General features: G+C 40.0%; 8 protein-coding genes and 2 long non-coding RNA genes across 17 annotated transcripts; 3 read left to right on the top strand and 7 right to left on the bottom strand.

The window, feature by feature from the left end:
• Nucleotides 1–1,598: 1,598 nt before the first annotated feature.
• il12rb2 (interleukin 12 receptor, beta 2a) lies at nt 1,599–16,460 on the top strand. Of its 2 annotated transcripts, none has more exons than XM_034081527.2 (16): nt 1,599–1,744; nt 2,019–2,141; nt 4,708–4,965; nt 5,772–5,895; nt 5,981–6,171; nt 6,882–7,024; nt 7,377–7,512; nt 9,451–9,524; nt 10,070–10,277; nt 10,606–10,794; nt 12,693–12,794; nt 12,910–13,062; nt 13,735–13,866; nt 14,832–14,925; nt 15,099–15,186; nt 15,560–16,460. In XM_034081527.2, the coding sequence occupies exons 2-16, from the start codon at nt 2,069–2,071 to the stop codon at nt 15,977–15,979; spliced, it is 2,385 nt and encodes a 794-aa protein (XP_033937418.1). In that variant the 5' UTR covers nt 1,599–1,744; nt 2,019–2,068; the 3' UTR covers nt 15,980–16,460. The 2 variants fall into 2 exon arrangements, with proteins under 2 accessions (XP_033937418.1, XP_033937417.1); XM_034081526.2 differs by having other exon boundaries at nt 14,829–14,925.
• A 1,207-nt stretch (nt 16,461–17,667) lies between these two features.
• Nucleotides 17,668–23,758, bottom strand: serbp1a (SERPINE1 mRNA binding protein 1a). 4 transcript variants are annotated; one of them, XM_034081530.2, is made up of 9 exons: nt 23,381–23,758; nt 21,791–21,974; nt 21,136–21,294; nt 20,962–21,030; nt 20,402–20,476; nt 20,083–20,254; nt 19,588–19,632; nt 19,243–19,470; nt 17,668–18,992 (listed from the first exon to the last, which is right to left on the bottom strand). In XM_034081530.2, the coding sequence occupies exons 1-9, from the start codon at nt 23,637–23,639 to the stop codon at nt 18,936–18,938; spliced, it is 1,248 nt and encodes a 415-aa protein (XP_033937421.1). In that variant the 5' UTR covers nt 23,640–23,758; the 3' UTR covers nt 17,668–18,935. The 4 variants fall into 4 exon arrangements, with proteins under 4 accessions (XP_033937421.1, XP_033937419.1, XP_033937423.1 ...); XM_034081528.2 differs by having other exon boundaries at nt 20,962–21,033; nt 23,381–23,757; XM_034081532.2 differs by having other exon boundaries at nt 20,083–20,251; nt 23,381–23,757.
• A 3,440-nt stretch (nt 23,759–27,198) lies between these two features.
• hsd17b7 (hydroxysteroid (17-beta) dehydrogenase 7) lies at nt 27,199–31,144 on the bottom strand. Its single transcript, XM_034081533.1, has 9 exons — nt 30,985–31,144; nt 30,345–30,548; nt 29,759–29,851; nt 29,487–29,601; nt 28,228–28,422; nt 28,000–28,113; nt 27,853–27,909; nt 27,678–27,776; nt 27,199–27,589 (listed from the first exon to the last, which is right to left on the bottom strand). The coding sequence occupies exons 1-9, from the start codon at nt 31,017–31,019 to the stop codon at nt 27,494–27,496; spliced, it is 1,008 nt and encodes a 335-aa protein (XP_033937424.1). The 5' UTR covers nt 31,020–31,144; the 3' UTR covers nt 27,199–27,493.
• Nucleotides 31,145–31,288: 144 nt separating this feature from the next.
• On the bottom strand, nt 31,289–65,718 carry ddr2a (discoidin domain receptor tyrosine kinase 2a). 2 transcript variants are annotated; one of them, XM_034081709.2, is made up of 17 exons: nt 65,580–65,718; nt 49,408–49,521; nt 41,983–42,085; nt 40,939–41,170; nt 40,512–40,659; nt 38,972–39,074; nt 37,941–38,124; nt 37,184–37,424; nt 36,870–36,935; nt 36,134–36,270; nt 35,820–36,030; nt 35,092–35,324; nt 34,860–34,987; nt 34,533–34,730; nt 34,198–34,432; nt 33,398–33,547; nt 31,289–33,318 (listed from the first exon to the last, which is right to left on the bottom strand). In XM_034081709.2, the coding sequence occupies exons 2-17, from the start codon at nt 49,487–49,489 to the stop codon at nt 33,187–33,189; spliced, it is 2,583 nt and encodes an 860-aa protein (XP_033937600.1). In that variant the 5' UTR covers nt 49,490–49,521; nt 65,580–65,718; the 3' UTR covers nt 31,289–33,186. The 2 variants fall into 2 exon arrangements, with proteins under 2 accessions (XP_033937600.1, XP_033937601.1); XM_034081710.2 differs by having other exon boundaries at nt 35,820–35,979.
• Nucleotides 65,719–67,958: 2,240 nt separating this feature from the next.
• On the bottom strand, nt 67,959–83,816 carry uap1 (UDP-N-acetylglucosamine pyrophosphorylase 1). 2 transcript variants are annotated; one of them, XM_034081839.2, is made up of 11 exons: nt 83,716–83,816; nt 81,170–81,484; nt 79,369–79,573; nt 78,374–78,549; nt 78,098–78,270; nt 73,098–73,291; nt 72,797–72,937; nt 71,327–71,515; nt 71,044–71,085; nt 69,952–70,018; nt 67,959–68,781 (listed from the first exon to the last, which is right to left on the bottom strand). In XM_034081839.2, the coding sequence occupies exons 2-11, from the start codon at nt 81,450–81,452 to the stop codon at nt 68,689–68,691; spliced, it is 1,563 nt and encodes a 520-aa protein (XP_033937730.1). In that variant the 5' UTR covers nt 81,453–81,484; nt 83,716–83,816; the 3' UTR covers nt 67,959–68,688. The 2 variants fall into 2 exon arrangements, with proteins under 2 accessions (XP_033937730.1, XP_033937732.1); XM_034081841.2 differs by lacking the exon at nt 71,044–71,085 and having other exon boundaries at nt 67,960–68,781.
• Nucleotides 83,817–85,391: 1,575 nt separating this feature from the next.
• Nucleotides 85,392–92,816, top strand: ubxn6 (UBX domain protein 6). The gene is made up of 11 exons (XM_034080322.2): nt 85,392–85,575; nt 87,036–87,193; nt 87,813–87,871; nt 87,992–88,120; nt 88,240–88,337; nt 88,484–88,559; nt 88,668–88,752; nt 88,850–89,069; nt 89,770–89,900; nt 90,010–90,158; nt 90,921–92,816. Exons 1-11 carry the CDS (start codon nt 85,493–85,495, stop codon nt 91,044–91,046), a joined length of 1,314 nt encoding a protein of 437 aa, XP_033936213.1. The 5' UTR covers nt 85,392–85,492; the 3' UTR covers nt 91,047–92,816.
• Nucleotides 92,817–93,540: 724 nt separating this feature from the next.
• Nucleotides 93,541–112,034, bottom strand: chaf1a (chromatin assembly factor 1, subunit A (p150)). Its single transcript, XM_034080321.1, has 17 exons — nt 111,971–112,034; nt 111,707–111,837; nt 110,429–110,476; nt 109,602–110,224; nt 109,133–109,195; nt 108,066–108,310; nt 107,124–107,205; nt 106,950–107,018; nt 106,537–106,748; nt 104,051–104,219; nt 103,672–103,752; nt 102,177–102,278; nt 101,091–101,343; nt 98,152–98,311; nt 95,450–95,768; nt 95,229–95,307; nt 93,541–94,408 (listed from the first exon to the last, which is right to left on the bottom strand). The coding sequence occupies exons 1-17, from the start codon at nt 112,018–112,020 to the stop codon at nt 94,299–94,301; spliced, it is 2,796 nt and encodes a 931-aa protein (XP_033936212.1). The 5' UTR covers nt 112,021–112,034; the 3' UTR covers nt 93,541–94,298.
• On the top strand, nt 111,007–115,575 carry LOC117444938 (uncharacterized). Of its 2 annotated transcripts, none has more exons than XR_004551901.2 (5): nt 111,007–111,083; nt 113,429–113,534; nt 113,879–114,604; nt 114,983–115,201; nt 115,488–115,575. It is a non-coding gene; the product is annotated as an uncharacterized lncRNA (long non-coding RNA). The 2 variants fall into 2 exon arrangements; XR_004551900.2 differs by lacking the exon at nt 111,007–111,083 and adding an exon at nt 112,692–112,962.
• Nucleotides 115,576–115,735: 160 nt separating this feature from the next.
• On the bottom strand, nt 115,736–118,457 carry LOC117444937 (G2/M phase-specific E3 ubiquitin-protein ligase-like). The gene is made up of 7 exons (XM_034080323.2): nt 118,285–118,457; nt 117,628–117,683; nt 117,491–117,528; nt 117,293–117,357; nt 116,792–116,875; nt 116,398–116,687; nt 115,736–115,827 (listed from the first exon to the last, which is right to left on the bottom strand). Exons 2-7 carry the CDS (start codon nt 117,665–117,667, stop codon nt 115,736–115,738), a joined length of 609 nt encoding a protein of 202 aa, XP_033936214.1. The 5' UTR covers nt 117,668–117,683; nt 118,285–118,457.
• Nucleotides 118,458–118,505: 48 nt separating this feature from the next.
• LOC117445196 (uncharacterized) lies at nt 118,506–119,180 on the bottom strand. Its single transcript, XR_004551943.2, has 3 exons — nt 119,045–119,180; nt 118,708–118,829; nt 118,506–118,594 (listed from the first exon to the last, which is right to left on the bottom strand). It is a non-coding gene; the product is annotated as an uncharacterized lncRNA (long non-coding RNA).
• Between the last annotated feature and the right edge of the window lie 3,854 nt (nt 119,181–123,034).

The raw sequence follows: 123,034 nt of genomic DNA, 5'->3' as shown, positions 1-123,034 counted from the left end.
TTCAGGGGGCTGCATCTAAAAAATGATTCTCTCATCCCTTTTTCTGATGTGTTGTGTGCAACACTGCAGTCGATACATTATTATAAACTAGTATTGTGCTTATACAACTTAAGGTTAAATGGTTAGTCCAGTTTTAAGGGAAAGTCCCCCAAATATATCATACAAAGATACGATGGAGAGACTGAGAGACTTTGGGTGGCGTGGGAAATGTGATGATGAAAATGCATCTTGCAGGTTGTTGTGCTCAGCAGCTCCTCCTCTCACAGGTGTCAGACTCTAAAAGTTATTATGAACATCAACCTGCAGACTTTCCTCATCAGGTCAGAATACAAATAAATCCTCTCAATCTTCCATGTGGGAATCAGGCATTTATGGGATTAAACCTGAATCCCCGTCTTCTTCATTTTGGTAGTGATTCATAAGGACAGATTTATAAGGAAGCTTTGAAAATGCTGGAGAAATTCTAAAGACTACGTTATTTATTTCAATGTCCAGACGTTGGAAAATTGCAGTGCCAAGTGATGAAAGAAGTATTCAATACATTTAAAGTCAAAGTAAATAAGAATTAGCAGTAAAATAATATACTTTAAGCATTAATAGTCAAAGTAATTTTGCGGTAAAATGTTCCCTGTCAGTGTTTTACTAAGACATGTGATGTTTTTAGATAATTAATGTGTGTGACGTTACTGCTGGAGTTGTTAAAGGCTTGTGGTGATGACCACTTGATCCTTCAGTTAATCTGAAATCACCCAATCTATAGATTCATGGTTTTTACTGGACAGGAAGGGAATGAAGACATTGTGATCTGAAAAGTAAATAGCAACCACAGCTGTTAGACAGGTAGCCTACATTATGTGCTTCAAATATGTAATTGAGTATATAGTTGCAATGACTGCAACATTACAATACAAGTACTAGTCAAGTTCAGGAGAGCTCTTTAGTAACCAGTGGTGTAAAGTATTTTTTCTCATGGACTGTACTGAACATTTGATAGAATTGTAATTGGCTTTTGCTTCTTTGTTCCTTTACCCTATTACAATTCAAAGGTAATTAGTGTACTTTTACTGCACTACATTTATGTAATACTTTTAGTTACTTAGCAGATTTTGATTAATGATGTGAAATATAAACAACACTTAAATAAGACTTGAGTTACACCTGGAGTAAATTCACAAGCTATCCCACACGGTAATTAAAATTAGCTCCACCTTTACCAGCTTTGATAAACTTAAATACATTAATAATTGTTATCAAATCATATGGTGTTCTACACAATGAGTACTTTTACTTTTGTTTCTTTAAGTATATTGTGATGCTAATACTTTTGTACTTTTACTTATGTAACATTTGAAAGCAGGACTTTCCCTTAACAGAGTACTCCTACACTCTGTTACTTTTACTTTTACCTACAACATCTGAGTACTTCTTCCACCTGAGTACTTCTTCCACCTCTTTTCCACTATTGCTTTTACCTAACAATGAATCTCCTGAATCTGCACAGCCTTTGTGAGTCTAGTTTCCTTGGTGAAGTAGTGTGTGAGTGATGTGTGTGAGTGAAGTGTGTGAGTGAAGTGTGTCACTACACACCAGAGGCAGCAGTCAGTCACCACGGAGTGTCTGCCGGCAGCTCACCACAGTTTGGACACTCTGCTCCGATGAAATATGTGAGGAAGACTCAATGATATGGCTTTGAAAGGCTCCTTTGGCAATAAAGGTTGATATGATGCTGAGATGTGATGTCTTGGTGAGTATGACTTTCTGTTTGATTACCGTCCGGCATTATTGACTGCATGCAGCTGCCATATGTGTCGCTATAGGGCTCTGCCTGAACTCTTTAATATGCTTTTAACTATATAAGCGCCAGAGACCAGGATGATTATAAAGAAGCAAATGTATTTTACTGAGTAAAACATTGGATCATTACTATCAATCATTATTCCTCAGTAAATAACTTTAAAACTGCTCTATCCTAAATCATGATTGACCTCATATATGTTGTGTGTTTTTTATGTTTTAAGGTAACTTAGCAGTCCTCGCGGCAATGTAAAAGACATAAAGAAAGCAGTTAATGATGGCAACACTGTCCCACACATGGACCATCCTCACTGCTGTCACTGTGTTGACCGTGCAGCTATGCGAGGGTAAATTCAGACTATTGTGCAAATCATTTTCTAACATTTCGTTTTCACGTAACATTTAAATGTACATTCTAAATATGTTTTGGAGATAAAAGCTATAAAAACCTAAGATCCTTTCTATAAAAAAACTTTAAATTGTGTGTGTGTGTGTGTTTTGTGTGTGTGTGTGTGTGTGTGTGTGTGTGTGTGTGTGTGTGTGTGTGTGTGTGTGTGTGTGTGTGTGTGTGTGTGTGTGTGTGTGTGTGTGTGTGTGTGTGTGTGTGTGTGTGTGTGTATGTGTGTTTTGTAAGCCTTGCATCTGCATGAGGTTTATGGATTAATATGTGTTTTGTGAAAGGCATATATGCAGAAATACTCTTCCTTATCTGTTCCAAATTCAACAAATCCATGATCAGTGGCTTTCTTAAAGAGCCTGTGACACGGTTTTCCCCCATCATCCAAACCCATCAATTTGAGTACATATTGTCCCCTTGAAAACCGTTACTGAACTGATTTTGGATATTTGTACTTTGATAACCATTAATCTGCCTTCAATGTTGACAATTTTCTGGATCTTCTCGCGGATTCTTCAAGTCCCGCCAAATGATGGGTGACGTCATTGCGGGCACAGCGCTCCAGCTGCACCGTTCAGGATCCCAGCATCTGCATGTAAACCTTTATATATATACAGTCAGATGTAAACGCACGACGGCGCACACAGCAGCAAGCTCAGACAGCGATGACAGGTTAATGTTGAACGTGTCTGAGAGAGCTCATATGAGGCTGAAGGATCGGTTTATGTTGTATCTGTTAGAAGTTTAGGAATGAGGTGCGTCAATATGGGCGATCATATGGTCATGTAGCCAGTGGTGGACTGGGACTAAAAATCATCCCGGGACTCTCGACCGGCCCACTTCGGTACCGCTAGTAAATTGTCAACGGGGGGAGTGGGGGATGTCAGGGTGCTGTAGATAGTAAATGTAAATATGTAAATATGTGTGTCACTGCATCCTGGTAAAATACAAATATAATGTATAATGTCTGTGTCTTTGACATTAGCGCTGCTCGCCACCTGTGCCCTGTACTACGAAGCCAGTTCAACAGACCCTGGATATGTTTGAGTAACAAACAAACTAACAACAACAAACTAACAAACGAGATCTCGCTAAGCGGTCCTACGACGCTGGTTATCAACTCGGTAAATCAAGCCAGGGTTTCTCTCTCCAGCTGAGAGCGCGTTCACGTCTAAGACACGAGTGGATCTGACTTTAATTACATTTGTCTCGAGTGTTTCGTCAACATAATGTGTTAAATAATACTTCTGCATACAGTCTGTGACACTGTGAGTGTTGCACGGCCAGATGAGGCTGGAGAAGCTGACTCAGATAAGGAAATATATGATATATTATGATATTATATGATCGATGATCTGATTGATGATGTAATATGAATGATAAGTGCGACACGTCGGAGTCTTCTCTGCATACGGCAGTTTAAACTGTATTTCCTTTATCCTGTAATATGACTTGAGAGATTTAAACTCCGCACACTGAGTTGATCTATTTTCTCTAGACGCCGGAGGCGGGCAGCGTCAGGTAAAAGAAGTTATTTAGCCTTCCCAAACCTGAGCCTCACGCGCCGCCTATGGGGGATGTGCTGGTGATTTATCCGACCGGCCCACTTCGGTACCGGCCCATCGGGATTCGTCCCGATGGCCAGTCCGCCACTGCACCCAGCCCACGCAAATTGTCAACGGGGGGAGCCTCGCTGCGGGGAAACGGTGGACCTAGTGTCCCGATCGGAGTGGGAATAATAATAATAATCCGTGCATTTTATCCATTAATTTCCCCAACATTGTGGTAAAAAAAACACACGTTTAATCCATGTTGTTGGTGTACTACAACTACAAAAAGCATCGGTTTGTTTTCTCATCAGGAAATGCAGACCGGCTCAAACAAACGATTTTTAATCATCATCCTCACTCATCATTTAATGTATCATATGTTCGCCGAATTGACATGAAAGCACTAATAAATGTAGTTTCATCCACTTGAGTTTACAACCACAAAAATAATCGATTTGTTTTTATAAATCACATCCGACGGAAGGAAATTCAGCAGCTCTCACTCCCGATTTTTAATCCTAATGTAATCATCATCTTCACCACGATCATTTATGTTTATGTCGCCGAATTGACATGAAAGCACTGACAAATATGAATATACTGTAGTCAACTTCATTAAAACGTTATTAACGTGCCTAATCTCAGTAATTCACCATTTCTACGCATGAGTCATGACAACACACACTTTGTCCGTGTTTGGCTCTCAAAGCGTTCCCGTATTGACGTCACTTCCGGCTTCCCCCAAAACTTCAAAATGAGTCAAGGAATTTCCCCGCGATGTTCGAAATTATTGATATTTAACTGAACGGTATCGCTTTTTCTTTTTTAAACTGACGGTTCGAGATTACTAGTAGCCCAATATTTCATTGCACAACAGTTGTTGGGATGGTGTCACAGGCTCTTTAACTTCTCATCACTATATTTTATGAACATGAAGTTACTCAAAGTTAACATTTCTACTTTCAGGTAAGACGTGCTGTCACCTCGAGTCCGCTGCTGGAATTGATGTGCTGCTCGGCTCCAGTTTTAGGATTTACTGCACCAGTGTAATGGTTGCCTGCAGAAAAAAGTTCTACGGCCAAAATAACGCACCACTGCCCCACAAAGTATTGAATTCTACAACTATATATTACGACGTGGTTAACATAACGGAGAAGAAAACATATAGCTGTAAGTGTCTTTCCTTTGGCTGTGACTCCTGTGGACAGGACTTCTCAACTGGATGTGAGTACAAAAACAATAAGCAGGAAAAGCATCCCTTTCTGAAACAAGTTTAGTTTATTTGCAAATATGTGCATATATGAAAAAAAGGGCAGGGGAGTTAAGAAGCCAAAATGTCAATGAGGATACCTCCCCCATTAGAGGTTTTACCAGAAGCTTAGTTTTACAAATTGAGATGCATTACACTAAAATCCATAAGGAGATTTAAACAACTTTGCTTATTATAGTCTAATTTTCTTTTAATAACGTTAATACTGATACTGTATACTGAATACATATTTGGGGAATGTCATGCTATTTTACCTCAAATGAAATGACTGATTATTGTGATGATTTTACACATTTATACTTTATTCTTATTCAAAACTCTGTGAATTTACACAGAAATCCTGCAGGGAATGTGACCCTGCATGGGGCTTAGAGATGAGGCTTTCATATCTTAAGACATTACTGTAACTTTTCAAGCTACAAGAGCTGTTAAAAAAAGAGGTAGGGTCGGTTCTGCTTTTTCCTAAACTGTTCGCATTTTGCAAGCAAGGCGCAGCGAAGTGTTAAAGATTAAAATGTGATAAGTTCTGACCACAGACCTGTTGCTAAATGAGGACTAAAAACAAGCTTGACACATGTCGCATAGCAGTTGTCTTACACTAAACATGCACACAATGTTATCAACATAAACACTCAAAATGTGTGTTCCTTCATGTACCACTGTTTTCAAATATAATATGACTTCCTTATTTGACAGTCCTACAGTAACGGGTTCATGTTCTATGCTCAACACTTAATTGTACGTCCTGTTTGTCCATCAGATCCACCAGAGTGCCCTAAAAACATTTCATGCACCTACGAAGTAAAGAATAGTGATAGTGGAGATGTGTTCTGCAGTTGGGACAGAGGACGGGATACTTTTCTGAAGAATGATTTAACACTGGAGTGAGTTCAACTGATTTAGAAGTACAACAATAATATCATACTGGTGGATCTACAGTCAAATGAAATGTGGCTTTGTGTGTTTCAGGATGAGAATTTTATCAAAAAACCATACACATGGACCGATGCTGGACAGCTTCTCCAGTAAGGCAACTGCTCAACGGTCAGCTAGCGTCCCTGTGCCCGGCTCCGTCCTGATGATCTCTGTGTGGGTCCACGCCAAAAATGCATTGGGCTCTGCAGCTTCCATCCACAAGAACTACACACTGAGTGACATTAGTAAGACACCAGCATATTTTCATTCATACAGCCAAGTATTTGGAGAGGTTCTTGGCAACTTCTGCATAAATAGCGTGTTATTTCTCATGACAGTTCTAGTTGCTTTTAAGAGATAAAGACTCAATGATTGGAACTTAAAAGCTTCTTTGAAGAGTAATATGTCCTTCTTTGATGCACTTATCTTCAACGTTATCTTCTTTGAACTAGGCAATGAATGCCTCTTATGGTATGTTTGAGCTGATGAATCGTATCTTTTCATTACTTCAGATTTTAAAGAAATTAAACGTTAAAAATGTTAAGGCTTTATTTACATTTTGTGTGAGTTTTCCATAAGTCTGTGCCAATATTCAAGTAGTGCAATCCTCATAAACGCGATAACTAAGTGGACTTTTTTTAACAAAGTCCACTTGGACTTAACAACTAATATGCTTATTATGTCAATTTATAAATAGGATAACATCCTGAAAAAATATATTTTGGACAGTAATAGATGTATCTGCAGCTTGACTGGTTTGCATAGCCATAAAAAAACGAGGTGCTAGCTCTGGTTCCGGACCTTTTACGTAACCATTTTGCATAGTCTGACTTATCATGAGTTGTTATGTGATTAAATACTATGACATGTGTGTGTTAGTTGACGTCTGTTGCTGATGTACTGGTATTATAAGGCTGTCTTAATTTATCTGATCATTCTGTGTTAATCTGAGCAGAGATGCCATCGACTCCTGTTCTTCGCCAACCGGATTGCACTTCCCAAGAGTGCATCATCACAGTGGAGCAGCCTGTGATGACTCAGCACCTGGAGATCCAATACAGAGCGGACACACAGACATGGACATCTTCTCCAGACTCAGTAAGAAGTCTTATAACTGTTCAGATTAGAGCAGATTTCAATAAGATGTTTGCTGAGGAAGATTTCTCAAACTCTTTGAAGACATAAAGTCACTGCATGCTGAGAACTCATAGCTCTTCTGCTAATTCAAAGCAAAAATAAATATTTGTGTCAGGTGGATGTGCACAAAGGTACAGTACACTTAATAATGTTGCCACATTTTTAGAAACAAACAACATTTGAATCTATTTGGTGTTTTTGCTGTGTGACCCTAAATGGTACTTCATGGCGGGGAGAAATCTTTATTGGAACATGGATGAGTGAGTTGATATCAATTCCAATAAGATTAAAACCACATGTGTTTTGCTCACAGGGTGTGCAGATGAAATCAGTGCAGGTTGCCTCTCTGGAGCCTTACACGTTGTACCACTTCAGAGTCAGATCCAAATTCAGCACCGGCCTGTGGAGTCTGTGGAGCGCTAGCATTTCCAACTGGACTGAAGAGGAAGGTAAGCAAAGCATTGGCAGAAGAAAACCTGTTTGCTTTCATTTATTGTGGAGTAAAGTTGATTTCACAATGTAATAATCAGGGTATATTGTTTGCCTGTAAGCATCCCTTCACTATGCACTTCTGTCTGACACTTGGTACAATATCCTGAGAAATAGAAGGCTTGAGTTAAGGCACAAAGGAAGTACATCAACCATTGTGCAGTCAAAACAGGAAGAGGATTTGGTTAGTGATCAAAGAGTATCAATGTGACTTATTTCCAGTTATAATGCTCAGGAGCAGAAATGATGTGGAAAAAATTAATTAAAATGAATGCAGTGTGTTGTTGGTGGTTGCTAGGCTCTGAGGAAAACCGAAAGCGATCCGGTTGTCTTTTGCGACAGCAGCGCCCACAAATGTATCATTTAGAAACTTTTGGGGGTTAAAGTTGAAGTGGTCTGTTTTCACTACACTAACCTGCTGATTGCTTTTGCACTTCCTGAATGAAAGAACCTCTGTTTCTGTCTGTGTGCAAGCAATTATATCTGAACGGAGTATTTACAGTCTCTCTGTGGCACTTTATCTATGAAAGCTATCAGATGATGTTTCCGTTTCTTTGGGTTTTTTGAAGCAGTTATCAGTTCACCACTCACTGTCTGCAGGATACCTATAAGCCACTGAAACAGTCCTTATGGGTTTGTGTGTGTAGAGCAAAACCATTCATTATCGATAAGACAGTATGGGCGGTGGCTTACAGAAGTAGTTGAGTGTTTATCAGTTAAACATTGAGCAAGAGAAAAGGAAAGTGAAGTAACAATAAGGGGAGTGATGCTGATACTGATGGTGTGAAGACATGAAGGTCTGATGTATGAGATATGAATGTGCAGCAGTGACAAGTCATCAGCTTTCTAACAGCTGCAGAGGTCGAGGTAGAAACAACTGCAGTTACATTTTTGGTAAAAGGTATTAACATTTTCTTTGTTTAAGAATGCATTGAACAGATAATTACACTATATTGCTATTTTTCTTGATGTGCAATCATCTTACAGAGATTTAAAAAATAAAGAAGGAAGCTAATCTACTCCTCTAAACAATTACATTTATTGGGAAAGTAATAAAAGCATTTTCCCACAACTGCTTTATGTGTAACATTATAGAATAATCTATTGATATTTTACTTCAAATACCTTGTTTCCTTTACTCCTGGCCTAATGACAACCAGTGAGAAATCTCTTTGACACAAAATGGGCTTTGGGATTTGATGAAGGGGAGGTTACGTATTTTAAGACTCAATTATTAGACACCATTGAAGTTTTACTCCTACTTTAGCCTCCCATGAACATGCAGCTTTAAATCTCCAACAGCAGAAAATGTAATAGATTAGTTTGAGGAGAGTTATCTAGATGTTCAATGTCATAGATGTTGTCTTAAAGAAGCCCTATGATGCTTTTTGCGGTTTCCCTTTCCTGTAGCATATAGTTTTTGTGTTTGTAAAGGCTCAAAATATAAATTTGAACTTGTAAACTACCAAAATAGAAGATAAGCTATCTTCAAGTATTTGGTTCTCTATTTTATACACTGTTGCCCATAAAGTTGGAATAATATATTGGTTACCTCTTCTCATGAAAAGATTGTGTGTGTAAATAGGAATAAAAAGAGGAATGTTTCTGTAAACAAAATGATTCCAACTTTATGGGCAACAGTGTGTATAGATATGGAGGTTTCTTGGAAGTGTAACTCATTGTTGTCTGACTTCAGCTCACGTAGGAAAATGTGACAGAGCTGCAAAGTTATAGGGAACTTTTAAAGAAGTCATTGAGAAATCTTAATTCTCTAAACATGTCTTTAACTCTGCCATTGAAAAAAACAGTCGTTCGTAAAATTCAAAGACTCAAATATTAACCTTTTTATGAATGCTTTTAGTTTTATGGTCCAGTAACAGATTGTTTTTTGTCTTTAGCTCCTGCCAAAGAGTTGGATGTGTGGTACGCTGAACCGGCCTCTGACTTTAGATCCCTGACAGTTTATTGGAAGGTATGTTTTACATCTTATTGAAGTGAGTTGATATGATTGTAAATGCACATGAACACTGCTGTACAGTTTCATGAGCTCCATCTCGTGCTTCGGGTCTGCGTGGGTGTCAGGTGTTGTTGCCATAGTAACACTTTGTAATCTTCCCGTACTTCCTGCACACACTAAAGGTCAACCCTTGACCACTGATGCGGTGACACCCTCACACCCTCACACACACACTTGCACATCCCCACTCTCAACCACATATGGACACACACACACACACACACACACACACACACACACACACACACACACACACACACACACTCATTTAACGTCACATGAAGACAATGAGAGATGAGTGAAACCTGACAGTTTCAGTTTACAAGAAAAGAGGAGCTGAACAGAAATGATGTGCATGTCTGACATGCTCTCTGTGTGGTGATTTTGAGCCGTCAGTAAAGACTGGAAAATTCAAAGCACATGACCCTCATGTTGTTGTTACTTTTACTTTGTATGATGTTAAACGTAATAACTCACTTCTAAACATCCTCTGACTGCAGGAGCTGAGCATTTCTGCTGCCAAAGGGAAAATCCTTTCATACAGAGTCCGAGTTTACAGCCCAAACTCTGGGCAGAACATCACTAACGTTAGCGCCGAAGCCAGGAGTTATTCGGTCCCTTTCTGTGCCGAATGTGAAGTGTCAGTGTGGGCTTGCAACTCCAAAGGGTCGTCCCCTCCAGCCAATATTACATCTGAATACACAAAAGGTAATAACAAAGGAATGCCTTGTATAAGTAATTATCCGCAAGAAGCCAGCCTCTGTTGGTGAAGTGTTGTAAATATCAGACGCATCAGTAATACTGAGGCTGCATGTTTCTCTCTTTTAGTGAAGCTTGTGTAACTTCTGCTGTGCTTTATGTGTAAAATGATAGAATAATCTATGTTTTACTTTAAATAAATGTTCTCCTTTTCTCCTGGCCTAATGATAACCAGTGATAAATCTCTTTGACACAAAATGGGCTTTGAGATTTGATGAAGGTGAGGTAGATATCAGATGCATCAGTAATACTGAGGCTGCATGTTTCTCTCTTTTAGTGAAGCTGAGGCATTTAGATCCCTTTCAAGATGTGCACAAAGTTGCAGACAACCTCAGTATCACCCTCTCCTGGAGGAAGCCCTACGCTGCAGTGAGGCGGTCTGTGGTGGAGTGGTTCCCCAAGGGCCACACGATGGAGCTCAGATGGGTCAGACTGGGCCGCAATGAAAACCATGTTGTTATAACAGGTGGGTATTAGAGAGTTAAAGGAAATACTAGGTCTATACTGAATGTTGTGTGTTTCGTACATTCAAAGTGGTGTTTATTAATGAAGCTGTGAAGGTCTGTGTCAAGTTATCACATTTATGAGACTACTGAAAGGCGTTTTTACTACTATTGGGTCATATATTTTAACTTTGATAAATATCTCTCTCACCTGCGTTCCAGCCTTTTTTAAACACGCTGTAGTGCAGCCTCCTATCAAAAAACAGAATCTTGATCATTCTGTTCTCTCCAACTTTAGAGCTATTTCTAAGCTTCCCTTCCTGTCTAAAGTCCTAGAGAAAGTGGTGTTAGCGCAACTGCAGTCGCACCTTGTTTTAAACTGCATATCAGAGAAGTTTCAGTCTGGTTTTAAATCACACCATAGCACAGAAACTGCTCTCCAAAGAGTTTTTAATGATCTTATTTTAACTGCAGACTCTGGGAATTCTGCTGTGTTTGTGCTTTTAGATTTGTCTGCTGCTTTTGACACCATTGACCACCAAATTATTGTATCATGCCTTGAACTGTGTGTTGGAATTAAAGGTAATGTCCTAAAATGGTTTCAATCATATCTGTCAGAAAGGACCTTTTCTGTGCATCTTGGCCAGTATTCTTCAGCTGTAGCCCCACTAGGATATGGGGTCCCTCAAGGTTATATCCTAGGCCCCATTCTGTTCAGTCTATATTTAATAATAATAGCTGGGATTTCTATAGCGCCTTTCAAGGGACCCAAGGTCGCTTTACAGGAATAGGGCAAGCACAAACAAAACAAAACAAAACAAAGGTCAGACAGACAAAACAACAGATAGATTTAAGGGCCGAAAGCCTTGATGAACAGATGGGACTTGAGGGCCCTTTTGAAGGCGTCCAGTGTGGGGATGTTGCGAATCTCCGCAGGGAGAGCGTTCAAGAGGGTGGGGGCTGCCACTGAAGGCTCTGTCCCCGAAGGTTCTCAGTTTGGTGCGGGGGGTGGTGAGCAGGCCAGAGTCTGAAGACCGCAGGTTCCGGGGTGGGGCATGCGGGTGAAGGATGTCCGATAGGTACTGGGGGGCAAGGGCATGGAGGGACTTGTAGGTCAGGAGGAGGAGTTTATAAGTTATGCGGAACTTGACCGGCAACCAGTGGAGGTGGATGAGGGTGGGAGTGATGTGCTGCCAGGGCTTTGTGTGTGTGAGGACCCGAGCTGCACAATTTTGGACATACTGGAGCCTGTCCAGGGTTTTGTTGGGAACCCCGAACAGGACACCATTGCAGTAGTCCAAGCGGGTGGTGACAAATGCATGCACCAGGGTCTCGGCAACCGACTCCGAGAGTGACGGTCGGAGTCTGGAAATGTACTACCTCTGGGGTCAATTTTTTAAAAGCATAACATTTCGTACCATTGCTTTGCAGATGATTTGCAGGTATACCTGCCTATAAAAGCAAACAAGGAATCTAGGATTGCCTTGCTTAGCTGTCTGAAAGACATACAATCATGGATGGAAATCAACTTCTTGACTCTCAACGAAAACAAGACAGAGATTTTAATATTTGGACAGTCTGAACCCCTGGATGGCTTTAATAGTGTACTCGGCCCCTTAGCGCTCTGGAATTATTGGAGATATTTGGCTCAAACAAGTCAGAAACAAACACAGAGCCTCCAATATAATCTAAATCTACAATTACTATAATACAAATATTAGTTCAGAATATATATAGCCTTTATTTGCAACTGTGCGAATTACAGGTGGAAAAAAAGCAAGGAAATGAATGAAAAGGTTTCCAATATAAACATAACGTTATGAATGAGCTTTAAGCTCCGCAGCACAGCCCCAGAAAACACTACTCTATGTCCTCCATTGTATTTTTCTCTGTTGCTATATCTATGTCTTTCTTTACGCAGATGTCAAGCCATTTGAGTGCTACGAGGGAGCAGTGTATGTTTTCTATAATGAGAGCTCAGTGAGAAGGACCAGATTTACAGGGGTCACTACTCTGGAATCAGGTAAGGTCTAAGTCTAAGTGTTACATAAGTGCAGAAACATATCTGGCAGAAAAGAAAGCTAGTAACACAATGGTAAAACAGTTTTTTAAGTGTTTCTTTCTGCGTGTGTTTGCAGCCCCAGCAGCTGTTCCATCAGTCCAGGAGACGGTTGAGGGGAAGCAGGTGAGAGTGACCTGGGCAGAGATTCCCAGGGGTCAGCGCGGAGGTTGTCTCACAAACTACAACATCTATTTAGAGAACCAAGACAACCAAGGACACAGGAAGCATTGTAAGAACCATTTATCTGTACTGAGACACCTGGTACATTTAGATGATGCTGTTTTGTTTTGTTTTTGTAAGCATTCTTTTTAATTCATTATTGTGGTTTTAACTATTTGAAGAAATAGCTACTGAATAAAATGAAAATAAAGTAAACAGATAACAAAGACAAAGAAACAACTGTGTGTATCTGAATTTGGTTTCTACAATTTAATAAATGTAAAAAATGTAACATTATATTATAAGTGTGAACAGATAGTGGGAAACTCATAGTGCAGATGGTGTTATATATCATACAATACAATATAATACAGATTTATTTATTAAGCACTTTAAAACCTCCAGACCAAAGTGCTGTACAGTCAAATAACAAACAAAACAAAAATCACACAGCACAGCTCACACAACATAAAACAAGTACAAGTAAAAACAATAGACAATTTAAAAGCAATAAAAGCAACAATCTAAAAGATGTCAATACGCTAAGGAGAAGAGGTGGGTTTTAAGAAGCGATTTAAAGGCAGACAGTGTGGAGGCCTGTCTGATATGCATGGGCAGATCATTCTTCTTCTGTGGGATAATTTCTTCTCTTCTCTCATCCAAATGTTAGCATGTAGCCTTTGATACAGCCAATCACATGTGTAACTTCCCTCTGCTGTGTGCATGTGCATGTGTGTTGCAGACTCCATACAGGCATCGCAGCGTGTGCACGTCATCAAGGACTTGTCTTCAGGCACCTACAAACTGTGTATGACGGCCTCCACCGCTAAAGGAGAAGGACCTGCAGGGAAACCGATAACGTTCTTCATGCAGCGTAAGTTCCTTTACAAGTTTTATTTACAGGAAAATTGTGACATTTTGGAGGCTATGCTTATTTGCTTTATTGCCTAGAGAGTAACATAAGAAGACGATCAATACTACTGTTTTGTCTGTACAGTAAATTAAAAGTTCAAGTCCTGCTTACAGTCACAATTCGAGAGCCACTATTATTCCAAGACGGGGGTTAAGAGAGGAAATTCAAATAATATGTGGTGCCCATGTGACCACACTAAAGGAATGCAGTACGTGGAAACCTAATGGCATGCTTGAACACAATTGCAAAACATAATTCATTAATGAGACCACATGCCGCAACAAAAATATTGTATAATGTCCTCCCTTCAAAATGCAACAATAGAAAAAGCGATATAAATCAGTATGAAACAATTCTTTGCAAACAAAATCCTTAAGGAATCAGCACTCACCACAAAAACAATCTAGCCTCGGCTTGATTTGTTGCCAAATCTTTGTTGTCCCAAGTACTCACTGGTTTCGCTGTGGTTTATTTTCCAAGGAAGGGCTTCCTAAGTCCAACCTAACTTCTTCGTCTCTCCTCACAAACAAAACCAATCATTTTCTCCCCAAACAGCGTCACCATGGCAACACTTTTACCATTAAACCCTCTATTGTTTGCTGTAGTACAGATAAGCAGCATGGTAAAAACACAGATGGACAGCGTAAACTATAGTGTGACAAGTGGAGATTTAGAAATAATAAAGATATGCTTATATACTTATATAGATATAAAGAATATAGCAGTGTAATTTTGACCAACTCTTGTAGTTTAAGCAGTTTGGTGAATTGTACGTGTTGTTTCCCAGCTATTACTTAGCCGTTGCCTTTTTTTCATCACTAATGACGACTGAATTTAGACAGCTGTCGATTCTTTAACTGACTGGACCATATAAGCGAATTGTATGTACTGCAATCTTACTTCTCCCTGTTTCACTGTTGAAGAAGAGAGCCAACTCTCCCCTCTACTGATGTGTGCAGTGGCCGCCCCGATCGTAATAGTCCTGGTGTGTCTGTACCACAGCTCAGCAGTCAAGCAGAGGTATGTGAGCAACAGCAGCTCTAAAGGGATATTTCTAAGCGATTTTGCAGAAAATACACAATGGTTGTCATAAATGATAAATACAAAAATCAATGATGAAGCTATAAAAACAATAATTGAATATATGCCATTACATTTTCCATGCCATATTGTTCTCCACCCTCTCTCTTTAGGTTTTGGGTGTATTTCCAGTGCCTCATGCTCGACGTTGTGCCAGATCCTGCTAACAGCAAGTGGGCAAAAGAGTGTATTCAGGATAAGGTAAATATTTAGAAGTGGGAAAAACACGCAATACTATAACAAGCTAGAGGTGTTAGGTAACTTAGTTCATTTACATGTACTTCAGATGAGTATTTCCATTTACTGCTACTTTGTACTTCTACCCTACTCCAATTCAAAGGTTAATAGTGTACTTTTACTTCCACTTTCCATACCCTAGCTACTTTTCAATTTTGATGAGTGATTTGAATTATAATCAACACTTAAATAAGACTTAAGGTACACCTGAAGTAACATTCATAAGCTACCATCAGCATGAAGTGATTAAAACCTTTACTTGTAACAGAGTATTCCTACTCTCTGCTAGTTCTACTTTTTTTTTTTTATATATTTTTAAATAATCCCTTCAAAACAGGGAAAGATGAACCTCCAGCTGCAGCTGAGTAACTCCAGTGGAGCAGAGGAGGAAGAGGAGCCCATCCTGGTGGACGTGGAGGAGCTTCCTCCTCCCACCAGCCTGAGTCCTGAGACGGAGACGGTCACAGTCCTCTACCCTCGGACCACCTACATCAAGAGCTTCTCCCACGACTCAGACAACTCCGACCTGCGGCAGACGTCCATGGACACCAACAGCACTGTCGACTACATCTCATCACACGGAGCGGGAATAATGGATGAGGAGGAGGAGGAAGAGGAAGAGGAGGAGGAAGAGGAAATGCTGGGTTTCTTCCCCAGTCACAACATCTTCATCGAGCAGCTGGAGTTTGGAGGGAAGTTGACTCTGAATGCGGTCAAAATCGACTGCGGTGACTTCTTTCCGAACAGTGCGTTTTGACCTGAAACCAAAACTCTTTGGTGAGATGAGTGAAAGCCATCTTTAGAGGAAGAGGATGGCTACACAAAAAGACATTGGTCACAATGACCGGAGCTGGTGACCAGGTTCCTCTTTATTTATGTTCCGTGTCTATGTTGTCACACATCTTGTTGTGATGTGCATGAACACTTGCTTGTTGAAATCAGAAGAAACCGTCAATAGTCTTTCATTATGTTTCAACAGTAATACTTTTTATTTTCATTTCGTGCATTACCATGGATTTGTCTTAAGAGCTTTGAACACACGAACACTTGCGAGTGTAACGATCCATCGATCTGGATCCATATGCTGTATAATAACTCACTGATTTACAATACAAAACAAATAATTTTAACGGCATAACTTGAGTTTACACCGGTTGAGGAATTTCAGAGCATTGCCTGTTTTTCTCTCGCCACCTGATGTATTTGTTCCTAGTGTTAATAAATATGGTAAAATGGCAGTGATATTCTTAATATTAAGAATATGAATGATATTTTGTGTTTGATATAAATAATCTGGTTCTGATAAATGATAGAATAATGCCTCATGCTTTTGTCTTTACTCCCCTTCTCGATGTTTCCCAGCATTTGAATTTCCCAAATTCCTCTGACCCAATCACCCCAAATATGACAAACCTCCTTTTATTTAGTGGACTTTCTATTTAATAAGAATTGAATAAGAACTACTTCCCCTTCTGAAGCAGTAGGTCAGTGTGTTTGATTTCTACACAGTGAGTTTACCATCTCAGTCCGTTCTTGGGAATCAAACTTTCCGTTCCAGTCCGCTAGTCATGGGTTAATAAAAGAAAATAACAAAATGTCTACTACAAAAATCTAACTGTAGTGCTTTTTGTTCCTCACCTAGATCTGTGTGTAAAGACAAGTAACACTCATGCATGCCCACTCAAACTAGTGTATGTAATCTGCCCGTATGAGTCCTGTTCCCTTGTGAATAATGTTTTAAATCCAGTGATGCCTGGTATCTGACAACAAACAGAAGTGTCTTTTTTTTCCTTTCTCCTATCAACACCCTCTGATGATAGTTGACCTGCAGTAAGCAGAGCTGCCAGTAAAGAGCCAATACAAACTATTGACATTCAAAGGGAACAAGACTTGCCTGGACACCAGGAAGTGAATGCTACATATGAGTAGTGGGTGAGGTCTTGTGTCAATCAAATGAAGTGCTTTCTGGAGCTGCAAGAAATCTAGATGGTAAGAATCATTATCGTGGGTCAGGTTGGGCAGTCCTAAACCGGGCAGGATTTGTCATTAGACTGGGGTGAAGGAGGAGGGGTGGGAGGTCGGGGAACCCATGGCTGGACTAACACTTCTCTCTTTGGGAACACCACCGGCTTGGGCCTTGTAAATGTTTAATGAGAGCTTAAGATGCTCATCATTTCACACAGGTTTTGAAGACAAGCAATAGAAAACTATGCAAATCAAAAAGAAAAATGGCAGTCCTGCTATTTTTGGTTTTAAATGAAAAACAAATAACAGTGACTGGGTCTACTGGTTTACAGGCTACAAGAAGGCACTACGACATAAGAGTGAGAGATACATTTAATGTGTTTGTATAGTAGTAAAGTGTGGCTGTAAGCAAAATCAAAAAAGGTAAGTACTGTACAGTGTTTGCATGTATTGAGGCAGGATTAAATGAGTGACAATGCAAAAGATTTACCGACCATCTTTATTTACCGACAGAGGTCTCTAATAGCAGGGCTAGAATTCACACATTTGTAGAGCACTTCAGTTGTTCCACACAATGAACGACTGTATTTCTTTCAGAGCAATTATGCAGTGGTGCCACAGTGGAAGCTACAGGGCAAGTCAACAGTGTAGGAAAAGTTATGCACAGTACAGGCTGCAAAAACAAACTGAAACTGGGCTGAGGGATGCTTGGAGTGGAGTGTGTAAACAGTCGGACAAGGTCTGAAGGCTTCCAGAAGACTACAGCCGCGTCTCAACTCAAGACACTTCCTCTACGTATCACTCTTTAAAGTAAAACAAAAAGGCATTCATTGACTTGCACATGGCTGTAACCAAAGATGAAATGGGCAGGTAGGAACAGATATTAAGATGGTGACGAGTGCCCCGAATACCTCCCAAATCGGAAAGCATGAATAACTTTGGGCTTCAAATTGATCCGTCTGACAAACATCTCAGGATCAATGCAAATTTGGGAGAGTAATCAGCAACGTGTTCCTCAAAAATGACCAAATATTCCTCCATTAGAACATCAGTACAAAAGAACCTTAATACAGATTTAGGCGTCATTTCCTCGATGCAATCAAATGTGGGCAGCAACGCTCGATCAAAGATCAAGGTGTATCCTGTTTGCACCGTATGAAAATAGTCAAGATTTACAGGTCAAAGATCATAGACCTCCTGTATAAAATATAAAACAATATCCCAGTGCTAAAGAAAAAAAACTCATATCCGTGAAGCTCTAACTTCATCAGAAAGACTTGGTGTGGCAGAGCTTATGAGCTTGGGTTGGAGCCCTACAGTGCCTATTTTAAAGCGAGCAAGCGATGGCTCACACCAAGCGAAAAACACCCTTCTTATGCTTACATTTCGAAATTCATATATTCAAGCAGCAATTACAAATATTCATCAATGGACAATGCATAACCTCTGAAAAAAATACTGTATGAAAACATCCCTGCTACTTTGTTTCCAAGTACAAAACCTCTACCAATAAGTTGCTCCAGAGTAGCAAGAAGTCCTTTTCTTTTTTTGTTTTTTTTTTGTTAATTTCTGTTTTTTTTCCATCTTCGTTTTGTTTTTATTGGGTAAAACTCAGTCCTCACTTTGAGTGCCATAGTTAATGACAGTCTTCTCCATCATTTTACTTTGCTGAAGGATCCAGGAACATGCAAGCCTCGTAGTGGAGGTGCTCAGGGGGCTCCTGTGGGCCTGAGGGGCCGCAGCCAGACTTAAGCCAGAGCTGGGAAGGCTTCTGGGTCGTCCACGTTGGGCACAGACGCAGATGACTGAGGAAAAGCAAACAAAACAAAAGTTAGAAAATTGAAACATTTAAAGATGTGCCTCAAGAGTATGAAGGGGATGAGAGGAGTTTCAGGTAGTGGGCTGACTGATTAAATTCAAAATGACTCAAGTTTAGTTTTGTTGGCAACTTTGTCTTTTAATCTTACATAAACTAAACACACAATGCATTTTTAATGGGAGTACTTTAGGTGCTAATGACATGTCAGACCAGCTGAGAGCTAGAAGGTTATCTACCTTGTCAGTCCGTCCTCCGCGGATTGGCCTGGGGGCCTCGGCTCCAGGAGGGGGAGGGCCGGGGGGTCCGCCGGGGCCACCGCGTCCACGACCGCCCCGACCACCACCACCACCACCACCACGTGGTCCACCGCGTCCGCGGCTTGGGCGTCCCAGATCTCCGAAATTGATCTCCAGCTGGGACGTGATGTCATTGGCTGGCTTCCGGAAGTGGTGCTCATCATCGAGCTGAATTAGAAAACAAGTGAAAAGACAATTTATGACTTAAATGTTTTGTAGGTTTAAAAGTTTTGTTTATTTTGTTCGCATTTGATTAGCAATCAGATACTGGATGAAATATTTTACCTTGAGCTCCTCAATTTCAGGGTCAATAACCTCCTCTTTCTTCTCCTGTGATGGAGAAAAGAAACACATTAACAAATCTAACAGGCAAAATAAAGTTTGAAATATATGATCATAAATCAATACCAATGTAAAATTCCCCATACATTTTCTGCACGACATCGCTGTTAAGTATACTTGAGCAAACCAAAAAAGGTCAAATCAAGTTACACCAAGTTCTGTGGTATGATAGAAGCATGGGGCTATAAACGAGCTTTTGCTCTTTCACTCATCAGTTAATCGAGTGATGCTCCTGCAAAGCCTGAACACTTGGTGTATCATGATATAGCATTTATTAATAAATAAAGTCTCTATGAAATCACTACATCGTAGAGCCTGTTTTTCTATACTGATGTCTTGTTGCATTATTAAAAACAAACTGTCTCAGTCTACTTAACTCAACAGCAAAATGTAATGTGACATATTGTGTTGAGAATGAGCAGAGGGGGTTTGACTCACTTCTGCCTTGGACTTGTGCAGCACGAAGCCTTTGTTCCAATCAGCGCCCTCGTTGGCCTTGCGGATGTTGAACTCCACCTTGGCTCGCTCTTTGTCCTGCACGGCCTTCCATTCGTCCAGAGTCATCTCCTTGGGGCCTTCTTCCTTCACTTCCTCAACCTCATTCTCCCTTCAACACAAACAGACGCACAGTGTCACAGCGTTAATGTCTAATACAAGTCAGGGTTGGTGGATTGCTTGGAACACAAGTAGTGTTGAAATGTATCTCATGAAAACTTTTATCAATTACAGTAAAACTACAACAAAACCAAGAACTTACTTGTTCTCAGAGTCAGCAGGTGGATGTTCCTCGCCTTCAGGGTTCTCCTCAGTAACGTTTGATTGGTCGAGCTCGCTGTGAAGGAAAATAAATGTCATACGGTTTAGTACTGAGAATGGAAGTACTATAAATTAATTTTGTGCTCAACTGGATCCTTCTTGCAATCTTCATGTATGATGTGTCATAATATAATCAATGTTTAACTAAAACCATTATAATATTCTGAGTTTGGACTGGTGGCAGGAGAACTACCCATTCACTTTTGAGTGGAACAAAACTAAAACAAATGTCCCCATGGGATTATCAAAATAAAGTATTTTTAATCAATTACTTATAAGTAAATAGTATCTTTTACTTTTTAGCTTTTTAGAGTGTTTATTTTCCCATTAAAATAATTGTTGAAAGGATAATTTGCCTCTCCAAATACAACAACTACAAACACTGTCAGGTTTTGTAGGTTTGTCTAAAACAAACATGACAGAATGAACAACTATATTTCTGCAGGTGCTCACTCAGGAAGTGTTATGGTTGCTGATTATGTTGTGTGCGTAACAACTTACTTAACATCATCCTTGACGGTGCCCCAGTTGTGAGATCCACTTCCTCCGCGCTTCTCCTCACCTTTCAGACTACTGAGAGAAAATGAGCTTTAGCCAGGGTCGTGACACATTGACTGCATGCTTTCACACAACCTCTTTAACAAACATGTTTTAAGGGGGTAGATCTAAAAGTACCTAGTTCGGTCACTGCCACTGTGTCGGTCAAATTCACGTTTTCCTCGGGAGTCAAAGCCATCGGTGCGACCCATGCCTCTGCCTCTGCTGCCGCCACGGGGGGCCCCTCTTGGTCCGCCGCCGCCGCCGCGTCCTCGCATCGGCCGATCACCAATGGGTCTAAGAAGAACAGACATGGTCAAAATTAAAACAAGCACAGGTTTCTCAACCCAAATGAAGTTAAATCTATGGAGGGTCATTCACAGGCTTCCTTTTCATCCTAAGTGTATCAAAGTGGACAAAGAATGACAGCAGGAAACCTAAATGCATTCAACAGGTGCTATTGACAGTTAGTTAGGATAAGTCCGCCTAACACTTGATCTTGGCCTTTAACTTCACCTGGGCTGACTGATGTTTAAAATGAGTCATAATCTACACTTTCTCATTTAGATCCACAGAAGTAAACTGATAAGATGAAGAGCCACATGTGCCTATTAGTTTAGGGGAAAACTCTAACATACTAAGCCTTATCATTGTTAGCAATGCCTTAACAGCTACCCCGCCCCATAGTGCGTTCTACTATTGCCTCATGTTGAGCTAGAATAGCAAAAAGTAGTGGTAAATGTAATCTTCTCCTCTCATATATTTCAATCAAAATGTCTGTTGATAAACTCACTTTTCCACTGAGAATTCGCCTCCCTCGGGCTTCTCTCCAGCGTCACCAGCAGGCCTCTCGAAGCGGCGTGGGGGCCGCCTGTCCACAGGCCTTCTGTCTGTGGGGGGGCGCCCCTCTCCCTGACCGACCTGGGGTCTGAAGCCTTCACCCTCCGGCTTGCGGCCCATTCTCCTGATTGCAGGACCTAGGATTGACCACAACAGGAGGATTAGAGGACCAATAGCACTGATAGAACAGGACCCACTGCCGAGCCCCAGACAAGAGAAAGGAGAGGGGGCGATTGTTCTGTTTAAATGGAGCAAATAATTTCAATTCATGTGCAGAGTTAAAGAGCTAAAACAGTCGCTAGTAGCCATTTATTAAATACTGATTAACCTCATGTTGGTCTGAAATGTAATAAGATTATTAAAAGTAAACATTTAAAACAATTGAGTTTACAAAACAATTAATAGAGGTGAGTCTTACTTTATAATAAAAAGTCAGGACAATAATGGTTCATTGTTGCCTTTTGCAAAAAGTATGCTGATCAGTTAAAAATCACCCTGCAACTGTGAGTGAAATTAATGTGTAACCCCCCCCATGACACATGGTTGATGGCCACTGTCCCAGTGTGACACAACAAGTCCCACCCATTGCCTAAATCACCAGCTACAAAAATAGACACCCTCCACTACACAGCAGCAGCTGGGGCACCATAGTCTGCGCACCTGTCTCATCTTCTCTTAGTAAAAGGATATGAGCAAGCTCGGCAGAATTAGGTGATAATAATGGTCAACTTACAGCCTGGGTACCTGGATGCTTCAATTCAGCATGCTAAATCTAGAGGTCAAATTAAATATGACAGCCTGCATAGATTTTGTATTTCTTTGTGTAAGAAATAAGAAATTAAGTGATTTGAGTTTGGATGACCGCATGCACTGAGCGTGTATTATGCGCTAATGGGAAGTAGCATTTTGAGACTGTGCTTTATTCAACACGCCCCACACTACAACCACGAGGTTCATCACCGTGAAGGCGCTGCTGCTCCTAATGTGACAAATACACCTGCAAACACACCACGATAAAGTCAACGCACACACACATTCATTTGATTAGTTGTTCTTCCATGTGGCACATTTTAAATCAACCACTTTAATTAATAATTAAAAAAATGCAATAAAAAAAAGTCCCACTTTTTTTGTTGATGCTAATTACGAGTAACCGAAGCAGCACTTTGGCACGCTGAAAATCATGACTTTAAGAAATTACAAACACCTTTAGGAGACTTTCTATAGTAAGCCAGGCTTTCGGGTTCTGCCTATCCAACAAGGCCGATGGGGGTTGGGGACAAGCCAAAACAAGTTGGCCTGCAAACTGTTTATCTCAGGATCGGTGGAGCACCACGCACCACACTAATTTACACGTTTTAATGGATGTCACCTTGCAGCCACTGACAGCACAACAGCGACACAAAAGCAGCCATGCGGACCTCATGTCATGGGGGCTTATGAACCGCTGCTAGCTAGTAAGCAAGCCACTTAGCATGTTAGCCTAAAACCCTTCACCTGCAGCCTGGCTAATTTAGACCTAAAATGCAGAAATATATCTCACCATCTTTCTTAAGTGGGACAGGTGCCTGGCTCTCCTCCTTCTTATCACCCAGTGGGACTTTTCTGTCTTTTTGGGACTCCTTTTTCGGCTGCTTGGCAGCCTGGGCTGCTGAAGTCTTGGCGGCACCAGGAACAGCAGCCTCCTTCTTCTTTGCTTCGGCTTGCTTTAGCAGCTCGAAAGGATCCGACTCATCGTCAAATAACTGGTCGAACCGATTGGCAATGGCACAGCCAAAACCTTCTTGCATTTGTCCGGGCATGATGGAGCCCCTTCAGCAGGATTTTACTCCGATTCTACGAGGCTTGGTGCGAACACTTCGCTAGATGAAGCCACAAGATGGCTGGGAAAAGGACCTTCTTCTCTTCCGGCGCGGTAGACATCCGGGACCTCGGGGTTAGCGCGGGTGGGGCGTGTAGTTTTTTTAGACTTGAGCGGCACTTCACGTAGTAGCGCAGTCAACCAATTTAGAACTACACTACCCACAATGCTACTTTCTCTAGTGTTGCTACCCTCTGTAAAAGACAAGCATGGGTGCTCCCACACACACACTGTTGTTTTGATTGCTCAGGAAAAAAACTCCCCAGGCCTCAAAACTGTGGATTACAACGTTTTGACAGTTTTGAACTACAGAGGGGTTTACTGCTGCGTCACATAGGATTTATACTAACATAAATATCTTTATAAACCTCCAATATATACACAGATGCATCTGTTTGCAGCAAATATGTTTTAATTAAAAGGGAGGAGAGGAAAGGTAAACTTATCATTTATTTACTACTGACAAAATCTTTAGTAAAACTCATCAAAGAGTGACAAACTCTATACTCCTGGTCTGTTCAGTCATTTAAATTAGGCTCAGAACAAGTATTCACACTACTCTGAGCTGGGGCCCTCTTTAAACATTGCATGTGCTGCTATAGTGTAAACAATATTTTACACTTGTACTTCGTTATTTAGCACCTCTCCTCAGGGTAATAAAACCTGATGCCTAACAAATGTAGTTCAGTTCTAAAAACAACAGTGAAAAATGGTGATTTTAAAAAGCATAAGTAAATTAGAAAACAAAGATTAATTTCCTCAGCCACAATAAGGAAAGGACGAGTTAACAACAAAAGGTGTTGTGTTTTTTAAGTGTGTTAATGTGTACATCCGTCTTTATTCGTAATACCTCTGGATATATTCTCCAAATCTGGGTTTCATGGTGGCAGATTGAAATGCTGACAAATTCATTTCAATCTTCCTAGTTTTATACTGTCTGTGGACCGTTGTTGCATGTTATCATCCTGTCCCACCCTTTCATCTCTGCACTTTCTCTGCAAAAATAAAGGAAAGCAAGTTAGAGAAGTCAGAAGTCTAGTTTGGTAGACAGTAAACACAGTGAGGATTATTTTAGGGGCTGGTCTAAGGTAAACATCATTTTGCAATCAGGTGCTATTGGAAAAATAAATATTGACACTTTTTGTTTATTTAAATATCATTGCATTTGCATGTGATAGGTTGGTTTGTTGGAAGAAGTGCATGTACTAATCAACAAGTTGATCATGATCAGGAAACACAAAATGTCGATTGTCATCGTTAGTTCCTCTCTTCCTTTTTACATGCTGAGGTAAATCATTAAAGCAGTATGAGCCATTTTTAAATAATGTTTGTCAAAACTTACAGTAATTTTAATGTTAATCAGCTGAAACTGGCAGAATGCAACTATATAATTTAGTTTGAAGATAGCTCAAAAGTATAAAGAGTTGCAGACTAAAATAAAGGCAAAATATATGATCAAAACACATTTTTACATAAATGGCTGCTTGTGTACATATTTGTTCAAGGACTAAACATGCTAAAATATCTGTCTTAATATTTTATGATATCAGAATGTCGTTGTTTCTCCAATTCAAATAGTAGGATGTTACAGTCTAGTTATGGTATTAAAAAATAAAAGGTTTATAAATATTTACTCAAAGGCCAGTTTTTTACTCGGTGGTTAAAACTTTGTACAACATCTTCATACACAGCTCTCATTGATCACTGATGGTATTTTTGGAGCTGCATTTTAACCTTATAAGGAAAGTGAAACCCTGACAGCTGATGGCCTTGTTAGTGAACACTGTGATGAACAGAGTCAAATGCACTTCAGCTCTGCCACAAACAAGATTCCTGCTGTTTATTTATTCACACTGCAGGTGTTTGCACTTCAGTAAAGACATCCAAACACAAACAAGGCTAAGAGGTAACCTTAAAAAAATTACATTAGTGTGGTTCTAAGTGATTTGCAGGGTGTGCTCATTGTGTTCAAGTTAATCTGTTTTTCTCAAAGTCTTTACAGAGTGGCTTCAATCAAAAGTCCACACAGTTTCCATTAGCAGCTTAAGGCAGAAGGTTTTTGTCTGGACAATGTTTAAACTGAATACAACTACGTATGTGCAATATTACCGTAAATAGCTGTTCCACCTTAAATACTTTCACCTGGCTGCTCTAAACTGTTATATGTACTGGATGTGTATTTTGTAAATTGTGTCATTTCTATATTTTTGTTTATGCATGCTTCTTGAGTGATATTAAGCTATCTTTGGCTCTTTGTTGTAACAATTGTACATTTCCCTTCGGTGCGACGAATAAAGGTATTCTGATTCAGATTATTATTTTACAGGATTCTGTGAATAATGTAATATTTTCTGATACACATTAAGTTTGTAGTAATTTAATATAAATGATTTTGAAATGGACAATTATGCCCAAATACTTTTACTTAAGTATATATCTTGATGCCAATCCTTTTTAAATTGTATTAAGTAAGATTTTGAATCCATGAGTTCTGCTTGTAACAAGTAACATTTAAAATTTGGTATCAAAAGAGTACTTCTTCCACCTCTGTCAATAAGAGATGTGGCAACAAAATCAGTCATTTATTTTCTTTCTCCTCCTCACGTTATTGAACCGATGGTGCTGAAGTGCAGAGGTGGAAGAAGTATTCAGATGCTTTACTTGAGTAAAAGTACCAATACATTATTATCAATATACTTCATTACAGGTAAAAATCCTGCATTAAAAGTCTTACTTGAGTAAAAGTACAAAAGTATTATCAACTAAATGTAGGCTACTTAAAGTACAACAAGTACAAGTATCATTGTGCACAAAATGCCTTTATGTGTGTCAATAACTATTTATACAAGTGACATTTGTAGATAATACAAATCTTAAATTGTATTTTAGTACAGTAAATGTAGTTAGTTACTTCCCACCTCTATTGAAGAGGTCCAACCCTCCGGGTACAGCCAGTCCCTCCTGAACACACTTTGGCAACTCAGTCGATTATTGTTCCTGCGCAGCCGAAGATGACTTCTCCAGTCACCAAAGCAATGATAGAGTCCTACGCGCTCATGGTCATGGTAATGGGCTCGTTTTTCGTCTATTTCTGCGGGATGGTCTGGGCTTTTTGCAACCCGAAACTGAGCGGAGCAGAGGAGGAGTGTGTGGCCGGGAAACAAGCAGCGGAACCCGGGGACGACTGTTGGTTTAATGCTCCAAATCCTCCGGAGAGGAATTTCAGGTGCGTCTGTACGCATCTGCCGGCACCGCCGTACACCGCAGAGGGGCTCACACAGACCACTTATGTCAACTTTTGGGATGATACCGATAGTCTGATGTCAGACTGCAATGCATTTTGCCGTGAGGATCATGGCATTAACAACCACATTGGACACAGTCCCTCCTGGACAGCAAAGGATAGACAGATTGTGACCTAGCCTACCATCCATGACTGCACACGTGTCATTTTCCTCATATGTTATAGCGCTTTATGGAATGAATTGACTTGCAAGAAGTTGGACAAGAACAGGCAAAAGTGAGTTTATTGTTAAACCATCACAACATGTATAATTCTTTGTCCATAACAGACATTTCATTTCATGCTTAGAGTCACTGTATCTTGTTGATTTGAACTGTAAATTCAGTCTTGTATGTAGCAGTGTCAGGCAAAGGACAAAGCTATTTCTGTTAGCGTACATGCTGGTCCCAAATCACCAGACCGAAATACAATAGTCTCCATCCCAGAATCGTGTCATCCTGTAAGCACCATGATGATCCAGGTCCTGCAGGACAGCTGTGAACTTTCCAGGATTATTTTTGTTTCCCTTTTAGTTTCTTTCTTACTTCACTTTCTAGATGCAGCAGTTGCTCATACAATGCCTCAGATGTTTCCAAATCAATATCCATCTGCAGAGGGGAACAGACAACACTCAACATTAACTATTTTACAAGATTGTTTTAAATTAAATGTACTGTATAGTATTCTTTGCCATACCTTGCGTGGCTGTATGTAGTTGTTGCCTAGCCCAGATGTTGAGCTGTGGTACTTAGCTTGAGGGTCCAGTGATTCAGGCTTTTGCTTAAAGAGCCAGAACTACAAGAAAGAGCAGCAATCATGATTTAATTTTTACACAATTGTGCATGAAATCAGAAATATTTGATTGACCTACCAGGGCTTCAGATCCATTATAAGGGTTCAGGGTGATGTTGTTGCAGAACATCCTTATCTGAGATCACGAAAGAAAAATGCATTCAGAAACAACCAAAATCATTTCTGATGTGTGTGTCTGACATTTTACTGTCAGAGATGCACTCACAAGCCAAAAGACAGGCATGAGCAGGGTCCAGAGGAAAGCTGGGAATGAGGGCAGGATACCGTAGGTCATATTGGTCATCACGAAACCAGGACAAATTACAGATGAGTATAAACCCTGCAGAGCCGAATGAACACATGATCACATTTATAGACATCATTGGAGTTAAAAGAAAAAAGTTAATTTTGCAGGTATGGGTACACAGCATGTGAGGTGTGTTTCTGAGTCGACCTGTTTGTTGTGGTGTGTGTTGAGCGCGAGGCTGAGCAGGTCCGAGGCATATTTGGAGGAGCTGTAAGGTTGTGTGCCTCTCTGGTGCTGAATGTCTTCGAGGTTAAAAGCCGGGCGGTGAGCGTTACTTGAGGAGGTCCAGATCAGCTGGGATGTGTGGCCGGCATCACACAGAACTGGTTCCAGCTCCCTGATCTGGACATAGAAAAACAACATTATAATAATCATCAAAAAATACATCTTAGCAATTCATTGATGCTCAATTTCAGCCAGGTAATACTATTTCATGAAACAATGAGGAACTTCTTCATTGTTTCCCCAGCAGTTTGTCTTGAAACAAGGCAGAATGAACAAAAATGTGTGTGGGAAACAGATGATATTACTGTATCTTACTAATATCTCTTACAATGCAATTTACACACCTTTATGTTAAACTAAGATTGTAGAAGCAAATTCCTTATCATTTGTCCCTCCATTCGGAATTTAGTTTATTATATTTTTTGTGCTTTAGGTTTAGTAAATTGTTGTAGGCCCCAGGACGAGCGGTCACATATGTTTATTTTACAAAACCCTTTTTGTATGTTTCTAACCATAGCAAGCTATTTGAGCTGATGTGTAAATCATACTTACAATGTTGTTCAAATATATCTATCATCTTTGTTAAGACTACAATATAAAAGTGTGTGTAACTGTATAGGCCTCAAGAAATTAGTACATAACACTTCTTTAAAAAATATATACTAGAGATTTTAAGTTGCAACGACAATGGCATCTCCTTTCGTATCTAGTATCACTAAAGTCATTTCAGATTCCTTAAACTAATCAGGTAAGTTCAATTCCTCCCAAATTTGGTTAAATGTTTCATAAATACTGTCTCAAAAAATGTATATGTCTCTGAGCTGTAATTAAGAGTTTTTTTAATATAGCTGCAAAGACAGATTTGTATTAGAGAGGAGCTTTGAGGACATTTGTCTGTGATGGAAACTTAATACAAGTCAGAATGAATCTTTAATCTGCTAATGCACAGTAAGCTCGATACGGTCCGCAGCGTCCTCCAGCCCAGGACAGTCCTATTAATATTTAATGAGCATCGTTGCTAAGTGACAGGCGGATCCAGTATCACCTATACTGATCCCATCAAGGGGAAACAGTGAAAGTATTACTGTCAGAAAACTAAAGGAAATCTGGTTTTGTATTAGATTCTTTGTTGTTCAAAACATATACCAGATAATTCAGGAGGCATAAGAATAAGTACTCACTAATAAAAAGTGACCAAAGAGGTTTGTTGCAAAAACTTCCTGCAGGCTGTCAGCGGTGACGCAGTCCTTCTGTGTAAGGATCCCCTGACCTGTCGTAAACATCTTGATGATACCACTGCAAAAAATAACAAAGTTAGAGAAGCTTTGAAAGGCAGCATAGCAAAGGTTTTAAATACATTCCTTTTAAATCTTTATATAGACTGGACATTTTAAGCATATAAAGCTAGTTACGCAGCTTATCAATTTGGAGAATCTTTAAAAGTAAAAAGTACCTGGAGAAAAGACCTTTGAAAAATGCATGTACATCGAATTGTGGGTTTGGCATGATGCCTGCATTCAGGTAGACGCAGTCCAGCCGGTTATACCTGCAGGAGACAATTCACACACATTTCTGAAACACACATATAGCATATTGTCTATGGATGAACATGTGCTATAATGATGTCTTTTTGATTTGAATGTGTATTGTGTACCATGCTGTTGTGTGTATATCTGTTGAAGTAATACTGTAACGATAAAGTAATCTTTGTTGTTGACATAATTGCTTTACTGTCTATGTATTCATTCAGTTTATACAGGCTAATCTTTGCATCCTGGCTGTATTTCTGTTATGAGTGTATTTGCTGCTTCAGAATGCTAAAGGTTGATGGTCCAAATTGAGGCACATTTATATGCAAATGCTTACTTTGTGTGACAGAAAGTATACAAAAACATCTTTCTCAGTCTTAATAAGACCAACATTTATTCTGTCTCTTTTACTGTTGTATTACCTTATCTTTAAGCACCACCAGTATGTTCATTTGTGTGCTTTTATGCAAATCTCCTGAGTGTTTAAGTGACAGATCTATGACCTCCCACCTGAGTTTGACCTCCTGTGCAGCAGCGAGGACGGAGGAGATGCTGCTGGTGTCCATCTGCAGGAGAGCCACCTGAGCTGAGGGGTGAGAGGTCAGCAGGGCGGAGCGAGCAGCCTGAGCCCGCTGCATGTTCCTGCAGGCCAGACACAGCTGGAGGCTCTCAGTGTCCTGCAGGAGCCGCTCACACAGAGCCAGGCCGATGCCACTGCAGGGAGACACACACAATGTAATGAAAAACATATAATGAAGGCATTTACAGATTGCATTTATAAGCAAAATACTTTAATGTACAAAACGATACAGGTTGTTGGGCTAGATATTTCTTGACCAGAGGTTTCAAAAGTTGACATTAAGATCAGTTTCCTACACGTAGGCCTACTACGTAAATATGGTCTTTAATGGTAACAACATTCTTTAAAATAGTTTTCTTTTCAAATAGTTTCTTCAGTAGTATTGTATTTTGCTCCTTTAAAAAAAAAAAAAGTATCTTATTTTTTCTGTGTCTTTGTAGGCACCATTTCCTTGTTTGTGTAAGACCACTTTATAATAATAAAACCGGTTCTGTTTCTGATCAATAACAGCTAAAATTAACTAAAAGACTCATATCATGAATTCATCACACCTAAGATGCCAGACATTACCTATTAGCGCCAGTCACCAACACCACCTTATTCATCTTCTCTTGCACAAACTAGAAACAAAACCGCAAACCAAAAACACAAAATGTACGACGAAATGTTTGTTCAAAAGTTACACAAGCCAACAAGTCCTGTTTTTCCGAGGATGTGGACTCATGCCCTATTACCCCTCCCTATCGATGTGATTGGACACTGCAGCAGCGATCAGCCAATGAGAGGTTGACTCCATGTTGCTCAGCATGAAGCACCGCCCACTCAGCGTCAGATAGGCATGAAGCAATACTTCTTAAAGAGATAGAGTTCCCAGTTTAATTTTTATTTGTGTTTTTTCAACCAATGTACAACATATTTAGAATCATTTTCACTGAAAAGCGTTGAGTACAAATGTGTAATTAAACCAATTGTGAAATCTGTCGGGGTGCCACTACACTTTTACAACTATACATCTGCTCCATAGTCATTTAATTCAAAAAAGAGATAATAAAACATTTAGTGAAAATATTAATTTATCCAATGGGAATCACCAAATGCTTCACATCGATCAAATGTATCCAAAATGCATATCATGGTTAACGTAGACATAAAGATTATTTCACCTCACCCAGAGAGATATGGAGGACTTCCACATAAAAGTTGAAACACATAACGGCAGATATGAGTCTCTTTTATGGAGAAGGTGAGTGGGACAAAGGCCTCTGATAAGAGGGGAGAGCCTGTAAAATACAGCTGAAGTGGCTGAAAAACAACAGTGGTATGCAGTATTAAATTCAAGCTAGTAGATAGTTATACACAGAAGTATGAGGAAATAAGAGAAACGACTCCAGTATACATCAACAAAAGAAAAAACAAACTATAACTAAAATTGCAGATGAGTCTTCGGCTGGTTGCATTTCTACATTTCCTTCACCTTTCTCATTTAAAAAGGAAATACACTTTCTTTGTCAATATAGACGAACCATAAGCAGGCATTCACTTCTTCAACACTCACAACACATTCGGTAGCACCTTCCTAATGACACATACTATTCAAAGGGCCCCATTATGCTACTTTTCAGTTTCCATGCTTTAATGTTCAAAAAGGTCTTTATTTTTCCTATTGTGCCTGTGCTGCAGCACCTCTTTTCACCCTCTGTCTGAAACCAGAGCAGAGTCTGCTCTGATTGGTTAGCTGGCCGACTTGTTGTGATTCGTCAACCACTTGGGGAGATGTCCCGCCCCTTAGCCTGTCAAGTACAATTTGAGTGAACTTTGGGATATTAGCCTTTGCAGCCATTTACATGCAGAAAAACCTATATAACATACTACAGGAAAGGGACATCTCAGAAAAAGCATAACAGGGCCCCTTTAAACCAACATATCAAAACACAGCCTGTGTTCAAGATAAGCATGTTGCAACATCTGATCACCTATCAAATAGTGATATTAGTTTGTGATGAATGCAAAATGATAACAGTTGAAAGTAGAAAAGAACAAATGTTTGGTAGATCCCAAAAGTGAGCGGGAAAGTTACAGAACCACATCAAATATGATGCTCCAAACAAGTCAATTTAAAGAGAATATTAATTTACAAATATAGCGACAAAAGATGAACAGAAAAACACATTTAAACATATAAATATCAATACAAAATATTGTTATTTGAGATTAAGACGTATCTTTTAAACAAACACAGTCATGTACACTTCATGTTCAAATCACAGATGAAAGACTGCAGGGAGATGAGAAACACTGAGATACTTGATGATATTCTCAATGAGTGGAGCTTTAAAACTGAGATGAAATGTTTGAAATGCAACTGTAATGGTTGGCTCCACCTTTCACTCTCTACATTCAAGCAGACTTCCAAAGAAGACACACGTTTTTAAACAGTGTAATCAAACACTGTAACATGGGAAATTTGAAATTATAAAATGAAAGTAATATACATTTTTAAAAGTGCCGAATGTCAATTGCTACATTTGATTTTTGGCTTCATCAACACACCTCACAACCTTGAGAATACTTGTGTGTCTATAAAACATCTTAGCTAACGTGATTGTGCCGATTAAACTCAAACTGAGACACATCAAAAGTCTTTGGTAGTCCATGTTTGTAGAGTCCAAGAAACAGTCGTAGCAGGAGGCTCTCATAGCTCTAACCTGGATTGTGTCTGAATCATGGTTTACTCTTGTCTTGCACCAACACTGTCTTAAACATTGCCCCAGATTAAGGCTGTATATCCAGGAGGGCTCGGTGTATTTCCTGGAAGGAGGGCCTTTCCTTCGTGTTCCTCCTCCAGCAGCTCAGCATGATCTTGTAGAGCGAGTCCGGACACAGCACAGGCTGAGGCAGGTAGATCTGCATGAAGGAGTCAACAAGTTAAGCCACAGATACGCAGATCTTTATATGTATGTGAAATGTTTGGAACAACACTCACCTGTCTTTTTTGGTCCCTGAAAAACTCCCCTGTGTTTTCTATCACCTGCTCGTCAGTGAGCTGAGAGTAGGGTTGCTCCTTGCAGAAGTTCAGTATCTCCCACAGAGTCACCCCGAAGGCCCACACATCACTGGCTGTGGTGAACTTACCCTGCACAACAAAAGGTGGTGATATGTCCATGAGATTGGCAAGAAAAAAGTATTTTTGGTGTGTGATAACAGTCATATCCTTAAAATGTACCCGCACTATTCATGTTACTTTTCATTCTTAAAGAAAACTTGTTTTTCTCACCTCCAACGGGAATGAAGAATCATATATTGGAGACATTTCTTGATAAATGTAAGTAAATGGCCATCTTCAACAACAGAAAACTACACCAACCTTTTGTTTATAAACTCACACACAACTCATGCATTATAGTCCAAATCTTGTTGCTCACTACTTCCCAATCACATGCATGTTTGCTGAACCCAGACTTTTCATTTAACCAGAATTGTGTACATAGTATTATTTAAGCGATAAGGCCAAAAAAACTAGTAAGCATGTGAGTGAATAAATGACTCAATTATTCTGCAGTGTGAGTTTGTAAACAGACGTTGTGATATAGTTTCGCTTTTGTTAAACCGTGTCCCCGTTTCCTTCCTTTATCAAATATATTCTCTGTCTTCAGACTATTCATTCACTGGAGAGCAATGCGAGAAAAACATTTTCCTCAAGAATCAAGGGTAACCAAGGTTGATTGATTGGTAAACAAATGGTCATTTTTGTGGTGAAATATTCCTTTAAGTAGTGGTGCTCACCAGCAGGATGCTCTCCCATGACATCCAGCGTATCGGCAGCACGGCTCGGCCCTGGATGCGGTAGTAGTCCCCACTGTACAGGTTTCTGCTCATGCCAAAGTCAGCGATCTTTATCGTGTAGTTTTTACCAACCAGGCAATTCCGCGTGGCCAAGTCTCGATGGACAAAGTTCAGAGAGGAGAGGTACTTCATCCCCGATGCTATCTGAGCCGCCATATAGCACAGATGACTGAAACTGGAGAAAAAAGAGAGGACACAGGGTTGTGAGTTGTGGATTGAAAAACTGAAAAAAATAGACCAACATATAGAGATCTAGTGTGTTCACCACCACTCACCTGACAGTAGGTGCGTTGCTGAGCAGAGCGAGTTGTCCCTCGGGCTCGTGGCGGGACATAAACTGGTTGAGATCTCCGTTCTCCATGTACTCTGTGATCATACAGAGAGGGTCGCTGTGGATGCACACAGCTAGCAGGCGGATGATGTTGGGATCCTTCAAACGTGACATGATCTTTATCTCCTTCAGGAAATCATTCCTACCAAAAGACAAAAAGTACTGTAAACGACTTACTTCACAAAGAAATACATCCGAATGTTATTACTTCAACATGTTCATTTCAAGATATATTTTCAGTTTCAGTACAGGCTAATCCTGAAATCAATACCTTGCATTTTTGCTGGCGTCTGAACGGAGCATCTTCACAGCCACTAAAACTGGCTGATCCACGGGGATGTCAAATAAAAACTCTTTATTCATGAACTCCTGCATCCCGTCTGCTTCACACAGGTGCACCTGAGAGAAAGAGGAAGCAGAGGAAAGCATCATTTATAACTTGTGCTTTTAAGAGCATCTCGATCTGTCAGAAAACTTGCAGCAAACTGATAAAGGGTTCAAACCTCTCCAAACTGGCCCTCTCCCAGCTTCTCTTTGAACGTGAGCATCTTTCGGGGGAACTCCTCCACTGCAACGTCCTTCCCTGACAGCAGGTCCATAGTCAGCGCAGGGATGGCGTACGTGTTGCTTCCTGTCACACCCTGCAGGTTCACAATGTCGGCCTCTGCATAGTGAGGGGCGCCATCTTGCACTGCAGTCGTTGAGGTGGATTTAGACGCTGCGTTGCTGGTAGAAGCTGGAACACAGCATGGAGCAAGATAATGTTGATAATGTATTTAACCTTCAACATATCAACTGGGGAAACCGCAGACCCTTTAAGCGATATTGATTTTCTAATCTTTGTATAACTTTTTCCAGCAATTTCTTACTGATGACTTTCTATCATTGTTTTGATAAAGATAAGCTGTTAACAGATGGAAAGATTTATCCAGTTTATGTTTGCCATCTTTCCTAATTTTGGGGGCAGGGTTGGTCATTTTGAAGGAGACATACAGAGTTCCTCATATACTTTGTCTAATTACGTTCAACACAATGTGAAAATCAACTGAAACTGTTCCTGTTTTTTTAGATAACATCAATTACATTAGTCAGAATGTTTGAGAATTGGTTTTTATACCAGAATTTAAAGCAAAACTCACCATACACAGCACAACATATACAGTTTAACACTCGACAGGATGAGGTTTATCTGAGTTCAAACGTAAGCAAGCAGTCCCATCTGTCCACCTACCAGACTCCTCTGAGCTCTGAGAAAACTCCGGCAGTTTACATATGATGCGTGAAGGCTCCTGGTAGTCCGGGCCGAGCGGGAAGATACGTTCGTAGGTGGCGTTAGACTCCTCCTCGCTGATTGTGCTCGACTGGTTGTGGTTGTAGGCGAACGTTTCACTCTGTATTGACAAACTAGCAGTTAGTTCATCGTCCAGCATCCGGCGAGAGGCCTAGAATAAAGGATGTGGGGGGTGAAGGAACAGATCTGACCACCTCCCGAAAGAAGATTCAATGGAATTTTGATATATTTTGCATCATCAGTGATTGGCTCACCTTCTCCAACATCTTCTGCCACACCTGCCTCCACAGGATGATGACAATGATGACCAAGAGTATGAGGATGATGGCCACTAAACAGCCAATCAGGATCCGGGTGTTGCTGTCATCAATTTTGTGGGTGGGGTCATCCTCTGGGGAGGGAACAGGAGGAGATACATTATATAATATGCAAGTGAACATTCGGGATCATAATGAACCTTTCAATAAATCAGTCCTTATATACATTTAGTAAGTAAATGTTAAAAGGACTTTTGTGAAACACAGAATATGTGATAAAAATACTGGGTTCATTTATTTAGATGAGCCAAATCATGGACAAGGCTATTTATGAATGCTGAGTGGAAAAGAGACAATGATGGGATTAGTTCCACCTGTGCTTTCCCTGCTGTGACACATTCAAATGCCTGCGGTGATAAAACCTCTATCAAGGCCATTAGGATTTTCATAAAAAATTTAGATTACTATTTAGAAAAGGAAGGTTATCTCCGTTTATTGTATTTTGCAATCGGCCATCTAAACATAAACTATGTAATGTTTTCATTTAATTTAAATGTGGTCCCTTGTTTTTTGTCTTCATACTCTCCTGTGTTTTCAGAATAATAACTTCAGTGCTTATTTGTTATGTCAGCATGTTGTCAACAATATGCCATATTGTTATATTAGCCATGCATGTCACTTAATGTTTAATGAAGGCCTTCATAAAGTGTGTGAGTGTGGAGCGATCACTGACCTGGTAGTATGTTAGGAGGCAGTCCTGTCTTGGTTGTAGTCAGCGTTGTGTTGTACATGGCTGTATCTGAAGGACAGACAATACATGTTTCATCATAGATCTGAAGGCCACACAATGGACCTTAATAATAATATTCTTAGCAATAACATCATAATAAAAATAATAAGTAATACAATATTTTTATACAGAAAATATTTCCAAATACATTTTTATTTTGCATAAGTATATAAACTTAAAGGTGTCAAAGAAGATATATTTATATATAAAGGAAAAATACTTTCTTACTACAGTAACAGATAACACACACAGTATACCTGACTGGAAAGTGATCTCGCTGAACATCATCCAGGCGTCTGCAAAGTAGAACTGGCACTTGATGGCGCTGGCCATGTTATTGAACAGGTTGACGGTGATGAAGCGAGCGCTGGGATTCTTCTCGTCCTCCACGGGGATGAAGGAGAGCGGCGAGGCCTCCCAGTCTGCCTCAGAGCGGAAGAAACACAACAACTGGCGGAAAGCCTTCACGTGCCGCGAGTACATGTTGTTGCAGTGGACCTGACACAAGACAGAAAAGGTGGGAGGAAGGCCAGTAAGGAAGGGGTAAAACAGATTAATAGAGTCAGTCATACAAAAAACTATAAAGAAAGGAACATAAGGGAAGATATGGTCATAACTAGACTCATCTCACAGGATTAAATGGCACTTTATATGTACTCGGGAAAAGGAACAGTGTAAAGTATCAAAACTTCAATCATTTGACATACATCAACTCAAAGAAATGTATACTGTAAAAACCGCTCTGCACATCACAACCATCAGTAAGGCTCTATTTACTTTCTCAGGTGACACAGGGTTTCTTAGGCAAATCTAAAATGTTGATCTACAGTATACATGAATGTCTCTAAGATGTTGAAATGACACGATGTTTCACTCTTGTACAGTAGGTGGCAGTATGCAGCTTAAAGATGTTTGCAATCCGTCATTAAACTTAGAGAAGAAGAAGATAAAGCCACATGTGGGGAGACTTTTACTTCTGATGAAGATGTAAACTTGTATGTTCAGGATCCTCACCTTCATGGTAGTGAAGTTGCGTATGCGGTCAAACTCAAACATGATTTCAACATATCCACTGGGGAAGCTCTCGTTGGTCCAACCCACGTAGTCATAGCCGGGCCAGACATTGTAGACGTGACTGAGTGTGAAGTCATCCAGGCCACACACTCCATCAGTCAGCTGGCCCAAGCCCTCCGTCATACTGAGAAACAAGGGAAGGTTAAAAGAGATGCATAAAATACAACAGTGGGACTAGGTGCATTTACTCAATTACTGTACTTAGTTTTACATTTAAGGTACTCATACTTAGTATTCCATTTTCAGGCTCTCTTCTACTTCACTACTGTCATTCTGGACTCTAAAAAGTTGTGCTTTATCTGTCAGTGTTAGCAATGCTTGGTAATATTGATAGAATATGATGAATCAATGTAGACCCAAAACTATAAAAAGCAACCTTAAATATGTACAGCAGTAACAGGCAACATATACATTTATGCAACAATAATTACTGTATATTTACTGTTTATGTCTATTTTCAAGCTTATTTCAATATTCAGTCATGTGCAATGCCTTTTTTATATAATGCTCTAAATTGAGAAGAATGCTTGGTGCTATCATTTACCACTAGATGGCAGCATTGTAAAACCAATTCCTCACATCTGCTGCTGGCTTTGATGTTGCTATAAAGGCCATTTTATTTTCCCTCTGCCCTGTTGCCACCTCAGAAAGAAGGAGGCCTTATTGTGTTGTGGAGGACTTTATTCACAATGCTATAATGTAAACACTTCTGTCAAAAAAAGTGTGATTCATTTGATATAGTGTCTTAACTTCATAAAGAGGTTGACTCAGTCATTCCTATGAGGTATTGCCTAACTAAGAAAACCACAATGACCCACCAACGCCTGCTGTCTCTTTGCTTTCACCATGGAGACAGGGCATCAACAATGTGAGGGGAAAACGCACTGACGCAGAATGAGAGCAATGATGAAGCAGTGTAGTGGTGTGTGAAATTTGGAAGTATGGAATAATAAAAACACACACACACACACCTGTGGATGACCGCTCCATCATAGACAGAGTCGTTGAGAGACGCAGGATGAATCGGCAAGTTCATCTGTTCTCCTGCTGGAGCGTTGTACGACACGAGACCATCTGTAGAGCAAAGAAAATTGCTAAAATGATATTTACAATGAGTCCATCATTCCCTATGCTGTGCAAGGAAATTACTATGTTGACCCAAAGAAGGTTTTTATTCTTCGAAACCGTGGTGGAAATTATGTTTTTAAAGATATCTACGGCGACATATATTTACAAAACGATGCACAGAGAAAAGGTATACTTTTTCCATTAAAGGTGGGGTAGGTAATTTTGGAGAAACCAGCTCGTGTGCGCTAACATTTTAAAATACACAACCGGAAAAAATCTGCTACTTCCTTACAGAGCCCCTCCTCCAACACACACGAACGTGCACATGACCAATGAGGGCACGAGATAAGTTTGTGCACAGATGGAAGGCTGACAGGCAGGTAGGCCATCCAGTTACTTTAGCCGGGCCCGGCTCAGATGATTGGTCGTGCTTTTTACAGCGCCACGGCTTCCACAGATGAATTTTTTTAATGTATTTATTGTCAATGCATTTAATATATTCATTGCTATCAGGATGTTAAGAGCATTCCTTGGAATATAACAGAAAGTGTTTCTGAAATAAATTACATACCCCACCTTTAAGTGCATGATATACATATACAGAATATGCAAATACGTGATGTTTTCAGACAGTATGAAGAACAGTTGATTAGAGGGCCTGGTGACACTAGTATTGACAATCTGCCCACAAAGCTTCAGCTTTTAGGGAATTAAGACGTCTGCTTTTCTCAAAACTTACGCCACGCTTTTACACCATTGACAGTTTTTGTTCCTTCTCTTCTGCTTTGATTGAAGTTTCATTTTTACCAGGTTTCTATACCCAAAAAAAATCATATGATATTTTCTGTTTCATGTGGTTTTCTGATAATACCTAAAAAGCTACCAAAGTCCTTATTCCTTTGTACTCAAATAAACTTACCAAAGCATGCAACATTTTTGTAATCATCAATCACTTTGTTAATTGCTGAATATCATAATTTTTGTCGGCATGGGTTCATTTCAGCTATAGAGCGCTTTACACACAACGCAACTTTTGGGACCCTATGGGTTATTGTGCTGTTTGTTCAAAAATGTTATCAAAATGCTGTATGTTTCAAATAAATCTCCGTAACTTTAAAAAGGTGATTCAATATGTAGTTAGGAGAAAGATTATTATTGCTTCTATTCATACACTTGTTGTATTTTGTATGTATTCTTATTTTATTTCTTTGTCCTGTGTTATATTGATAAAGTTATGTAAGGCTTATGTTTCTGGGAGATCTAGAAACGAAAGTGTAATGTATAAAGCTGTAAAGGGGATAGAGGATCAGCTGATCCCTTATATCTTTATGGGCTCAAAGGTAAAGACTGGGGCTCAGGTGTCATCTTTGCTCTCCTCCTCCTCCTCACTTATAATCTTTTTAATCTCCTGTCTTTTTATATATTTTCCTTTCCTCCTCTTACCCAGCCATTCACAGCCGTAGAGCTCCACTCTCATGCAGACGTTCATGGAGTGATCGGTGACGGGCATGAAGCGGACGAAGCGAGCGATGATTGGCGGCTCGAGGTCCTTCAGCACGATGTCGTACGCGTTCCTGTTTCCTTCAATCACCTGCAGGAGGACAAACACACCTTGACCTCATGCAGAAGCTCTCTAATGATTAAGAATGAATCATGACCTCCTCATATCATTTAAAGGTAGTGAAGAATTAATGAATCTCTATTGCGACCATAAACACAGTGATACCAGGCAAAAACAATGACAAGCTATAAAAGCATTGGGCGGATGATGAGTATCAGTACACGGTGGCATCTTTATCAGAAGTTTGTTTTAAAGAGTGATATCAAAGCCAGGAAAACTCTTGTTTTACCTCTGACTGATAGGACTCACCTGCTTGCCCTGCCTGTTTCTCCACGAGATCCAGCGGCTTCCATCGCGGCTGTACTTAATCTTGTACATCTGGGAGAACTCGTTTCCGATGCCGCCCGCGTGACGCCCCTGGGTGCCCACGAGGGTGATGAAGTGGAGCGAGCGCAGGTCGATCTGGAGAAACTCCTTCAGGCTGTCTGGCTCCACTGTTATCTCTGGACACCAAGCGCCATCGCCCTCCTCAAAGTCCAACCTGAGAGAAAAGGAGGGTGGATGTTCATATTAGAATTACAGCAGGTGAAGAAAGCTGGAAGACAAATTATGACAGAATGGAGGGGAAAAGGTGAGAGGAAAGTTAAAGTGAGTGCGGTTGTGGATTTCAGGACTTAAAGCCGGTTATGTGTGCGTATGTGTGCATATGTGTGTGCATATGTGTGTGCAGATTAACTTGGGTGGCCTTCAGTGGGTATCAGTATAATGATGTAATACACTTTCCCCATCCATCTGGCTGTGTGTTCCATCTCGACTCACTCTTAAATCCCCGCACGCGCACACACACACACACACACACACACACACACACACACACACACACACACACACACACACACACACACACACACACACACACACACACACACACACACACACACACACACACACACACACACACACACACACACACACACACACACACACACACACACACACACACACACACACACACACACACACACACACACACACACACGCACGCACCCTTAATGATGTGGCTGTAAGTAGAACCACAGTTTGTGGCTTACTGCAAATAAACCTTGAAGGATAAGCCACCCACACTAACTCATTATCAGGTTAAACAAACCATGAAGCACGTGTGTGTGTGTGTGTGTGTGTGTGTGTGTGTGTGTGTGTGTGTGTGTGTGTGTGTGTGTGTGTGTGTGTGTGTGTGTGTGTGTGTGTGTGTGTGTGTGTGTGTGTGTGTGTGTGTGTGTGTGTGTGTGTGTGTGTGGGGGGGGGGGGTCTATACAGTACATATGTGTGTGTTTGTGTGTGTGTAAAACCTACCTGCCATGTCTAGCAGCTGTGGATTCGGACCACTGGCTGGAGGCAGAGATGTCCTCGTCCTGTATCTTCCCTCCAGACATGCCCAGAGGATACCGACACACACCTGAAACACAACAACACGTTTGATTAAAGAGGACATATAACATATATAACATACTACAGGAAAGGGAAAACCCCAAAAAGCATAATAGGGCCTCTTTAAAGAAGAAATAAGGTCAAAACAGTACCCTGATGTTTGTTTAGAAACACCCATCCTGTATTGTAGAGAGGGAAGTGAGTAATTAGAAGCGATGTTGTTAATGAGTAGCTTTTTTTGTTTACCGGTGCTTTACCAGTGAGTTAAGCAATTTTTCTATTCTAATTTACTGTGAGTCCATTTTTGATGACAAGTATATAGTTTTGGAAGGCCCAGAAATTACAGTAACCCCTAAGATTATGCCATTATATTGCCTAATCTTTCAGGAAGATATTACAAATAATATTTACTCTGGTTTTTCTTTTCCCTCCAAGCAACTTGTAAGAATGATTTTAGAAAGATTGCTTCCAAGTTTTACTGAATCTGTTTGGAAGTGGTTCATGATAACTAAGTTTTGCCCATTTTAAAGTAACTTTTTCTTTAACTGTACCCCTTTTCAGATGGAAATATTGTACGTTTTTATCTGCTGCATTTGGCAAATAGTTTTACAGTTTAAGGTTTATTTATACAACAGTTTAAAATAGCTCCCTCTTTACATTTACTCTAAAATCGACTTGCCTAAATCTGTAACAGTGTCTGTATTTAAGCAGGATATTCTTTCCACTCATGGTATTTAAGTCTACGTGAATTATCACACCCTGAAATGAAACACGCGACTCACCCTCACTTCTCTCAGAAAAACCACAGCGCTGGACGGCGTTGACAATTTGAAACCGTCCTCCAACATTCACCAGACATTTTTAAGACAGAACCACTTAAACCTCAGGTCCTGTCAGGACACCTGCAACATGTGATGGATGGTGTTGCATGAAGGTGTGGTGTGGTGATGTGAGAGGCTTGCACACACACATATAAACACACACACATATATATCCAAGCTACTACACACTCCTCGCAGTCAAATCAAGGTTGCCTTTTTGAAATAATAAGCTGGATCCATTCGGTGTTTCTGCCAGTCCAAACACTGTGGTATCAAGCACAGGAGTTAGTTACTGTGTGTGTGTGTGTGTGTGTGTGTGTGTGTGTGTGTGTGTGTGTGTGTGTGTGTGTGTGTGTGTGTGTGTGTGTGGTCAAGCTGGCAGGTTTGAGCCCATCACGCCCCCACTGTGCGGTCAATAGACGCAGTTTGCCCTCTGTTTCCTGCATGCCCGTCCTCCCCCTCACGTCTCGCCTCACTCCTCCTGTGTGGTCTCACCCCTCTCTCTTTTCATTTGTCCCATTCAGTGCCGAAAGGTGATAAAACTTAACAGCGGGATTTCGAAAAGATTAATTGCATTTAGAGTCAGCTAGCTTGTGTCAAACTGAGCGTGACCCAGCGAACATGGTATCTATTAACTTTTACAAGGTTCTGAATGAATCAACTTATTCAGGGTGTTTCCAAAAGCAAAAACGAAGGGTGATGTTTCATTGTGGGCTATCTACCTTTATTGCATGGCTTAGTTGAATTCTGTTGACTTTGATTGGTCAATTTAATTATTATTTATTTAATGTTAATTCTCGCTATCATACCGCTGCTAAGGAGGTTTCAAGGGACTATGTGCAGTCAAATCAATCTGCAGAAAGAAGTCTGGTAAATGTAACATTAGCTGAAGATGACAAACATTAGTTTTCATCCATCAGAAAAAGAGAAAAAGAGAGAGATAAGTAAAGAAGTCGAAAGACAGAGAGCTGGACATCAGAGAAGAGAGACAGGAAGTAAACACTAATGGGAACACGGTTTGAGCCATGGAAAAAATAATATGAAGAGAATGAGCTCTGTGTTTAAAGACTGGTTAACGGAAGTCAAAAACTTCAACAAACTTGGACAGTAACAGGAAACTGAAAAAAATCACTGCAGTTCCAGCCGTGGAACTACTATTTTTTCCATAGAAGAAGCAAAAAATAAATCTATTTTAAACCAATAAATTCCTTTTTTTCAATATAGTGAATCAAGTCGTTGGTTTAGTTAGGGTTGGGGTTAGGTTAGTGTGTGGGGCTCTCTGCTGGAACTGCTACCCCCGCGACCCGACCACGGATAAGTGGGAGAAGATGGATGGATGGAAGTCGTTGGTTTATTTAGTAGGAAGTTGTGTAATAAGCGTGATAATGTGCAGAGGGTCGGGTCGAGTCGGTCGTGTTTTCTTGGCCTAACATTGATAGATCCACCTAGCAGGATGTGACCGCTAGTTAGCCTCGTTTATGGATAAATGAGACTTTGGAAAACGAAATTTCTGCATATGTGAGAGCGTTGGCTTTCAGGGGAAAAAAGAGGCGGAAGTTCAAGGAGGACTGACTCTGCTAGCCTGGCCCCTTGTCTCTCAGAAAAGCCTTTGAGAAGATGCCAGCAACAGCAGAGCTCGAGGTTCAAGGCCTTCTCCCTCTTTCTCTCTCTCTGTGATTCTCCCTTCTTCTCTTTCTTGATCTCCTCCAAATATTTGTTCAAAAGTCAAGATGTGAAAATCCCCTGGAGGTTTGGGACCGGTGACCTGATACTCTGCTCACATGACTGTCTGTGAGCACACAAAACCATGGAGGCAACCACACACACGCATGCAGGCCTCGTCTTGGCAGTGACAGCTTACAGGAGGAACAAACAAAAACTCTTCCAGATGTCTACACTCGCCTCCACTTTTCTCACTGCATCTTGTCCTTTCTGACCTCTGCTGCATGCTGCCCTCTCCACTGTATAGCTAATAACAGAAATATTCATACCCCTCCATTCCACTCCTATTTCTCTCCTATAAGCAGACCACACCAACAGAAAGCGTCTTCTCACATTCTCAGCATATTAGCGGTATCCTTGGCTGAATCTTTTTGAAAGTATTTTTTTAATGATAGGTGCGGTGCTCAAACTGCACGTACGATAGATGAAGTATAACACAACCGGCTTCAAGAGAAACAGCAGAGATATCCAATACATTATTTCAAATCCAATCAGGCGCAGGATAAGATGACGAGGCACGTCAATGTTAAAACAAAAAATGCAGAAGCTGGGATGATAATCACTGGCATCAAGTAGCTGAAATGTTGTATTTGTCCTTGGTGCAGTGTGTTCCCGAGGTTTCGGGGTTTTTAGGTGGTTGGCGCTCTTGGCTCCTTTAGAAAGGCAGGAAAGCAGCACATAAAGAGGGCGAACAGACATCGAGACAAAGAAAGAGAGGACTTCATTGCAGCCTCGCTTCTTTTACACCTACTGTCTCCACATTGGGATGAAATGTTGCCAAAACTAAAATAAATCTTGATTTAAATGCTTCATGATTGTGTGAAAAGGGTGGGGTTAGGGTTTTTGACTGAAAAGAACATCTACAGTTTAACGATAGCTGTATTTGATTTGAATTGTTGTGGGTTTGCTCACAGCCAATCACCACAAATGTTCTTCAATGTAATGTGACATGTGATTGGCCCACTAATGCAGCCTTTCTAACCCTTACATACCGTAGTGTTGTGAAGTTGAGTGTGTATATTTAATGAAAATATTTGAAAATCCGCAATTAATACTTCCATTTGATATGAATTTCTGTACAAATCATTTGGATGGTGATGAGTGTCTTTCGCCTTTGTATTGTATTGATACAGTAGAGGATCAAAAACTCAACTTGTACCTGTAGCAGATAAAGGGTACTGGTTTTGGTACTGTTTTCAAAATGACACCCAGAGTTTTTCTACTCTGAAATGGGGGAAAGTAACAGTAATAGCAACAGAAAGTAATTTCAAAACCATAAATCATAACATTAGAGTGAAACACACACCAACAATGCAACATCACTAGTTGGGGAAAACATTTAGCAATCGACTTGGACATAATTGATGAAAATAGGAGTCATTATCAGAGACTTTAACCACATCCTTGAGAGAGTCAGAGAGACGGCGTCATTATATGGAGCCGGATGTGTGACCGCTCTCCCAAATGTTGGTTTTTGCTGTGTTTATTTATCTACCCGACCCACTCAGAGGTGACCCCAGGGGTGAGCTATGGGGGCAGGCGAGTGTGTTGATTTGGACACACACACACACACACACACACACACACACACACACACACACACACACACACACACACACACACACACACACACACACACACACACACACACACACACACACACACACACACACACACACACACACACACACACACACACACACACACACACACACACACACACACACACACACACACACACACACTTCAGGTTTAACATTTAGCCACAGCATCTAAAAATATCAACCCAGGAAAAAGGTGGAAAAATACCAGCCTTGTGTGGTGGAAAGAGGGAGAGAGAGAGGGAGAGGGAGAGAGGTGAGGGAGTGATAGACACACTCTCTCTCTCTCACCTCTTGATTTTTACCGCACCCGAGGACTGAAAGGCAGGTCTGTTCTGCAGTGTTTGCTGTCCAACTGCTGGCTTCAAATACACACGCATGCACACGCACACACACACGTTGATGTTCACAGCGGTCCGTCAAAGCCCGTTCTGGTGTCCTATTTATAAAAGTACTGCCTGCTTCATAACATCAATTACACTATGGCAACCTGGTAGCAAAAAGTGGAAATATAAGTATTTTGTGCCTCTGCGGTGACATGTTTACATGCAAAAGGTCTTTATTTTCCTCATACTGTCTGTGCTGCAGCACATCTTTTCACCCCGAGTGGTTTCACGATCCACCATTTTACTGTTTTGGTTTACTCTCTCCTTTCTCTCAAACCCAGCCCATACCTTTTTCAAATTATTTGAAAAATGCTTTACATTGAGTTTACGTGTTTGTGACACACATTTGTGGGATTTTATTATCTTAATCGAGGGGACTCCAATCCAGTTAGTGGCATTAATATTATGTCCTTTCATGAAACCTCTCATACTACAGGATATTTCGGACAGATAATCTTTCAGACCATTCTTGAATCGCGATTGTTTCAAAGTTGTTTCTAAACAAGCAGAAACTCTGGCGTTAAAATATGTATTAGTGACATGCTGAAATCTTAGTAGTAGCATGAGTTTCAAAAGTGTGACATAGTCTAAAAAGAAAAGTTAAAACAGTGACATGTGATTTTGAAGAAAGTCTAATCCTAAAAAACGAATCCTTTAATGTATTGACACAATGTTTACTGTACACATCCAGAGGAGAAAAGCCCACACAATAATAATACTGCTTGATTTGTGGCTGCTCTGCCATGGCCTCTGTTCCTCTGCTCATGTCCACACCTCCTCCCCCTCCACAGTGAAATAAAGTTCGCCCACTCACGAGTAAAATGGGAAAGACAGGGATGGTATAACTTCATTGCTGGGGAATTTTAAACAGGGGAAAGTTGGCACCACTCAACATCTCAGCTCTACTAAATTCAGTGATGAATATTTCCAGGCTGTGGAAAAATGACCCTCTTCTCAATGCAGCAGCACTAAAGCTTTCAACAGAATTATAGGTGGATGTATCCTGCTTCCATATATCAGAGCAGGTTGAGTTTCAAGCTTTTTGTGACCCTGGAGGTGATTTTTTTTTAAATATTCGCTGGTGGTTTTCGAGCGAGGAAATCCCTTGGGTCAGATAATGGATACAAAACTTTGTCTTGAATTCAGAACTTGTTGAACTTTGACAATGATCAGATTCACAAACAGAGCTTTCCATGACTTATGAGTGGTCAAATACTCGAAAACACACACACACTGGAGAGAAAGACAGAGCCTATTTGAATGGACTTTCCTGCTGTCAGAATGTCTGGTATGCATTAGCCACAGACTCCAGTGGGATAGCTGGATCCCACACACACACACACACACACACACACACACACACACACACACACACACACACACACACACACACACACACACACACACACACACACACACACACACACACACACACACACACACACACACACACACACACACACACACACACACACACACACACACACACACACACACACACACACACACACACACACACACACACACACACACACACACACACACACACAGTTAAAAGAGAGACAAGTAAAGAAAGTCACCCCCACAAGGGTCTAACACAGAAATAATTAAGTGTATTTGAGAAGATGCCTCAGAAACGATCCACTGTTAAAAGTTTTTGCCGAGTTCAAAATGGTGCAAGATTCTGAGGAACATGTTTCCAGCATCCAAAGCTGCATTCCCATCTGGTTGAATGGGACAGACATGTAGCTATTAATATATAGGCTTATGTGTAAGCAGACATATGCATGAAAGTAACCGCAGCGTGCACGCAGTGTTTTGCTTGAAACTCTTTCTATAAACGCGCTCTGTGATCTCTATCTCACTCACCCTCTCCGTGTCTTTCCTCGCTTTTTTAAAACTCCATATTAAACTCTCCGCTCTCCGTTAGCTTTGGCACAAAGAACAAATGTGTTTGTGTGTTGCAAAAACTGATTTGTGTGTTCATGTCTGTCTGTGCAGCTCACTCTGTGAAAATAAAAAATGATTTAGGGGACGTTCTGGAAAACAACTAATGTTTAACATCACTTTTTGTTTGTTTTGTTTTTGGTTTGAAAAATGTAATTTCTCTTCAGCACTGTTGACTGAGAAAACCCTCATGCTCTCATCAAGACCTCTTGCTTGTTTACACTCTCAGAAAGAAGTTGTGTTTAGAGGATAACAGTGAAGAATATGTCATAAGTTTTTCTTTGTAAGTACAAGTGGGGGTGGATTGAGGCGGGAGGATGTGGAAGTGATGGGAAGTTTTTTCCGCTGTTCTTTCTCCTTTTTAAAACATTGCTTGGCAGAGTTAGGTCAGTGTGACCTCTGTGTTGAACCTTTCTGACAAAACCATCATTAATTACCATTGAGCCCATCACATTTATTATCCTTTCAGCAATGAAGAAAGCTCAGCGTGTGATGACAGAAGCTTTGAGACTGAAGTCATAATTGGCAAATATCTGCTGTCATTTCTACAATTTCAACTCTGTCTCTGCCCACCAAATGTTGCTACTCTATTTCCTTGTTAAAAATGAAATTGACATCACACAAACCACCCGTGCAGTGGAGGGAGAGCTGGAGAAAGGCGTGCATGCTGGGATCAAAGAGGCTAGGGGACCACAAGGCTCCCACAAAGCAGCACTTATCCAAAAACTGAATCAGTCATAGTCTGGACTGGACCCTAAACCAATTTTACAGTACTCACAAACTCTTAAATATGAGCTCATTGCAGCTGGAGACTTGAAGACAAACACCTAAATCGTAGCGCAGAGAAATATAAGATGCACTTTCAGCACAGACCTGGGTTGACCTGTGATGTGACGGCTGCTAACAGGTAGAGGAGGATGAGGAGGAGGAAGTGGACGTCCCACAGGTGCTTCATCCCAAACACATGCACAGAGACAGGCCTACAATCTGAAAGACAAGATGGAAACAACAGGTTACAGACATGTGTGAAGAATGGTTTATTATAAAGTTTGACTGAAAGGCTAAAACAGTGAGAGATATCTCAGTTTGTTGGCAAGAGGAGCACTTTATTTTCTCCTCACTCCTCTGTGTTCATGGGAACCACACATTTGTTTGCATATACAAGAGGAAAGTAGGAGTTTAATTGGAAGCACGCTTTTTTATTCCACACAATAAAAGGCACAGTAATTGCCACCAATCTGAATTTTCCATTTATTTAGTGCTTTATCACTCTATGAGACGGCCTATTCAATTCTAACAGTGGAGATATTTTAATAATAAGCATACAAGAAAGAATAGTTAATATGTAATTAAAATGAAGCCTCATTATTTGACACATGACAAAGTAATTAAAGGAAGAAATTATGAATAAATCAATTATGAATGAAGGAGAGAAAGAGAAGTAGAGACACTGAGTCACAGACATGACTTCAGCCGAAGGGATGCAGCGTCAACCAGCCGCCTCCAACAACCAAACTGACCACTTAATCCAACAACACAGCAAAACATTTACTTTCACAATAGTAGAGTTAAGAAAAAACCGAGTAAGAATGACCTGCATACACCCTAAGGAACATCTCATGTGTATCGTCACCAACATTATCAAAACAGCTTCCACTTAGTTTGCTTCACAAGAAGCCCCGTTATACTTGTTGGGGTTTTCCTTACCTGTAGTGTGTTATATAGGTTGTTGTGCATATAAATGGTCGGCAAAGGCTAAAATCCCAAAGTTCCCTCCAGAGGGAGTTTGTCTCCCATTCACTCCCCCCTGCCTGAAACGCTTCCATTGGACTCCTTTGTTTAATAACAGTACATAATGTCATCACTATGTAAAACTCGCGCTTCTATTGGCTAACGCTCCAAGGTGTGAGGCGCCGGGCGGGTGTGGGGATACTCACAAGCCCCCGGTTGGGTGCTTCTTTGTTGGAGTTTACCACAGTGGACGAGAGGGTCGCCTCCCTACGCCTGCGGGTTATGGGGGGGAAAACTCTGACTGTTGTATGTGCTTCATACATCAGTTCAGATTATACGGCCTTCTTGGAGACCCTGGAAAGAGTCCTGTATGGGGCTCCTGAAGGGGACTCTTTAATCTTGCTGGGAGACTTCAACGCACATGTGGGCAATGATGGAGACACTTGGAGGGGCGTGATTGGGAGGAATGGCCCTCCTGATCTGAACCGGAGTGGTGGTTTGTTACTGGACTTCTGTGCTAGTCATGGATTGGCCATAACAAACACCATGTTCAAACATAAGGATGCTCATAAGTGTACGTGGTACCAGAGCACCCTAGGCAGAAGGTCCATGATCGATTTCGTTATCATCGGACCTGAGGCCGTATGTTTTGGACACTCGGGTAAAGAGAGGGGCGGAGTTGTCAACTGATCACCATCTGGTGGTGAGTTGGGTCGAGTGGCGGGGAAGCCTCTGGATAGACCTGGTAAGCCCAAACGTGTAGTCTTCGGCGGAGCTTTTCGGGCATCCCTGTGGAGGTTGGGGACATTGAACCAGAGTGGTCGGTGTTCAAAGCCTCTATTGCCGAAGCCGTGACCGAGGCAAAGCAGCGGGTGTGGGAGAAGTTCGGAGAAGCCATGGAAAAGGACTTTCGGGCGGCACCAAACTTGTTCTGGAAAACTGTCCGACACCTCAGGAGGGGGAAGCAGGGAACTATCCAAGCTGTGTACACTGAGGTTGTCAAGCAACTCCACAGTGGCAAAGCCCCGGGGGTGGATGAGATCCGCCCAGAAATGCTGAAGGCTCTGGGTGTTGAGGGACTGTCATGGTTGACACGTCTCATCAACGTTGAGTGGAAGTCGGAAACAGTACCGAAGGAGTGGCAGACCGGGGTGGTGGTTCCCCTTTTCAAAAAGGGGGATTGGCCTCAGCCAGGGCTGCGCTTTGTCACCAATCCTGTTTGTAATATACATGGATAGGATTTCGATGTGCGGGAGGGGGGGAGGGGGTCTGCAGTTCGGTGGACTAAGGATTGCACCACTGCTTTTTGCAGATGATGTGGTTCTGATGGCTTCATCGGTCTGCGACCTTCAGCACTCACTGGATCGGTTCGCAACCGAGTGTGAAGCGGCTGGGATGAGGATCAGCACCTCCAAATCTGAGGCCATGGTTCTCAGCAGGAAACCGATGGACTGTCCACTCCAAGTAGGGAATGAGTCCTTACCCCAAGTGAAGGAGTTCAAGTATCTCGGGGTCTTGTTCTCGAGTGAGGGAACAATGGAGCGTGAGATGGGCCGGAGAATCGGAGCAGCGGGAGCGGTATTACAGTTGCTTTACTGCACCGTTGTGACGAAAAGAGAGCTGAGCCAGAAGGCAAAGCTCTCTGTCTACCGGGCCATTTTCGTTCCTACCCTCACCTATGGTCATGATTGAAGGATGGGTCATGGATGGATGGATGGATGGAAGGCTAAGGGGAGGGTCATCTGTAATGGGTTGACCAATCAAAACAGAGCCTGCCAGCTAACCAATCAGAGCAGACTGGGCTCTGGTTTCAGACAGAGGGTGAAAAGAGGTGCTGCAGCACAGGCAGTATGAGACCAAATAAAGAGCTTTTCAACATTAAAGCATGGAGACATGTCACAGTAGAGACACAAAGTATGAATATGAACCTGAAAAAGAGCCTAATATGTCTTCTTTAAACATCTCAGTGTTGCTATCTGACTGTGACAGAGTTTACTACTTGCAGAAACCAGCAGGGGCCCATTTCCTGCTGCTCAAAGTCTCTGTTGTATACATTTTATTGTTTACACCAGGTTAATTGTGTCTTGTGTAACACATCTGTTCAGCAACTGAGACACTTTTGTGTTAGTATAAGCTATCTAGAGGTTTTCCAATTGCTTTTAGTTTTTTTTGTCCACTATCTAATGGTTTTGTATCCTGTGCTACAACTCCTATGTAAATACTACAAAGCAGGGTTATCTAAAGCCAATTGAACATGACAAAAAACAAAACTACCAGGGTACTGTGGGAATGTTCACACAGAGACATCAATGTCTGTGTGTATCAGACGTATCCTGGTCTTCGTCACCACCTAAAAACAACATTTTCCTGACGTTTCCCTGTTGAAATAACACAAGGATCAGCAGCCGGGAGTAACACTACAGGCCTTCATTCAAATACTGTCCAATACGCTGTCAGTGACTGAGCAGTATTATAATACATAATTATTCCTCTAAAATCATCTTTGTTTTTCTCTTATTGCTTGTGTTCAACATGAGTTATCTATCTATTTGTTTGCTAACTCTTCTGTTAACCTCTGTGAAGATATGACATATATGAAGTGCAGGTTTACACATGCTGAATTCTGCCCCTTGGAAACAAATCCAGACTTGTTGTTTTTGAGCTCATGCCAAAAATGTTCTCTATTTATGACCAGCTGGTTGGATTTTATAAAGATACCTGATATTTCAAAAACAATTTCCTCAGCTTTCCACATCGTCTGGCTGCAGTGATTGGGCATGTGCATTTGGAAATATGATTTATTTTTATATTTATGGTTTATGTTTTTTCCAAGTATAGGGCCTGTGGACAAAAATGCATTCTCCAAAGTCATGTGATTTAAGAGCCAAATGCTTTGCCTTAAAAGTAATCCTGTAAAAACAACCCTAAACTAATGTTGTGCGACCAGACTTGATGGTCCACCAACTGAATTTTGTGACACAAATTAAGGTCTGACTTGCCTCTTTCATTGTGCCCTCAACACATGATCTCATTGCTTTTTTTACTTCCATTTCCTGCTGCTTCAGATTACAGCCACTTCCCACTGAGACGCCTTTACTAAGCTTAACTCCTCTCAGCTTTTCATGGCTAATGAAACACAAACACCTGATGGCTTGTGTGCATTAAGAAGTAAAACATGTGTTTACCATGTGCTGAAGAAAAATGTATGTAAAGGCTGCTTGTGCTGTTTCGTGAAAGAGGACTGACCTTTGGTTCAACGTTTGGAGACTCTCAAAGGACCATAATGGCGTGTTTACATGTTTTAGCCCATTTACTGCAAAACCACTGAACATTTCACAACAGTGATCACCATTTGCTAAAGCACGCTCGATGTGGCTCAGTCTCTCCTTCTTCCAAAATAAATTATATCCAAAATTATTATCATGAAATATAGCATCAACATCCATTGTTCCCAGAGGATGAATTATCTTGATTTTTCACTAATAGGTTGAAATTCTCCCACAGTCTCTAGACCATGACAACATCAAAGCAATGTATCTAAAAGTAATAATACAACTCCTAAAAGCTTCAGCTGCTTTTTGAGATGATTAAAATAGTGTATGTAAGTTGCTTTGGATAAAAGACATACATGTATGTTTGTATCCTCAGAGTTAAAGCTGCATATATGAGATTAAAGTAATTGTTTATACTGTTGTACTTTGAGAATTTGTTTAGTTGAGTGTACAGTAAGTTTAACATTAGAAACTGCCTAAATGGTCATGGTTTAGTGATTGTTAAAATGGAAAATGTATTTCCTGTCCATCAGTTGTATCGCACCTCCTTTGGATCCAGCTGTGTTCTCAATACCTGTGTGAAGAAAAAAGTATGCATGCATTTATGTTGCGATTATACTTTTAGGGACTACAGACGAAAAATAGCCTGTTGGCTAACTCTGGCGCATTTACAGAAATGTCAATTAATGTGCACTGTCCCTGTCAAATAAATATATATTAAATTAAAAAAAAAAAAAGTAAACAGCTGTTATTCCGCCACACTAGCCTCTGCTATAGTCAAATCAGTTTTAGAAGCACTAAAGTAACAGACACAGGTTCACAGCTCTGGAAACTTCTCTCAGAGGAAAAACATATTCATGTCGTATCTCGGTTTTCCGAAAGTGTCTATTCCAGGAATTATCCCTTTTCGCATTCAGAGATATTTAGTACTTTTTAGGAAAAACTGCTTATAAAAGCATTTTCAAATCATCTGAAGGATGGAATTTCAACTTTCTATTAATTAATCTCGAAAATGTCCAAAGCAATGTATTTGATATGCTTTTCCTTTCCTCCAAATGTAGTTTTTTTCCCACAGAAACCTTCCAAATGTGACCTTTTACTGACACGTAAAGTGCAACTTAATGTGTGAAAATAGGACATTGCTCTTTAAAATGTATTTAAACGGCTACACCTTGCAGTAACACAGATTTTACTGAACTGAAAACATGGGAAGTAACAGTAAAAAAAGAGAGTGATGGGGGGATTTGAGACGGAGGACCAGCTGCACAAACCCTTCAGAGGGGAAATTATTCTCAGAGCTCCTGAGAGAAAAAGTAGGAAAAGGCAGGAGATGCAGAAACCTTCCCCACCTGTATGTCAGAGCAGAGAGAGATACGGTTGTAGATACAGTTTTGGGTTGGATTTCACTTTTCTGAATGCTCTCTTTTGTAACCATTGAGACCAGATAAACAAGGTTCACCTACTTCTGGAGGAGTTTTCAAAAGGCTGCTAACAAACCATTCACTTCAGACACTCTGACACAAACAGAGAAGAGATGTGGGGGAAAGGCTGAGAAGGAGAGATGTGTCTGCCTACCACTTAGTTCCTTTGTGCTTCATAGCTAAAGTTAGCATGCTAACATGCTAAGCTAGATGGTAAGCAAACCTCATCAATGTTAGCATGCATTGTAGGCTTTAAGCTCAAAGTATCTAAGTGGCTCTATACTCTCTTTCCCTGCTTTTTTATTAGCATTTAATTGCATTTGTATCCAAACATTGTCACATTTTGGTCAACATGACCTCTATATGTAAATGTGACAAAGTGACCTTTTCGGAGAACATATAGCCTCAGACAGAGCCGTCTTTTTCTAAATTCATCCTGACGTGAAAAAAGTCAAAAGCGACTCATTGCAGATCTTTCAGACAGCTAACCTTCATGGAAGCCTACACCAAAACACAGCTCACTCAAAACAAACCAGTCAGGTCCACTGACATCTAGGAAAGCTTTCAGAAAAGGAACCAAAAATAAACTGGGGCTGAAAGTGTGTTAGGAAATCATAACAGGGTAATTTAAAGTAGAGAAGCATGTTTGACACATTTCAAAGATAGTAGGGACATTTTCTTTATGAAAAAGTAAAAGTACTAAAGTACTTTTAAATGTTTTGTGGGTCAAACTAGAGGCCAGTTTTATTAGTTTTGGAAAAAATTAAAGGATCTTATAGTTCGAGGGTGGACTACAGGGACTATAGTTTTACTAAAACTATTGTGAGCTTTATAGTAGGATACAAGGTACTACTATTTTATAGTGGGAGGTACGACTATGGGTATTTTCTTAGTTTTGGGGAAAACTTTGACAGTCTTTTAATGTTTCTTTTCTTTTTAATGACTGTTTTTAAATGCCTTTGTCTGAATGTCTTTCATTTTTGTAAAGCACCTTGAATTGCCTTGTGTTGAAAGGTGCAATATAAATAAACTTGCCTTGCCTTATGAGTCTTAAATCACAGTGTTGGACACATGAGAGAAGATCCAAACCTTTAGAAACAAAGTGAGAAGATGCAGAGAAGAACAAGAAATAAAAGTATTTGTGTATTTCTTTCATATAACTTCAGGTTATCTGGGGACGTAGGCTTAAAATAATGCAAACTGTATGTGTACATTACATTGTGCAATCTATTTGAGTAAACTAGTATAAATATTAAAGTTAGACCTACTTTTTTATATCTTCAAATCTTTCCATTACTATATTATATAGCATGACAGCCGTCTACAGCACTGTTACTTTCTCCCAGAGGATCACGTGTGAAAACAAAACCATATGTGGTAAATTATACCAAATGTGGTGGCAAACGACTGTATATACTGTACCAGTGGGAGTTATGGCATGACATTTCCCATTAAACACAATATCTAACATGTCAGTTACTCACTTTGGGACTGATATATACTGTATGAGTTTAGATTTAGCATAGATATGTTAAAGTGCTTATAATCAGAACAATACTGACTCGACAACTTTGAGTAGAAGGTTCCCGAATAGACGATTGACTTGAACGTCTACTTCTGGAGGAAAAATAGTCTGCACCCCATAAATATCAGCTCCCTCTCTGCTGGTTCAGGAAGTGGTGAAGGTCAGACACTCCCCTCAGAAACCCCCAGAGCTCTCACATTCACACACACACACACACACACACACACACACACACACACACACACACACACACACACACACACACACACACACACACACACACACACACACACACACACACACACACACACACACACACACACACACACACACACACACACACACACACACACACACAGTGTCGGGACAAATTACAATATATTTTAGATTCACCCATTAGACCCCATATTAGTATTTGCTCAAGTACTGTTTCGGCATATTTGTACTTTACTTGAGTATCTTCATTTTATGCTATACCTTTACCCCACCTTGTATATTGTAATTTACTTTACTGCATTAATAAAACACAATTGAAAACACATGATATTCTTTTATGATATACAGAAATGCAGTTCTGTAATCGATAAAAAATTGGCACAACTTTGACAATGTTCAACATCAAAATTATATGACACGTTGTCACGATTCTTGTGTTGTGTCACGTTTTTTGTTTTGTGTGTCTGGTAGTGGGTGTTTTTCTGTTCTCCTTGTCATGTTTTCCTCCCTGTGTATTGTCTGGTCTTTCTCCCCGTGTTTTCCTGTCTGTCGTTGGTTTCCCTGGTGTGTCTAATTTCCTGATTGTTTTCACCTGTCATCCCTTCTGTGTCTCCTGTGCTCATCAGCGTCAGCCCCGCCCCTGATTGTTCCCACCTGTGTCTTATTGTCATGTGTTTAAATTCCCCTGTCTCCCAGTGTTCAGTGTCAGTTCGTTTTTGTCTCTTGTCATGTTCAGGTCTGTGCGGTTTGTCTATTGCAATGGTAAGGTCTTGTCTCTTGCCACAGTCAGGTCCACGCTCTCTTTGTGCTATTGAAAAGTTGTGTTCCTCACCACGTGAGCGATTTTCATTTTGTTCTTATTTCTTTTTGTCATCTCAACCTGAGATTCAATAGTGACTTTTTTGTTCATCTTGCCTGCTTTTGGAAAAATAAAGTATCTCTCCAATACTTTACCTCTGTCTCCCAGGTCATGCAATTGGGTCCTACCTCCTAAGTGCCTGAGTTCTTAACACACGTAGTTGATGATAACAAAAAAAAAGTGCCGTTTTGCATGTACTTTTCATACTTGATATACCGTTATTGCTTATAAAACTTCCGTACTTGTGCAACATTTTCAATTAATGGAGTATTTCTAAATAAAAGTATTTCTAATTTTACGAAAGTAAAAGATCTGAGCACTTATTCCACTCTTCTCAGAGGAAAGGCCATAAATAAGTATTTTGGCAAAGTTTTGATGTCTTCAGACACACAAATCCTCCTCTTCCTCGTCTAACAACTGCAGAAACACTCGCATTCAGTAAAGCTCGCTGCCATCTCCTCCAGCTGTTTTATTTTGTTTTCCCAGGCTTTCTCGTTTGTATAAATAAATTGGATTTTCTTTGGAGGCTCGAGTCCAGCACATAGAACCGCTGCTGCACCGCCAGGTCCTGAACCCTGGGAAAGATGGTAATGTCAACACGCAGGTTTAACTGGCTCTGTTCCCGGTCCGTCTCGCTCGCACGCACACACACACACACACACACACACAGAGGAGAGTCGACAGGTCAAGAAAAACTGAACGCTCCAAAGACTGAAAGGAGGAAGGTCCAAAGTTACTAATAGCCAGAGATGGAATAAGTACTTAATGAAATACTTAATTATAAGTAGAAATACTACAGTGTAAAAATACTCAGTTACAAGTAAAAATAAGTTTTACTAGAGTAAAACAAAAAAGTACTAGCAACAAAATAAACTTTGAGTTCCAAAAGTAAAAGCGTTTTTCAGATTTAAGCACCGTATATTTTTAATTATTGTTACATCACAATTACAACTATTGATGCAATAATGTGTTCAACTCTTCAATAATGCACTTGGTAAAAGTGGGGTTTATTTGGATTACAACTGGGTAGCTTAACCTAAAATAATTTATGATGTATTTATATTTTGTATTGATAATCTAAATCACCAATGTAACTAGTAATGACATAAATGACGTAAAATACATGTAGTGGAGCAAAAGGTTAAAAGTAGCAAAACATTTTTTTTTAAATTCATAATCATAAAGCTCAAACACAGGTCATAATGTCTGATAAACTCTATTACTTCAAATGTAATTACAGTTATTTCACACAGTTCAAAAAACAATGTGACAAGATGATATGCAAGTTCAACATCTTGTGATCAAATTAGAAGCCTGTAGCAAAATCTTGGATTCTTGCTTTTTAATCTACCCACAACTCATGTACTTTATATGCAATAACAATCAGTCTGTTTTGTCACAGCTGCATTTATTGTCAAGACATTCTCCTTTCCATTATTGCAGCTGTGACAAACAGTTGTAAAGAAAATGTAGGTTTTTACCTCGACCAGAATCTATGATAGCAGCTCTGTGAGGCTGTTATTTAAGCACAGCTGGGATTTGAGCTAAATGCAATCCATATGAGAAAATAATACATATAATGAAAATATATATAAAGCTGGAGCCATAAATCTATTGCGTGGGGCTTTAAGGCGTCAGGTGGTAAAGACCCATACAGATTTACCACAACATCCCGGTTCAGTGGCACATGGGGAAGTTAGAGGCCCAAATATGACTAGAAAAATGTTATTTTCCCTGTTACATTTAAAATTATGGCAAATATTCTCCTTGGTATGGTAAATGAGAAGCAAAAGAAAAGGCAGTTCTTTTTTGCACAAAGTTAAAATAATATCAACAACTATTCCTACTCAAATTTACTTCCTCCAGACATCATGCCCCAGCCTCATGGCTTAGTATACAGTATATGCATATACAGTATTTGCTGTATATAAGGGTGTGTGTGTGTGTGTGTGTGTGTGTGTGTGTGTGTGTGTGTGTGTGTGTGTGTGTGTGTGTGTGTGTGTGTGTGTGTGTGTGTGTGTGTGTGTGTGTGTGTGTGTGTGTGTGTGTGTGTGTGTGTGTGTGTGTGTGTACACTGTTGGTGCTGGGCCCGATTGCCATATAGTGTGGGCACCGTAACCATCCACATGTGTTTTCTATTAAATCCCCTTGATTCTCCCTGAAGGCTGTAACATAGCATCACAGATATTTTATTTTTATGGGACTGAGTGAAATCCACATCACATTTCCCAATCAGACCCAGGTGGAGCCATGTAAAGACACAGCAGTAAAATCTGAGAACACACACACACACACACACACACACACACACACACACACACACACACACACACACACACACACACACACACACACACACACACACACACACACACACACACACACACACACACACACACACACACACACACACACACACACACACACACACACACACACACACACACACACACACACACACACGTACGTAATTAATTAAATGTGCTTGACTGGAAGAGAAAACAACCCTCTATTGTCTGGAGAAGATGTGACACCTGTGGAGAAGTGTTCCAGTCCACATGCTTAATTTTAGAATATCTTACACCACATATGCACTGTAATGATATACAGGGCAGAGTGTTTCGCCATGATAGAGAGTGGATTTAAAACAAGACTGTGCTGCGTAAGCAATAGTTGTACAGTAACATGAAGCTACTTCTGGGGCTGCACTCCTTCAAATCCATCTTGAGACTCTTGTGATGAAGCAGAGGGGAAGGTTTGTCTTTACACTAACAGCTCTTGTTGAGGTTCTGCAGCAGGTCAGAGCACACCTGCTGAAGCTCCTCACTGATGGTGCCTTCAGGGACCTATAATTAAAGGTGTGGAGGTGCTCTTACTGTAAAAGCCAACCAGCTTAATGCCCCACGAGGGAGACAGAAAGTGAGAACGTGCAATAGAGGCTGTATTTAATCTACCTGCAAAATCTGACAAATATTTGAGACTCAAACAGTTCTTTGTGAATATATTGTGCAATGACAAGGGTTCTGTTTTGTTATGTAAGGAGAGACGCATTCAAATCTTCAACTCCATTTTGATTGAATATCCAGTCCCGGAACTTTACAGCTACACCGTCAGATTGGAAAAAACACTTGTCTACGCCAATATTTTTTCCTTTTTCCATTTCCCTCCGTTAAAGCAGCAGTCCATCCCCTGCACGCTGCTGAAATCTAGAGCATGTGTGCATTCAGCTACGACGAGAAGAGCCTTCCTTAATTTCAACAGAGAAAGTTCACCTGTGTTCCTAAACTAAGCATATAATGACTTAATAAATACCAGCAGTATGCATTTACCACCTTATAATCTCCCCCTGGAGGGAACTTTGGGATTTTAGCCTTGCTATCATGAACCCCATTTACATGCACAACAACCTATATAACAAACTACAGGAAAGGGCACCCCCCCAAAAAGCCTAATAGTGCCTCTTTTGGGACATATTCTATCCCGTTCTGTTCTGCTATATTCTGTAGTTAAAAAGTATTGTCAGTTCAATGGGTTTAAAGTATGCGAAGTATGTGTCTTACTGTTAGAGCTGTTCAAAGTCATTTGATAGTATTTTTTATTCTTTAGTCTAGTGCTTTAAAGTAAGGGTAAGGCCCCTCAAAAGGATCAAAAATATAAATCTCAAAAGTTATTGGAGAGATAGAATAAAGACACAAAAATGTGCTGCTAAATACTCTTGTGTTAAGATTTTAGACTTTTCTCTGACCTTTTGTGTTGTAATTGATTTTATACAAGTTTAATACCGCTTTGGTGGTTATTGTATGAAATGGGACAAAGGGCCCAAGCCAGTCACTGATTTTTTCAATTCAAGTCACAAGCAAAAAATTATGTAAAAATGCATTTAGTTTCGTAATGGTCCAAGCTTATCATGTGTTTTCATTGTCAATCGGAAAAGTCTTAAAAGTTCATTGTAATTATAGATGTAAAATAAATGTGGAAAACTACAATAGTTCCCTGTAAACTATAGTGAAAGTATCTCAAAAACGGACTTCAGTAAAGTACTTAAATGAATACTCTTTTGACACAACTGACAACACATAAATCCTCTCCCTACACATTCACTTACAAACTACAGAGCATAGTACAATCCTATAGAAACTGATGATGTCCGTGCACGTGCAGTGATACGTCAGCAGTGACAACTCATCCGCTGCCCGGCTGTAGTTTGCACACAGTGGCAGCGTGCAGCACGTCATGAGGTCTTTTTGATGTTAGAATATATGACCACAGATCTTCCCTGACAGACTCTAATCAGCGAAGACATGAGGAACTGAGAGACAGCGAGGTGGAGAGACAAACAAAAAGAGAGTGCTTCTTGTAAACAGGAGAATGAGGAATGACTAAATGACTGAGGACACATGTGCAAACACAGAGCAGGCACTGTGTGTTAATGTGCACTGGTGCAATGTGATGAAATACATTCACTAAAGTACTGTATTTAAGTACAATTTTGAGGTACTTGGAATGTTTCCATCTGAGGCAACTTCAGTATCCATTACAGTATCTTGGATACTTCTTACTGCGCTACCTTTATTTCATTTAGTTACTAGATACTTTGTTTATGAAATGTAATAACAGTGAAGTGATGCTTACACATTACTGCATCTACAATTGGTCTAATCCAGTAATATAATATACATTATTCTGAAATGGGCCGTTTTGCATGATAAGTACTTTTTCTATGTACTTTTACTTAAGTAAGATTTTGCAAGCAGTATGTTCACTTGAAACAGAGTATTTGTTTTTCACAGTAGTTATGTTGAATGTGCATCTATATCTAACTCCTCTACATTTTCTCTACATCCATCTTTACAGTCTGAGTGAAATCAGCACCCTCTTAATACCTTGATTAATTGACCCAAAATGGAAAACATTATAGTAGAAACTTCATTTTTGTCATATTTCCTGTCACTGGAGCTAGACCAACATCTCATCTGGACCCAGCCCTCAAGTCAGAGACAAACAAGTAATTGAAGCTCAGAAATAATAGGGACAGAGTGCAGTCTGCTTTAGGCTTCGAGTAACCTAATCCCCCTCAAATGGTAGTGATGAGTGGGGTTTCTGCTTTGGGCAGGGTTGAAGTTCAAGCACGTGTGGGAAACAAAGTCAACAGCATTTAAGGGATGAGGTTCCCTGAAATGCTGCTATTTATACCAAATTACAGCAGGCACCTCAGCTAGCGAGTGCACAGCTGGTTTTCTCTTGCCAGAGGCATTGATTTGAAAACTCTACCAATCAAACAACGTCTGCCTTGAGTTACAGCCGAGCTAAGTAAGCACTGGGTGCCTCCAGCGCAGTGTTTTCAATGTGGGGTTGAAATGACAGACGTTGCTGTGGTGTGTGATTAGGGTCTGGATGTGAGGATGTCAGTCAGCCTACAAACCTTGGAGGGAAGGTTGGCTAATTGACATGACATGTCAGGAAGAGGCAGTGATAACACAAGTAATGTTCTTCTTTTATACTATTTTATCTGAGGCTGAGTGTGTGGAGCCTTTAAGTGTGTATGCATCAAATTTCAAATTACAGCCAGATAATGGAGTGATTGTGTGGGCTTAAATCCCCCTTAAATGTTGTCTCCCTCTCTGTTTTCCATCTGTCTGGACAAATAAAAAACACTGAATGTCGGTTCATTATCCACTCCCCTTTGAAATCAACCACAGGCATTTCATTATTATGTCATGCCCTTCTTTCCGCTTGGACAATGAGCTTATTTACCCCGATAAAGATGGTTTCCTATTTACATCCAGCCAAAAGAGCACACAACAAAAAGGTCATAAAATAAAAAATCTACGCCCGAATACTCTTATAGTGTCATAAATCATCTGTGGTGGTCAGTGCGTCCCCAAATTTAATTTGTGGTCAAGTTTTGTAATTTCACTTTTTTTTTTTCCTCAGCTTGCTTTGTCTTGTTGTGCTTTTATTATTTCTTTGTTCCCTAGGATACCACCAGGACAAAGAAAAAAGCCTGGCTTCAGAGAGGAAAACTGATAGAGGAAGAAAAGTCGCAAAGTGAGAAGAAAGAAGCTCGGCTCTCATTAAAATCAAAATGTATAATGATATTGTAGATTTTTGTTTGGATTTTCTACATTTCTATGAAAAACTGTTTGCTATTGATGTTTTAGAAAGCTGTATAGAGACATGTTTAAAGATAGAGACCATATTCTGAGGTGACATCATGACATCATGTCAACAAAAAGAGAGTTTCAACAGCATTTAAGCATTTGAAGGAAGATCTCAACATCATGTGTGTCTGCAATTCAGGGTTATTCTTTTAAAGTTTTATATTAATCAATTAAGAAAAAATATTTACTAAATAGTACCAAATCTCCAAGTAGCTAAAGCTCAGTCTATTCAATTTGAAGACCATTTTTGGATCAACTATCACAAAATGTGTATTTGTATATGTATGTGCATGATGTAAACAGTGTATACTGTGTGTACTGTATGTACCTGTATAAAAACGCATTTATGTGTACGACGGAGTGGAAACTGAATTTTCCCCTCGGAGGACTAATAAGGTCCATCTTCTTTATCTTCCTCTAAAACCCATTTTTATTTGACTTCAATAATGTAAAATTGGCAAAAAAAGTAAATAATTCAATTGGAAAGGCTGAAAAAACGAATGTTTGGTATTTTAGCATAACACACGCACGCATGCATGCACACACACACACACACACACACACACACACACACACACACACACACACACACACACACACACACACACACACACACACACACACACACACACACACACACACACACACACACACACACACACACACACACACACACACACACACACACACACACACACACACACACACACACACACACACACACACACACACCTGACCTGACCTGACCTGACCTGACCTGACCTGAAGGTCACCTTACTCTCTTTATAACAATTACTCCATTGATCAGCGTCACCTCTCTTCTCCTCTCACTGACTGTTCACATTTCAGAACTGTGAGCTCATACATATTCTTGAATCTTCACAAAACTCTTTTGTGTCAAGTTGGGTTAACAAATAACTTCTAAAAGGTAGAAAAAGAGGCCTCTGTGTGGAACATCTATCGCCTACATACCACCTACATACCACCTACGTAACACCTACGTAACACGTGCCTAACACTGAGGAACACACACACTACCTCCACCATTCAAAAGCAGGACATGCACTGCAGGGACGGGAAACTTTTCAAAGCTGTAACTTGACTCTGAGCATTCAACATTTCATCAGCTGACCACAACAAACCATAAATTAGGCAGTTGTTACATTTTTCTAAAATATACTTACTGACTACCCCGCCACAATAAAGCAAACAAAGATGCGGAAGCCTGATGAAAGGCATTAAAATAAGAGTCCCATCATTGTACCACTTCTTCTGTCGCTTGTAAAAGGAAGAGTTACACAAAATAGAGACATTTGTGTGATGCAGCGAACACTCAAATATTGTCTGTTGTTAAACGTATTGAGGTAGGCGCTAAATTAATTCAACACAGGAACAAAAATATATTCTTTAGAGGTTGAAGTGAATCGCTTCTGCTGGAGTTTTGATGACATTTAGAAAGAGAAGACTCGTTCATTTATATTCTTTTCTTCAACCATGATTATTATTTGATGTGAAAAGGTGTTTAAAGGGAGGAATGAGCCTTAATCACATATAACCACAGCCAAGTTAAACAGCGTATATAAATGGCTTCAGTTGGAAACAGCTGGATCTGCAGCAGAGCAGAGAAGACTCTACTCTGCAGACGTAAAGTGTGGACAGCAAATCAACAGCTACTTCACACAAAAGGTACATGGAGTTCAAACGTCCAACTCAGGCTCCAACTATGAAACACTTCAAGGAACTTTTAAGGTACTCTCATGGGCTTTGAGAAACATGGTCAGACTAAGTTTTAAAGTCCAAACCATGATTTGAAACAGCAAAGAGCTATGGTTAAAAGTATAAAAGGTAACGAGGACTTACTTTTAAGACGTCCTATCCTTTCAGACCATTTGTTCGGAGATGTATTATTCCGGTGAGAGTCAGGACGACTGGATGTTACAATCAGAGCCCTTCTCTCTTGCTCGCCCTCAGACCGTAAGTCGCCTTCACCCGGGCTGATGTAAGAAACCCCAGCACACATAGGAAAGAAATTGAGGGAGAGAAGAGAGAGAGAGAAGAGAGAGAGGGGGAGGCAAAAAAAACCTTCACATTCTGTGGATTCTTGGGAGAGTGCCAGAATCCCAGAATTCCACATGCCGCACATAAGGTTTCAATTAAGTGCGAATCCAACGCTCCATCAGAAAGCTTTCTTCTTCCTCCTGAAAAGAGTCTTTCTTTGACAGCTACAGGCTGAAGCAACCATAATTCAAGGTAACAGATGTATAGAACTTAAAAATGGTTTCTTGCTTCAGTGTTGCCATTTTTCAAGGCAAGCATAGATTTAGAATGCTGTAAATACATCACCTTGATCTTCAAATGCTGTAGATCTGATGATCACACACGCAAAACATACACTTTAAGATACTTTTTTTTCTTTAAAACAGCACTTCGTCACAGCACTAATAGTCAAACCAGATGAAAAGTGAAGGGTCAAGTGTCAAAGAGAGGTTGTCTTCTACTCACATCATACAGGGTGCCATCAGCTGATGATGTGGCCTCAACTGTTTGACCAGACTGAAGAAGTTAAAAAGTTATTTTGAAATGGTTTCATTCAAAACAATTGTTACTTTGAGGGTTTTCATTCTTAAAATGTTTCCTAAATGGCATCTGTACTACCTTCCACTGTATTCCAAATAACAGGAAAGAATGTATGGATATTATAATCCACTTGAATGGAGATTTTCTTCAGCTGCTTTTGACCATTTTTAGGCCGTCTAGCACTCTAGGGATAATAATGTTGGCTGTTGTTCTGCCAATTAATGGTCCTGAGTGAAATATCTCAACAACTATCCAATGGGTTGAACTGTGACATGTTTACTTACAGCTAAGGTCCCCAGAGAAGCCTTCTGACATGGTTCATCCCCTGAATGTTTCTCTAGCGTGGTTGTCTTAGGAAGACATTTAGTTTTGAGTGAAATGTTAATACAACAATCATGTTCCCTTCTAATCATTTGTTGACCTCCTATTTTCTCATTGGGTGCAATTCTCAAGGTTTACATTTTTTTATTTCGCCTGCATAAGCTGCCCTTTCTGTATGGTGCAAATCAGGGTTCCAACGCCTTCTTATACATCAAATGTAAGTAGCCTACTTTTCAAACACTTGCAGTTCCCGCATATTCAAGGATCCTACACAAAGATAGTTTGGATAATTATCTTCATAATTTCTTAAGGCAGGTGGTGCGAGAGTATGAATGAGGTATTTCATCCAGCAAAACGTAGCCTATTTACTAACATGAAATGAAAATATATCAAAATAACTTCGGTTCTGTTCTTCCACAAAATATATAAATGTAAGCACTTTTAATGACTTATGTCTATATTAAAAAAACGTTCAATGTCTTCTTAACTTTTTCAGAAACTTTTTAGGTAGCTGTGGAAATGTTAGCAACTATTAGCATGCTAACACGGGGCTAAGCTATTATACATCCATGTTTGTACCAGTCTATGGTTTGTACCATGGTTTGTACCCTGCTTAACATTCAGCTAAACTAAAGGCTAAAAGCACTGCTGTGCCGAAGTACAGCCTCACATACAGTAGCCTACCTGCCAACATGGCTCTGGACGCTGTGGACTCGTTTCACGTTGAATAGAAGATCTCTGTAGCACAACATTCACAGTACAAATAGTCTGAAAAGGCTTTTCTGCCTAAGTACACATAATGCAGTTATGGAGGGACTACATTAAAAAAACTAGTCAGAAAGGAGCCACAATAATATTTCCTGAATATCTCCAGAGCTGCATTGCATGCTCTGGCCCATCTTAAATATAAACCATGTGCTGGACAATCTGATTCAAGACACCAGAAACTGTAACTCACATAGTTTACTGATTTTTTTTGAAAATCTACCAATAGGCTACTTATTTCCCAGTGTTTTTTGTGTCTTCACACTCAAAGCCACGATAAACTGTAAACAGAATTCCCACACCGTATTAAACATAAAACTCAACAATTTTCCTGATCGATTCTCTCAAACTTGAGGACCACAATTACATATTTTGGAACAAAGATCATGGTTAAGTTACGTTAAAACAGGTATTTTTACAAGGAGAACTGGCTGTGGTACTTTCTCAAATGCAGGAGTTGTAGCATACTTCCTAACATTAAGAAAGAAAAATATCAAAAATACTTTATTTATAATCTTGAACAAAATACTGTATATATGCAAGCACTTTTAATGGCCTATGTCTATTTTTTTTAATATTATAAATGGTATTTATCTTTTTTACCCCTCAACTTCACACGGATCTGTGGGGACATTTGTGAGAATCAAATAGACATCCTGGATGCACACAGGTAACCACACACATTCAAAAGACAACATGTTCAGTTGGTTTTCCAATTAGGAAACTTCTTTAATAAAGAAGATAGAAATCATCTCTTAAAGCTGGATAATATCTGATCTTCAACGATTGCAAGCAGAAAAGAACCAGATATTATAAATACCCCCCACATCCCGTACCATGTACCTAGATTACATGCTAATAAGCACTTTTCTGATTATTTCTTCTCAGTTCAATGTTGTATAAAAATCACCAGGTAAAATGAGTAGATGGTCATTTCCACCTATAGAGCATCTATCAGTACATATAAAAATAAGTCTCATAAGCTAAATAAATAGATGCACCTGAAGACTGCTTCATCCAGTCAGTAAAAAAGGAATTTCGTACTTCATTTTATGCTATGTTCAAGTGCTCTTCATAACAAATATGAACTTAATATGATATTAACGTAGGAAGCAGAAAGAAAACGTGGCGCAGAAAAGTAAACGATTCAATTCATCTGGCTCAGAGAAGACAGTCTCTTTCATGAAAATGTGCACGCGATATTTGTTATTGCACAGTGATGACATCACAGTTTCCCCTCTGCAAAATGTTGAGAGACAAAGGGAGGTTGGTCTTTGGTGTTCCCTTTCTCTCTCTCCTTTATTGTCTAAACTCCGTTCTTCACCAGCTCGTGGACTCCCATCTCATCGATCATCACGTTTGGATGGAACTCTCGTCCCTTCACCAGATCTTCAAGACCCTTGAAAGAAGTAAATAACACCATCAGGACATTCACCAACCGCTCTTATGAAGAAATGTTCTTCCCACTTATGCATTTACCAATGTTTTCTTGTTTGTAAATAACCACACTGACATTTAATGGGGTGACGTCTGCGGGCTAGTTCAGGCTGTCAAATCGAGCACCAATAATACATTTACACGTGACACGCCTCGTCCCTCTTACAACCAACCAAACACATGCTCCTAAACCTCCCGCTCTGTTTAAGCTGCCACTTCTGCCTTTTCTTTTATTAATATGTTTTAGTTTCTTTACAGCATTGAAAGAAGCCTCTTAGTTTTATGACAATAAAGATTTTCTAATTCTGATTATTTAGGTAGAAAATCAATCTACGCACATTAATGACAACATGTATGTGCAACATAAAGGTTATCTTGTTTTCTTCAATTCTACAGTTATATAATATTAGGGATTTAAAGGAGAAACTGTTTTAAATCAAATCTAATAATTACAATTATATTTTTCCTTGTTTTATCAATTTAATTTTTTAGATCAAACTCTGTAATGTATTTACACTGGATCTGGATACAGCCTTCAATGATTGAATAATAGCATTCCTTCTTGTGTTACTTTATCACTTCTGACACTAAACATGACTGCTTGTTTGGTGTTCCTGCAGAAGTATGACAATTGCAGACCTATTTAAAGTTTTCTTAATGTTTGACAATGCTGAACCCTATTTTGACTCATTTGGGCCTTCTAGGCTTAATTATCTCAACTTTTCTTTTCAACTTCCATTTGTGCACACGACACTGCAGTCTCATGACCTTTTAATTTAACTGGCAACTTGGCTTTCAATTTAAATTGGAATTATTACAGGTTTCAAATTTGTATGTTTTTCCTCTACTGTGACATGTTTAAATGTTAAAAAAAAGTATTTCTTTCCCCCCTTATACTGCCTGTGCTGCGGCACCTCTTTTCACCCTCTGTCTGAAACCAGAGCCCAGTCTGCTCTAAATGGGTAGTTGGCTGGCTATGTTGTTAATTTGACCTCTTAGGCCCTTTCTAAAGAACACATTTGAGAACAAACATAGGAAAATACGAGTGGGTGTACAGATTATTCCAGGTCGACTGCAGGAGCAGAACAACATCTGGAGTTTACATTTTATACATTATTCCTCGCGTCCTTACCTCTCCCCCGTAGGACACCAGTGGGGAGATCTCACACTTGATTGGCAGGTCTGTTCCGTCCTTCAAGCTGTGTTGGAAAGGAACAAATTCAGGGAGAAAAAAAAAAAAAACAGAATGAGAAGAGTGATTGTCTCATGAAAGCACAGAGGGACGGTAGTTGAGAGAAGCTTTTGAGCATCCTTGACACAACTGTTCTTCGACTGCAGCTTGTGATTAGAGTTCAAAGGCAGAGAATTAGAGCTTCGTTATTCCCAAACATGACCAGTGATTATCCCTCTGACCCATAACAGACTTCCTCTAGAAGAAAACAAATGAATGACGGGTAATGTGGTGGTATCTCCTCCCATTTTTTCTTAAAAAACCAGGGGAACTTGCCAGCACATTCCCATCACTCAACTTGTTAATTTCTAGATAATCATTACAGACAAGAATCACTGACCACACATCAGGTGCTTCGGGTGTTTTCTGAGCAGCTGCCCACACAGCTGTATCATTAGAATGAAGGAAAAGCTGATTGAGCAAAAAGCACACCCTTTAAGAGCCAGAATAACATTCATGGGGGCTATAAATGTTATTGAAGCACATGCTAATGTATTATTAGGTCTGCGGAAAAAAGCAGGTGGATTTAAACCCAAAAGACTGACAAGCAAGCAATGAATGGATAGGCTTGTCATAACCATTTTGCACAAATCAACAGGTTCATCGTCTATTGCAAAGCTGCAAGCCACAAAGTCTAACTAGTACCCATTACCCAGCATGCAATATAACGTATTTATTAGTAGCAACCATCTGAGGGGATAATGATCTGTCAGCAGGTCATTATGACTGCACATCATCTGACCAGGACGCAGAGAGCACTGCGTATACAGTCGTCTAAACTGATCCTCGCTGTCATTCCCTTCATCACAACCGGCTGCAAAGAGACAGAAGATTGGCCGCAGCCTTTCATGCGTCCACGCAGATTCCTCTTTTCAGTGGTAATGAAGGCAAGCGGATCAGAAGAAGATATAGTGTTAACGTTTCAATAGCGAGAGGGAAAGAAAGACAGAACCCCATCACCATGCACTCGGTACTGCAGGGGACGATAATTACTTTCTGTTGCCATCATCTGTGACACTGCCTGCCGCTCCGTCTCTGGAAACATTTCACGGGACACACAGGAGCAAGACAAAGCATGAGAGAAGGGGAAGTGTGAGGCTAAAAGAATATAGTGTTTATAACACCAAAAAAAAGCCAATGCATATATACACAAAGTGTTAAAGGCTGGAGCAACCACGAAGAACCCGCTTCTGTGCTCATGCCAAACACGATGCGTGTGTGTGTGTTGTGAAGTGACATGCACGGTGCTGCGTTTTAACAGGCTGGCTGCGGTCACCTCGGTATGGCGGGCACATGTCTGCCGTTCTCGTCGATAAAGTGTCCCCCTGCGTTGAGCACCCAGCGGTGGTGCAGAGACATGAGGGCGTGTCTGGCTGTGGTGGGCGTATCTTTTGCATCCTGACTGTCGGCGTTCTTCAGCGGGGAAAACTCGTCCTCCCGCAGCACCTCATACACCACAAATGTCCTGTTTGACACACACAAAACAAGACATTAGCACAACAGAGTAAAGGGTGGACAATGAGAAGTTCTCAAAAAACTACACAACGCAGATTTAAAGCAGCATTTAGTTGATATGCAGGTAGCTAAATGGGCATATACGACCTAAAACGTTTTTCTGAATATCTGAATTGATCAAATTGAGGACCTACATAGTTGTATGGTTCATCAATTAAGGATTGCTTGATTGCTATTGGTGCTATTGGCAAGTAAAGTGCTCTAGTGTCTTGTACAAAATAATTAAACACATCAGCCTTTGCACTGTATGTCACACTGTGTTCTTACCGGTAAATTAAAATGTAGTCATTTTTTGTAGGAGCAAGAAGACAAAAAAAACATTGAGTTCTGCATTTTTAAAGGGCATTTGTGACAATGTATCCTTTCAGTTACAGCCAATCTCTCTGAAATAATTGTGTATAGAAAAAAAGAAAATATATTTTTTGGCCAGTGTGCGTAATGTAATCCAATTAAATGTTTTATGCCAAAATGCCCTCACAGACTGAAGCTGTTTCTAGGAGCTAAATAATCACATCAGGCCAATTTAAATATTTGGCACAAGGCCACATATACTGTATATGACCTATATTCACACAGCAGACTGGGAGATCCTAAAGCCAGCAATGTTGAGAAAAATATCCAGTTGCAAATTAAGTTAGCTCATCTGGATTCTGCTAAAGCTGCTACTCTGCCAGCTTGGGCACTACTGTAATCCATCTCCTCGACAACACAGAAAACGTTTTCTATTTATTTTAAAAACTAAAGAAAGCCTTGAGGGAAGCTGACATGGCTGCATAGTTTTTCCATCACTCAATCTTTACAGGAATCCTTTCATTAGATGTATAGTTCTATTAGTGGCAACGTGACTCAGAGCTGATGTAATGCAGCGCTGGAGGAGGAGGAATGAGTGAACAGCTCATAAACCTCCATCTTCCTGCACAGAGCTTGGCAGGCTCTGTCTGCTGGACCAGACCTTGAAGAAATGGCAGCACTGGGGCATGTGGATAGAGATCAGGACTGGAAAATGGAGTTGGTTCATGCATGGAAGGACAGATCAAGGACTAGTAAAACCCAGAGTCTGAGGGCTGCCAAAAGAACATATGCAATCCAGCCACCTCTCAAAAGGAGAATAGGATATTCATTGTATTCTCCATACTTTAAGACCGTTACTTTGAGGTGAGAGGCTGTCTGCTGCTGATGCTCTCTCACACTCTGTGCCCTCTATGGAAAAAAAAAACGCACTGTAACTCACTTGGCGAACTGGAAGATGTCAAAGACAAACTTTTCCATTTTAATTCCATTTGGTTTGTCTGGTTTGATTAGTTGACCCTCTCCATTCACATATGGGATTTTCTTCTGGGCCACGTGGTGCTGCAGCTGTGGCTCGTACTTCCTGTTGGACAAACAAAGAAAAAAGAAGCTGGTTCATGGCAGCGTATTAACTTTATAATCATATGGAGCTACTGTTCTCAAAACAAGAAAGCACAACTACTGATGAAAGAGCACAATACTTCATGAAAGCGTTCCAAATGTTCAGGGTGCATTGTTCTTACTGCACTACGTCTTTCAGAAAAGAGAAGCTGAAGAAGTGATTGGCCACGTTTCCTGCGTTGAACATCAGCCGGCCGTCAGCGCTGCGCTTCTCAGCGGTTGCCAGGGTGATCTCGCTGTACTCTACCACTTGATAACGTCCATCCACTTTGCAGACCACGCCCACCGCCTCTGTGGGATTGTTCTTCTCCACCACCTGGAAAAGATTAAAACCAGAAGACTTTATAGCTGACCTGAACAGAGTATCTGAGAGGGCTCTGTGATTCACAGTTGCACTGGATCGAATAAGCAGGGTCTTAAACAAAAGGCTTAACAGCCACTGATGCAATAGATAATGTCAAACTGTTAACAAATCTCGAAGCATTCGACCGAACACAACAGAGCCGGCCAGCTAACCAATCAGAGCAGACTGGACTCTGGTTTCAGACAGAGGGTGAGAAGAGTATTTCACAGTATGAGAAAAATGAAGCACTAGTTGAAAGAGTACAAATAAGCCTAAAGTTGAAGTTTCTCTGATATTTTAAGTCGGATCAAAAAAGATATTTTCTTAAGTGTATTTACTTTTTAAAGCCGATAAGTTCAAGTCTTCACTGAATGAAAAGTAAAAACCCTTCTCCCCATCTGCTGCTGGATGCTAATGACAGAGTGGAGTCCTGATGAGGGGTTGGTGAGCGGGGTGGAGTGAGGGGGAGGGGAGGGGAGGGGAGGGGGAGCCACATGAAATGGAGTTCAGTCATTTATGATGGGAGGGTGGGACTCTGCTCTGATCTGATCCTTCCATCTCTGCTCCACCGCACAACTCAAATGTCAAATAGGAGTCTGGACAGTGTTTAGTTCCACACAGTTAAATATTCAGATGTATTCTGCGTGCGCTGGAAAATATACAAAGTAGGATGAAAACTCTCTGTGGTCCTGCTAATAACGAGTCTTCTAGAGTCAGTCTGAGGATCTCACAAGAACTAGATCTTACAAACATGACCTCAGATACGTTTGATTTAAGAAGTAGAAGCAACACGTATAAAAAGAACTGAGAATACAATAAATTGTGTATTAAGATGTTTTTGATGGAGTTCCCAGGGCATACAAATAATTAGATTTTTCCAATTAAGAACATTCTGGCAGCAATGGTTAGTCATAAATGCATGAATAACTCTAAAGTTCCAACCCCAAAAAGCACAATAGGGATGATTTGAGAGCTTGATTTAATGGAAGCAAACATTTAGTTTAAAAAAAATAAACAGTGTAGTTTCATCCAGTTTTATTTTGGTTTAATACATTTGAAGATACTTGTTTATATATAATATACTGTACGTGGCATTGTATTTAGTTTTGACTTGGCGCAGGCTCCTTAGGACTTCTGCTGGACGTTGCCCTTTATAGACAGAATCATATAAAACAGCTAAGCTTCCTGGATATAAGATGATGAATCTGAAATGAACATTCAGGCTGGCTACGTGGTGACTCAGGAGACAATCAGGCATACGTGCCTCAGTTGCACTCACACAGGTTTCTCACTGCTGGATTTAAAATACACTGGCGGGACATGTTTGTTTCCATGGCACTGAGGTTCTTAGTAAATGACAGCTTCTCGTTGGAGTTACTTTTCTCTGAGTTACAAGATTATTATCTTGTTAACTCAGAAAAAGAGGCCAAAAACGTTATCTCAAGTGAACGCATTCTTTTTATTATCTGTCCCTCTAGATTAATGTTTATAACTGTTTGAATCACCTATTTGTGGCAACCATGGCAATAACTATTTTTACAACCAATCTGATTACAACTCTCAATCCTTGATCTGTTCAGCAAGTCACTTCCAGCTGCCAGCTTTTTACAACTATTTGTTCTGAATTGTGATGGACACGTCTTCCCTAACACTTTCTTGGTTACTGAACTTTGTCACTTTTAAACATAAAACATAGTCTTATTTGTTCTCCCTCCTACCCTCTGTGTTCTCAACCTGCACAGGCTCAACAAGTGACTGCATTTCTGATCAAAATAAAAGAGAGAACATTTGGGATTCAAGCCTTTGCTTTAATGTACATGGTATCTATCCACAATGTAATGGGATACTTTCTATAGTCTATGGTGATTCATATGTGAAAGAGGAAAGTCTCGGTCACACAAAACGGACCAGTTTTTCCGGTGGGTCAACGCCCTTAACACATCTCACATTGATGGACCCGTTTGGTGAGGCTGCACCGATACATATTACTAGTCAAACAACAACAAAGAGATAAATCAAACAAAAAGAGAAAGAAATCTACTTTAATCATGAACATGTTTTATTCACTAGTAGAAAATAAGTTTCCGGTTCAACCGTTTTATTTGAGAATCTTTTTTGATTTCTAAAATGAAAGCACACTCGGTCCTAAGTGGTATCTCAATATCAAACTCATGTGATCTGAGACCTGATGAAAAGTTAAAGATGACTGAGGTCCTAACCTCATATTTCCTATAAAGCTGTAGACAAGAAGGCTAAAGTAGACAAAGAGGCCTACATCGCCTCCCAGTGGTGAGCTGTGGAGGTTTTTATAGAAACTGATAGTTTAACTGCAAACCAACCACATATTTTAATACAAGACACACACAGCAGTACCAGTAACCTTTCAGGAGCTTGAGGAATTTAGAAAAACTAGAGCGACTGATCAGACTGGATCCCAGTCTTTACACCAGGGGTGCCCAACCTTTTTTGAACCGAGAGCTACTTTTCTTTTTAAAGTTACCAGTTTGCCGAGATCTACCAGTCCAAATAGAGAGGCGTAGCCATTACTGACAGCCTACTACCAGGTAAATACACACTACTTTTATAAAACTGACCTTTGTACGATTAATACTTCATAAAATACTATCCTTTATCTTACCTCTTTCTAATCTACACACATACAAGTATTTAACTGAAGCTACACAACAGTGTTGTTGATACAGAGTTGGAGTTTATTCACACGTCACATACTACAGTGGGTAATGTTTTCAAGAAACATTGAACAGTGCTGCCACATATGACACAGGAAAAAAAGAAAAGACTCTGAACCCTTTCTTTGCCATTATATAAAAATATTGTTGCTCCAAAAGTATAAATTAGGCTTACTAATAAGACAACTCAGATCTGAGGCTACACAGGAATCTGCTGCCAAAGTGCAATAAAAATGACTAAATTAATAGAATCAAACCCTTTTTTGTTGCATTTTAGTAGAGTATAAAAAGAAATGCCTTTAAAAAATAGGATGCAAGCAACACTAGCTTCTTAACCTGAATTGATAATAGACTATAATCAATTTAAGTTTGCATTCTTATACCATTTTGTACAATAATTATAATGAATAAGTTCAAACAAACAAAAACTTACACCTGATTAATAACGGTATCTAACTTGAGTTTTTATTATATCAAAAACCTGTTGAAATGCTACTGTTATTTTTACTGTCCCCCAAAAGCGCGTCGGCAGCCTCCAGGAATGCTTCTTTCACAACTTCGCCGTCTTTGAAAGACTTCATGTGTTTCGCAAGAACGTGACCGACACGCATAGGCGGCGCGTGAGGCTCAGGTTTGGGAAGGCTAAATAACTGTTTGTACCTGACGCTGCCCGCCTCCGGCGTCTATAGAAAAGAGATCAACTCAGTGTGCGGAGTTTAAATCTCTCAAGTCATATTACAGGATAAAGGAAATACAGTTTAAACTGCCGTATGCAGAGAAGACGCCGACGTGTCGCACTTACTGTATCATTCATATTAGCCTACATCATCAATCACAAAGCTGTGATGCGTTCAAGTGCATTATTCTGGCACAGGACGATTATGTATCAGGACATTAACGACAAAACAGAATATTGTTGTTCTATTTTTAGACAGATCTCGCGATCGACTGGGAATCTGCCTGCGATCGACCGCGATCGACTGGTTGGGCACCCCTGCTTTACACACATCAATATTTGTATAGCTAATGTGTCTTCAACCTACTTGATAGATTCTAACCATTGTGTGCATGCATTCTTACAGTATTATCATGACTTCCTGATACAAGGTAACTGAGCTTATCATTATTGCAGGTGCACAATAATTAGACAGATCATCTTTACGACTGGAATCTAAAACCTGCTGCTGCTAATCTTACTATCTCAATGATGTAATATGACAGCTCGACTGTTTTTTGACCTAGCAAAGTGTTCCCACCCTACACCACTCCTCCGCTCCCTTTACTGGCCTACCATGCGGTGAAGGGGTCTGCTCCTTCTTCAGGACATGGTCAAACCATACACACCAACACGCTTACTTTGCTCGGCATCAGTGGACCCGGGTACCCCTCAACAAAAACACGCCTGTATGATATCCTGGCTCCACATTTCTCATTGATATCAGGACATCAGAAAGTCTACACTTGCTCAGTTGTAACTTGGCCATTACATTTGCTTAAGCTTAATAGAATAAAACTAAAAAGAACATTATTACTACAATAATACATGTAAAAAGTTACACTAGGCAGCATCATGTTGTGATCGAGATGGACTACTCTAGTCACACTAGGAAATCACAGTTTTAGCTTCTTTTAGGTTTTCAATTATGCTCTGAATGTCTCATATTTATGATTTTAATCGCTCTAAATATACATCAATTGTCCCTCAGAAAAAGTCCATCATTTATAATAATTTATAATAATTCATCAGTTTAAATTAAAGTTGGCCTTTTTAAAAAAAAATTAAATCCACAATGCCTGTTACTTGTCACTGCCTGCTTCACTTTCTGTGGAACAAGTGGGAGGGTAAGCAGTCTTTCGACCAAAGATCTACTTATAAATAATAGTAAAATACTTACAATAGTTGCCTAATTTTTATGAGCAACTATGTAGAAATACTGGGATGAAAATGATGTAAAATAAAAGAAAAAGATGAACAGTAATTGATGTTGTCAGTGTTAGAAATGAAGCCTTTTCAGTACAGACCCACCTAATTAGCACCAACATTCAGATAAGACATATTTTACATCAATATAAAAGGTGTGTGACCAACCTTAGCTCCACAGTCTGCTCCCTTCTTCACACAGAAACCAATAAAGGAGGGGTCAGCCACTTTGACCAGGATGTTATCCACGCAGTACACATGGACGAATCCAACTCCCCTCCGCTCCATGTCGTCCATGATGCTTTGGTTCCCCAGAGCTCTGTAAAGACCCCCGTTCCCATCTGAAAAACAAACACAGAGACACATGTTGGAATCAAGTTTGGCAAATAAGACACAAAGACACTTTTATGGGAGCAAAAGTCACAAATCCTGCAGTGGGCTCACCAGGGGCCATGGAGAGCTTTCCTGTGTTCTCCAGGATGATCTTGCCGCTGTAGTCCATGGCTGGTAGCATGCCCTGCTGGAAGAAGATGATGTTGTTCTTTTCCAAGCCAAAATAGTTGCTTTTTGAGAAGTATTCCTTTGTGGACTCCATTGTTCTGCCGCTGGTCATGATGTACCTGAAGGCAAAGTGGGGGGAATGTAGTTAAAGAGCGCTATTCGGACGCAAGGCCATTTTCTTTTGAGACAGATACACATATTAACAATAAGATGTTAAGAAAATATTGAGAGGCCATTTAAAAACAAAAAGAAAGAACAAGCATTTAAGAAGTTAAACATTAAAAATCAAATGCATTTTAAAAAACAATAGCCTCAGTAAATAATAGCAAGTAAATATAGTTATCAGTAAATAAAGTGTTTTATAACAACAGGTTGCTGAGAGAAAACCCTTCAAGTAAATGCTAAAATGTCTTTTAATCTTTAAAATGCAAAAGACATTTATTTAGCGCCTCTTCACAGAAATACAATTTACAACAAAGTGGACATCAACCCAAGCCAGAGACATATACATTTGAAGTATATGACAGACAATCAAAAGGAAAGAACTTCCTTACAGAAACGGACCTGACTTCAATTCTGACCTAATTCCCAGTGACTGTTGAACTCTAACTGCATTGTTATGTAAACTTTATGCACTGCACAAATGTCCTGTTAAATCCATCACCCAAACTGTCCTTTGATCCACCCTACGGGGAATTAATCCTTTTCCTGTAATTCCTTGACTGAGTTTCCTTTTGAGGCAGTGCTTTGACCCAGTTAATCGTCAAGCAACACAACTACAACAAATGGCTTTGATTCTTAATATGAGAAGACAAGACAGTATTTGGTAGCTTTGATCTTTTCTTCTTCTTCAAATAAAGCAGCGAAAGACACATCATCTCATCTCATTAGTCATCTCTTCCTAAATAAGCGTCCTAAAGCACAACATGACTTCTTACCAGGGAATACAGCACTTGATTTTGTGCTTCTGCTCAGCCAGCTGCTGCAGCTTCAATATGCGCTCGGCCTGGATCTGAAAGAGGGTTTTGTGGGACGGCAGCCGCACGTCGTACATGCCTTTGGGGTAAGAGACCCCCAGTCTGGTTCCCTGGCCCCCGGCCAACAGCAGGACCGCCACTTTACTCTGAGAGATGCAGTGTAGACCTGAAGGAGCACAGAGCAGGACAGTCACTATACATAGAAGCAAGAATATTTGCCCTATAAAGTGTTCATGGTAGAGTTTGTGAAACACTTATAAAATGCAAGAACCAAAAATGTCTTGACTTCCGAAGTAATTTACATCAAAATGTTAACTTTATTTGCAAAAAATAAGATTTACAAATTCCTTTGTACCCATGGCAATTAATATACCCATGGCAATTAATATACTTGTATCATTGTATATTTGTATCATAGGCTCGTCTTAGATCAATTATAACAAACGTTGCTAATCAAATGCATTAATAAGATGTCCATCATGTTATGACTACTCCTAAACTACATTGCTGACATAAGCCCTAAAATCTAATTACTCTACACAAGAGTGTTTGCTTTTATTGTGGTTCATGGGTTGAACGCTTTATAACAGGGTCAGTTTATCTTACACAAACAGCTGTGACCCTGATAGCTCTTCTTTCTTATAAGTACCAATAGACAAGGTTTATGTCAGTGGCCTGGGCGGGCCTGCTAGACTTTGACTCCACACACAGACACATCCCTGAACACAGATTTGGTACTGACAGAGCACAGTGATCTCATAAATGAGGGTCAAACAGCAACTCTATTTACGTCAGACCCAAATCAGAAACAGATGTTCTCTGCTGCTTGCCTCTATTGTCATCCTCTCCTAGGAGGAAAACCCCCACTAAAGAGACTCACTGAATGGTCAGACCCCCACTGCAAAGGGGGATTGCGCAAATTATAATGAACAACGCAAGCTTACTCTTATTTCATAACTACGCAGGAGACTGGGAAAATGTTCTGCAAAAACACAGCGAGCAAAAGAGTTCTGTTGATGATGTGGATTTCTAGAAAAACTATTAAACATTACATGTCATTTGTTAGACGCTTCTATCCAAAGCGACTTACATACATGCAGTACTGTGGACAATCCCCACAGGAGCAATTATGGGTGAAGTGTCTTGCCCAGGGACACGCTGACTGCAGAGGGACTCACTGCAGTCAGCGTGTCGTTGTGTCCCTGGGCGTTGTGTCCCTGGGCATGTCGTTGCTATCCCCTGATTCGAAGTCCATCATACTATCCACTGAGCCACAGCCTCCTTTAATATGTTTTTGTTAAATGTTGATTTTGTGTGGGAAGTCATCTACAAGAACGCCCTCTGTCCCATAAATGAAATCAAGCATATGGGTTACCATGTGATGTTTTAATCCCTTTAAGGCTTCGCTGTTTGACACCAGGAAATATTCCCTCTCCCTCACCTGTGGGCCAATTCTTTTGGTTCACAGCCAGACTTAATTGCTCAGTGTCTCTAGGATTATTGTTCCTGCAGTAACTAGGCAAGTCTTGCGATAACTCATATGTTAATTCCTACTGTATTAAATTGTAATACATTCAATACAACTAAATATTGTCTTTTTTTACAGAGGACATAAGCCACTATAGTAACTTCCGAGCAGCCATAGAGATTGGTTTCCTTAGAGCGTGTAGTACGTTGCTCAAATAGAGGTGTTACATTCAGGCGTACACAGAAGCTGTATGAATGCACTTTCTGTGGGCAGGAACAGTTGAATGGAGCTCACCTGTTAGCTCCCAGTCTTTGAGGCTCTCCCTGTCCCTCGTCACACTGCCCAGCACCTCTCTGGGCACCGGCTCCATGCGAGCGTCCATCTTCTCTTGTTTGCTGCTGCTGGACGTCTCCATGGCCTTCTGGAAGAATCCATTGATCTCCTTAAAGTCCATCCCCTGCAGGTCATGGTTCAGATCGGCCTGCTCCTTGGGGCCCAGCTTCTTCCAAAACTGCAGGAGATGAGACTGGCCGGCTTCAGCCAACCTCATGGCGAGTCCGCTGGCGTTTGGGTCCATGATGAACAGGGCTTCTGGTTAACTCTGCCACACTGAAAGACAGATTTAAAAATAAAATATGTGGTTACTAATTAGGATATCGGAGTCATCTAGCTAGATCAGAGACAATTCTCCTAACTGTCCCAAACACTGGAGCAGAGCCGAGTAAATCATTCTTCACCTTTTGACACCCTGCAAGCCTGGAATGAGCTTCAAGGCATACTACTACTTTAGTGAAACCTGAGGACTCTTGACATATTTGTAAAATACGTTTTTAAATGGGGCAGTGGTGGCGAAGTCGATAGGGACTTGGCTTGGCAACTGGAAGGTCACCAGTTCAAGTCCCGGCAAGACCAAGTGCTACCGAGGTGTCCCTGAGCAAGGCACCGTTCCCCACACTGCTCCCCGGGCACCGTTCAAAATGGCAGCACACTGCTCCTAACACTAGGATGGGTCAAATGCAGAGAAACAATAACCCCACGAGGGATTAATAAAAGTCCATCTTAATCTTAATCATAAATAATGTTGATGCTTTTATCGAGTGACTTTATTTTCCTTGATTCTCGTAGCCTCTCGTAGTTGGATGTTTCATATTGTTTTTTGGCCTCTTTTTACACTACCTTTAGTGCATGTACTATATGAAACTTTTGTTTTGCTTATCACCTCGATCAAGGCTCCCAAACAGATTATAAACTGTATCTTATCAGGAAGTTAATAATTAAATAAAAGAACAATTGAAAATCTTCAAATCATATTTCTTGAAATGTGAGGGTTATAAAGACAAGAGCCGAAATGTATTCCACCATTTCTCACATATCATAGATGTCGGATTTTAAAGACTGCTATTTGTAGACTAAATCTGATTTTGTTTAGGAATAAACACAAACAGTTTGTATGGTAAATAAATAAATGCAGTCATAATGAAAGGAATTTGGTATTTTCCATCACATAACTACCAACTGGTCCTAATATAGGAAAGACAAAAGTTCTTCAATGGCAAGCCAAAACGTTTTAAAGTAGGTGTTGTTCTGTTGACTTATGAGTTATTATGACCTCAGTATCAGATTGCCTCACTGCTGCTTGTTAAACCAGAACAATCAGTGACAACACAATGCACACCCAGCATAACATTTACCTCTTATTCTGGAACCGTAGGCAATGAAATTATTTTAATAAATGGTGCAATGATTAATGAATGTGTTTTTTTGAACCCACAATGAGCATCTTGCTAAACCAGGAATTCCTCACACTAATACTGGAGGAGACGTTTTAGCATTGTAATGGGATGATAAGGGCTACAGCAAGATGGAGCAATATATATATTTTAAATACACAGCTGTTTGACACGTGAATGGTATAGCCTTATTTCTAATTCAAAGCATTCGTGATACTTTCAAACGTTGTTTCCATGAGGCGGTGTGAGAAACCTTCGGTAGGATTATGAAGGTTTCACATGTACAGAGGTGGGAGAAGTAATCAGATTGTGTACTTAAGTAAAAGTAGAAGTACCAGTGATTAGGAATACTCTGTTACAAGTAAAAGTCCTTTGTTAGAATCATAAATGATATGTTTTGATTGTAATTATTGATGCATTAAAGTGTTATCAAAGCTGCAGCTAGTTTTCATTACTTTGTATGTATACTGCAGGGTAGCTTGTGAATGTCACTCCAGGTGTAAATGAAGTCTTATTTAAGTGTTGAATATATTTAAAATTATAAGTCAAAATCACTGTTAACCTTTGAATTGTAGTGGTGGGGTAGAAGTAAAAAGGGTTAGGGTAAAACATGGAAATACTCTACTATGGAAGTACAAGCCCCTCAAAATGAGGTAGACTTGAGGAAATGTAGTTACTTTACACCACTGAGCAGAGGACATTTAATATTAGCATGGAAACATTAATTGAGATAATATAGGATAAGAAGGACTTTTGCTAACCCCCGTGGGGAAATTCAGATCGTATAGCAGCAACCGAATTAGACAGAAACACAGATAGTACAAATGCGATATAAACGGGCATAATAAGAATACAAGTAAAATAAAACAATGTGTTAACGGTTGAATAGAAATAACAAAAATAACGTGAGATAAATTCTGTTCCGGTACATTAAGCTGTGTTCTTATAACAAAAAGTGTGGTTTCTCTGCAAACTACATTCATCCTCTTTCTGGTGTCAGCAGTGACAGCTGAGCAGATATTAGCAGCTAACCGCTAACTGTGCAGCTAACAGTTAGCGCAGCTCAATGAAAACTTAAAAGATAACATGCCTGGAATATTAAACTCTTACCTCTCTTGACAACTACTCCTCTTGGTTTAAAGACCATTAATGCTAGTCTTTGAGGGGTTTATTGTACTGGAGAGTTCGCCTCCCACCCGGACACCACCTCCTCTACGTCAGTGTCAGTGACGTGGCACAGGCGTATTCAAGTGCTTCAAATGCTGGTCGGAAATTCCGTTGAGTTAATCCTCAAATTAGGTTTATAAAAGTGATAAAACAAGAACTTTCTGATATTATTGGTGATTTAATTTAGTAAACACTGTATGTATAAATATTAATATTTAAGTGTTCAGGACCATATCAACGGATGGAAGAATTCACTCAAAATATCACTTCAATGCTGAACCGACGAAAACTATGGACTGTAAACGCCCCGTAACTTTTGTTTTATTATATTTGTTTGTATTCATGTTGTTGGAGTAAGTCCCTCGGGGTTTGTTAAAGCAATACATTATTGTTTTCAGATGTATTTTCTTTACTATTTTGTATTTTCTGTTTGTCATGTAAGCTGTTTTGGTTGTTTTATTTGTAGGCCTACTGTGCCATCACCATGGGCGTCATTTTGTTAGAAAAAGTGGTGGGGACAATGCCTCCAAATTTAACATCAGCATAGCAGAAGACAACATGTCCCTCCCATTGGTGTTGAACCTCGAGCACCTGCATGGAAAACCAATGCATAGATCTCTGGACCAAAGTCAATGTGTTTTAAAAACCATGAACGTCCATGAATGCTGCGATGTGATTTTTGTGTGAATTTGTACCTTTATGCACCCAACAAGCACAAAGGTATGGAGGACATAACATTCTATAAGTAAATAAATAAATACATGCATAAATACAGAATAAATACAGGAATAAAAAAATACAAGAATAAAGAAATGTGAAAAAAGCAGAAATAATTATTTTTGGAGATAAATACAAGAATAAATAAATAAACAAGAAAACAAAAGTAAAACAAATATATAAATTTAGAATAAAACAGAAAACATATGATATATCTTTAATGTAGGCTATTTCTACATTTATTAACATTAACATATGTATGAATTGCTATGTTGTTCTGGTTGGTATTGGTTGGTTTTTTCACACCCCCACATTTTCATGTGGCCCTAATCCTCTTCTGTAGGGATTTAACCCATTGAACCCATCACCTTCAATACGAAAACAAATCCTTGATGCCAAAGCATACTGTGGACTCTCATGTCAAAAAAGAAAAGGAAAATGATATGTTCCTGTCGGAGTCGAGATACTAAATGTCAATTAGGAAAGGCGTAAAGTTTTTAAGTACTTTTGCTGAAAAACTGTCCTCAAAGTATGCTAGATTTTGATTATGATGTCACGTCTGCATTGAAATGAAAGTAATGTTGCAGTGCCTCACTGTGTTCACTGGAAGGCATTGCGTTGCGTTGATTTTGTGTGACATTTTACATTATATTTATTCGTACAAAATGAAATCAGAAGTAAGAGCAAGGGTTTGAATATGGAAATGAATTAGTGGCAAAAGCATTGGAACACAACATTAAGGTTATTTCTTGGTTAATATAACAGTGAAGTAAACTCAACACACAGAAAGCTGTAAAACAGTCCAGGGGATTATTTATTGTACACCATCATGTACAGTAGGTGGCGGAATGCACATTATAGGTAACGGTTGCACCGCCATTAGATCAGCAGAAGAAGAAGAAAAAGCGGAAGTATTTCGCGATCAGCTGAGTTTGTTTTGATCCTCCTCTGCTAGCTGTTCATCTATTTGTTTGATAAACAATTTCTGTGACCACTAAGGGAAATGAAGAAGCTTTTTGATGGCATTAAGAAAGACATGAAGTTTAAAACGGCGGGACCCGGGAAGAAACTAACTGACGACACAAGGCAAATAACAAACTTTACTTTGTACTGAAGCTACACCGCTAGAGCTAGCCTTAGCTACTGTAGTCTAATATCGGCTGCACTATTGAGTTAGTACATATTCATGCTGGTCAATAGTCATTATTGATGAGCATGTCATTAAGCTAACAACAACTCTACTGATGAGAGATGTTACTGTAACTGGGCTAAATGTGTATTCGACGTTAGCATAATGTGTTATATAACGTTAAAGCTCTGCAGCGGGAGTCGCCCATCTATTCTCAGTGGAGCTAATCCCAGAACAATCTTATTTAGCCAATAGTCTTAGTAACGTAAAGTGACTTTTACTCACACTTAAGACACCCAACAGACTGACTGGAAATAATCCTCCTGTCAGTGGTGTAGGAAGTACTCAGATCTAATACCACAGTGTAGAAGTACCTATTTCAAGTAACAGTAAAAGTGTTACTGGTGTGAAATAACAAAACTATTGGCATCAAAATATACCTAAATTACAAACAGTTTATTTATTGATCATATTTAAAAAATGATGTTTATTATATGATTGATTATGATTATCAGTGAAAAGTAACTAAGTACATTTTCTCAAGTACTGTACTTAAGTACACATTTGAGGCACTTTTTTTTACCACTTTTGAAAGACAATTTTGTACTTTTTACTCCACTACATTTATTTTACAGATTTATTTAGTAGTTCATATTAAATTATAATAACTAAAACCATGACTTGTGTAAAATAACAAACCTATTGGCATCAAAATATACCTAAAATACAAAGTTTAAGTACTTATCATACAGAATGAAGTATTTAAAAATTATGTTTATTACATTATTGATTATGATTATTGATTCATTTAACCTAAGAGATCAAAAAGACCCACTGTCTCTTTTTGGGGATGTCGTGCTATCCTCAGTGGGACGTAGCTGGTCAACTTCTGAACGCTGGGAACCTAAAGATTAAATTGAAATGCAGATTAACACTATGTAACATATAGTCATAAATCTGTAATACACATTAGGTTTTTGTTATGCATCTACTCAATTAAAGGCTTGGAGTGGGTAAGTGTTTAGAACATTATGATTTTAAAAAAAAAGGAATGAGGCACTCTAAGTCAAATCCAAGCTATAAGGATATGTCTGTTTTTAAAGATGTAACTACAGTCCTTCAGATTCCTAGGTAGACTAAGAACAGAGACTAAGGATACACTTTTGTAACAGGAAACAAGTAAATCAAACATAACTCCAAGACTTTTGACCTGGTCCTTAGTATGTAAGGCTAATAACTAAAGGTTTATATACTGTTGCTTTCTCTGGGCTCTTGCATCAAATATGATGATCTCTGTCTTGTATTGATTCAGCTATAGGAAGTATTTATCAAAGCAACATTTATTTGGGAATGGATATTTGAAGCCCTACGTAGAACAACTGCATGTCTCTTCACATTGCTTTTCTGTCCCCTGCAGTACCAAGCCTGATGTGATGCAGAGCGGCTCCGGTGCCAGGCCGAATCGCCATGGTCCCAGTGAAGGGTCCCAGAGGGCTGGAGCCGCCGCCCTGGCTAGAATTGAACAGATTCCCCGGCCAAAGGTCGGCACCTCGCAGGATGCCATCAGGAACCAGGGTGAGGCAAATCACCCTATTCCAACACTGCTTCAGTCATTTTAATCAGTCAAAATAACAAAGTACGGCTTGCCTTGTGTTCATAGCTAACGTTAGATGCACACGCTTATATTCTTTGGGCTGCATTCAAAAATAGTTTGATTTAAAAGTCACCTATTATGCAAAATGCACTTTTTCATGTCTTGTATGCATAAACATGTGTCCCCTCTGTGTACATTTTTTTTCCATTTTATGATGTCATAAAGTTGTTTTGGCTTGTGTAACCCCCCCCCACCACACCTTATCACCTGAATCTCCTCCTAGAGCTCCATTGTGTTTTAACCAAATGTCTCTCAGAGGAGCGTGGCTCCTTATTTTCATCAAAAGTGACAGACACCTTTGAAACAGGGCTGAAACAGAGGGGATTATGGGTAATGCTGCAATGATCTGTTTAGTATTTCGAGCCAAACACTTCAGAGACAAGTGCTGTATATATCTGAAACCTATAATGTATTGATGAAAAACAGTATAATAGGGGACCTTTTAAGAATAACAATGTTGTTTTCTATTGTTCATGATCTATTTGAATGTGAAGACAATGGGTTGTAGCAAAGTAATATAATTGTACGATTTGCTTATAGTCAAGAGAGAACTGGAGGCGGCGTCACTGGCTGAAAAAGACAAGGCAGAATCAGAGGAGGTATGTTTACAGGGACTGGCTGTCACATCAAGGTTTGAAAATGTCACCAATAACATTATTCATTTCTCACAGTGATTAGCATTTTGTCTCATGATATTTGTGAACAACATTTCTTTCCAGAGATCCAAAGTGCCAGTGATGGCTCCCGCCTGTCTCTCAGTGTCAGGTGTGTATTTCACCTGTCCGCTAACCGGAGCCACTTTAGCTAAGAGTGACAGGGATGTACACATTAAAGAGGCCATTTTAATGGTACGTCTACAAATATTACTGCTTGATTTACAGCTTGTTTGTTACACAATGATTTCATCTGAATATGGCTGAATGTTATAATACTAAGTATTGTTGTGTTCCTTTGTGTTCACTGTCAGCGGTTTGAGGAGGATCCCGTGGAGGCCTCTGTTATGATGATCCACACATTTAACAAAGACCGAGACAAAGTAAAGGCTGCTATCGACATTATGAGCAAGTAAGACACATCACATCAAGGGATCATCATGCTGGCCTTGATTCCAGTTTTGACTTGCTGTCTGTCGTCAGTTAAAGATCTTCATTTACTTTAATGCTTGCTCTTGGCTGTTGTTATTTTCTATTTCTTCATTGTTTTGACATTAGGTATATTGAAAATATATGTAAGAATCCCACTGAGGAGAAATACAGGAAGATTAAACTCGGCAACAAGGTGTACCAGGTAAGTCTGAAACGGGTCTCATTGATGTGAACCTCATCCCTTCGAGAATAAGCATTATTAATGTTTTTTGCCATATTGTATATATTTTACCCTTTTGTTTGATTTCAGGAGAAAGTTCGTTCTGTGGAGGGCAGTAGAGAATTCCTGGAGGCCCTGGGCTTCACAAGCATTATGCTTCCTGTAGAGGGGAAAGGTAAGTGAGTCCTGATGCTCATGATTAACAATTCCTTATCTTAGTCAACAGAAGAAGTAAATGACATGTTCTGTTTTGTGCCGTTCCCTGAGTACAGAGGAGGACGAGGAGTTCCTGGTGTTACTGGAGTACAGCCCTGACGCCCTGGAGTTGATGCAGGAGAGGAGGGACCGTCTCCAGAGAGGAGAGCCAGTGAGAGCTCAGCTGGACAGACAGCCGCAAGTGTTCAGATCGTCTCCCAACGCTCAGCGCTTCGAGCTGCCGCCGGAGTTCTACAACATGACATCGGAGGAGCTCAAGAAGGAACAACTGCAGAGGTACAGACGCCTAGTGAATGGTTTGAACAGCAGAAGTTATAGGAACTACATTTATACATGAATTATGTCGTTTTTCTGATCCTCTTCTGGTTCTTGTCACAACCCTGTCAGCAGCATTCTGGATCAGCTGAAGCTGATAATTAGCTGCACCAGAGCAAAAATAACACAATTAAACAATGCATGCATCCTGTAGCTCTGTGCAAACGTGTAATTATGTATTGCATCTTGTTTTGATTTTGGGGGCATTTTCTCGGATTACCACTATATCAGATTATGCAACAAGCATTCATTCACAAGCCAGGCTGTTGCAAAACAACCACATAATTGCCTGCACATCAAGCTGGATGGTTAAAGATTGTTTTCTGCACAGATTCCCAGTCATAAGGGGGGGGGGGGATTAAACGGGGACATCTTCTAGAATCTAGAAGCATAAAATAGAGGTTGGTTTTATGGCTGAGAGAACAAAACAACAGAAAAAGAGCACACGTAATTGACCATGATTGCAAACATCCTCAAAACAAATGCATAAATAATGTATAAAAAGTAACTGAACTCTTCAGTTGTTATCCCCGTTATACGTGCTACCTCAGTCTAGCCACGGAAATAACAAATGTGCCATATGCACAACCACCCAGATTGTTGTCTGGTGGTCCATCATTCATTGGAACAACCTGCACTCTACAACATGTGTGTTTCCTAGGAGTGAGCTGGTGGAGAAGAACGCCATGCTGCGCACTAAAGTCATGAGGGAGAAGGAGGAGCAGAGGGAGAGAAGGAAATACAACTACACTCTGCTCCGGATCCGACTGCCTGATGGATCCCTGCTTCAGGGTAAGAGCTTCTTTTTCCTTGTTTTCAGAATCAGAACAAAACCAAATAAAAGTGTTGAAAGTCCTGATGTAAATGTAAACTAGGCATTGAAGATGATGTGTGATTGCAGGGACCTTCTATGCGTGGGACCGGTTGCCCGTGCTGTTTGCCTTCATCCGGGAGTCTTTGGTGGACGGCTGGCAGCCCTTTGAGCTCATCGCTCCTGGAGGCCAGAAACTACAGGAGTCTGAAGAGGTGGCTCTCGCAGAGTGTAACCTGGTGAGTGGAAACCAGAGTCTTCTCATTGAACTGCCTAACATGAAATGTCCCTAGATTTAAAGATAAGGCTGTGACATTGAAATGCTTTATTTTTTTACAGTAAACAACCCTAATGATGAATTGAGTTGATCAACTATTGATATCACATGTTTCTCTGTGACATGGATCTCCAGCGTTGTCCAAAACGATACAAATAATAATAGACAACCTACTTTATTGCATTGAATAACATTTTCCTTCATTCATTGTCATGATGCAATGCTACACCTGAGAACCAAATGTTTATTCCTTCATTTTTATTATTTTATTTTATGAAAGTGAATTTGAGACCAGTTCTTTTTTTAAATGTCTTTGGAAGGAGCAAATTAGGTTGGTGCAACAGATCAAGTACTAAATTAAAATGTTCCATTCTAACCTACCTCGACCTCATAACTCATGCCAAGCCTTATGTCATTGTCTATACTCTAGCAGCGGTTCCCAACCTTTTTCAACTAAAACAAAAATCTTAATAATGAAAATGTTTCCACACAAATCATGTTTTGCAAATTATTTGACAGCCCACTTGCAATGACAAGGGGGCCGCAGCCCACAGGTTGGGAACCACTGCACTATAGTATTGAAACAAACACAAAATGTAATTCAAATGAATGAATAAACATTTGAATTATAGTCCTAATACAAACCATGGTGTCCTCTTCACACAAGCCAGCATTTTAACACTCCTGCAGATCAAATCAGACTGTGTGTGTCTGCATGTTTCAGGTCCCTGCAGCTCTGCTCACGTTTGCCTGGGATGCGGCCGTTCAGGCGGATATTGCAGCTGCGGGTGGGAAGAGCCCCGCTCTACTCAAACCCTCCCTGCTGGAAACCATCCGGACCCTGAGCTAAGACCCTCCCCCGATCTCTCCCTGCTGCCTCCCCCCTGTGGCCCTCCTGGGGTGGAATTGCCCATTTACAAACGACTAGTGATACGTTTATTTTTACAAATGCTAACTTTCAAGTCGGTAGCAGTGATAAAATAGGGGAAACTTCCCCTAAATGCGCTTGTTTTGCTGAGCATTATCCCTCCATGTGGGGATAGGGTCCCCTCTCAGCTACATGTTGTACTGAGGGAGGCGGTTACTAACAGATGAAAGGATTGGTTTTGTTGCATCGTGAATGTACAGGCTGTGTAGGAAACAGAGGAAGGTCTAACATCACCTACCTGTCAGTCAGGTGTTCTTCGTGTGGCATGTTGACGGACCTTGTTGTAACTGTGGCGACATTTTCTCCCCTTGCTTTGAAGTTAAACTGTTGTATTAACCCTGACTGATCAAGAGAAAAGAGTATTTTGTATCTCAGTACAGAGCTTTTGCCATTTAAAAGCCGTTTGGTGTCTGTGCACTGGCCTCGACTTGAATGCTATTAGTCTTGTTTGGTGGTGCTCCAGTTTAAACAGTGTTCTGTCTGTCTGACGGTCCGGTCTGATGCAAGTCTAGCTTGTCCGTTCGTCCTCTGCAGTGGCCTCACACTCTTGTTGTACAACATACTTCTACGGTAGTAACTAAAACTCCAAATGTTATTTATTTTTATTCATACGAGCATAAACCTGGACCCTAATCGAACATGTCTTTCTTGATAATTTGATTTAAAATTGAAGTCCAAAACGGAGACGTCTTTTTACAGACTAGAATGGCACCTCCGCCAAATACATTTTTTTTTATCCGCCTCTTGATTTGGATCCACTCCAAAATGTAATGTGTTCGTCCTTAGCCCGTGCTTCACCCTTCCACCAAGTTTCTTTTAAATCGGGCCTGTAGTTTTTCTGTAATCCTGCTGACAGAACGAACAGACACTGTTACTGTAGGGTTAAGAGGACAATGTGAAGTTGATTCTAATACCAATATAATTTCTTGTATACTGTAGTAAAAACCATGGTGATTGCAGCTTACTTGCTTGGCTGGCGTTAATTATATTTCTGTTGTCAAAACTGGCCGCATGGACTTGTGTTGTCTTAAGTCATGTATTTGTTTGTATCAAACACATTTCCTTGGTATTTCAAACAGGGTGGTAGACAGCACGTGAACATGCAGTTAATCTACCATCTCACTGAATGAGATGAGAATTAAATGTATGTTTTCAATTCACCCTTATCACACATCATTAGGGTGATTTATACATTTATTTTGGTAGTGGTTTTGCAGTTGATGTATGCACACCAGATATGTAAAAGCTAGTTATAATTGCTTGTGATTGGTTAAGAAGACGACCTACCTCTCACTGCTTATCTCTGTCTGATACATCCAAAGGGGGTTGTACACTAAAGTGGAAGAAAGGCCTGGATTGTTTTTGTTTTACAGAATAAATAATTGTCACCTCATAAAACCTGTAATATTATTAATTGAGCAACTAAAACCTGTTTCAGCTGCTTTGTCATGTGTACAATTTGACTACACAACCCGAGTTTGAGGACTAAGATGGACGTCAGCAACATGTCTGCTGTCTTTTATTTAATGGAGGCATCTAAATGTTTTGTGCATTGTAACCTTAATAGATCCCGAGTGAGTAGTAGTGATGTGTGCAGACCGTCTGAGTTGTAATCTGTTGCTTTTCAACCTGCCTGTTAAAGAGATCGCTGGCATTGCATCATAACTTGTTTAATAAACAGTTCTGAGGCGAGTCTGTTTAACTTCATGTTCCTAAAGGGGAGCTACTTTAAAAACACATACAAGAACCATATGCTGAGTTTCCTGGAAAGCTCTTTGGATGGAAACGTTTAGTTAACATTAACAAATACATTAGAATTACAGCTAACAGTTCATATAGTTGGTCCCTGAGCAATTGAGCCTTTCTTTCAAGAGAAGAACACATTTACATTAATTAGAACTTAATGACAATTTGCAAACACTGGGCAGAGCAGTGTTTGCAAATTCAACTTCACTGACAAAGATGCCTCTACCGAATAGTGACTTTCCAGGTTGGAAATGTGTCGTTTCCAAAGGCTTGTTGTTGAGCAGTTTTACGCACTGCTGCACAAGTAGTTTTTATGATATAAAAGCCAATGCATTTGGCATTCATTTTGAAACAGTTGAGTTTTCCCCCTAAAATGTAGACCAAAAGAAAAATACCCTAGTATTGATTATACAGAAATAAATTAAATGTTGTTTTCTTTAAACTTGCACTTAAAAAGGTTAACATGAAACTGAATCAATATTAAGTAATAATCAGGACAGAGGTTTGTAAAAAGATTGAACATATTCATTCCTCCATGGACATCAGTCAGCTTTTAAAACAAGGGCTCATCCAAATCATGACCCTGATCAGAAACGCTAACTGAGTTAGTGAATGGTTACTGTGCTAGGCATCAGGTTACTGATCGCATCAAGAAGTGGCATTGAATTAATGGAATATAAAAGTGCAGTACTTTTATTCATGTTTAATGAACTTATCCTGTTCAAGTATTCTTGGAAAAAAAACACAGAAAATACATATTTATAAAACATTGTGACACTGGACCTAACAGAGTACAGATCTAGCAACTACTCCAGAGAGTTGTCAGAGTTAGAAATTGCAGAATAAATGCACCAATTTAAATTGAAGGGAAATGTACAGATTGAACTTCAGCCTCTCATTTCCCAATCCTTATTTCTGGTAAACTATATATATATGTACACATTTAGACTAGAAGATATCAGATAACGTTAATTCAACATTTCAGGAACCGTAAAGAATGTTGTTTTTGATTTCTTGGATTCTTCCTCATGAACATTGGGCATTTCTGTTCTGCTCTTCCTCCCTCTGCTCAACAACCTGTTGTTGCTAACGCGAGCCGAACATGCAGGACTGAAACTTCCATGCAAAAATCAATCAGACACACTTAATGAACATTAGACAAACTGCCCTCAATAATCAAGTCAGAAACTTCTGATGTTATGCACAACTACATCTTACAGGCGAGACCACTCCTGACTCACAGAAAAAAACAAGGTGAAAGGAACTCATAATATTGAGCAGAAGCCACCTGAGCGGGTTGCCTGCACCAAAGTGTGCTGCTTCATGTTGCTTGAAGACTTGATTCTGTCTTGGACACAGAAGCGTTCAGAACCAGGAAGGAGACATTAATCAGGGAGGGAGCGTTGTTGACGGAGCCGCCTCCTGTCCTCAGGCCGTGGAGAGGGTTGGAGCCGCGCTGGACACCGGGAGGGCCGCTGTGTCGGAGGGAGTGACCTCCATCACACAGTCTCCCTCATTGGAGGACTTTCTGGTCGGGGCTACAGAGAGATAAATATAATGAGATTTCCTTTCGATAATAAATAACATGTACATCCATTTAAAGCTGAAGAATGAAACCAACATTAATTGCGAGTGGTGACAGCAATGCTGTATTGTTCTTCACTTTGTAACTATTCACCAACTGTAGTGAGAACCACAGAAGAAGTGTTTATATTTCCGTCAGGAAAGATTTTGTCGACGTGATTGAGTCGCAACACTGCAAGATGCAAAAACGAAACTTTACAGGGGTGTATTTATGATACAAACTGAGTTGACAAGTATTTTTTTATTCCATCGACTAAATGTTGCAAATCTAATCAAAAGTTTGCAGGCATTTGTAAATGAATGAAGAAGGTGCCTAAAATACGCAGTGAACCTCACATGTGTGAGAAGAAGCAGGAAATAAAAAGGAACTCACCTTGTGGTATAACCGGCAAGAGAGAAAGCCTTTGAGCTCCATACTGTTTCAGAAATAATCCATGATATGGCGTTTCATCACCGCAGTATTTAGTTTAGACAGTAGCTGCCGGGTCCCACATGAGCTCAGCCCCCTCCTTTTTTATTAATCAATTTTTTATTTTAAAAACCTTTATACATAAAATCAGCACTTTTGAAATAGAGGGATATGAGGCATGGCTAGAATGGGAGATCTGTTTGGTATTTTGAGCAAAACACTTCATAGACATGTTTTTTTTATATCTGAGACCTATGCTATTGCCTAGAAATAGCATGATAGGTGACCTTTAAATTAAATCTGAACCTTATAGTAAACAACTACAGTTCCCAATAACAGTTTAATATAGGTTCTGTGTAACTCACCAGTCTTTGTGGACACGATGACACAATCTTCTTCGTCATCTTCCTCAGTGTCGGCTTGAAAACCATCTGCCTCTATTGCCTGAAATCCCAATGATACAAGAACACTTGAGACACTGGTAGGATACCCTCAGGGTGGGATAAGCATGTATTTGAGTTGATGATCTTAAAGAGGATTCAATTAAATGCTGCAGTTAAACATCAATGTGAGAGCTTTTCTCTACCTGCTCAGGGTCAGCACATTTCTTCATGAACTTGGTGATTGACATGCTGCCTGTGCTTTTCCTTTTGTTGGAGGATGATGATGTGGACGAGGAGTTCTGTGGGGTTGTGGGGGAGTTTCCCTGAGAGCCGGTGGCAGCCTGTGGTTCTTCACGGGACTCTTCTCGAGCCCCTGTGGTGAGGTAGGTCCATTGGCAGGGCACAGGAAGAGCATCCTGGCCGAAGCGGGTCAGGACCTCCGCCTGGACGTACCAGCAGCGTCTGTAGGTGGAGCGCTTCTCATAAGCAGCGTTGCTCTTCATCAGGCGCTTCACCTGTATTCTGATGAAAGAGGGAAAGAAAACTCATTAGATATAAAGGTGAAAGATGTATTTTCAAATGAGATGCAGTGAATGTTGTAGCTTTTTAAATGAATAGCCAAATACTTTACTGTCTTTTAAAAGAAAAATAGTATTAGCTCTTAAAATGTAAACTGCACCATTTTGTAGATTACGTTTAGTTCTCCTTTACAGTTAATATTGTAAATAGAGCAGTGGCGGAGTGGCCATCGGGACGTTCAGGACGAATCCTGATGGGCCGGTACTGAAGTGGGCCGGTCGGATAAGTCACTAGCTCTAGCCCCCCCCCCACCCCGTTGACAATTTACTAGCGGTATTTACTAGCGGTACCGAGGTGGGCTGGTCTGATAAGTAACCCTCCCCCGTTGACAATTTACTAGCGGTACCGAAGTGGGCCCGATTATCGGGGGCCGATATTCATCATTTGACCGATTATCGGCATCGGCCTTTTTTAAAAAAAAATCAAATTGCCGATAAAACTTTGGCTGATGCGGCCGTTTCTCTGGCTGCAGTCACCACTCTCTGTACACGAGCAATGTCCCGCCCATAGCGCTATCTGATAGGCTATTACTGAAGTGTCAATCAACACTGAAGATTTTCCGGGCGGGAGCCAGCCAGAGAGGCGGGACCTTCTCAGATTACAGGCAGGTGCGAAAGGACGCAGACACAGACAGAGGCGAGCAGCGCTGAGCGGCAGAGCCATACATGTGTTTGGAAGGTAAATCAGTTGAAAGCCGAAGTTCAATAAACATCCCAATCCCCTATGCTGAAGTTGCAAAAACACCACGATCTTATGATCCAATTCTATCAGTTTCCAAGTTACACAGGGACGCGGGAAGTCAGTCAGAGTTGGGGGTGTGTGCAGCGTCTCGCAGCGGAGTACTGTGGTGCGGAGGAGGGGAGGGGGGCTGCGAGTGGAGCCTCACCGTTTTTCAGGTTGATATGTGAAGCTCATTAGCTAGCCAACATGTATCTAGCAAATGTTTAGCAACATATTAGAAGTAAGGCTACTAGACTAACGTTAGGTCTACTGTAATAGCCTCACTTTTAATAGTTTGCAAAACATTAGCTAGCACTAGTGTTTTGCAGTTGCTAGCAGCTTATTGGGATGTTATGCTAGCATTATGCGGCATTGTTTTGATATAATAAATTAAGCATTATTGTTAGTTAAGCATGTCAGCCTGCAGCCCCACTTTTAACTCTCTGTCTCTCTTTTTTAACTCATTGCAGATGGCTGCACTAAAAGAAAAGGGCACAGAGAGTAAACCAGTTGTAAGATGTTTAAAAGTTCATTAAACATAATATATGCTTAAATGCATTTCAAAGAAGTTGCGTTGGAGTTTGTGTTATTCTACATTTTGACACCAAGATTTTCTGATTTTACTGCAAATGTATATCGGTTATCGGTCTCCTTGATTACTAATAATCGGTATCGGCCTTGAAAAAGCCATATTGGTCGATCCCTAATCAGTACACCTCTTCACAAACTTGGTGATGTACACGCCGTTTGGTACCCATTGGAAATGTTCAGAAGAATTCAGAATTATAATGAAAATAGTATACCAAAGGTTGCAAGTGGACAGCGTGCTACCTTAAGCTTCAGAAAGAAGATTCTTTACATATTTGACACTAGAATTAATATAATGTAAATAAACATATGTACCAGGGTTTCCCACACATAGACTTTACAGGTATATTAACGTCCGCCAAAGTATATTTCGAGACCCATTTAGGTTTACATATACATACATCCATCCGCGAGCAGGGCTGAACGATTAATCGATTTTAAATCGAAATCGCGATTTTAAATGATGCGATTATCAAATCGCAAAGCCTGCGATTTTTTTAACATTTTTTTTTTATAAATTGTTTTTGTCTTCTTGTGTGTCAGTCATCCACACCAATCAGAAGTGCTGTGCTCCACATGTACCAGCCATTGTTAATCAATCAGAAGTGCTGTGCTCCACATGTACCAGCCATTGTTAATCAATCAGAAGTAGCCCATGATAGAAGGTGATAGACAGATTGATCCAATCACCTGCCAAGTGCTTCTGAAAGTGCCTGCCCTTTCCAAATGGCTTCTAATGGAGCTTTAGATGGTTTGGTGAACCATCTGAGTCAGGGTAGTAATGCTCCATCACATGTTTCTATTACAGGGTGAATCTTAAACTGAAGCTGGACTTTAAAGCAACCCAACGGAAGTTTCATGTAAGTTTAGTTTTTTCACTCGATCACGACGCCATCCGCGATCGATCAACTAGTGGACAACGACCCCTCCTTTACCTGTTCGCTCCGCTATCGCGTGAAGGGTCTGCTTCATGCGCTCCGCAGTAACCCCGCGTTATCACTTAATATGGTTGTTTTACCTGGTGGGGATGTTTTCTGCCTGACTCTGAGGGCTGGACAGTTCGGGGGGCGATGAGGATGAGGAGGTGGTCGGCTGACGACAAAACTCCTGGAACTCACTGATGATCACCTTGCTGCTGTTGGTGTTGCCGTGCAGCAGAGGCAGCAGCCGACTGAGTACTGCAGGAGAAGAGAGCATTATAGATCTTTAGAATGTGTCATTAGCCCTAAAGATATGTACTGTTAAAACCTGTAAAGGTATACAACATTCTACAGGAACACATTTTGATTGCTTCAGAATAAACATACATATTTATTAGGGCTGTCAGTCGATTCAAATATTTAATCGCGATTAATCGCATGATTGTCCATAGTTAAATCGCGATTAATCGCACATTTTGATCTGTTCTAAATGTACCGTAGAGGAATATTTTTCAAGTTTTTAATACTCTTATCAACATATGAGTGGACAAATATGCTTTATACTAATGTTTAATATAATTTGAACAATAACAAATATTGTCATGAATATTAAACACAACAACCTGAACATTACAAATAGTCGCCTCAATTCAACCTGGAACCTCTCTCATACAAATGGTGTGTGTGTGTGTGTGTGTGTGTGTGTGTGTGTGTGTGTGTGTGTGTGTGTGTGTGTGTGTGTGTGTGTGTGTGTGTGTGTGTGTGTGTGTGTGTGTGTGTGTGATGGATCGTTTGTTGGAGCTATGTGCAACTCAAGGCATATGCTCGAACGGGAGCTGCCTGGACGCTGCAATCATGTTGTGCACTATCCGTGCTGAGTGTGCTGACTTTTCGTACAATGTCCCACTGCTCGCGCCACACATACACACACCCTCCCGGTCCTCCCAATAGCCAGTCGGTGCCTGCTGGTGAGCGTGGAAGTGTGGTCTGCCACAAGCGGGCGGCAGGAGCGGGGCTGTCAGCAGCATCAGCTTGTAGATGGTATTTTAAACTCGATGCGCTCTGAAACTACGGGGCGGCCGAGGACAAAAAATACACATGCGTTAATCGAGTTAAAATAATTAGTGGCGTTATTTTTTTTTTTGCGTTGACGCGTTATCAACGCGTTAACTTGACAGCCCTAATATTTAAACAGGTTCACAATTTCAACCAAAATGTAATGGCCAAGGTTTAACCAGCTGATGTAAATAAACTGGCCATTAAGGCTCGTTATAATTATGTACTGATAGTAGGGCTGCACGATATATCGTGTCGTGACGATAATCACGATATGCGCATGCGCGATATTCACATCGTGTGGACGTGTGATTAAAAAAAAAAAGAGTATTAAATAGACAAATTAACGCAAACACGTCATGTTACAATTATTTTGCTGCTTGCTACAAAGGGAAAACTTGACATGCAGTGACATGCACAGCAAACCACCAATCACAATCAAATCTCCAAAGCAAACGGACCATGTGATTAAAGGTAAAAACACTGAATAAAGTAGTTTCATGTGTTTCTCCAGGACAGTTCGGCGCTGCTAACCGAGCTAGCTCAGCTTGTTGCTCTGATAACTTAAGATCCAGACGTCCGTGACTAAAATCCTTCATCCGGTTAAATATAGTTAAAAAAATACCAATTGTATAGCATTAAAGTTCAAGAAAGGATGGTTTGTGGGGGGGAAAAAACAGTTTTTTCCAATATTCTGCAGCAAGTGTGCAAGTGTGAAATGAAAAGGTAAGTTTCAACTACAATGCTTGTATCTGATGGTAACTACTGTATCAAACACAAGTCTAGCATTAAACAATATGGCAATACACATTGTTTAATTTATGGGCACAATAATACAGTTTTTCTAAGGGAATTACAGTAAGGTGCCATGTCATTTGAGCCCACATGCCCATATTAAGACAAGCAAACTATACATAAGACATAGCCAAACATACTCAAAATACTAGGGCTGTGCCAAATAGTTTTTTTTATACTATGTGAGCTTCCATAGACCCTTTTCACAGAAGCCATTTTGGCATCTCAAGGCTGAAAATATATGGTTTTAATGATATCATAAATAAAGGCTATATTCCATGAAGTGAACAATAATAGAGCCCTGGAAATAGAGTGCCACAGTGACGCGTCTTAAAACCCGGAAGTAAGTTAGCATTTTACCACTTCCAGTTCCTTCGACAAAAAGCAATGCAATTTCTGCATAGCATTTGAGAAAATAGCTGGAAATAAGGTAAGAGACATATCACGTTTTGTTCTATGACATTAAATACATCAGCAGTGACCCCACTGGTGATTTTTGAAGATGTGACGTGTCTGAAAAACGATGGTTGTTAACAAGTGGCTGAATAGGACTACAGAAGTTGTCCAGGCCGTTGTACGTCATTACGCCGAATACGTAAACACTCCCGCTAAGTTTGTTTTTTCCCCGCGTTCTGCTTGAAAGCAAGTACCTGCCTCCTGCAAACTGTTAAAACAAACTCTTCAACTTGTACCATTTAGAATCTGTATGTTTGAATATGGATCTTAAGTTGGCGTGACGTTGAAGCAGCGACCCTGCTGTAGTTCGTTTATAGCATAACGTTAGCATTTTGCTTCTGGCGAATAGATTTATGATTCGAAAATTATAAAAGTAGGGTAGACATGTGGATATTATCCGGCTGAACAAAACGTGATCCGTCTCTTAAATGTGTCAACCACAGACCTTATTTCCAGCTATTTTCCAAAATACTATGGAAAAATTGCATTGCGTTTTTGACAAAGGAACCGGAAGGAGTTTACTTCCGGGTTTTAGGACGCGTCACTGTGGCACTCTATTGCTCGCCAAAATAAAGCCATCATAACGGTTATTGATGTCACCTGTGCGGATTGTGCCACTTCAGATGGTGTGTGTGTGATGTGTCAGAGATGCAGGATGTGCACTGATCAAGTCACACAAAGAACAGCTGTTCCCCACAAAGGCAAAGAGAATGTGGTCATACACACTTACATTGTTCTTCTCTCTGGCTCTTCCTCAGTGAAAGCTCCTCTTGGCCGGGGCTGGTGTCTACCTTTGGTAAAGGCTCCACCAGACAAAGAGCATAAGGCTTGAAGAGCTGCAGTTCAGGTCCTGCTCCCTCCCAGAGGCAGCCCCTCACCACGGGGTCCAGCACCTTCATCTTCTTCTTGGTGGACATCAGCTCGTCCCACTCCTTTGCTTTCACTTTCTGACGTATTTTCTGCTTCTCCAAGTCGCCACCCTCCTACAAGGTTCAATGTATTTTAACAATTAGGGATGCTCCGATCGCCAATTTTGGGGCCGATACCGGAATCAGTGTCGGCCGATTCCGATCGCTGATCCGATCAAGTGGGCGGGGCCTATGGGGATCTTCCATTTAAAGTGATGTTTAAAACTCAGTTAATGGGGCTCATTCACTGGTGCTTCCACAAACAACAACCAACATCATTATTACATTAAAATGAAGTACATTATTCAAGTTTACATTAACTTTGGATAAATACACGGGAGAAATGAGCGGAAGCGCTCTCTTTTCCTCTCTCTCTCTCTCTCTCTCCTGACAGCCTGTCAGTATCTCATGCAGCTCGCTGATCCAGTAATGAGTGACCCGACAGTGAAGAATAAATATATTTATAACTAGTTAGCTTGTTCTAGAGGTAGATAAAATGGCTAAGTGTGTTAGGTCTAACTCTTAGTGTGTGTTTTGCTCCGCTCACCGGCCCGTCACAGCGGGTGGAGCTGCAGGATTTCTGCTTCACACACGTTACATACCACTATTTTATTGTCCTTTTCGGACACCTTAAAATACTGCCAGACTGGTGAAGCCATTTTGGCGAGCTTGTTTTGCCACGGACAGAGAAAAGTGTAATGTATTTTACGACATCATTTTACGTCATGCGATCGGCACTTTTAGAGCACCGACTCACGGCCGATCGATCGGACCATCCCTATTAATAATGGTGCAAATAGGAAGCAGAAACTAAAAAACAGCTAAATCAAATGAATGCTCACATGTCAGATTAAGAAAAGAATAATTAGATGTATGAAAAACAAAAAACATAGCAGCTCTCTTCATACCTCTTCCTCTAGAGCACACTCGTCCTCTGAAAGGTACCCATGAGGAACAAAGAAGCCGTCATCATCGCTATCATCGTCACCTCCTTCACCTCCTTCCTCTTCCTGAAAAAGATCAACAATTCAAATTTTAAAAAACGGTCAAATGAACCCTTTAAATACAGGATAAACGCTTTGAGAATGATCATCTTCTCCTTGGCCACATGTTCCCTGCCGTGAAGTCGAACAGTGAATATCTTGACTGTGCGCTTTGTTCCACAAGTTCAGATTATAAAGATGTCGTTTGTTGCCAGTTCATTTAAATAAGCATTCCAACAATCCTTAAACATATGATTTGATTATTCACAATTAATTTCATGTATTTACTTGGTGTTATTCGTTTTGAGGCGAGACACGGCAGGCGAAAACATCGTTTTTCCTGCACTGGTCAATTTTGCGATTTTGTGCTATTTTGATTCCATAACATGTTTTCTTTCAGGCTTTCAAAAGGAAAACGTACAAAATATACATTTAGGTGTTTATTTTACTATAGTTTGCGTCTGTAGATTTCACCAAAAGTTAGCATTCTAACGTAACAAAGTACCACGACTGCTGTTTGCACCATGTAATCAGAGGTACCGTTCGAAAGCTCAGTCTCTCCTGCACAATCTAATCCAAATATGGTCCTTTCCTTTGTATCAGCAACCAATCGTGAAAGTACAAAGGGGTCTTAAACCAAGAAACGAAATCTCATTGGCTGGTGTCAATTTCTGACAATGTGATTCGTTCAGATGCGTCACGTGGTGTGCTAAAACACTTCCTGGTTAGCTTTCCGCTGGAAATTAAAATCTCAAGATGGAACCTGGCTTTATCCAATGTTCAGAATTGTGTTCCTGAAATGTGTTAAAATATTTGCATATTTAATTAGATAATGGTCCATTTGCATATTTAAACATGCTATTTCAGAAAACGTGTAATACAAAAAACTATTGTCTTAAATGTGAGTATTTAACTGGATACATTTCTAGCGGATAGCTTGAAGTTATTGTGTTTAGTTATTGCTCATTGTGTTTGTTACTTTCATTGCAGTTGTATATGTCTCAAGTGTAATTTGGCTTGGCTTCCTATTTATGGACATGCTTTTATTTTGAAGGAGAGGTAGCGCTGTTGACAGGAAGTTGTTGTTGCTTTGGAAACAACCTGAAGGAGTTTAACGGAGAAAAGTAATCTCTACATATAAAGACGGAGAAAGTAAACAATAACGTTTATGGTTAAGTGTTGGCACCCACCGAAGAGGCACAAGCTCTTACGTTCATATTGGAGATTTCAATCAATTAGAGAAAAAAAACGGTGGGAAAACGAAATTGAAACCCGAATAGTACTCCAACGAACGAATATTCGGATCTTCAGGTACAGCCCTATTGGATATATGTTTTTATTGAAGGTAATAAAAAGGACCCCTAATACATGTTTAAATAAAAAGGAATGTGCATGGGTTTTACCCTGTAATGAAACTCACCCCTTCACTATGTGACAGGGATTCTCCCGGTTCCTCTTCCTCCCATTCGTCATCACTGTCCACTTCATAGTCCAACAAACCCTGCAGAGACAGAACACACCGATCATCATCAAAGCAATTCTAAATTGTAGTCGACATTTTGGGGGGGGGGGGGGAATCATGGAAAAGAATGGGTATGTATTGTGGTTTTCAGTTAATACAGTCCTTTTCCTTACATTTACCCAATATCCCCCAGAAATAATAAAGTATTATGATTTTAATTGTATTCAGATGTAATGTCATTGATCTACCCTAAAAAGGTAAGTTATGTTTATTACACATGGGATCTCTTACTTGTGGTGTTAACAAAAACCGAACAGATTTTGCCAAATAATTGTACCTTGTCTTGTCTAAGGGGGCAGCGAGGCGAGATGTTTTCACTCTTTTTACTCCAGGTGCCCCAGTACGCTGGACGGTGGTTTGCATGGAACTGCAGCAGCTTCATGGGTCCATAACGGTCACGATCTGGCACACCATCTGGTTTAGTCTCTTCTACTGGTAAACAATCGCTGAGGAATCAGAAGACATTAACCTGTTAACCATAAAGCTTCAGGAAGGCAATGCATGAACCAGGGAGCACAAATGTAACATTTATCCAACAATCATGAACTATTTTGTACTACCATGTTCTTTCCTTTTTTGTAGTGTCTTATATAGGTTTTCATACATGTGAATCGTCTTCAAATGTTATAATCCCAAAGCACAGGTCGTGTGAGAAAATAAAATGCTTTTCCAACATTAAAGCATGTACTAGCACAAAATAAAAATATGAAACTGAACAAATGCATAACAACTTAAGCTTGTAATTTTTATTTAAAGGGGACCTATCATGCAAAATGCACTTTTTGATGTATTTTATACATAAATATGTGTCCCCGGTGTGTCGGGGAACTCACACAGCGTCAGAAAATAAAACCCTCTTTTCCTCCGTACCCAAATCTCTAATAACGGGGCTACAACGGAGCTGATCCAGATTTGCATCCGATATGACGTAATATCGGAAATGTAGGCTGGCTTTACACCCACGGCCTTATCAGAAACGTTGCTATCAGAAACAATGCCCGACTGTTTTGGACGTAATATGGTCGGTGTTTACATTAGCATCGCTAACACTCCGAGCTAACCTGTACTGGAGAGCATGTGTGTGAAGAAGCAGGACATAAAAAGGAACTCACCTTGTGGTATAACCGGCAAGAGAGAAAGCCTTTGAGCTCCAGACTGTTTCAGAAATAATCCTTGATAATCCATGATATGATTTTTCATCACAGCAGTATTTAGTTTAGACAGTAACTGCAGGGTCCCACATGAGCTCAGCCCCCTCCTTTTTATTTTTTTAAGCTTTATTCCCCAAATCAGCACTTTTGAAACAGGAAGTGAAATGGAGGGATATGAGGCATGGCTAAAATGGGTGATCTGTTGCCTAGAAATAGCATGATAGGTGACCTTTAACCCATACTGGCATTTTATAGTGGTTATAAAACTATCATGTGTCAACACTAGGGGTGTAACGGTTCACAACAATTTCGGTTCGGTACGTACCTCGGTTTTTCGGTCACGGTTCGGTTCGGTACGTTTTCGGTACAGCAGAAAAAATTATCACAAAACATAACATTTTTAAAAAATTATTATTAAACTGTGAATAATGTATTCACTCAAATAAATACAAAATATAATAAAATAAACATTAAGGTGCAGCATTTCGATGAACTGAAATAATCTGTATTTGAACTTTACTGTACTAGTAGCCTACTCACAAAACATAAACTATTAGTTTTGTGTTTTTAATTATTATTAAACTGTGAATATTCACTCAAATAAATACAAAATATAATAAAATAAACATTAAGGTGCAGCTTTTCGATGAACTGAAATAATCTGTATTTGAACTGTACTGTACTAGTACCTAAGCAGCCAGTTTTACATTATGACTTGCCTGTCATTGTATTTTCATGTTTTTTTAAAGAAAAATGTACTTGTCCACATTGCTTGCCGAAAGGGCAGATCTGCTGGCACTAACAATGTCTCCAGCTGTGGAGAACACCCTCTCACTAGGGACAGAGGTAGCAGACACAGCCAGGTAGCGCTTTGCTAACATGGCAACATAAGGATATTTGGCATTTGTAATAGCTTTGGCTCGGTCTGAACTTTTTGCGAGTGGTGGAGGCTTAAATGCTAGTGGGAGTTGGGTTTGCACTTTAGTCTTTTGGTACCGGTGATATTCACGTTCGGGTGATGCCTTTTCAAATGAGTGTGCAAGTTTGATGTATTGCCAGCCGCGTAACCAATTTTAGTTGAACAATGCTGACAAACAGCTTTGGTTCGGTCCACCTGTCTTTGTCCGTCATCCTTGTACGTAACTGCGAAACCAAAATGTTCCCAAACCGGAGACTTCAATGATGCTGGAGGATTTTCGAGCTCAACTTTATCTGCATTCGACATTTCGACAGTTCCTCAAATTACTGACTACATTTGAACACATCCCTCTGACCAGCTCTCATAGTATGCCTCTCGTCCAATGAAATGACTTGGTCGCTCTATGACGTGTGGAATCCAATGTGAGCAAATTACTCTGAATGCTGCGACGCAGCACCTGAGATTACTTCCAAGAAGTTGTTCACGTTCTCAATTTTTTACGTTTAACGTTATATTCGTTCGGTACACACGTGTACCGAATAATTTCGGTACGGGTACGTGTACCGTTACACCCCTAGTCAACACCACAAAAGCAAAGAATGACAGAAGTATCTGCAATAAATGTAGAGGTGGCTGGACATGAGGCAAACTGTGCACAAACATGGATAACCACTGTTCTGTTCCCAGTCTCACCTTAGTGGCATTCTAGGTTTGGTGGGTCCTGAGCTGCGGGGCCCGTCCCTGATCCAGTCTTTCAGTCCCTTCAGGTTATCAGCAGGTTTCAACAAACACCGGTCCAGTTCCTCCAGAACAGACTCCTCACACTGAACCCGGCAAAGCGGTGCCAGAGCCATGTGTTCTTTAATCTCAAATGGAGCAAACTTCCCACACGTAGCTGCAAGTGTCTAAAATAGCAGAGATGCAGTTTGATTACTTGTGTTTGTTCAAGCGGTGTACCATCTTAGTTAAACAGGGGTATATAAAGGATCAGTGTTGCAACTCAAACATTACACCTGATAAGAAAATGCTGATTCAGCTTCACTGAGCACTTGAGTTTTATCAAGCAATACATTAACAAATACATACATTCTGTTATATCTACTAACCTTTGGAGCTTGTTGAATTTTGGATTTCTGCAGAAAACGTGTGATTTCTGCTTTCCCCGCTTTGACACGCTGGAAACAAAAAGATTCAGTAAACAGCTCCGTCTTAAATCTGGAACACACGATGTTGCAGCTTCTACTTTTTGCATCAACAAACCCATTTCCACATTTACTTACATCCTTCTCTTCTTTTAACCTTTTCTCTTCTTCTTTCATTTGCTTCTCTTCTTCTTTCTTCCTTTTCTCTTCAAGCTTTGCCCTAAACCAAATTCAAAGTTCACTTTTTAGATGAGAGAAATATTTGTTATTGCATTTACAGGGTATATGCAGGAATCCTGAAGTCAAATGTAAGACCTTTTTTAAGACCCTTGCCATACATTTTAAGACCTCATCGCCACTTAGAGTTTTAACCGGTTACATTGGCGACACACTTTACTATATACAGTATTGATTGTCCCTCCTCCTTATCTTCCAACCATTTGGACGCAAACTTGCATTTCCCCATAACGATGTTGTTTAACCACCGGCGTAAACGGACCTTCGCGCGCTATCAGGAAGTGAGCGTGCAATGTCCTGTTCAGATGATGTCAAATCCAACGGGATGCCATAAATAAACTACACAGAATCACACTACACACCTACGCAATGATTACATTCAGGCAGACTGTAGAATACAACCTCTTTGGACAATTTATATACTTATTGAAAACAAGCTACAAAATGTAATACCTTGGAAAATGCCGTTTAGTAGCCTTAATTTTCGCTAAAATTGATTTATCAGTATATAATCTGTGCAATATTTAATATTCCTTCCGTCATATATTTATTTATGTATATATATATATATATATATATATATAATACCTTGTTAAAGTCAACATGTATATTTTGTACTTTCTTGATTATTTCTAGTCTTTGAATTGTTATGGTATTGTACATTGCCTTGTCTTCTTATGCTGCTGTAACAAACATTTCCCAAATTGGGATCAATAAAGTACCATCTTATCTGATCAACTTTGAATACTTTTTAAGACCCCGCGGACACCCTGATTTATAACATGTATCTGATATCATGCCACATGTATAACACTTGAGTAACAGGGACAATGCAACTCTCACTCTTGCTTGGATTTCCGTAGATCCTCTTTTGCTTTTAACTTGTCAGCTTTTTCTTTTTCCTCCTTCTCTTTTTTCTCTCGTTTCTCTTGCTCATCTTTTTCTTTTCTCTCCCGTTTTTCCTTTTCTCGCTCTTCCTTCAGACGACGAGCTTCTTCTTTCTTTTTCTCTTTTGCAGCTTTAGCCTCTTCCCTTTGGCGGTCCTTCTCCTGCCGCAGCAGATGCCTCTCCTCCTGTTCTTGGACTTTCTAAAATTAAAAAGTTCAGTCAGTTTTTCTCTCCTACAGGTTTAAGAAATCAGGTTGTGTATAAACAAACCCCAACTTGCAGCGTATAGAGTGCCACAGTGACGCATCCTAAAACCCGTAAGTAAACTCCTTCCGGTTCCTTCGACAAAAACGCAATGCAATTTCTCCATAGGATTTTGGAAAATAGCTGGAAATAAGGTCTGTGGTTGACACACATTTAAGAGACAGATCACGTTTTGTTCAGCCGGATAATATCCACATGTCTACCCTACTTTTATAATTTCCGAATCATAAATCTATTCGCCAGAAGCAAAATGCTAACGTTATGCTATAAACGAACTACAGCAGGGTCGCCGCTTTAACGTCACGCCAACTTAAGATCCATATTAAAAAATACAGATTAAAATTGTACAAGTTGAAGAGTTTGTTTTAACAGTTAGGCAGGTACTTGCTTTCAAGCAGAACGCGGGGAAAAGCAAACTTAGCGGGAGTGTTTACATATTCGGCGTAATGACGTACAACGGCCTGGACAACTTCTGTAGTCCTATTCAGCCACTTGTTAACAACCATCGTTTTTCAGACACGTAAACTTTTCAAAAATCACCAGTGGGGTCACTGCTGATGTATTTAATGTCATAGAACAAAACCTGATCCGTCTCTTAAATGTGTGTCAACCACAGACCTTATTTCCAGCTATTTTTCAAAACCCTATGGAGAAATTGCATTGACTCTGAGACGAGGGAACCGGAAGTGGTCAAATGCTAACTTACTTCCGGGTTTTAGGAGGCGTCACTGTGGCACTCTATACTGAGAAAGACCCACCTTCAACGAGCGCCTTCTGATATTTTTCTGATCTGATGGTATCTTGGGGTTCGTCTTTGGCTCCTATGAGGTTAGAAACAAAAACAAAAAACGCTTATAATGATTGTAAAATGTGTTTGACACAATATCAACCAGCCTTGTCAATAATTAATTTGCATGCTGACAATTATTGTACTATACTTTGAACTCTCATACGGTTGGTATTTAATAAATATTCTTGTGTATTAATCTATAATAAATCTGAAGGCATTTGTCTGAATTAACAGATGTTTTACTTTTTCAATCAAGCCAGTTTCTATTGTTATTATAACAGCGACAAAAATCTAAAACATTAACTGATAAAGCAATTGTTTTGTGTCTTTATGATAACATATTAAAAAAAACTTTCATCAAAGCTCTTTTTACCATTCTGAACCTGGTGATAAGTCATTTATTTGTATGCAGATACAGCAATGGTAGATGTACATACTGTGCTGGGTGTAGAAGTGGATGTAGGGTCATCAGTCTTGGACTTCTCTGGTGAGCTTTCGGATGTGCCGCTGGCGGACGAAGCTGACAGCATGGACATGTTTCCCGACTCCTCCTGCTCCTCTGGCTCACTTTCAGAATACTGCGTTGTGTCAATCTGTGAAACTGAAGCTGTCAGATCAGCATCTTCTTCTTCCTCCATCTCTTCGTCTTCTTCCTCCTCATCTGTCTCGACAACTGTGCAGTCTAAAGTGTGTGTTTTAGGATAGCTGAATTTCTCAGACAATGTAGTTTTATCTTTTCCCAGATGCTTGTCTTTCGCTGGGAGGCGGGGTGAGGTGGTAGCAGGTGAAACAAGGCGCTTAATGGGAGACAGGGCGTTGTCTGCGGTCAGATCTATAATCATGTTCTCATCCGCCGGCGCAGGGCGCCTTCGGCTCAGGAAGCCATCAAGGGGCCCGCGGCCGTTAACCAAGGGCGGTCCACAGTGTGCAGAGAGCGCAGAAGATTCATTCTCATTCTCCCTGTCGGAGTCTCCTGGTTTGGGGCAGGTATGTGCACAGGGGCGTTTAGGTGGTTGGTTCTCTTTAGGTTCAGGGTTCATGCGCTTGAATGGGAGACGAGCTGCAGGCAGAATAATTTATAAAAAAAATCGCATGACTACATTTTATATATACAAAACTGGGGAATAATACAGATGAAAAAATGTGCAGAAGTTATTTAACAGTCAATACATTGACAGTACAACTATGCAACCAAAAGCTATCATTATATTTATTATTAAATTAAATAACATTGAAATAGTGTTAAATATGAAGTTGAATTTACCTTGGATAAGTTTTTTGTTGGCATTTTTACTCGACTTACAATCCATGCCTGAAAAAGGAAAACAAATAGCACATTAGAAAATAATAATTGGCACCACATCTTCACTTCAACATGATCAACCTTGATGTGTTCATTTTGACAACTGTGGAACTGATGGGATTTTTGCAGAATGTAAAAACACAATGTTGACTAAGAATGATTCCAACTTTAAATACAACGTTTAAATATGAAACTCTTTTGAATTACAATCTTTAAAAAACACCTAGGACCCACTCCTGACAAATTAAATTGTGAAGAGCAACGTCACATTAGTTTACTGCTGTATTAACAAGATGCCGGTGACGCTAATGTACTTTGGGTTTACACAATCGAACCACCATGTATTGATGTGATAGTCAATCCAATACCACACGTCTTAAAAGTATTACTTTTAGAAATTGTTGCATTGAATTCCTTTGCAACGTTGGCGTCCAAACGTTACAGTGTTGCATTGAATTTAGTGGTTGTGTTTGGTTTGCTCTCCCGCCAACCGGTATATTATTAGTCTGTGTTTCAGGCCCAGTCGGGTCCGCAGAGCAGGAACTCTTTCATAGGGCTGTCAGGCAAAGGTGCACGCCTGACCACAATGCTGAAAACTTCGCATTGTAACATTAACGTAAGTATATTCCCAATAACTTTGGGTATGTGAAAGCAAGCAAGAACGTAGCCGCTCTGGAGTGACACTTTTGAAAACAGCTTTCATATGAGTTTGACCAAATCAAAATTGCTAATGAGACTAGCTTGTCTGCTAACCTCACAAAACTGGCTACAGTTAGGCACCTCTATGACCTAGCAGAGAAACGGTAACAGTCACTCAGAAACACGCTCGAGCCCGAATAGTAGGGTGAATTTAAACAATGTTGGTATGAGGCCTAACCAACGTTGTCATTACTTTGACGTTAATGTTGACGAATTGATGTCACAAGTTAACATTTGTAATGCTGAGCAGCAAGCTAGCTTTACATAGCTAGCTTTAATGTTTGGCAAGTTGGCAGATGTTTATATCAGTTAACGTCTGCCTTGTAACATTGTCACCATCGTTAGTTAACCTTTATCGGCAGGAAAACGTTAACCAACGACAAACCTAACCTTAAGCAACACATATTTATGTTTTTCCTCTGTTTGGGGACGCTAACCTGCAGAACTGCATTGTGACCGTATTATAAATGTAGATTGTTCATTGCGGCAAAATGTTTCAACTGCCTACAACTTAATTAATAGAAAGCGTTAACGTTGTACCTCTTCTGCGGGGAGTCGATGCTGCCAGATGTCCGTCCACAGATGGAGTTTCCGCCGCCAACATCCCAACCACTAAGCCGGTGTTCCACTCGTTTATGAATTCTCCGTAAAAAAACAACGGTACAGGTAGCCTAAAAAACCGAGAATGCAACCAACAACAAATCAAATACTATACTGCTATCTAAACGACATGTATTTCTAATTTATTCACATAAAACATAACGCATTCTCTTTCCGCATCTTCCACACAGTCCCTTAGTTTACCCCACTGCCTGCCTCGCGCTCCCAAGTCGGAATTGGCGGGAGTGTGTCATTGCATCAATCACCATAGCTGATTGGTCAAAGCCAGGTTACTGATCCCCCGATGAGGCGCTTGTTTTGTACAACTGCGTTGTGCGTTTACGTGGGTGTTTTGTGAAATGAAGCGCTTTGGGACATTTCTAAAAACATTATAACTAAAATAGTTGGAACTTTATGGCCACAGAAAGGTATAATTATATTGGCTCATTGTGTCTTACGTCTTGTGTTTTCTAAGAAAATATACTATCTCCACCCTGTTCGGGACACCCTGTGCTGGAAAACGAGAGATGGCAACTAAATCTGGAAGGCCACGCCTTCTGGCTGATGTCTTGGGCTTTGTGATTGGCTGGGGAGCTTGATTTACAGAAGGTTGCCATGTTGTGAGAAAATATAATGAAAGAAAGTAGTACGATTTTGGGTACACTTTCAATCAACCGGTCTCATCACGAATTAGGGTTATATTTCGTTATGAAACTCCTGTAATCCGTGTATCTACCGTCCAATTGTTTTTCTTTATTAAACACGTAAACGGAAGAGCGTATGAGAGGCGTTTTTGCTTTTTACCTTACTAAATGGTCAAATGGTCATTGGAGCGAGGGGCGGGGCGAAACTCACGGAAGTGATTTCAAAACAAAAGCACTCGTTTGCTAAAATCACACTTTGAATCACTACAGTATCCTGCTGAAGGACCAGTGATTATTATAAACAAGGGGAATTTAGCGATCACAACGAAAACGGCAGAAAATGGATGTTATTAAGGGCTGTACATATAATAAGCCTATGTCTAAAATGGACAACATTGTTAGGAGATTTAAACTATACAGCGATTCTGCACTGCGGTCCGTCATATTTATATAGCTAGCGTTAGCGTGCCTAACTACTACACCAGCTGAGGAGAGCTTCACGTGAAGAGAAGATAAAGCGAAGGAAGGCAAAGGCAAATAACACGGGCCATAGTGAGTACCGCGGAAAAAGGACATTGGAATTCTTAGCAGTTTGTTTATATGTATGTATTTGTGTATAGATGTTGCAACTATACAGAGCTTTAGCAATTGCCTGTAACTATGCTCATGCTAATACAGCTATTTAATTGAATAGAGAGAGAGAGAGAGAGAGAGAGAGAGAGAGAGAGAGAGAGAGAGAGAGAGAGAGAGAGAGAGAGAGAGAGAGAGAGGAGAGGAGAGAGAGAGGAGAGAGAGAGGAGACAAAAAATGTGAAGAGGGACAAAGTAATGACGGGAGAGTAGTGTGCAGACATGCTCAAGAACAAATATAGAGAAGACATTCAAAGAGAGAGACAAAACACAGATTCAACAGTGAACATGATGTATCTTTCTATTTATTTAGCTAACCACTATTTAGACTATGTGTTTTTGATTGACTTGATTAAATGGATTTACTACATCAATGTATGTCTTTTCAGGCTGCCATGTTTTGTCCTTTCTGTGGCCAACATCTGGGGACAGTTCAATTGTTCTGTGGCTCCTGTGGCAAAAATGTACAGTTTTTGGCAGAAGTTGAACACAACAGTAAGTTCACTTTTTGTATTGTATCTGTTTCAAATGCAAGACATAAGGATTCAACACACTACTCTGTTTAGAATACTAATTGCAGATGCATACACTAGTTCTCAGCATGAAGGACACATTTTCTCATTGGCTGTTTATGTGAAATATGTAGAAGCCATCATTAAATTGTAGACCAACGCATGATTAAATACACAAAACAGCTTATATTATACATTCATAATTGTGTATTAGTTATATCTTTATAGAGAACATTATACATTTAGAATCAGATTTTGAGACAGTGAGCCATGACATGATGTTTTCTTCTTTTTCTCCTTGTTTTATTTTTTTATTTTTACAATCAGCATCTGACAGCCCCACAGAAGAGGACCTCATTCGTAAATACTTTCATGATGGCTTCAGCTACGATGACATTTTTGATTTTCTGGAAACTACCCACAATGTAAAAATGAGTCTGGTACTTTAAAGAGTAAATTAAAAGTCTTTCATTATCAAGGAAAAAAAACTACTCCCCTCTGGCTAATGTTCGTGCTGCCATTCAAGAGGAGTTAAATGGACCTGGTCAGCATTACGGTTACCGCTCGATGTGTCAGACATTGCGGCAAAAGCACTCCCTTACTGTAAAAAGGGATGAGGTCATGAACTTGATGAGAGAGCTTGACCCCTCTGGAGTTCAACTTCGCAGTAATAGGCGATTTGTACGAAGAACATACAGCTCTGAAGGACCCAACCACGTCTGGCATGTTGATGGCTATGATAAGCTAAAGCCCTATGGTTTGGCCATCAGCGGATGTATTGATGGCTACTCCAGAAAAGTATTGTGGTTGAAGTGTGGAGCAACAAACAATGACCATTGCTCAAAATTACATACGTTGTGTCACAGAGCATGGAGTCATACCTATGAGGCTGCGTACAGACTGCGGCACTGAAAACGGCACAATGGCAGCCATCCAGTGTGCTTTAAGATCAAGACACACTGACCATTTTCCTGGGGCTGCCAGTCACATGTATGGCTCTTCAACAGCAAATCAAAGAATTGAAAGCTGGTGGTCGTACTTCAGAAAACAGAGGTGTGGTGCTTCTTTCTTTTCTTTTTTACATCCTTGACAGTGAACATAGTATATCTATAAAAAGTAATGTAATTATATTTTCAGTGTATTAGTTCCGATCTCCTACAATAATTATTTCCCAACTAAACTCTGCACCACAGGCACAGCCTGACATGGTATGCCTAGTGTGGTTGCTGATTTCCTTTTAATTTAATTGATCGGAATCATCAGTTAAAACACAGATTACCCCTTTATCTCTGTTCCTTAATACAGTTCTTATAAATATGACTATTTGATACCACAGGTTTACTGTTATTTGTTATATTTATTTTGAATCCCTTTACATGGAAATCATCAATGTATAAAAAAAACAGCTCTCATTTCAATCTGTTTCTTCAGGTCTCAATTTTGGATGGATCTCATGAATGACCTGAGAGAAAAACATCACTTCAGTGGCAGTCATGCGCACACATGCCTAGTGCGGTTTGTCTTCATGGGTGTGCTACAGAGGGACCTTGACGAATGCAGGGAAAAGTGGAACACGCATATTATCAGACCTGTAAACCAGTCTCGTTGTCCATCCGGGAAACCAGATGTCATGTACAACCTGCCACGAAGGTTTGTTTCTATCAATTAAACATATTTCTCAATTTTGTTCAGATTTATTTTTAGTAACTGCCTAAAATTCTCAGAAAAAATCAGTTTCCCCAAAGTAATGTTTTTACTATAAATTAAGATTGTGTCATAATCTGTTCACCTCAGTCAGTCAGTTATTACTCAAATAATGTCTACTATTAAGTGACAGTAACTTTTTTAATTTTCAAAGAAGTTCAACAACAAAACAACATTTCAAGAACAATTTTGTACATGTGAATAATAACTGTTGAACATATTGCACATCCAGGTACGGTCGAACTGACTGTGGGTTCCCAGTCCCACAAGACGACTTGGGCCAGTTTGTTCTGGACTCGACCAACAGTCTATGTGGAGACGACCACTTCCAGGAACACTTTGAGAACCTTCAAAGAATGAGTGGTCAAATGCAACCCTTGACCTGGGAGTCTTGTGTTGCGAACTATATAACTATGAAGAACATGGCTAATTTGTAAATTGTAAGCCCAGCTTTCAATAAAGTCCAAAACCAGGGTACCATCAGGGTACTGCAAGCAACCTGCAGTCTGCAACAAGCTGGAATTTCTGTCGATTGATGCATGTAGTTCCTCCAATGTAGCTGCGCTGGATATCTAGGGTAGAAAACAATCATAATCCATAAACATAAATCAATATGCTGTCAAACTCGCATATGAAGGAAGACAGGTAATTTATCAAATTAAAAATATATATTCTCAATAATTGTAACATCTTCTTTCCCTCCTATGGTGTTCGATTTAAATCTGACTGATTTACTACTCTCATTAAATAGTATCATAAATGTAAGTGTCCTTTGGTTTCTTGAAAGGTAAATAAATCCAAGTTATTCTTCTTCTTAAACATTGTGTTTACACTTAATTACCCCAATCATTTTTGATCAGCTGCAGAGGGGAGCAAGAATTATGAATGATACCTAATGTAAGGAGTTGCATTAATCAAAGTGGCAAGATATTAAAGCGTATATAACTATATCCATGTCATGAAAGGAGGAATACATTTTATTGTTCTAAGATGACAAACTTGTTCTTACTAGTGTACATTTGTTTTCATTAATGATATTTGTAATGACAGTTAGGTATGATAAATAAATACTGCATCATTTCTAATGGTTTGCCATAACAGCTAGCTAAGGTTGTTCGTTATGGTTCCAAAAGAGGCTATACATTTCCTGTCCTGTGGACCATCAAATATTCTTCTCATTCTCAGGCATTCCATTAGGAGGGTCAGGAACTCCCGCTTGGGACCACCAGTGTCCACTCCATCCTCAGTTTGTCCCTCATCGTCAGTGAACTTAACTGACATCTGATGAGAGGGATCGAATGAGGCCCGTTTGAAGCCGCGGATTGCTCCATCCCACACACTGGATCGGTTCAAATTAAAGATGCTGCAAGAGGTATTTTTAATTTTTGCAGAGAGTTCTGCAACAACGTCTGGCGCAGTCAGGTATTCTGTGCTGGGAAAGACAAAGTGATGTATTGTAATATTAAATGATGAAGCTAGTAATAAGATTTACAGTATAGAATAAAAAAAAGAAGTGGTAAAAGTAACAATTAATACCTTTCCTCTGCAGTTTGCTCCGTTTCCTCTTCTGGCTCAGACTGGCTGTCGATAATGATCGGAGCATACACATTTGTGTAGTTGCTGCAGTGAGAAGACAGTTGAATAATTACTTTCAAATACATAATATATGCATGTCAGTCATATTTACAAAAGGATGCCGATCCTCTTCCTGTTCTTTTTTCAATACATTGGGTTCTAAACTAACAACAGCACTTTTGTCATACTCCTGCACAATCCTTGTAAACATTTGAAATGGATGCAAGAAACAATATCTGATCTTTGAAAAATATTGGTGGGTGTTTTTTGTATCGTCTTCACTAAGATGTCAGATGTTGTCGGTGTCCTTTGGAAAAGTATAATTGTTCTGCTTCCTGGCAATGCTACCCACTGTGATTGGAGGCTATGCAAACAACCAAATGTACAAATAAACAACCAAATGTACAAATAAAAATACACACCAAACAACTGTGTCACGATGCAACTGTCAACGTCGTTTACCTATAGAAGGTGTTCTGACCCGGGGCAGACTGGACCTCTTCCTGGAATGGGGTTGGTGCTCCATCCTATTTTTACCCAATAAATAATAATGATGCAGTTGATCTAATGACAGTGTCATTAGCACACAAAGGTATTTATTGATTTCATGTTCACAAATTCAAACCTACATGGTATAATTACATTTTTAATTAGTCTTACCCGATCAGACGCTGGTTGTGGCTGGGTGGCTGAGAGGTCTGATAAAGGTAAACAAAAAATATATTCAAACTACTGTACTGTTAAAACATTCTGCTTCTTGTGGCACAAAATAACATGTTGACAATGTTTTATTTTACCCTGGCAAACTGTTGTCCATTCTGGGAGTGCTCTGTTCATTTGGAAAGTCCCACACCTGCATACAACACACAAATGACAGACTGAAATAAAATAAATTCACTTTAATTAAGAATAAATGCCACGATAGATCCAAACTGACCACGGTGTCAGCAAGACTGTCTCCAGATGATTAATACTATACAAATAATTGTCCCCCTACGTCTGTACCTATCATCAAATGTTGGTTTGAATCCTGAATTATTGGATTGACATCAATCAGAAAGGATTCAATCGAAACACAAAATGTTTGTGAAATGTACATTATATTGTTGACCGTCCTTTTCACTCTCACATTAGGATTTACATTGGGGCACAACAAACCAACATTGTTGTGAGAAAAAAGGTTAATTTAGAATTACAATCCTTAAGGAGGGAATTTATATTTAGTTTGAACAGAAGGAAAGTTTGGAAGCTTTTGTTGATACTTAAATTCCATTTCTTCTGCCACTATTCATAAAAGACCATTTTACCTCATAAGTTCAACCACGAAGAGAAAGGAATGATGGGTGGAATGAATTGTGTTAAGAAATATAGACAGAACAACTGTTATGTTTACATTTGAATTGTATACCGTTTAGTGCTTTAAACAACGGGGAATATATGTCAGAAGCACTTACAACTGTTTTCAACGGCTTCAAGAATACAGATGTACAACGTAATTCGTTGGTAGGGCTTTCCAATGGCCTCTTTGTACATCTGTACTGTGAAAGGGGTGTCCGTTCCGGGGATATTTGTTATCACCCTCACATCAGGGTACAACAAGACATGGGCACCATCTTCCAAGTCCTGGTTAAAGGCTTTCTGCTTTTTTATGGCGGCAGCCAACAGTTCTTCACATGCCCATTGAGGTTCAATATTAAGGGGAAGTGACCTCCCTCTCACGGGTGTAAGGCAGCCATCCATCCTCCTCATTACTCCAACAGAAATCTGCAAAAAGACAATAACATGCAAATGAATAAAACGTTTTTTCGGACATTATATGAGAGTGTGGTGAGCAGATTTGAATTACAGATGTATTCATAATAGAAAACGTTGCATACCTTCACCAATTTCTGTTTCTTTTCATTTTTGGAGTTATGCCGTCCCTTTGTAAAAAAGGTCTTTCTCTCCCTCTTTTTTATTTCCCTATATTTCTGAAAGGACTCTACAGCTGAGCTTCCTGCTACAAAAAAACAGGAATAAAACATTCATTACTCTTCATTATGTTCAATAGGAGTCTCATCCTCAATCCCTTCTGAGGAATATCTTATAACACATTCAACAGTAGGTAAGCCACATAGTTTAGAGATGTATTTGTATAATAACAGAATTCGAACTTTTAAACCAAGTTTTCTATAAATACTTATTGTTTGGTAATAAAACGAACAACCTATTTACCTGCACTGGTGCTAGGCTGTGCACTTAGATGTGCACTAGTGGTGGGCATCTCCTCAGAGACTTTGTTAGCCACATCTTTTAGAAATGTGATGTCTCTGCCACAGACACCACAAAAGCCATGCGAAGATGTCACGCTGGAACCACAGAATGGACAGTACATCTGTGGAGAAATAGAATGTAGGACAGCTAGGTTAAGTCAAAAAGAGTGGATATTTTTCGGCTACCTAAATATTATAATAGTATTAAAGACGGTCTTTCAATTAACTCATCAGAAGCCAACCTCCTGTCTATCCCATAGACTGTATATATAAAGGTCTATCCCCACACAAACCAAGCACCGAACCTGGGGGGACAGAGCTTTCTCCATCGCTGCCCCCTCCCTCTGGAACTCACTCCCATTAAACATCAGACTGCACCGACCCCCCCATCTTCAAAACACACCTCTTCAGACTGTCTTTTAATGTGGGAATAATGTTGTGTTGCTGTTTTAATATTTTAATTCAACTTTTTACATTTTATTTTATTTCCTTTTTATCACCGCATCGCATTTGCGGCTCAGTTGAGTCCCCCTCCGCGAGGTGAGGGCGTGAGACCCCACCCAGTCTGTGTGATCTGCGTGTAGGGAGCGGCGTCCCGGTTCTATACTATATATTATGTCAAGAGTTACATTTAGGTGCATAATGGCTCTTGCAAGCTCTTTTATCAAACACGCTAACGCTAGCTACGTAAATATGACGCTCTATGTATAAAAACAAAACAAAACTTACCTTCTTATATCTTTCTCCACTTAAATGAACTTTCTTTCCTCTTGTTCGTTCTCTCTATGTCTGGTCATACATCAATCTGTTCCACGTAGCGCGCCCCCTAGAGGCCTTAAGCACTTCCGGAATGTTTTTTTTTTGTAATGTCTTTTTTTTTTGTAATGTGTTTTTTGGTTGTATGTGCTTTTGACTTTGCATATCGTTTTTGTATTTGCAGCGTTTTTCTTTGCGTTTGTTTTCGGGGTTTGTGTGTTGTAGGTTTAGCTTGCATCATTTCTGTAAATGCAGCGTTTTTCTGTTCTATGTGTTTTCAGTGTTTGTTGGTTTTTCATTTCATTATTTGCAGGTGTTTCCTGCTTATGTGTGTGTTTTTGGCCGTTGTTTAGCATTTGCACCTGCCGGCCACCGTATTCCTGCTATATTTGACGAGTGATACAAATATGTTTTACCACAAGTTCTCAGTTTCAGGAAACTGATACTGTTGGACTCGGTTCCAGTTTGACTTCTACCAGAAATAAAATGAAGTAGCCTACTTTTGCTGTGTACTTTGTGAGTAATCCTCTGTCAAAGTCCCCTCCATAGTACATAATGCATGTTTTTCTGCTATCTTTGATGAGTGATAAAAATATAATTTTACTATTAGTTCTTATTACCAGACTACAGACAATGTGGGTTAAAACTGAGACATGTTAAGACGTATTTTTAGGGAGTTCAAAAGCACAGCGACTTCTGTAGCTTGACAAAATGTAAAGAAAGATGTGTCATCTATTGACATCCAAGTAAAGACTGAATCAGATTTAAGCTGGCAATAAAGATCAAAGAAAAAACGTATATGTATTTCTTATTTGTAACTGACACCAACTAATTTAACTAAATGTGCATTATGATATTCTACATACAGTAGTTACAATAATCATATGTGGGGTCATTTAGATGCCGGGTAGTAATAAAATAAATAATAACAGAATTATGATGTTAATATGTATTTTATGTTTACTTTTCACATCTGTGATACCGACTCATTTCCTGTGTGCAGGCAATTCTCAAAAATGAGTCATGAACATGATGAAAAAAAATGTTGGGAATATATTTTTGCTTTTATTTTTTCACACGTGATTCCAAATTATTTTCTTAAAATAATGTGTTAAGCCAAGTTTCACAAAAGTCTTAAACATGATATTAATATTAATAATAGTAATACATTGTATTTCAAAGCGCCTTTCAAATCACACAATGACACATTACAATGACATAGTTTGGAAACATTAACAACAATTCACTCAATATTCTCCCCCCTTCTTGATCCCCCGTCCCTCAGTTCCTTCCTCCCTTGCTAACTACTTTGAGAAGAAGATAAATTACACCACCTGTTCATCTTCCTCACACCCTTCTTACTTCTTTATCCCCCCTCCCTCCAAAAAAGATTCTTTAATGCTACTTTCTTGTTCAAACTGACAATTGTGATCATTTTTAACATATGCAAGTTAGCATAGATGGCAGTTTCTATGTGCTTGACCCTACCGGACATTTCTACATTTTCACAATGGGGTTCATTATGCTGGCAACTACACTATTACATGCAAGAAAATAATTACCAACTTAAGAAAGTACATTTTTTTGACATTACCAAATTAAGAAAATTGGTAAGTTCGGGAAAAACCCGGAGCTCCCGGTGTTAACCCTTTCCTGACACTAATAGCTAAAGATGAGGATCTGCTGTTATGTGCCGCCTCGTCTCCTTGCCTCCCGGGCTCTCCTCTTCACTGCCTTTGTGATCTTTCGGAGGTCTTCCAGAAGGTTCTCCCCCTCCTGTGTCGTGGCGCTGTTTCCGGCTCTCAGGGAATCGTACAAACCGAGCATGTCTGTGAGAGTTTTGATCTGATCTTGTTGCTCTTGATTCTGGCTTTGGAGAGTCCTGGTTTCTTCCTGAACGGCGCTGATCTTCCCCTGCAGAGTGTGTTCGCTTCCGCATTTTTTCTGCACGTCGTTCAGATGTTTGCGCAGATTGTTATTCTGCTTTGAGGCAACTTTTGTCAATGCCTTCATCGATTTGTACTCAGCTTCAAACTCATCTTGAGCTCTGAGCTTGTCTTGAAAAAACGTGATGTCCTCCGCTGCCTTTTCAATCTCTGTCTGCAGGGTGTCCTTCAGTCCCTTCTGAATTGTGTATTTTTGCTGCCAATCAGATTGACTTAGACATTTTTCCTGGACTTCAGCGAGAGTTTTACTCAGCGCGCTTTTCTCTGCCTGGAGGGGTTCCTCAGAGGCTTCAAGGTGTTCAAACTCTCCCTTAAAGTGTAGTCTCATCCTGATCTGCTCGTTGACGTCATTGATGCTCTGTTGCAAAGATACATTTCCCCCCTGCAGTACATCCACACGGTCGGATGCTTCTCTGTGCAAGGCCTCCAAGATCTTAAGACCCTCTTGCTGTTTGTTAAGATCCTGGAGTTGTTGTTGCAGGGTGACTTTCTCGCTGCTCATGGCATCTATAGATGTTCTCATCGCCTCGTAGTCTTCGTGCAAACCTTGTTTATTTTGGACTGCTTTGGTCAAATCCTCAATCCTATTCCGCAACAGGTTATTCTTTTGCGAGAAGGCCTCTTTCTGAACTAGTTCTTCCTGATAAGACTCTTCTAAATCTTCCAAAACCTGGAGCTTCTCTTTGAGCGTTGAGGCTTCCTGTTGCAGGGTGTCATTTTGAAGACACATGGCTTGTTTTGATTTTTTCATTTCGTCCAATTTCTCCTGTGCGGCATTTTCCTTTTGAAGCTCTTGGCATAAATCTTTGATATTTTCTCTCAAAGCCTCATTTTTCTGGAGGATGGAGTCGGTCTCAGCGTTGGCGAGATTGAATGATTCCTTCAAACCTTTGAGTCGCAGAAGCCTCTTTTCAAGCTGGACCTTTTCTCTCTGTAAGGCCTCATTTTGACGGCGCTCTTCTTTCTTTGAGGCGTTCATTCTGTCCAGCATCTCTTGGATTACGATCTCATTCTCAAGCTCGTTGTGCATTTTCTCAATGTCCTGTCGCAAAGTATAGTTCTGCAGGCAAATCCCCTGTTTCTCTGCCTTTGCTTGGTTGTATTTGTCATCCAGGACCTTGAAAATAGTTTGTCTTTTCTTAAGTTGAACAAGTTCTCTTCTCAGGACGTTATTTTCAAATTGAGTTTCCGCTGTTACCCATATTAGTGTTTTTTTTGTTTCCTCCGAAGCATTAGAATTGATAAGAGCT

Source organism: Pseudochaenichthys georgianus, chromosome 4, assembly GCF_902827115.2.
Source record: "Pseudochaenichthys georgianus chromosome 4, fPseGeo1.2, whole genome shotgun sequence".
Taxonomy (NCBI): domain Eukaryota; kingdom Metazoa; phylum Chordata; class Actinopteri; order Perciformes; family Channichthyidae; genus Pseudochaenichthys; species Pseudochaenichthys georgianus.
This window is presented reverse-complemented; position numbering and strand designations above follow the sequence as displayed.

Bases quoted from the DNA above. Each gene is read 5' to 3' on its own strand.
- chaf1a (XM_034080321.1), bottom strand. From the start codon at position 112,020: ATGACACACTCCCGCCAATTCCGACTTGGGAGCGCGAGGCAGGCAGTG. The intron at 108,311-109,132 runs GTGGGTCTTTCT...TTTTAATTTTAG, and splicing joins TCAGAAGGCGCTCGTTGAAG to AAAGTCCAAGAACAGGAGGA. The intron at 94,409-95,228 runs GTGAGTTACACA...ATCTCTCTGTAG, and splicing joins CATCGTGTCCACAAAGACTG to CCCCGACCAGAAAGTCCTCC.
- ubxn6 (XM_034080322.2), top strand. From the start codon at position 85,493: ATGAAGAAGCTTTTTGATGGCATTAAGAAAGACATGAAGTTTAAAACG. The intron at 88,753-88,849 runs GTAAGTGAGTCC...CCCTGAGTACAG, and splicing joins GCTTCCTGTAGAGGGGAAAG to AGGAGGACGAGGAGTTCCTG. The intron at 89,901-90,009 runs GTAAGAGCTTCT...GTGTGATTGCAG, and splicing joins TGATGGATCCCTGCTTCAGG to GGACCTTCTATGCGTGGGAC.
- serbp1a (XM_034081528.2), bottom strand. From the start codon at position 23,639: ATGCCCGGACAAATGCAAGAAGGTTTTGGCTGTGCCATTGCCAATCGG. The intron at 19,471-19,587 runs GTAAAATATTTC...TTTCTAATTCAG, and splicing joins CTGAAATTGAGGAGCTCAAG to CTCGATGATGAGCACCACTT. The intron at 18,993-19,242 runs GTAGATAACCTT...GCTTTTCCTCAG, and splicing joins GCGGAGGACGGACTGACAAG to TCATCTGCGTCTGTGCCCAA.
- LOC117444937 (XM_034080323.2), bottom strand. From the start codon at position 117,667: ATGAACAGAGCACTCCCAGAATGGACAACAGTTTGCCAGG. The intron at 117,529-117,627 runs GTAAAATAAAAC...TACCTTTATCAG, and splicing joins ATGGACAACAGTTTGCCAGG to ACCTCTCAGCCACCCAGCCA. The intron at 117,358-117,490 runs GTAAGACTAATT...GGGTAAAAATAG, and splicing joins CACAACCAGCGTCTGATCGG to GATGGAGCACCAACCCCATT.
- ddr2a (XM_034081709.2), bottom strand. From the start codon at position 49,489: ATGAAGCACCTGTGGGACGTCCACTTCCTCCTCCTCATCCTCCTCTAC. The intron at 42,086-49,407 runs GTCTGTGCTGAA...GTTGTGTTTCAG, and splicing joins CACATCACAGGTCAACCCAG to GTGTGTGTCGGTATCCTCTG. The intron at 37,425-37,940 runs GTGAGGATCCTG...GTCTTGTGTCAG, and splicing joins GCAACTTCACTACCATGAAG to GTCCACTGCAACAACATGTA.
- uap1 (XM_034081839.2), bottom strand. From the start codon at position 81,452: ATGGACCCAAACGCCAGCGGACTCGCCATGAGGTTGGCTGAAGCCGGC. The intron at 78,550-79,368 runs GTAAGAAGTCAT...CTTTGCCTTCAG, and splicing joins ATCAAGTGCTGTATTCCCTG to GTACATCATGACCAGCGGCA. The intron at 78,271-78,373 runs GTGAGCCCACTG...TTTGTTTTTCAG, and splicing joins AAAGCTCTCCATGGCCCCTG to ATGGGAACGGGGGTCTTTAC.
- hsd17b7 (XM_034081533.1), bottom strand. From the start codon at position 31,019: ATGAATAAGGTGGTGTTGGTGACTGGCGCTAATAG. The intron at 30,549-30,984 runs GTAATGTCTGGC...GTCTCCCTGCAG, and splicing joins TTGGTGACTGGCGCTAATAG to TGGCATCGGCCTGGCTCTGT. The intron at 27,910-27,999 runs GTGAGTGCATCT...TCGTGATCTCAG, and splicing joins TCATGCCTGTCTTTTGGCTT to ATAAGGATGTTCTGCAACAA.
- il12rb2 (XM_034081526.2), top strand. From the start codon at position 2,069: ATGATGGCAACACTGTCCCACACATGGACCATCCTCACTGCTGTCACT. The intron at 10,278-10,605 runs GTAATAACAAAG...TCTCTCTTTTAG, and splicing joins TACATCTGAATACACAAAAG to TGAAGCTGAGGCATTTAGAT. The intron at 14,926-15,098 runs GTATGTGAGCAA...CTCTCTCTTTAG, and splicing joins AGCTCAGCAGTCAAGCAGAG to GTTTTGGGTGTATTTCCAGT.